The following is a 144,179-nucleotide window of genomic DNA, read 5'->3' as shown; positions in this document are numbered from 1 at the left end:
ACATTAATCCCAAATACAACTTGTGTTGCAACTCGTAGCATTTTAATTAAGAATTTATGGGTAGAATCACATTAATCCCAAATACAAGGATTAAAGGAGTCATCCCGATGGAGGTTTTAAAAGTTACTCTGTAAGCCCATAATGCAATGTATAGTTTTGATCCCAATCATTTCTTGAGTTGCTGACTATTTTGGTGAGGACCGTGCATAAGATTTTGTTGGTGCTTTTGGCTTTTCCGTTAGCTTATGGGTGATAAGGTGTTGATTTGCGGTGGACCACCATAAATCTGTCAAAGAGGCTATCAATGACGTTGTTTAGAAAGTGTGTTCCCCTATCGGTCACTATTTCAATGGGTAGATCATATCTTGTAAAGATATGTTCAAAAAGGAACTGAGCTGTAGTCCGTGCATCATTTTTTTTGTGTTGCCTTCGCTTCTGTCCATTTGGTCATATAATCGATTGCGACTATGATGTATTGTGCGTGCAACGTATATGTCGACGGTATTATGGGGCCAATAAAGTCAATGCCCCATTTGGCAAAAGCATGTATACCCATCATCGATCGTAAATGAATTTCATCTCTACATAGGGGTGGTTTTGTGCGTTGACATTCATTACATTGTTTGACATAGGCCTCTGCATCTCCAAGCAGGGTTGGCCACCATATACCTAAGTGAAGTACTAGCTTTGCCATTTTGTCAGAAGTGTTCCCCTGGCTAGCTTAAGTGAGCTTGTTCTAGGATAACATAATATTCTCTTTTCATAGCACACAATCGTAGTTGTTCATCCTTTCCATTTGGTTTGTGATTAGCATAGTGTTTGGCCTCTTCTTCTATGGTTCTCATTCTTGCCTTTCCCCATCCCTCAGGGAAGGTTTTGTTTCTTAAGGACTCAGTTATGTGAGTACTCCATTTGGGTGCTTCTATCACTCAAAACAGGGTGGCATGTTCTACTGGAGGTTGTTTTGTGCAGATATCACATGATTTTACATAAGTATGGACATTGTGTTCCATGTTTTTCCAGTAGACTCCCAATCTCTTTAGCCTTTGGTATGATTGCGTTTCCCATTGTGAAACCCCGTATGTTGTATTTGAGCTTGTTTGGGTTAGCTTTTGTATTCTTCGGTCTATACACATAATCTCAAAATTCTATCCTTACCGTGTTTGCACAGTTGTCCTACTAAACACTGGAGATTTCTTGTGTGATGGATTATTGATGGTTGTCTTTCCACCTGTAATGATCCAATCGTGAGTAGAGGGATGACCTCTTCATTCCACCTTGGAACCATTTTGATGTTAAATAGGTACGAATCTGGAAGATCATCATCAATATCTTCAGGCGCTTCCCCATGAAACAGTCTCAAAAGATGATCAGCTCGTGTGTGTGTAGTCCCATTTTTTATGACTACTATGAAATCAAACTCAAGCAATAGTATAAACCAACAAACAATCCTTCCAGTGTTATAGGGTTTGTTGACTAGATATAACAGTGCTTGGTGGTTTACGAAGAAAATGAACTTGTTTGCAAGAAGGTAGTGTCTAAATTTTTTGACAACATATATCATTCCTAGAACTTCTCTCTCAGTAGTGGTATAATTTTTTTCTGCGTTATTCAGTTGCCTACTAGAGTAGCAAATGGAAAACTCCATTTTATTCTTTCCTGGTTGGGCTAATATGCAACCTATAGTGTAGACTAATGCATCAACATGAACATGAAAGATCTTGCTCCAATCAAGGGCTTGTAAAATTGGAGCAAAAATTAGTTGCTACTTCAATTTGTGAAAGCTTGCTCGCATTCTTCTGTCCATTCAAACTAAGCAATGAGGGCATACAACAGATTAGCTATGACCGCATACATGTATATGAAGCACCTGTAGTACCCATAATGTCCCATAAATGCCTGAAATCCTTTCATTTTTGTTGGTCTCGGTAGTGCAAAAATTATTTGTATCTTTTCTTGATCAGTGGAAATTCTGTTTTTGGACACAATGTGGCCCAAAATGTTTCCTTGTCTTACCATGAAAACACATTTTTCAGGGTTTAAGCAAATACGATATGTTCTACATTTTTTGAGTACCTTCCCTAGATGCAGTATGTGATCACTTCTTAGGTGAGAATGAACACAAAGATCATCCATGTATATCTCTAAAAATTGTTTGAGATATTCTTTGAATGCATGACTCATTAGTCTTTGAAAAGTAGCAAGTGCATTGGTCAGGCCAAAAGGCGTTACCCTGTATGAAAATATACCCCACTCAGTTGAAAAAGATGTCTTATGATGATTGTTGACCGTTGGGTCAACAACACAACATAACTCAAGTTTCGTACCAAAGTCTTATCTTTTGCGAGTTATGAAATGCTGCGGATTATGGCTATAAACGTCATTTGTAATGAGTAGTTATTCTATTTTCAGAAGCCGGGTATCAATGGCACTTCTAGATTGTAAATACAAAGCCATTTGACCCTTTCAACCCCATTTTTGGTTAAACCTAAGGTAGCCTTAGTATATAAGGTACCTAGGTCATTTTGTAAGGGAGGGGGGGGGGGGGGAACTTTAATCATAATCTAAACTAGAGCGCTGCCATCTACTCTGTGTGAGAGAGAAAGAGAGTGAGCCTGAGCTTTATCCTCTCGCTATGCCCGGATCGCTCAACACATTGGAGATCCGACTGCACCATTGCTGTAGGCTCGAGGAGAGCTACGCGACAACGCCAAGCATTCCACGCGAGACAAAGCGCACACGACGACGCATCTACGAGCTATTTGTGGCCGTAAGTGTATCAAACGATGTCTGTTTTCTGCGTGCTAGTAGTCTATAAAATCATGGCGACATAAGCTACGCATAGGTACTCATAAATTTCAATTTCGAGCACTTTCAAAATTCTGCTCTGTCATCCTACGCATTTTCCGCAGACGAGTTTAGAGTGTAGAAGCGTAGGGACAGGTGTATCCTAGTGAGGGGATGGTGTTCCTTAAGTTTCGTACGAATCTGGCATGATTAGGTGAGTTACCTTCCGTATGTGTGTATGTGGCTAGGTGGTGTAGTTGAGAGAAGTGAGATTCTTTATTGTGGTTTAGTTGGCCTTCCAGAGTGTTGTATGTGTAGGATGGTTTCAGCTTGACAAGCTAAAGAGATTTCCTCTGTGTGCCTATCGTGTCATCTATGTCCTCGATTGACATTATGTTGATCTAGGTAGTTTTTGCATGCACTTCATGGGTGTGCGAGTCGCTTGCGCAACATTGGCGCCATTGCTGGGGACACAAGGACCTAAGTAGGTTTCCTACTAACACTCGTGTGATGGTTTCTTGATTTAGTTTCGGCTAAAGAAAGCGTTTTTCTTAAGTGGATCCGGAAGAGGATATTCTGCGAACAAGTGGATAGCCAGGAAGCGTGTGTCTTGCCGAGGGTCTGCGACTAGATAGGTTTAGTCAGGATCTGTGGATTAGAGTAGTTGTTGGTGGTCGAGTGATTTGTGAGGTGATAAAAGTGTTTACTGGTCCGTGTGTGGCAGTGAAGTGTTTTTCTACTCATAGATGCAAAACTCCATATGATTTGTAGGAGTAGCTTTAGGTAAGTGATCCGATTCTGATCTAGAGCTATTCAGCACTGAATTATTTGCTAAAGTGCTTGATTGCATTTGAAATCACAAAAAAGTGTGCTTTTGAGGGTAAAAATGCATTAAACAAGCTTTTGTGGTTATTTTTGTATGACTGACTGATGCTGTGCATATAAAAGAGCATTTGCAAGGGTTCTGTGAAGAAAACCTGCAATTCTGTAAACATAGACATCCTACGTGTAGGATGTCTCAGGGAGATTGTGGAGACCAAATTTGAAAATTCTGACTGCACCAGTGTGTTCAAAAGGGGGGGGTTTACCCTAAGTATACATTGAAACTAGAGTTTTGACCAACTCTTGACACCCAAAAGACCAAAGACGGAGTGTCAAAAACGTGAAAACAAGAAACTTAAGATTCTGAGCACAATTTTGCATAAAAACTGGTAGGAATGCTTGAAAAGTAGTGCTCAAGATTAGGGGATGCCTGTGGATGAATTCTGCCAAAAATTTCATTAGTAGACATCCTACGCGTAGGATGCCTAGAGAGTGATTCTGGAAGCAAAAATCAAGTTTTGACATCATACCCATATTCTGCATGTTGTGTTGGACACACACACCAAAGCTCATGTCATTTGGACATATAGACTGAGAATTAAGGAGATGTTACTCTTTCAGAGAAATATTTTCCCAGAAGTGGTGATTTTGAGCAATTTTGACATCCAAAATTTGCTGTGATCACATATTCTTGTTATATGCATCAAGAAGCACCTTAGGTAGAAACAGAAGTCCATTCTGAGAAAAAAGACATCCTAGGCGTAAGATATCTACAGGGTGATCTGGTGGAAATTTTGAAATTCTGAGTTCACCACTGTGTTCAGCAGGTAGGTTTTACCCTATTTTCACCTGGAAAGGGGAACTCGACCATATCTTGACAGGATAAGACCAAAAGACGAAAATTGCCAGACATCCTACCCAAATTGTGCCCAAGGCATAATTTTTGAGACCAAACCATAGGGTGATTTCATGTGCATGTTATACATGATGTTTTGAGTGCATGTGAGAGTTTTCAGCTCATTTGGGTGAGAAAATTGGGTTTTAAGCAGACTTTAGCGTTTCTTTTTTGAGAAAAAAAGGCTAGAACAACTAGTTTTGGGGTCTTTTGACATCCAAATTAAAATCTAAGCATAGCATTGGGTTGCTGACATTAAGGGGAAGCTGTGGCTCAAGTTTGGGACAATTCTAAGCACTTAGACATCCTATGCATAGGATGTATTCACCATGATTTAGCACTCCAAATCAACCTCTAAGCATACCACAGTGATCAGCACCTTAAGGAGAGTATGTGGTTCAAATTTGGGGCAATTTTGAGCAGTTAGACATCCTACGCGTAGGATGTCTAAGGCATGATTTAGAAACCAAAATTCTACTGTGACCATACCATGCTGTTGTATAGCCTTAGATAAGCCTCATAGGCAAATTTGGTCCAATTTGGAGTTGATTTGACATCAGAACGGACATCAGGATTTTGGAATAGATTCTTGATCATTTGACCAACCTATAGGTGTCAGAATCAAAAAGTAAAAATAGCTGTGAGTTTAGCACATCAAGGGGAAGCTACAATGCAAGTTTGAGCTGAAATAGAGCAAAAAGACATCCTACGAGTAGGATGTCTCCTGGGTCATAAAGTGGTCAAAATTCTACTGTAGCCATAAAGAGAGGTTCTAAGTGTCTCAAGGATTCCAGAACTTTTTTCAAAAGTGAATTTGGACCTTGTTTGGCCTATTTACCAAGCAAAGACAAGAATTGTCAGACATCCTACTCTTGGAGTGCACTAGAAGCTCTTGCAGCCTAAATCTTGACCTATTGGCATCCAAATTCAAATTTGAGTATACCATTGGGTTGCTAAGCATTAGGAGAATCTTGGGATCAAGTTTGGACAAAATCTGAGCAATTAGACATCCTACGCGTAGGATGTCTCCAGCTTGATTTAGGACTCCAAACCAACCTATGAGCACACCACTGTGATCAGCACATCAAGGAGAAGCTGGGGTGAAAATTTCAAGTCATTCTGAGAAAAAAGACATCGTACACGTAGGATGTCTCAAGGCCATTTTTAGGTCCAAATCAACCTCTGAGCATACCATTGTGTTGCTGGACTTAAGGGGAGTCTCTGGACCAAATTTTGTTAAATTCTGAGCATATAGACATCCTAGGCGTAGGATGTCTCTAGGCCATTTTTAGGGTCCAATTGTACTTTTGACCATACAGGAGTGTTCACAGTGTCACAAAGATCCCAAATCTTCTTTTAAAATTGAATTTGGACTGATTTTGACCAGTCTAAACTGCATTTCACTATTTTGGCTATAACTTTCACAAACGGTATCGGATCGAAAAAGTTTTTATATCAAAACGTAGCCTGAGAGCGACTCTACAGATCTTAGAGAAAAACTTGAACTAAATGCATGCCAATGGCAACCATTTAGGTCAACTTTGAAAAAAACGTTGTTTGAGGCCTCAAAATTCATCCGCAAGTTAGGGGTGTCTAAAAGCGACAATTTGCGAGAATTGTGACGAAACGGTTGCGGTTTTGGACATAGTTTCGACTTTTCCCTAACCAAAGCACTCGAACACAGTGGACTAGGTCTACTTGAAACAAGCAAAATCTCTTAAGCCCAGAAATCATGTCTACCCTAGATTGAAACGCAGCTTACACAAGCGTGGAGATCCCGACAATAGAGGAATATCCTCCCACAATGGATCTTCCAAACTTGCAATTGATAAAGATCCATCTTGTTGAGAGAGTTTGGATGATTGGTCATGAGAGTGAAGGACTATATAGATACATTGACGACAATGAGGTCAATCTTTATAGGTGCTCATATCCATACCTAGAAGAGATAACGGATTACAAGCTCTTATATGTCTACACATACGGAGTCGACTGTCAATGGAGATCTATAGTTGTCGACAAGTATGGACGAGAATACACAGTTGTAGAAAGCACAAATCCACACACTCTACTAGAAAGAGGTGGATATTTGGTCAATGAAGGACCACAAATTCCTCCACCAAACACGAGAATTCCTATAGGAATACTAAGAAGAGAGCCACCAGGATTCCCTTCAAGAGCGATAACGAGAGAAGGATTGGGAGAGTCTCTGGTTAGACCTGTAGACAATCGACGAGTTAGACCATCCCAAGTCCAGAAATGGGTAAAAAAAAAATACTCCGGAGATAAAGATCCGAGAGATCACGTAACGGCTTTTAGAAGAGTCATTAGGAAAGAAATGGACTCATTTTCAAGCCTTTCAACTCTAGTGAGATAATGCTCCTTAGCCGATAGGAAGAAGGCTAACGTTACGTTGAAAAAACATTTTTTCTCACTTTGAAAATGTCCATGAAAACCATTTTGGTGAAATTGTCACTATCATCAGAAAAGTAAGGCGCTTGATAATGACATTTGGTACAAGTGCCGAACGTCTTTTTATGATCCGTTGTTGCTATCCTATAAAGTGAAGTACTTGTACTTGTGCATCTTGCACAAGTATCAATCACCTTTTTATGAAGTACTCGCAATTTAAATTTGAAGAGATTGTACTTGATAATGATTGATAGGTACTATTTAAGACTATGAAGGAGTCAGAACCAAGAGAATAGGGGCGCTTGAGGGGTCTCTTGGACCTCTATTCGCTTGGTTCTGACCTTATGAGGCCCTAGGATTAAGATATAGCACTTTTTAAGCCCACGGATGCGTCCGGAACGTCCAATAACCATAGGATAGCTCTTTAAAACACTGAAATCTGACGTCTTTAGCTAGAGACGTCAGATTTCAGTGTTTTAAAGAGCTATCCTATGGTTATTGGACGTTCCGGACGCATCCGTGGGCTTAAAAAGTGCTATATCTTAATCCTAGGGCCTCATAAGGTCAGAACCAAGCAAATAGAGGTCCAAGAGACCCCTCAAGCGCCCCTATTCTCTTGGTTCTGACTCCTTCATAGTCTTAAATAGTACCTATCAATCATTATCAAGTACAATCTGTTCAAATTTAATTTGTGAGTACTTCATAAAAACTTGATTGATACTTGTGCCTCTATTCCGTGGCATTATTTTTGTATTTTGAAAACAACTCTTATGTGTTTTCTGTCATCGCACATCACATCACTCATTAAGATTCACAGACATGGAATTTTGTGTACACTTAAGTTGGGCTCTTGAAAAGCATTTTGTACGAGCATGCATTTAAGTGATTGAGCAAACTTTTACGTATGTACTATGAGAAATAGAATTCCAAAAAAAAACTTTTGCATTTTTCATAATTACCTCTCTCTATGCTGAGTTGGCGTTTCTTACAGGGCCCAAAATTGAGTCCAAGTTTCTCCTAATGGATTAGAGCAGAGGAAGTTTCAGATTTTGCGACACAGTTTGCGGGATTTGGATTGACTCTAGAAGATGATGCAGCTACATGGTTCGACTCGGTGGAAAAATGGGATTTTGAGACCCTAGATGAGCTGTTTGAGGAGTTTATTCAAGAATTCTCACCAAAAGGCATTGCTCACAACACGGTCTCACAAATCCATAGATTCAAACAGAAAGAGGATGAATCAGTACGCAAAGCATCATTACGGCTCAAGAGATATGTTAAGCTCTGTTCGAGAACGGAATTACCTACGCAAGCACGAGTGATGCTGATCTTTATCCAGGGAATGAGACATGCGGGCCTTCAGAAGGATCTGCATTTGATAAGGAGGATGATGCTAAACGAGTTGAACAAAGAAGCTCTTTATCTAGTGGATAACTGTGAAATGACTTAAAGAGTCAAGGAGATGACACATCCTCTCAGCACAGTGTTTCACAGATAAGTGAGTCCATTGCCAAGCCAACGGCACCTATTGATCAAGAAAAGCTTATCGACGACTTGGTCAAGAGGTTGATTCCTCTTATAAGGTCTGATTCGGGAGAGCCGAAGTGGTGTGAAATTGAGAGAAAATGGACGAACCATACGGGGGAAGAGTGCTATTATAGCATGGAAAATGCTAGGGAGAGGTATGTACAACCTGTTCCAGAAGCACCTACTCCACCTAGATACATTACGGAGAATGCGCCAGGACCAGTAGGAGTTTTAAGGCCACAACTTGTCTTAGGATAACAACCTCCGCTGCCATGTGCTAGAATGCCGGTAGACATGAGATACATGCCAATGATGGAAGAATCAAATAAACCAATGCCAGTACCAGCTACAATGTGGTATAGCAACCAAAGTGAGTACTACCCTTCGGAGCAACAAAATGTGAGAGAAACACATGGAGTGGTGAGGCCGGTACAACCTCCACCTCCTGGGTTTCAGTCGAAAGAAAGAAGGTATGAAATGGACGAAAGGACATTGCGATTCGTTGCAAATAGCGGCTTATCTAGGTCAAAGCTTGCTTATAGCCAAGAGGAAATGCTAAAAGAATCTCCTCAACCAGAGACAGATTGTCACAAAAGTCGTACACCACTTGGTCAAACAATGTCCTCATACGGAGATCACTGAAGTAAATGCCTATTGTCTTGAGTGTGGCATCACTCACTTGATCCCCAATTGCCCGAAAAACCCAAACCAAATCAGGAAAATCACTACAAATGTATTAGGGATTGTTCAGCTACCTAGTAGCTCAGAAAATGAAAATGTCGTACCAATTCAAGTGGTTACGAGAGCACAAGCTCAAAAGAAAGCTGATGAGAATCCAGAGACAAAGAACACGGAAAGTGACACGAGTCCAGAGACAGATGATGGACCAAAGACAGATGCACCTAGTTAGAAAACCAAGAGCAAACGAAATAGTTGGAAAGCTAGAAAGACTAGGATGAAAGCACGCAGGGAACGAGAGCAAAAATCCCTAGCTAAGAATCTTACCGAAGCTGAAAAGAAGATAAAACAACATGAGGAAAAGGAGGCACCTTCTCTTACACAGATGGTTAAACCTCTAGAAGAACCATCCACGGATGAGAAACCGAGAAGTGCTAGTTTAGGATGATCTGTGTTGGCAGAGAAGGTTAATGAGATATTAGATACCCTCTTGAAAGCCTATGACGTGAGGCTCAAAAAAACCAAACCCAAGAACACACGTGGATGACATATCCCTATGCGGAACTAGAAAATCAAAGGTTTGAAATGTGCCAGAAAATGATTCAAACAGCCCAAGCTTTACTAGAACCACCAGTTGCAAAACTTGAGGACGTGATCCGTGTCATGCCTTTACAAGTAATCCCACCAAACCAGGAACTAAAGGATCCAGGTTCTAGTCATGATCACAGACCAAACCTCAAAGACCCAGCATTAGAACCAAGGATAGTACTGAATACCACGGATAACTCTTCCGAGGGATTTCACAAAGCTATACCTGAGGATTGTAAAGAGATAGACGGTCTTGACGAATTGTGGAAACAAGTCAGAGAGGCCAATGAAGCCGATGACCTAAGAAGACGAGTAGACAAGACTGGTGATGAATGAGAAGTGTTTCTACCACCAATAGAGGAATTTGAGACTGGATCTCAAATGAATCTAGAGTGCGATCGTATTGGGGTGACAAAGGATCTGTACAATCTATGGATAGTCAACCCCATTCGCTAAGAACACTACCGTCCTACATGGGAGAGTATGAGACCAAGTCAGATGTGGTTGCAGTCCCATCACAGAGACTGTCTCCCAACAAAGCCATAGATTCAAAGGGGCTAGTACATATTCTATCTACCCCAGTCACCTGTACAATAATGTTAGGCGAGTTTCTTAGAATAAGACCAAACATGTGGGCTAATGTGGGTAAATGTCTAGAGAAATTTGGTGTAAAAACACCAATGACCCAAATCGAGGAAGGCATCAAAGAGCTTGAAATGCCTCAACTAAATACTAGGCCAGTGCCATTAAACAACGTAGGAAAGTATTACGAGGGAGAAGATGGAAACACCACCCTTCCTGTGGAATTCAATGGTGTAAAAACCATGGCAATCCTTGACAGTGGAGCTGGTGTGGCCATTGCAACCAAAGAGGTTTGGAAAAAATGGGGAAAACCTGCCTTGATATCCACACGAATGACCCTGCAGCTTGCAGACGGACACAAGGAAACGCCCCTAGGACTGCTAGAAAAAGTACTTGTTACTTCTTGTGGCATTGAATATGAACACACTTTTGCTATTGTTGACTTTGGCAACAAGAAAAACTATGACATCATTCTGGGAAGACCATTCATGCGACAATTGAAAATGGTCCAAGATTGGGGTTATGACCATATATACCTGAGACATATGGAAACCATAACAGCAGGATCAGAACATCCAGCTTGGTAAGGTAAGCCTAAAGAACTGTGGATGTGTGGAGCTTCACAATGTGGTAGCTTGAAGCGTGAGGAATGTATCCTAGAGCGGGTTATAGAGGATAAGGACTATATCCCAGAACCATTTCCTGAAGAAGAGTTAGGGCCGTTTGGATGGGAACACATCTTGGATACTCTGGACGTGTGCGCCGTGGAGGATGCTCCCACAACAAAGTTTTGTGATGAAAATGGCTATGATGTCGTTCCTTATTTTGCTGTGAGTGTAATCCAGGAAAACGAAGAGAACCAGACATCAACAAGCTCTCAAAATAAGGAGCAAACAAAGAAATGTGGAGAATCAAAAGATGAAGAAGACGACGAGTTCTATGACTCTGTAGAACACTTCGAGCTTCAAGAAGATCAACGACCTGGGAATCAATGTCATCGTTACACGAATAAAGTGCATGAAAAGTGGATTCCAAAGTCCTCGGTGAAGACATAGCCACCACAAGCATCCTCATACATGGCTCCTAATAAGGATGCAAAGACTCAGCTAGGAGGAATATGACCAGAGCAACGAGCTAAAAATGCTCTAATCAATGGGCTAGAAAAGTCCTCCAAGAAACTACCACCCACGAGCAAACAGATAGTGACTTTCCACTACCAGCCAAAAAATCAAGGGAAAGTACAAGAAGTCAACCTTGCTGAGGATAGTAGTGATAGTGATGAATCTTACGACATCCCCTATCATCAACTCACGCCATCACTATCACCAACCCCTTCAGCAACAACCATGATAGGTGAAAAGAACAGGACAACAAGTCAAAGCCAAAAAGCTCGACAAATCTAGATACCAAAAAGCCAGATCTGCCAAAAACAGATATGGATCAAGAAGACAAAGATCTCTAATGACAAATCACAAGATCCAACACCAAACAAAAACAAGGAAAGTGTGCACGAACGGGTAAGAATATCACAAAATTGCAAGCTTTCACAACTCAGGTTTGGGATCCAAAGAAGTTGATTCAAGCACAAAAAAGTCAGGAATTCATTTGGATTCCAAAACAACCAGAGTATCAACTTTCACAGCCTGAATCCCGTCCCCAACCAACCGTATAGGGCTGAAGCAAAGACCACTGTTGACTCACACAACAAAAAGGTGGATCCCAAAGAAGTCTCTTCAAACAGAAACGAAGCATGGGCAAGTATGGGTTCCCAAACGAGAGCCAGCAACAAAACAGCCAATAAACGCAAAGAAATGGGTCCCAAAGAAGAACAAAAAAACTGCTCTCAGTGCATCACCGCTTGAATTCTTACAATTCTTCCTACGATTACAGTACAATTAAAAGAGAGCAAGTCGCTTCAATCAAGCAACGATACAGGAGCTTCAAAGACCATTACATTGCTTAGAATAGGAAGCCTCGCCAACAAATGCCAATAAGCAAATTGTTTATACCCACATCTTGCACAACATAAATCTTTTCCATGCATTGACTGTGTATGCATAATAGGGCTACATTACAAGGCCTGCATAGGCACAAATTTTAATTGCCCAAGCACAACACATACCCTTTGCTATACCCTGTCGTAAAGGATGACTCCAAATAGGAAGGGGGGAGGCATTCTGAATGCGGACCTAACATTATGACTATTAGAGGGCAATGTTTTGTGAGATGCATTGAATTTTTGCGTTTTATTGTGATAATTTTTTGACGAAATTTAGAGTATATGCCCTCATAGTAGTGTTACAGAGGAGTATGGGGACAAAATCCATATATGAGCCCCTATGGACATGTGTATAGTGTACATAGCATTTAGATTTCTATTTGAATGATTTTTCTTTTGTTGAGTTGTTTTAAGATTTTCTTTGTTTATTATTAAGAAAAAATAAAAAAATCCATAATCCACATGAAGAAAAGACTGACGAGAGGCCTGAGCACTACAAAGAGAAGAAGGTACGGGGAAACGATGAAACTTCACGAAGTATGTCTCAGCAGCCACTACAACAGCCGAAGAACTTGTCATAAAGCAGTGTCAACAGGCAATCGACAAGTCATAAAAGTCAGAGTCGAGGAGCTAAGCCACAAAATGAGTGAGGTGTTAGTCCCAAAGCTTCAAGTAATCTTTTCCGTGGTCTAAGCGTCTTAGCTATTCTAGGTACTGCTCAAGCTGGAAGAGTTGAGCATATTTACGTTGTGTCGCTCATGCTGGTATAGGTGAGCAAAAGAGTCGAAGTCTAAGTACTTAAGTGTGTTGAAGTGAAGGAGAAGGTCCAAAAGACACTCACGTACTGAGCACAATGAGATACGAGTGGAGAAACTTCTACATCGATAACCCTTCTTGGAAAGGTGGAAGCTATTGAGACATCTTTTGATGTCACATGTGCTACATTTATTCCTCGAAACACCCATCATCTCCTTCTTTCACATTGCATGCTTTTGTTGACAAATTTCTCATATGCATATAGAGTGTCCCATAATTGGCTCTTGCATCAGACACTCTTTCCGTGTTTCACCCAAGCACTCACCTTTCATGAACATGTACTTCACGTTCAACTGCTCAACTCCAATAAGAGCGTATACCAAAGGCATTTTTTTTCCCACCGGGTTTTTTCCCTTTGGTCATCCAGGTTTTAGACCCTAATCTAAAGACACCTATCACCATCCTCTTGTACATATTCCTTCTACATCAACAATAAGGAAATGCTACTCAAATCAATGGACAAATGAATTGGAGCACCAATTTTAGATCATAGCATACTTCTCCTCAATGGCGAGTCGAAGAATGACCTACAATGACAAAGCTGTAGACAACACTAACAACATGATTGCACAGGAACAAAGAAGTCCCCAATGAAGAAGAGCAGACATAAAAGTACTCAGAGGATCTCAAAAGATGAATGGTTATGATGATAGATGTCCGCTCTAATGGATCATAGTTTTTGTTGTGGTTCGACAAAGTTACCAGCAGTGCAACAAATAAAGCCAAAACGACAGCACAAACCACATCGCCATCGACAATCAGGTCATGTCGGGGACGACATGAACGCGGAAGGGGGGAATTTTGACCGTTGGGTCAACAACACAACATAACTCAAGTTTCATACGAAAGTCTTATCTTTTGCGAGTTATGAAATGCTACGGATTATGGCTATAAACGTCATTTGTAATGAGTAGTTATTCTAGTTTCAGAAGCCGGGGTGCAATGGCACTTCCAGATTGTAAATACAAAGACATTTGACCCTTTCAACCCCATTTTTGGTTAAACATAAGGTAGCCTTAGTATATAAGGTACCTAGGTCATTTTGCAAAAAAGACTTTTATCATAATCAAAACTTAGCGCTGTCGTCTACTGTGTGTGAGAGAGAAAGAGAGTGAGTGTGAGCTTCATCCTCTCGCTACGCCCGGCTCGCTCAACACATTGGAGATCTGACTGCACCATTTAAGTAGGCTTGAGGAGAGCTACGCGACAATGCCAAGCATTCCACGCGAGACGAAGCGCACACGCCGACGCATCTACGAGCTATTTGTGGCCATAAGTGTATCAAACAATGTCTGTTTTCTGCGTGCTAGTAGTCTATAGAATCGTGGCGACATAAGCTACGCATAGGTACTCATAAATTTCAGTTTCGGACACTTTCAAAATTCTTCTCTGTCATCCTACGCGTTTTCCGCAGATGGGTTTAGAGTGTGGGTTTTGAGTGTAGAAGCTTAGGGACAGGTGTATCCTAGTGAGGGGATGGTGTTCCTTAAGTTTTGTAGGAATCTGGCATGATTAGGTGAGTTACCTTCCGTATGTGTGTATGTGGCTAGGTGGTGTAGTTGGGAGCAGTGAGGTTCTTGATTGTGGTTTAGTTGGCCTTCCTGAGTGTTGTATGTGTAGGATGGTCTCAACCTGACAAGCTAAAGAGATTTCCTCTATGTGCCTTTCGTGTCATCTGTGTCCTCGATTGACATTATGTTGATCTAGGTAGTGTTTGCATGCACTTCATGGGTTTGTGAGTCGCTCCCCGTCCAACATCAACCACCAGGGAGATAGAATCAAGTGCTCTGTAATTGCTTACAAGGTGGTGTTTAGATACCATATTTCAAAGCAAAGCTTGTCGATGGTCTTTCCTTATAGAAGATGGAAGCTGATGATGGGAGAATGGGAGGCACTAGACTCTGAGGTTGATGCTAGAGAATCAATTGACTTGCAAATACATCTCCACAACGATGCAGTGCACCACATTACAGTGAACAATGACTGGCATCTTAGTCACCTTCGTGAGTATCTTAATCTCAGATATACCTTGCCCAAACAATATCTCTTTGTAATCAATGAAAAGATTGTTCGCTCCAGGAAAGAGAAGAGTGTTCTGTGTGAGAACATTCCGTTTCCACGATGTATTTTTGTAAACGCTTGTAAATGACATGGATTTTGTCCACATTAATACATACGGTGTTTTGAATCTCGTTTCTGCGCATACTTGTTTATTCTCAGCTTGTTCAAGTTTTCGATTGAAACGTGAAATTTATTTGTTGTGGAGCACAAATGTTTTCAATGTTGGTGTTTTTCAATGCTTTGTCGCGTGATTTTGTTTAAAATAAAAGTTTTAAGTTATTTTGACATTAATTTAGGTGCTTTTAAAAAAGTGACTTTGGGTATATAAGTGACTTTCTAGTTTTTAAACTTCATTTCTCACATTCACAAAACTCTATCTCTAACCTCTCTTCGCATCTTCTTCGCGAACGAACCCATGGAAATGTCTACTGATGCACTTCTCACACAATTAGAAAGGGTAGGACTTGCAGATCAAGCACATGAACTACTCAGTGTGTTCGAGGGGACAATTGACATGTAGGCCATTGCCAACCTTCATGCAGAGGCATTTAGAAGCTTTGTTGACTACATGGCGCAGCACATGGAGGAATATGCCGTAATCTTTGAGGGATCCGACACGGCGTGGTTGCCAGTGGATTTCTTGAAGCATCTCTATGCGGTTGAAAAAAACTTCCGGTTTCACTTGTTGAGGTTTATTAAAGGCCTCACGAAACGGGACTTCAAGACAGAGGATGAGGATGATCTCATGGATCTGGGCATGGGGTGCATAGGCACCCAATTTATTTCATGGGACATGGTTCTAACATTACTTGTGCTTGAGGGCATGGACAAGGGAAAATCAAAGGAAAAGGTCAACCAAAGAACTCCTGTGACCATTGTGGAGGAATCAAATGAAGTTATCAAAGAGATAGATGAGCAGGCCGAAGCATCTATGGCACTCGTACTCATGCAAAATCCCAGCACCACTGAGGAGGAAGATCGAATGATAGAGAGAGATGAGATGTTGGAAGAGATCCCGGAACTCCAAATTCTCACTTTGCATCCAGTGGTGGTGGATGATCACCAGTTTTTGTTCCTTGACGACATTGCCAAAACGTCAGGACTCAGAGAAGATGAGTCACTGACAGTGCTTGCTATCTATGCGGGCATGAAGGATCCCAGTGGGAAGGAAGAGAAAGTCAATTTTCAAATTGATTTTGAAGACCAAGATCTCTCAGCAAGCCTCTCCATCCTCCCTAGTGAAAACGAACAACAGTTGGTGCAAGCAGTAGCAAGTACACTAGTAGAAATAAAATCATGTGCCTCTTTTTATGAAAGCGTACAAGAGAGCGCATTTCATCCACACAAACCACTCATTGCAATTGGTAGAGATGATTGATCTAGCATCGATCTTACGAAGAAAAATCTTGAAGAGAGGGATGAAGAAACTGAGGTAAATAAATCTAAACCTGGTAGAATTTCTAGTATTCCTTACTTTAAGTGTTAATATCAATTAAAATGCTTTGCAGACGGCTTATCATGTTGATAAGTTCGCAATGCGTACTTGAGGCTCACGCAACGTCTCCACGGCTAGAGATAGTTCTCTTTGGCACTACCTGAGCCATCTAGGGCCATCGATTCTTAGAGTTGCTCACACAGAGTTCTCCAAGAATGGTTCTGCAGAGTTGCTAAAGTGTAAAGAATTAAGTGGCATAATCTCTGAAGATTCTCTCACCTTAAACGCTCTTAAATGTATATTGGTGGATCGCGAGGCAGCATTGTATGCCTTTACAGGCAAACACCCAGGCTCGATCCTCTCCCACTGCGCCTTGAGCCTAGGTCAAGGGTTGACAAACCCAGAGGAAATTGTATAATCCCTTGGTGTCAAGTCAGCCATTTTCCCATTACCCAAAGATGTAATTCGTAGAAACACCAATCGACCATGATGTAATATTTGAATCAATAAAGAATAATTGTTTTTGTCAATGATTTTTGACACCATTCAGTACTTGTTTTTTTATTCATATTGTTCAATAATTTCCATTTTCACCCCCCGCTAAGGCACACACGTGCACAGAACCTCGAACATATAGGCACCGGGCGATCGGGAGGAGCGTCTCGTAGATAATTTTGCGAAACGGGGCAACGGGGTGGGGTGTACGGGATCAAGAAGGGCATGTGACGCATCGACGGCGTAGGGTGGGGTCGAAGAGTGCAAAAAAAGCCCCTGTGCGCCACGATGTGCATGGAGCAATTCTGCTAGTTGTTCTCTTTCAACAACATCTGCCAAAGAATCAATTGGTGTTTTCCGAAATCGTGTTGTGAGGCAAGGTCGCGTGGTCGCGTGGGTGGAGGCTCTAAGTTTAAATAAATTTTTATGTTTATATACTTGATCGGGTTTAAGTTCTGGCATTTGCCATTGAGCAGAAGGTTCAGCTTCTTCTACAGCCATGGAGAGGTGTGGAAAAGACTTGGTCACTTTTGACAAAGATCTGTTCAAGAATGCAATTGAATGTTTACCTGAAATTAAGTCGCGCGGTAGGAGTTTACTGTGGGAGTTTACTTGAGGATTTGGTGCCTGTGGCTTTACACTCTTAGATGCCGGGCGACCATCAGACCACGCGACCTCGCCTCACGACACAATTTTGACATACAAAGTATGGACAAGGTGTGCAGGGGATCGGTATAGAAGTTGCAAAGTAAGGAATTACAACATAAGGCTATGCCTCTCTTGAGATATCAATATACAAGGGCTTACTCTAAGATATGCTAAGCTCTTACTGAGATATACTAAGCTTCACTCAAGATAATTTACAATGAAAGGGAGTCTCCCTTTTATAGGAGATTGGGTGGCTTCCTTTACAAGCTTCATGTAATGCGCATTCTACAAAGTGGACATGTGTCTTCCACTAAGGTGATCATGTGTATTCCACTAAAGTAGAATCTTCTTATGTGTTCCATTATGCTTACTCTTTTTTCCAGTCACTATGTGCTGGCACAGCCATAGCATTGTGGATGTCATCTTCTTATGTGTTCCATTATGCTTACGCTTTTTTCCAATCACTATGTGCTGGCACAGCCGTAGCATTGTGGATGTCATCAGTGCTTGTGTCAGTAGGAGAAATAATATTATTCCACCCGGCCTGTGGGATGAGACGGCTTAGGATTTTAGCAAGGACGTTGCGGGTGCCTTTGATATGTTCATACTTGTAGTCCCATTGGGGCAAACCAAGAGGCCCATCGGATGAGGCGTTTATCTTCGCTGGCATTTTTTGAATTAAGAAATCCAGGGAAATTGTTAAGATCCATTCGGAGAATGAAAACTCGTCCCAAAAAGAAATAGCCTGAATTTCTTGATGCTTAATTTTTCAGCAAGAATATCCCTTTGAGCAGAGGGATACTTTTGTTCGGCTTTTAGGAAGGATTCACTTGCAAATCGGCAGACCATCATTTCTTTATTATTAATTGCTTCATAGAGGACTACTCCCTATGCTTTGAGAGAGGCATCTTTGTAGAGGATAAGTTGTCCTTCACCTGGTAGCTTTAATGGGAGAAGTTGCTGACAGATTAGCTTGATTAACTCAATGGTTTTGTTGTGTGAGACCTCCCATTGTTTAGAACTATTCTTCTGCAAAAGTACCCTTTTTTTCTTTGTAAGGGTAGGTAAGTAAGGGATATTCCAATTGATCAAATTTAGGCAGCCAAGAAATTGTTGGAGCTCGGTGATAGTTTTAAGATGATTGGGAGTATTAGCGATTTTAGCTAATACGTGCTCCTGTAGTTTTATACATCCATTGTAGATGGTAATGCCTAAAAAGTTGACCTCTTCTTGAGTAAAGCTCATAGAATTCCCTTAGATGCTCTATGTGTTCTGCCATGTTTTTTGAGTATATAAGGATGTCATCCAAATATACTAAACAATTTTTTTTGATAGGGCCGAATATCATTTCAACCCTAAGTTGGCACTCTGAAGGGGCATTTCCTAATCCCATAGGCATAGATATCCATTCATACATTCTTTGAGGTACTACAAAAGCTGTTTTGTACCTATCTTTGGGATACACCTTAAATTGCCAGAATCCGCTTTTCAAATCAAATTTGGAGAAGACTTTTCTGCCATTTATTCTTTTGATTAAGTCTTCCTGAAGAGGGATAGAAAATTTCTTCGGAACCAAAAATCTGTTCAGGGGTTTGTAATCAATCACTAACCTCTTTTTCCCTCGCTTCTATTCGCTGTGATTGTTGACGTAGAAGGATCTGCAAGAACAATTTGAGTTAGATGGTTGCATTATACCTTTTTGTAGTAGTTCTTCTATTTCTCTGCGACAAAGCTCATTATCAGAAATTGACATTCCTAGGTGGGAAGCTTTGGTTGGATTAGATTCAGGGATAGTAGGGAGAGTGATCATGTCTTTTTCTTCATCCCAGAAGGCTAAGGGGTTGTCAGAGGTTCTTTGCATGATCTTTTCTTTTATTTCTTCTATTTGGGTTTTGTATTTTGATTTTTCTTTTTGGAACCACTCTCTAAATTTGCTATCAATAGTTGATGGAAACTAAACAGCTATTGATAGCATAGATGGCTCTCTGCTTAATTGGAGCAGTATATCTTTTACCCAGATAAGAGAAATGAAAGCTTGTTTCTGTGAATGTGCTAGGGGTTAACTTTGATATTAGATAAAATCAAATTACTAGATCATAGCACATATTTGAACTTTGTAAGGATAGTCTAATAGGTAATCTAGCACTACCTAGATTTATCCATGCATAGACATATTCTCTGATTGTTGCCTTGGAGCCGTTACCATATTTTACCTGCGTAACTTCTGGATATTGCTTGATCATTATTGACGTGAATAAAGCTTTTTTTGCAAAGCTTCCTCCTGCACCTATGTCAATTAAAGCATCCAAAGCAATTGCTTGAAAACCTTTGGGTTTAATTAGCAATCCTACAATAGGGATGGCCACATTATTTTCATTGATGATTTGTGTCTCATTGTCCATATTCATTTCTGTGGACTCCCTTGTTTCTTCGGGCTGAGGCTTGGGTTGCTTGAACAGGGTTATCAACTCTTTCAGATTTTTAATATCTTCTTCAGATAGTTGACTACCTTTTGAAGTTGGCTTAGCTAGTTGTTCTTTTGGAAATAAGATATCCCATGGAATTGGAGTAGGTGAAGTTGGGGTATTTGGAAAGAATTGACAAGTCTGAGAAGTCTCACCCCCCTGAGAAAGGAAAGCGGTTTCTCTAGCAGTTAGATTGGCTTCCCATCTATGGAGAGCCTGCTGTTTTTCAAATAGAAGCTCGCGTTGACGCAATTCCTACTCCTTTTGACATAATTCTTTATAAGAGTGATCCTGTTTAGAAAGGGATGTCGATGGAATATCCTGAGGGAAATCAGAAGCTTCTTCATCAGAATTAGAAGAATTGGAAGGTGTTCTTCCTGGTGGCAATGCTTGGAGAGGTCGAGCTTGGATGTTTCCTAAGACCAGATTACTGATGAAGTTGTGATCAAAGAGAGACTGACTTGCTTTAGCTTCATTTTGGTGGCTAAAGCTGGAATGACCGTTCGTTCTAAAGCTGGTGCTTTAGGTTTGTCAGCTTCACGTAGAGCATTTCTAAGCTGCTTCTGATAAGTAGATTCTTCTTTGGAAGTATGTTGAGAAGAGGTCTTCTTATCTAGTTTTTCAGATTTGAAGGAAGAATCTGAATTGCTTGAAGCATAGTCATCTGATTGGAACTATTTTCTTTTGGAAAAACCTTTTCCATTGTTGAGGGTTGAGTTGGAATGACCATTCGTTTTAAAGCTGGTGCTTTAGGTTTGTCAGCTTCACGTAGAGCATTTCTAAGTTGCTTCTGATAAGTAGATGCTTCTTTGGAAGTATGTTGAGAAGAGGTCTTCTTATCTGGTTTTTCAGATTCGAAGGAAGAATCTGAATTGCTTGAAGCATAGTCATCTGATTGGACTTGTTTTCCTTTGGAAAACCTTTTCCATTGTTGAGGGTTGAAGGGAATAGGCATGAAGTCTTCTAGGCTCATGACATTCATTGCAATAGGGCAATCTTGAAAGCTTGAGTCGGAGTCGAAACTTCTTTCTTCTGTTGAAGGCACTTTGCTTTTAAGTTGAGCAATACTGAACTCAAAATCAGAGATATCGGAGGAGGATATCTCAGAGTAGCTATATCCATCTTCAAGAATTATATTCTTGAATGCTACTGATTTTTTCTTCTTTGGACATTCTAAAGCCCAATGACCTTGTTTACCACAAATAAAACATTTAATGTCATTCTTTGAAGATGTGGACTTACGTTTCTTGAAAAACCTGTGCTTGGGTTTCTTTCTATAATTTTTCTCCTTCTTTTCCTTCTTTGGATGCTTACAAGAACATTTTGTCTTTTTGTCTGTGCATCCAAATTCTCTGGAGTAGTAATTCTGTTTGCAGAATTTCTTTGAAGGTTTGGAATCCTTCAATTCCTTTTGTGCCTGCTTTTGAATACAGAGTTTCTGTATAACCACCTGTAGAGCTTGGATTATATCTCGAAGAGTTGCTGTTTGGAGATTTAGATTTTGGTTATCCAGTTTCTCGATAAGGAGCTTTGTAATTGCTTTTGATAGCTTGTGCACAAATTCTGCTTTGATTTCTCTAGAATGGTATTTTCGTGCTTTGTATATTAGATTTCTGCAATAAATACAAAAATCCGATATAGAGGAGCAATTACAGATCTGAGCCTCATGAAAGGCTTGTAAGGCAAGCGATGCTTGATCTTCTTGATGTCCAATGAATTCTTTGTAGATGCTCTCTATTAGTAGTAATAGAGGCGACGCATTACCAGCAGGTCATAAGATAGAGTTTTTGATCTCTGGAGGTAACATTTCCCACCACCTTTTGAGGATACCTGTAAAACCATTTACTGCAGCTTCTACTGCAGTTTGTTGTCGCATTCGCCCAAATAACATTTTTTGATAGATCCAATTATGCATGTATTCTAGAACAAGAATGATGTCCTCTTGTTCTAAATTATCAATGTTGTAAAAGGTAATATCACCTACCTTTTTAATTCCTTGCACAAATTGGGGATGTTTAGAAGCTTGGGATGCACTGGTAGAGGCTTCATCCATAGGTTCATCTTTTTCCATATGTAATGGTACTAGAGGGATGTCGACTTGCGAATCATCAATCTCTGACTCTTCCTGAGAAAAAGGATTATCTTTCTATTGGAGGAGATGGAAGATTGTCAGGAATGATTTTTGCTTGAAGACCATTGTAAATTCTTTCATCATAGAAAGATTTTTTTGCACCCTCTGACCCCGCCCGGCACCGCCGATGCGTCACATGCCCTTCTTGAGCCCGTACGCCCCCCTAGTCACCCTGTTTCACAAAATTATCTTCGAGACGCTCCTCTCGGCTGCCCGATGCTTGCATGTTCGAGGTTCTGTGCACGTGTGTACCTCGGCGGGCAAAAATGGAGCCATGGTGGTTAACTTTAGTTAAACATATCCAACAATTCAAATACATATAAAAAACAATGCACAAATTAAAATTGAACAATTGCTCGGAATGGTAGAAATTTTCCAGTTGATATTATAGAGAAAGATTACAAATCTCATGAAGAGAGACTACATGGGATAAACTACATCTTATGAAGGCATCCTTCATTTCTTAAATTTAGTGCTAAGGCTAAATCCATATTTTTTAAAGTTACACGCTCTGCATGCGCCATACAGGAGACGCCATCTTGAAAAAGCTGCACCAAAATGTCTTCAACGGCATCTTGTAAGGCCAGTAAAGCTGCACGTTGTATTCTTGTAATAACAGAATCACTGTATTCATCTATCATCTCTCTCAACACCCGAGAGAAGGCCGCTTTGAGTATGATTGGCTCAGTGCTCTTTTGGTATTTCTTGATCTCACGCAGAGCCACTGTGCCTCGCCTCCATCTCCGCTTTTTCTGTGCTGTTGGTGGTGGTGGAGGAGCCGCCTGCCTAGCCCATTGAGGAGGATCATCTTTGTATTTTTTCCTCCTCTCCTCTTGGGTTTGCTGCTCTTTTGGTGTCACCTTGTCCCTTTTTCTTTTGCACATTGCTTGGCTCTCTGAGGGATTTTTGAAGGCTTTGAGCTCCTAGCCTTTGCTTGTTGGGTGGCTTGAGCTCTATCTTCTGCCGCCTTCTTCTCAGCCTCTGCTCATATTTGTAAGTTGGCCAAATGAGCTCTCTCGGCCTCAGCTCTCTGTCTTTCCTCCTGCTCTCTCTGTCTTCTCTGCTCTTCTTGTGCTGTCAGGGCTTTCTTTTCAGCTACCTCTTTCTTTTCCCTCTCCCTTTGTCTTTTCCTCCTCTTGGCCTCTTTTTCTTTAGATATCGGGTCACCTTGTATTACCTTGATTACTCTTTCTTTGATTCGCGATGGAAACTTTTGCGGCGTAGTATGTGGGGTGGCTTGAGCACCGGTGGTTGTGGCAGGAGGCGATGGCGGTGGATTTTGAAGCGGACCTAGATATACCTGTTCTGTTTCTTGTGTTGCTCTGCGAAGAGGTGAAATTGGTGGGGGATCTGGAAGAGGTGTGCAAGTGGCATGGGTTAAATCATCAAGACCTCCAAATATGTGTCTCATGTTGCTTTGATCATCTGGAGTTGATGGTTGGGGAGGCTCTTGTGTGTTTGAGCAGGCTGGGACACTAGATTATCCACTTGTGGTCGAGGATGTGGATTTGAAGTCGTGGATTCTACATGGATTTTCGGTTGCGGACTTTTTGCGGTGTGAGTGGTTGGGGTGGTATTGTGCGTAGTGCCAGCCTGCTCGTGTGAATCGTCCATGTGGTGCAAGATATGAGTGCGTGTGCGTTTGTGCTCGAGTGGATCTTCTAGAATGTGCAAACAAGAAATGAACTTCAAGTTGTGAGTTTTGACTTATATAGTACTAATTTTTTTTGAAAAAACTTAAAAACATAATAATACCATTAAAAATCCAAAATTGTCGAAATTTGTTACATGAACCATTGATTGGGCTTCAAGAAATCACGTGGCATTACAATGTAAGCTTAATATGGGAATGGTTAGTGTCAAAAAGTTATTGATTTTCCACCCAATGTCTGCCATTTCGTCGCCTTATCCCCAACCACCGTTGAAATCGATCTTTTGCACTAGAAGCATGATATGATTGTGATCGCCTCACGCTAACCACTTTCTCTATTCTGCATTTCAAGCTTCTTTGGACTCTAGTCTTCTTCCTTTCTCTTCCCGCTAAAACTCTGTAGAACCAATTGAACATTTTGTGCAGGGCATTACTGTTTTTCATCCCACCTCCATGCCTTGTATTTTTAAAATATACTGCTTTTGCTTGATAGTGTGAGCGCTCCATTCCTTGGCTACTCCAGATGCCCAATGAGCCGAATGTGTCGAGAAAAAATGAGCTATGAGCAAAAAGATATTGCTGCAAAAATATAAACCTTTAGTTCAAACACTGATGTTTTTTTTAATCCAAAGACAAAGTGTTCAACCCACCATGTAATGTGTTATGTGTGTCTCCCCCCAGGCATCCACCATTTGCACTGTGAAACTATTGATTACAAACTTTAAAGTGGATATTTCAGCAGAAGTTAGATTTTCCTTTTCAAGCAAACAAAAAATATCATCTACAGACTGCCACACATGAGCACACTTAATTCCTCGTGCTGCTTCGTTACCTCTGTAGGTGGTAATGTCACATACCTTTTTCCACAATTGAAACTCATTGGGACTTTGAGAGTTAGAATAGTCTGAAAGCATATGACTAGCTTTACTACCACCCATACATATTTTATTAGAATGATCCTGTGTACTTCCAGATGCCTTCCTATCCTTTGATAGCTCTAGTACACCGCCATGAAGGCCAACTCTTGATAGAATAGATTCAAGTTCTCTGATACACTCTTCCCTTCTTTCTGCAGGCTCCATATTCCAAGCATAATTAATATGGAGCATCAGCAACTTGTCAAGAATTTGTAGACGGGCATGAAGAGTGCACACATGCACATTTATCAGAGGAAACGGTACAATAGGATCCCAATTTGGATCATCCATGTCTCGATTAGGGGGTACACCCTGGTTACAACTGAGGATACCTTGAAACCATTGTTGGAGTGCTTTACCCACTGTTTGTGTAGTGGTCACACCTTTCGTAGAATTGACTGCAGCTTTGCCACCCTTACCCTTACCTTTCGCAAAATAAACTGTAGCTTTGCCACCCTTACCCTTATCCTTGCCCTCATTTCCTAATGAGACTTTACTGTGGCAGCAATAAATGTATGGAAAGAGGGTCATTGCACCTTGCTTGCATCCTAACATACACTTGAGAGTTTTCAAGTCTCCTGCTAAATGCCACTCCACTTGGAACGTACCCAGACCTGAAACCTGCAATCGTTGTCCTTCTTGTTGTTGCCGAATGACGTCAATGATTGGGGTGTGATTAAAATACCATTTGAGAGACTCGTGTGTCTCATGTGGGAGATGAAAAGCTGCCAACCACCAAATATTCTTCTCAGATTGAGCACCTAAACAGGTGTTTCCCTTCTCGTTGGCATTTAGCTCAACATCAACGCCCACCAAGGCTCTGTTCATAAGCCTAACGCTCACCCTTTTGAGCCGTTGACCTTTGACAATCTGGCACTCATCAAGTTTCATGACAAATATAACTTTGCCATCACACTCTTCCTTTGTCAACCCATAAAATCTAATCATTGACTCCTGGAGCTTCAACAAGTCAACATAGACATTATTGAACTCGTTGTAACAAAAAGATTTGTTCTCTTCTAGTGGTAGGACATCCTCCACATATTGAAATCCACCCAACAAGCTTGCAACATCATTATTGGCGCACCTTTTTGGGATGCTAACACTGTAAGGTGTTGGCAGCAACCTAAACAAACCCTTTTCTCTGTGACCTAGTGTGACAAGCCTATACAAAGCTTCGTAGGCCTTGAAACTTATTCTTGCGTTGTCACACACCTCCATCATCTCCTGAGGTGAAACAATGTTCTTCAACTCACTGAAATACTTCTGGCGCAAAACTTTAGCAATGCCAGCATTGGATGGCTCATCCAATAGCTCCACCAACTCCTTTGGTTTGATGACATGCTGCAGCAGAGTATGTCCGATCATTTCAGCATTGGACTCGATTCCCATCATCGTTCGAGCCAAGTTCCTACATATTGAAATAATATTACAGCAACCTACAAAAATGTATGAAATTAGTAGCTTGCATTTGTATTCCTACCGAGTTTGACGGATACGTTTCTTTCGAGCTCCACCGCTTTAAGATAGCATAGACATCGCATGTCTCTTGCACTTGCGAATATGATAGCCCAATGGAATGTGTGTGAGATGATCGATTCGCTGGCGTATATTACGTGCAGTGTGTTGTAGCTGAACATAATTGTCTAGACGACGCTCTTGCTCCATTTTTTGATGCTCTACCTTTGTAATAAGCTTTGACATCTCGTCATTAAGCTGCTTCGTCTTCTCATTGGATTCCTCTTTGACTTGCTGAATGTCTTTCATGTACTTCTCTTGCAATGAAGAATCGGCAGCACAGAGATGTTTTTTTGCTTCCCTTTCATTGAAAAAGCTGAATGTAATCTCCATTAGCAGTAGCCAAACAGTCCATCTCTCCCATCTCCAATAAATCACAGTAGTAGCTGAGTGACATTATGGAAAGGCGGTGATGCATTGGTCATTGGATCACAAGGGTAAATATGGCCATCAACCCATAAGTTGATTGCCTTGCATCCATGGTTCCGTATAGATGGTCTCCAGCATTGGGATTAGATGTGCCAAGTCGGATAGTTGCATACTCCTGCTCTAAATCAGCGTTTAATCAATATCATTTTGATTTGTTAGTAATGTCTTGCAGTGGTGGGGTATTGAAGGACATTGTGTTAGTTAATCAAGCAAATTAGTGAGAATGTGTAATGGTGACTGCTACAAGCAGGTGAAGGTGGCTATGAAGGAGAGTTAACAGAAAAAGATTATGTTGTGGAGGGAAGAAAGAGAGGGAGTGTAGCTCAATCTCTTTTGAATTCGAATTGTTGATCATGACTGTAGAGAGAGAAATGTTGTAGCACACAGAGGTAATGGAGTTTTCCATTGCACTTAGCTGGAGCTGGAGTGGGAGAAGCATGAGGGGAGAGAGAGAGAGAGAGAGAGAGAGAGAGAGAGAGAGAGAGAGAGAGAGAGAGAGAGAGAGAGAGAGAGAGTTGGCTCACATTTTACAGAGAGAATGTAGTGAGAGAATGTGAAAAATCTGCTTTTTCTGGCGGGGGGGCTAAAAAGTGCCTCCTTTAATGAGTTCTAAGTGAGAGAGAGTGTTTTATATGTTAGAGAGAGAAGAGGGGTGGGAAAAATACATTTGAAAATTCATTTACCCCCTCTCTTTTGGCTTACTAAATAAACTATTTTCAAATTAAAATATGGAAATGGCCTTTTTTTAAATCTCAGCATAGGCTTTTTTTCCCTCTCTTTTAGGCTTGGCCAAACTTGGCTTAAGATTTAAGCATTCCCTTAAACTGCCAAATAAAGAGGCCCTCCTATACCCCATTCACTTCCTAATGTATTTCCTTCCTCGCCCTCACAATAATCTCCTACCTTGTTCACTGGTACTGGGTCATGTTTAGCTTGTTTTGAGGTTTGGGTCTTCAATGTTTTTTGGGAAGCATTGGGTGGAGGAATTACCAGCTCTATTTTCTCCAAATTTTTTCCAACCTCTTGCCAAAGATGAGGTCTTGTCTGTAGTAATTCTAATAGAGTTAGCGTACAATAGATAGGGGATGACATCAGCTCATGAAGAGTTTTGGTATCCATCATATTAGGATTATCCTTCCACTAAGATGGTACCTTCTTTACCTTTGATCTGGTTTCATGATTGCCAACAAATGAAGGTAAAGTATTCAATGATTTAGATAGAGCTCAGGCTGGAGGTGGATCTACGTGATGGGTGCTGACTATAGCGTTGCACATCCATCTTTTCTGTTTTTGATATGTTTCCACAAATCCTGTGGCAATTGTTCTTCCACCTCAGGAATTGGTAGAGGTGCTTGCGAATACATTCCATCCTGTTGTATTGGATATTATCCTCGTATCTAAGGGTGTTTCCTTTATAGAATCTGTTTGGTTTCCATCCCGATCCCACGCTCCTTTACCTCTTGAATTCTTTCGCGGATTAACACCTCAATTTTTGGAGCAATTGGAACTGGTGGTTCCATAAACACTTGAGCGGCTTGGATGAGATCCTTGCACATCTTTAACCTCTCTTTTTCATAGCTCGGATGAGGGTACGCAAGCCACCTATCCTCTTGGGTTTGGTTAGGCTTTAACCTAGCTTCGTAAGCTTTTAAGATCGCGTCCGAGTGTTCAAAGACCTTATCCTCCAAGATAGATCCTCCCGACGGTATTGCTGATGGCTTTGCTACACCGCCTTTTTTCTTAAGGTCTCTTTCCATCCTCAACTGTTCCTCTATTTGCAGTAATTTTGTTTCCAAAGCCGGTTTTTCTTTCTCTCTTTTGGCTTTCATCTTGTCTCGTTTTGCCTTCCAAGATTTCCTAGGGGTTCTAATAGACAAATTTTTTATCTTTGTTTGACTGGCTGGGGTGTTCCTTGCAACCTCATGTGCTTGGGTTCTCGTTAGTGCGCGTTGATCGGAATGGTTGGTTCTGCCTCTGACCCACTTGATCTTGGCACAATTCCAATTTTGTTCATGGTTCTTTTCCCTTTGTTATCAGGGTTTTTTGGACAATGTGGAATGAGATGGTCATTTGTACACCCTTCACAGAACCAAAAAAGTTTGATTCGTTCCCCTTTGTGTGGACAAATCGTTGCCCAATGATCATCACCGCATTCATAGCATGGTCCTACAAGTGGTGGAGAAGCTTGTGGAGTCCCCCATTGGTTGTGTTGTTCTAGGAGGATACCCCCTAGGTTTGTACTTCTGGTTTGCCATGAACATAAGCATATTTTCATCGATCAAGTAATGGTTTTTTGTTGGTTGTGCTATGTATGGGGGCTCTGACATCTCTTCAAGAATTATCCATGGTATTTGTCCCTTCAAAGCATATGCATTCCTGTTGTTAGCGGGTCGCCGTGATGAGCGTTTGGATCATAGCTTTTAGGCACTAACATAATGTCAATACTCAGAGAAGTGACTCGGATGGGGCACAGAGACTCTTTGAGATCGTCATTCTCAAGAAGTGAATCTTAACAAGCAAACACAACAACTCTACAATCAAACCAGCACTCAAAGATCAGGGAAATCTACCTATGTCCTTTCTCACAGCTCTAGGTCATCACACCATTTTCAGCACTGGAATGGACTCGAAATGCAACGAAACTTTAGGAGGAGGTCTAAGACACCTAGGGGCACTATCCTACCAACTTTGGTTGCAATCCAACAAGGTACCAAAATCACGATCCATCATGAAAAGGTCTTGAAGACTGGAATAGAACATGCCAAAAATGTCATCCTATGGTCTAAGAACACTGTCCTACGGTCAAAATGACTAAAAATAGTGATTTAAGCACTCAAATTTTCAATTAAGGCTCACAGACACGTAGTCAAAAACCACAGCAAAACTGACAATGCTTACACTAGAATGAAAGAGCAAACAAAGAGGAGCACAATTCAAGTTTTGGAATTGAAAATGGATTACACAATCATTAACTACGAAGATTACAAATTGGAGCAGCTTCGTAGCTTGAACGTACGTTTTCAGAGCTCCTTTTTTCCTCTAAAGATAAGCCTCCTTTCACATTAAAATTATTGACGTTCATGCCTAGGGCTTTCTAGATGGCCAGTGGCCGGCTCACATGGACCTTTATAATTATCGTGACATCATTACAACTCAGGGGATTGATCCGCTACTCTGTAGTAAGGATTTACACAAAGTATTACTACACTAGCTTGGCAAATTAATAGACTACAAATGTGGTGTCTGGCTATGTGTCCGACCAATTGGGCACCTGTTTGATATGTCCTCAAACACCTGTCAAACCCCCTCTCATAGGTATTGTCTAAATCTTCTCACTATGAAACTACCTGGACCATACTCTGATCAAAAGGTGTTTCTACATGTTGAGAAATCCTTACCATGGCCCTATTCTCCTGGGGTAAAGGAGGTTGATGTCCCAACACAGGTTGAGGTTTTTCCCGCCCTTTGATTGCATTATTTAGCCGTACTTGGTATCTTGGAGGAGGTTGAAATTGTTGCCCTCCATGTGGTCCGTATTGTCTCTCTCTAACATAGTTCCTATTATAGAAACATTCACGGGTCTCATGGTTTGTCCATTTTTGTTCAGTAGCACACCACTTCAGTACTCGCGGAATGTTTACTCCTGGCCTCTGTTGAAGATTGCACCACTGATCTGGATGATCTCCTCCACAAGTGTCACATTTTTGGGTGGGTGGTTGTCGTGTGTTTGGGTTCATCCTGTTTCCTTGGTTAATCCTTCTGATCACTTCTTCGATCATTTGATCAACATCCGGCACAATTGGGTTTTGCCCACCCAATTTCATTGTGGACTCATGAGTGGTCGAAAAGGTGCTACCCGTTCCTTGATGTGTGTATTCGGTCACCTCTCCATATGCCTTGCAATTATCTACCAAAATATGTATATCTTTCTAACTCCTTAAGATCCTCAGGAGAGTACTTTTGGCCATACTTGTCTATTATGACCACCTGAATACTTCTCCCCTCTGTGTAAGTGAAAACGTACAGTTTTTTGTTGTCTGTCAGTTCCTTGATGCGGGGTTCATTACATCTATAATAGAGTGTTTTTTCTCCAATATTGAAGTTATATAGCCCCACTTAGTGTTGTTTGTATTAAGCTGCTATCTCATTGGTGCATTTGAGCACCGAGTTTTGCTTATCCATTTTGGGTGGCTCATTTGCTCACTCTTCATCTATCTTGTCCTTGGTACCAGTCATCCCCCATTTGTCCACAATAAAGGGGTTATGAACTACTAGGTACATCATTCCCTCGTTATGTGTCAAATATCTATCTCCATCATAATCCACAACTACAAGGTCTCTAAACTCGCTTGGATTACTTTCCAACTTAACACAGTAGCGGTCCATTCCATCCTTATAGATTTTGGCTTTAAGCACAGTTTCAAATTGAAACTTCAAATACAGCAGTTTAACATCAGACGGAGGTTGAGAAGGACCTGCCTCCATAAGAGTTTTTCCCTTAGGGTTCAAGTTGTTGGAATCCTTAGTCATTAGGCTATATGATCTTTCTGACGAGGTGTCAGAAAAATTTTCCTCTAGAATGGGTTCTAAAGGGTACATAGGTCTTTGATTCATGCTTCCTTCAGTAGAGTGATTGCTCCCTTGGTCTAAGATGCTAGGATTTCTATTCTGGTACAATCTCATTGATTGCAAATTCATGAAGAATTGGTATTGCAAAATCCAAACCGGGTTACCGCAATAGCTAGCTTGAATTCCTAGTTTTGATCTTACTTGCCGGGTAGTGTTCTCTAGTACCTGCAATCTGTCAAATAGATGTGAGTTTACAACCATTCTTGTTAGTTTTATCTTTCAATCAAAAAAATTTAACGAGGTTTTTCAATGACACACAATTTTACTCACAACATCAACAGTTCATGTCCAATTTCAATTCTGAAAAAGCCACTAGGTTCTTGTGGACTACCTCTCTGTGTGGTAAAATTCTACTTTTGCTCAGACTCAAAGGAGCATGGATCACGATCCATGTTGGGAAGCCAAATTGACTTTTCTTGGTACCATCAGGTTCAACATGATTAGTAGGTACTATGGCATCAATTTTTTTGGAAATGGACCTCTCGATTGGAAATTAGGTCAATTCTAACACTTTGCTAGAGTTCCTTTTAGTTTGGGTTTTTGGTCTGGTTTTTTGTATCCAAATTCAATTTTAAAAAGACCACTAAACTCCTTGTAATGTCCTCCAACTATGGTGCAAATTTTGCATAAAATGTCACAAAGGAACATGGATTGCGATCCATGTACCTCAGTGCTAGAATGTTCTAAAACTTGACACATAGCTGGTTCTTGGTCTACTAATATTGGCTATATGGTTTTTCAGTGCTTTGGAGTTTTTTAGGTAAACCAAAAGTTAGTTTTAGGGTCTGTTCCAGTGGTTTGCCCCTTTTTCTATGTTTTTGCACTTTTGGTCCACCTTTTGACCTTTTTTGATAATAGTTCTTTAGGAGAAAGTACTTCAAATGTTATCACTTTTCTTTCTATCAACTATCAGCTCAAATTTTCAAAAGGTACATGGATCGCGATCCATGTTTGGCAAGATTTTGGAATGATCTTTTGTGAGTTTGTGATAGAGGGTATGATGATGCTCTCCCCCAAATCTTTTTGGATTTGACCAAATTTTTCCAACTCAAAAGCAATATTTTGTGTCTACTTTGCGGTTTTTTGCAAACAACTCCTTTTTTGGTATTTTGATCAAGTTCTTTCACTTTTTTGTTGTGGCTCCTTTTGGAAAATTTGTTCCCTTAGTAATCAAGAGTACAGTGGTCCAATTTCCCTTGCAAATGTCTTCTAGGTACATGGATCATGATCCATGTTGGGCATCTGGTCATGATTTTTTTTCCTGCTGGTTTCCTGCTTCTAGTTGATCCCAATCCTCACCCCTTTTTGAATTTGGACAACTAAAAGTTCAGTTTCCTCATATTTTCTCAAATTTTTAAGGTTTTGCTTTGCTTAGCCCAATTTCTTGATTTAAATGAGCTTTTAGCACTCTATTTCTGGCCAAACTCAAGGTTCTGATGCCTAAAAGTCTATTCTAGTTTGTAATGAAACAATTTTTTTTAATTTTGCCAAAAAGGTTGAGTTTGGTTCAGTTTTGAAGCTCTAACCATCAATTTATCAACTTTTCAGAGCTATGATCTTTGGCACCAAAATAAGGTTTTGGACAATTTTTTCCTTGATCCTTTTGGCCCCGAATGATGGTGTAAACTGTTACTTAACCTCCTCCTATAAACTGAAATAGATGCACAAACATAAAAGAGTTTAACAGTAGAGAAACGACAACAACGAGTGTGTGGTAAAACAGTACTTTCCAAGCATGGGAAAATCAAAGAACAAAATACTCTCTTGTACTTCACTCACAGATTTCGTTGCTCATTAGGAGTAGCAGTGGCTAGTCCCGGACTCCAGTCTCTACTAAGCACTAAACCTACATCTAGTTGCTTTATTGTCTTTGTGTAAATGGAATGTGTGTCAAAATCTTTGGGAGGGATTTTTTCGTACACTGAGTCACTCACCACCTAAGGACCACCTTCCTCTAAAGTTGTGTCAATGTTAGCGGGTCACCACGATGAACATTTGCAGCATAGGTTTTTTGTATTAACATAATGTCAATATACAAGGAAGCGACTTGGAATGGGGCACAGAGACTTGATGAGAGTGTCAATATCATCAAAGTGAACTCAGAGGGTTACTCATACTACGACAAAATCAAATCAACCTCTTCCTAGTTAGAGAATCAATCTGCGTCCAGTCTCACCGCTCTAGGTCATCATGTCTTTTTGGCATCCAAATGAATTTAGAATGCAACAAAACTTAAGGAGAGGTATTACAACACCTAGGGGCACAATCCTACCAAGTTTTGCAACCATTTGGGACGGTACATAAATCACAATCCATCACAAAAAATGTGCCAAAATCTAAAATGGAATTATATGAATAGGTCCCCCTTAAGCATAGAAACACTTATCCAAGGTCAAAACATCAAAAAACAGCCATTTAAGACCCAAATTAATGCATTTAGCTCACAAACAATGCATCAAGAACCACAACAAAATTGAGAATGGTTACACTTAAATTGTAGAGCAAGAGACAAGGAACACAATGTGCTATCGGAAATGAATTTTGATTACCAGTCTAGGAGAAAAGTGGATTACAAATTGTAGCAGTAAGAGGCTTCTCACAGTGAACATTCAAACTTCTCCAAGCTGATGATTTATTTTTTAGTCTAAATTAAGGGTTTTGACTTAAATGCTAAGGGGACTTTCCCACGGCCATTCGACCACTTACAAGGGGTGTAGAATGAGAGAGGCTAAGAGGGCATGATAGAATATATTACAATTACGAATCCTCATTAGTTGATTACATCGCTTGTTTCAAAAAAAATGAGCAAGTACTACAAGGTTTGGCGTACATCAGCCTTTTAGGTGTCAGTCCGCTGTGTCTACCAAACATGTCCCATAATCAAAACCTCTTTAGCACCAAAAATTGATTTTTGACAAAAAGTGTCAAGTTAACTTCTTCAAGCATGGATAAAATGGCATCATAGTTGGCAATATGTTGCACAACAAACTGTTGGGACCCCTTCTGATCTTTTACCTCATCTTTGAACTCTTCTTCACATCCCTTGATCTGGAGATCATCAATGAAAGGCATAGTAACATGAGGAATAAAACCCGTTTGTACCTTATTCATTCCATTCATCATGTGGACTACAGAGTTAGAAGCACCCTGTGGTAGAGTGCACATCCTTATCAAACCAAGAGGTGTACACATTGTTGTAATATCTTTCTCTCCAAAGCAAGATGAAATTGATCAACTCCTGAGTAAAGCTCACCCATAGAATAGATAGATCTACCTCCAAAGGCTTCAACAAACTCGTCCACAATTGGAAATGTACCTACATTGCGGATTGTTACCTTATTGACTGGTTTCATGTATTGAATGAACCTTAGGATACCATACTTCTTTGGAATATTGAACCATCAATTGGAGTATGGTACACATGATGGTTCTAATATACCCATCTATATCTTCTCATTGAGAAAATCAATGAGCTTCGGCAAGTGAGATTTGGGTAAGTTGGGATAGGATGTAAAATCCATGGCATATGAGGAACAATAAATAATACCATAGGAGAAACAACATTTGGATCTGCACATCCAATCTCACCTAGCTAAAAAGAAAAGGCTTTACCATCATTTCCAATCATCTCTCAAAAGCATTTGATCTCCTCTTTAGTAAGGATATCCTCCTCCCTAGTCTCTCAGCTGCTTCAATGTCTCTTTAGTGAATTTATGCCCAATGTTCTTTGGATGTCTCATCATAGGCTGAAAAGAAGATTTCTCTATCACTTTTTCATTTCCCTTTGGAAAAGGTGTAGCCACCAGTCTCACCTTATTTGGAATAGATTTATATTTTGTCTCTACCTGGACTTCAATTGCTTCACCCAAATCCTCCTTTATATGTGTGAGTGCCTCATATATATCCAGTTCTTCATACATGTCAATAGAGTGCACTTGAACAATGTCAGTTCCACTTTGTAACCTATATTGCTTGATCTCCTCTAGCTTTGACATAGTATCCATATAGGAAACCTCTTCAAAGATTCTTGAAATCAAATCATCTGGTAATCCCTGCAATTCACTTTGAATACTTGACACATATTGCTTTTCCCATTTAGGTAGCTTATTAAACTTCCTATATGACACCGAACCCTAAGATGTTAATCCCAAAACTCAAAGAGAAAGTATCTCTTTGTGAGAACTTCCCCTCCTTCATACCAACATAGTCCTGCTCTATAGTGGCACACCAAGAAAATCCTATGAAAACCTATGTCCTTTGAACTCTTTGCGTATATTCAGTGGCAATTGATGATCACATAGGCCATCTTTGTTTCTTGCATGCAGAGTCAAAAATTGAGCAACCCTTTTATTATCCTTGCTCTGGATCCTTGCATCGGCTGAGCCATCATCTAAAACCTTTTTTTCCATGCGTACAATTGTAATGTAGGGTTGTCCCAATATGAGTGGATAAGATGAATGCTCTTGTATATAAAAAATTTTATGCATCACAAACATCCCCAATAGTTACCTTAACATTTTCACATGCACCATAAATATCACCTGGAATCATGTTGGCAACTTGAATCCGCTAACCATGGTCCACATCAATAGGCCATTTCCATTTTTATGAAATCTCTTTGCCATAAGATTGATTTATGACCCATGGTCCACAAGTGCTAAGACCGGCTCTTCAATGTCTCCAAGCTTCACAATGGTTTCTATCGTTGCTCTGGCCTAATGAGTCCTAAACGAGACTCCTAGGTGCAATTTCCTCATCTCCATGTTCATTAAATTGAACATGCCTTACGTGAAGTATAATCAGATTTGAGACAGCCACAACCTTTGATTTTTCATCCTCAAATGCCTCTTCATAAGCATACAAAATTAAATCAATGTGATGAATCATTTGTCTCTTAACTGCATCAAGCTCTTTCTCACTTGGTATCTTGCATTTCCTCTTGATAATGTCAATAATCTCCTCATGAAACTCACGCTTGGCAATACCCAACATGTCCACCCATGTGAACTCTACCTTGCTATTGAGAATGCGCTCTTCAAAAATATTCTTTAGATTTGTAGCCAAATCAATGTCAAATTTTAGATTATAAGAAGGTCCCTTGGGCAGTAAATGCATATACTAAAGAGAATCCAACGGGTCAGCCCATCCTATAGTTTCTTGAATGCAATTTCCTGCCTGGGATAGTTTTCCATGTGTCACCTTGCCTACTTCCGCTATCTTCAATGCATAAGGCCACAAATCATCTTTAGATCTTGCACCGTCATCATCTGCTTTATTGTATACCTGCAACCCATATGTAGCTGCTTCTACCATAGCAACATTATGTTGTATTTCCTCCACGAACTTTTTCATACTACCCCTTTCAAAATTCAAGTGGAGTGACTCACTTGTTGCTTTGAGATAAATCTTCTTGTCTTTCCACAAAACCACATTTTTTATGTAAACTTTATCCAAATCCTCATAGTCTTTGCATTCATGGTCTTTACTATCACACCGCATGCAATGGTCATCCCAATCCCTACGTCGAGGTCATTGCCTGGTCTGTGAAGTGGAACCCTTTTTGCTTACCCTTTCAAGATTAATTGCTTTTGAATTCAAATTTAATTCTTGTATACCTTTAATCAGCTCATCAAGAAGTGGATCCTCTAATTTTTGTTTCCTAGAGCATCACTTCTCCGTAATTTCTTCATCGGTTATCTTCATGGGATCGACCACAATCAGCTTATCCACCCTATTCTATCGCTTTACAATCATGTTGGCTGCTTCTCAGAAACCAATTTTCATTCAAATGCCAAGCCCAATTCTCCCGTTGAATCTTCAAGTAGATGTACCAAGCTCTTTTACAGTTGTGGATCAGTAGCTTGGACAATTAGCTCTACCCGTTCTTGTTTCAATGACCGTTGCTCTCCCATAGATAAATGCTCAAATTTCTTTTCAAATTCACGTAAAATCTCTAATGCAGATAATTCCTTGTTTTTTTGTTGGACCCACTTCAGAAAACTTTGCTTAGTTACCCTCTGATTATCGATTCCATTATCCTCCCTAGATTGCTCATAAACTTGCCAAAATTTTGAAACATCTCCACCTTTGACTTGCTGCAATTTTTTTGTAACTACCTGTCTAGATTTTTGAATCCTCTCATGTAAATTAAATTGTTGTTATGCAATCTACCATTGCATGTAAGCAGCAAATTGCTCCATCACTTGCTGCATCGCCACCTATTGCGGTGTAGTCATCTTTCTCTTCAAGATTTTTCCACCTCGACTCAGTTTCACGTTGTGTTCACCAAAGATGTAGGAGATAATGGGTTTGCAAGGTGAGTTGGGTCAGCACAGGGTTTCTCTCTATGAGAAAATTAAGAGAACAGATGCACAAGATCAAGAAAATAGCTTGCATAACACTTAAATTACTTAAAATCAATACCTTGAAATCCACAAGTTGCTAATGGTTGACCAAAGTGGAATTTGATTACAATTGGTCGTTAATGGTGCTGTTGAGCAATTCTCAAGCTAGTGAGAGCTTAATCCTCCCAAAAAGCATGCCATGAGAGTAAAATTAACCTTGGTTACACCATAAAGCTTGTCCACCTTTTTATGCCAGCTATTAGCGCTTAAAGTTGATGCTCGTTTTCCTAATTCCATAGACAAAGAGCTCAAGAATCCTCATTCCCCATAGCCACTTTGGTAAAGAAAGAGAAAAATATCGATGGCAATCTTTTATCCTTTTCCACTAAGAGAGAGAGAATCTGACACTTCCTCCTACCTTATGCCTCCCTCGAAGCTCCCATTAGTGCTAATAGAGAGCCGAAAGAGAGCCAATGAGCCAATCCAAAGAGAGAGATCCTCTGCTCCAAGATGAGCTTTGTCAAGAGATGCCAATCGAGTCTTTCCTTGCCAATGTTGAGTGAGAGACCATGAGAGCTTCATATGCCCTCCCTCCTTGTTGATCAAGATCTCTTGCGAGGGGTAACTTCCTAAGCCTTAGTAGAGAGAGAGAGAGAGAGAGAGAGAGAGAGAGAGAGAGAGAGAGAGAGAGAGAGAGAGAGAGAGAGAGAGAGAGAGAGAGAGAGAGAGAGAGAGAGAGAGAGAGAGAGAGAGAGAGATTTGTTGCTAGAGAGAGAGAGAAATCCCTCCTTCTTCTCCTTCCTTCATTTTCTCCTCTCTCCACAGGCTTTGTTTTTTCATCACTGTATATCGATGCCCTTAAAATCCCCTTGTATTTAGCTTCGAATCCCCCCCCCCCTTTTTGTTGTCATGGTGTGGTGATAAGAGATGGGAGGATCCTCTGATGACGTGATAGGCTGGTAGACAAGCTCCTTCAAATTATGCAGGCGTCGGACCAAACTGGAGTGCCATGGCATGCCCTTCAATTTTTGCTGCATCATTGTCGTTGTTCAAGGCCCGTAGCAGCTGCTATGAGCATCATTTCCTCTCTTAGCAATGCACTCTGTAGTTTTCTCCTCTCTCTCCTTATTTTCTCTCTCCCATTCACATTGAAACCTTCTTTTTTAACATGGGCAACCACCATTTGGCTCAATTGGGTGGCCTTTTGGTTTGCATTCTTGGGCCATTTCCCTCAATGGACACCACATCGGGCATACATCTCGACCAAGGCATTGCCTATCACATCATGTTGCTCCGATAGCCTCGAGCCGATAATGTGCAAGATCAAGTGATAACATTTGACAAAAAACCTTGAATTTGCATTTGAATTAAAGCACATAAGCTTCTTTCCCACAGCTAGGTCGGGCATATCTTGCAATCAATGTATTCTAACAGATGTCATTTTGATTTGAAATTTCATCAAGAACTTTATGTGCTTTTGTAACGACACTACATATGGTATATATATATATATATATATATATATATATATTCCAATGCATTCCAAGAGACTACATCCCAAATGGGAAGCTCCTCCAATAGTTATTGCCCTCTAGGCATTGCCAAGCATAACATTTAGGGTACATCTTGGTCAAAGAATTTCTACATAAAACATATGCTATACATATCAATCAGGGCATTGACAAAGCACCATATTTGGCCTAGATATTGACCATCGTATTGTTGAGCACAACTCTAGCAGCATACCTTGCTTTCAATGCACTTGTTAACCCTCACGGCTCACGGACACCATATCACCTACGAAGGACGTTGTATTATTTACTTGGTATAGTCAGGTACCGGGCTTGTCGGTCCAATAGGAAAAGGGTAAGAGTGATCGCCGATGAGAGGCACACTCTAACCGGAATATTCAAGGGATTAGTTGGCTAAGCATGGGCGCCCAAGTGTGAATGGGGCAACCTCATATAAAAGTCAACTAAACCTAAAATTCACGCATTCCCTCATTTGTGCAATTGAAGAGTGCTCTTCCTCCATCTCCATCTTCTTCTTCTTCATCTCCTTGTGTGTGTGTGTATGCGAGAGAGAGAGAGAGAGAGAGAGAGAGAGAGAGAGAGAGAGAGAGAGAGAGAGAGAGAGAGAGAGAGAGAGAGAGAGAGAGAGAGAGAGAGAGAGAGCATTGCGGCGGCATGACGGCGGCGAGGCGGTTGAGCGAGGTGTAGCGGCGTCTTCCTCTTCTTCGCGGTGAGGAATCCTCCACGAAGCAAGCGTAGAGCGGTGAGTGACACACCATCATCATCTTTGAGCTTACTAGTTTAGGCTTGTTGTGTGCTTGGAGCCATTTGTGGCTCGCACGCGGTGTATCGGCAAGTTCCTTGCATTGACACGTGCAACATACGCGCACATTTTTGGAATGGCACTAAGCTTGAATGACACTCTGTGCTTCTTTTGTGGTGCATTTTCAATTGTAGGAAAGGTAAGGAAGGAGGGTGTGTGTGTTGAGAAGACGCATTTTGTGTTATACTCTGTATTTTTTTTTGTTAATGGAGTTTCCAAAGGTACTGTGTTTATTCTATGTGTATTAAGGTTGTTAGTTTTCTTTGTTAATGGAGTTTTCAAAGGTACTGTGTTTATTCTTTGTGTATTAAGGTTGTTAGTTTTCTGGGTACAGTAAGTAGGAAGTAGATTTGTGAGAGCTAATAGAGTGTGTTAGTGTGTAACAGTAGGTGTATTAGTTAGAAGTAGGTAGATAGAGTGTGCGTGTGCTCTCGCGCAGGCCGCGGCGATCTTATCCTTAAAAAATAAAATCAAAATTTAAAAAATTAAAAATTTTAAATGTAGGACCGAGATCGGGAATATCTCCCAGACCCAAGCCCAAGCTCACGCTCAGGCCTAGGCCTCAATCGACTTTTAAAATTACGAATTTCAGCTTCACACGTAGCTAAAAATTGATTTTTTGAGGACTAACGGAACTTCAGATGCCCAAAAATTGTGCTGTAAAGCACACAACGACCCTCTAAGTGATACGCTCGTTTCAAGCTATCACACACTTTAATAAAAAAAATCAAACATTAAAAAACATTAAAAACATAAAAAACACGAGTGAAAACGGACGCTTAAAAAAGTAAGCGGTTAACCTTTGAGGTTATTCGCCGACGCTTGTAGGTTGCCAAAGGCACATGCATCTGCGCTCTGGTCATGTGTTAGAGACGGAGCAACTAGAGAGAATTCGACTTATGCGAGTTCTCAATATCCACCTACTTTAGGTTCCGGGTAGGTAGTACAAACCAAGACCCGAACATAGCGGCTCAGTGACTCCTCCTCTGACTACGACGCCATGGAGGGTTTTCCAATGCCTAATCCTGATAGCTCAAGCCAAGACATGCATGCCATGGACCCGCGGTCCGGGCCAAGCGTGCTTAGCTGCCTGAAGGAAACCTTTAGTAGAGTCACTCGCTCCGAACATGGAGCTAATGATGTAAATGACGGGGGTGGGGAAGTAAATTCTCCATTCGTGACCAACGTAGAGCCTATGCCCTTAGAGAATGTGCAAGTCAATACTTCATTCACTGCACCTCCTGACTCTTCAGAGCTATTCCTCTCTGAGGTCATATTACCCGATGGTAGAAGCCTTGCCGAAGTGCAAGAGGTTGAGGGATATATCCTTGCAGTGAGGGAAAAGGAAGTCGAGAGCTTACGCAAGGCGGAGCAACGAAGAGAGTTAAAAGCGAAAGCCCCTATGTCAATATCCTTGCTAAGATAGCAATCGAGTGCTCCTAACTTAGCAACCGCTAAAGGCCAACCCCTAGAAAGCAACATTGCATCTAGCTCAAAGGACACCTCTAGCACCTCAATCCTAGATAGAGTGTTCCTAAATGAGAACTGGGAGTACGAACTACAGACGGAAACTCTGACCGACCTATACATAGGTCGCACCTATCACGTGGGTTGGTTAGATGTCCTACAATCCACAATGGGTGCGGGTGCTACTAGTGTGGAGGATCAACAACAAAGAGTTTGTGAGGTCATCCATAGGGTTATCAAGTTAGAGAGACAGAACAAGGGGAGCAACATGCCTTCAACGGGTCTAATGAGATTCTTGGATACACGAAAGGCTAAACAAACGACCTTATCGCAAAGGGAGACTCCCTAGGTAAGTCTGATGGATCCTCCATATGTTGTTTCTCCAGAGGTCTCAGTGAAATCTGAGCCCACAAGTGATAGCTTCACCTTTCCAAGTCTAGCTCATCTTTCCCTTGATGACACCACGGCTACCATGCCTACCCCAATGATGGGCATTCCAAGAAACATGCCATGGACCTCATTTGTTAGTAAAGCATCGATACATGGTAGCTCAATGCCTGCAACAGTACCTACAAGTGTGTACCAATCGTATACACCTATGGGTCCTCGTACTCATGTAGTCCCTACCCCTCCCATTGTCTCAACTACCTATGCTCCACAACCACAACAACCAAGTTCTTATTTCCATGGGACTATACCGGCTAGCATTAGCATGTCACATCCGACGTCTGCTATGTCTAGGGCCACACATATGAACTATGGACCACCACAGGGCACAACATCGTAACCAACGTGGAACCCAAGGGCTTCCTATGCGCCAAGCCCAATGCCAATACCTACTCCACATGTAGTCTCTGGAGCACCTCTACCCATGGTGCGTGTTCACTTAGGTGACTCGGCAACATTTGCTCAAGCTATTGGTCAATCTATCGCTAAGAATATGCGTAACACCCCTGATAGAGAACCTAGAAGTAAAACAATACAAATAGCCAAGCTCACACAAAAATTTAGTGGAGACGAGGATGTGAGAAATCATATCGAAGTGTTTGAACAAATATGCGATTCTCCAGGAGAACACAATGACCTGCATAAGAGCAATGCTTTAAGCCTAACCTTAAGTGGAAAGGCTGGGGATTGGTATAGAACCCTAAGGGTGGAAGAAAAAACGATTTACCCTACTCTTAGGAGACTGTTCTTAAAAGAATGCATATGAGAGGGAGTACTTTGGGGTGTAGCCTCTCAGCTCCAGAAAGCCCAACGAGAGGAAGGAGAGTCAGTGAGAGACTTTATAAGTCGCTTGAAGCATTTGAATTCTCGTTGTAATCCAAATGAGCCCTTCAACAATAACCAATTGCTTGATAGATTCATTAGGGGGTTACGACATGAGGATATCTACAATGGCCTAGTCATTAGAGGTATCACCACTTGGGAAGCAGTCACCACCAATGCGATCCAATTGGAGGATAATTTAATGATTCAAGGAGAAAGAGTGTCTGTTGAGTCTAAATCTACTAGCTCACAAGCATCGGGGCATCAGCCAATGACCCTAAAGCCTATTGCCAAGGAGCCAAAGATATCTGAGATGACTTTAGTAGATATCACCAAGGCTATTCAAGAGAGTCTTAAAGACAATCGTGCTCCACAGAACAATCATATGTATCCAAGAAGGGAGCAACAATGGTGCTCAATATGCTATGGACCGCATATATAGTACCAGTGAATGCCCTACTTTCAGAGTAAAATTCAATGGGAACTGCAATGCTTGTGGGAGGTATGGTCATCAAGCTAAGGATTGCATAGTATTTAAGCACGCGATGGCCAATAAACCAACCTTAGCATGGAGAGACACACCTCGAGTGCCTGCATTGATGCCAGACCCATCTCTTGAACAATCATCACAACACATGGTCCCTAGGGCCCAAAATGTTGTTCAAACAACACCTTTACCACCTCCAGTTCTAGGACAACAACCACCACATTCGAGAATCACTTCTGTGAATCAAGTGGGTTGTGAGTCATTTATTGCCTATTTGGAAGGCTGTGAGGAAGATATAGATCCTAATATCGCCTATGGGCTGGATGTGCTTGAAGAAAGTCCACAATACTACATGGAGGACTATTGGGGACAAGTCAAACCTGTATATCAAGTAGTTGCTCTTGCAGCAAGAGGCCAAAATATCAATTACACTGCTAAGAGACCACCTATTCAATGCTATGAGTGTGGAGGTCCACATCGTGTAGCCGAGTGTCCTATTAGGCTATAAAAGAACGCCACACTAATGCAAAACAATCAAGCGAGCACGTCTACAATGCCAATACTCATGTGTAATCAATGTGGCATAGATCATTTGATTGCCCAATGTCCAAATAATCCAAATGCACCGAAGATCACGCCATTAAACTTGATTGAAGTTACCGAGGAGCCATCACAAAGTACACCTGTGGTACCAGTAAATGTACTCACACGATCTATGCTCCAAAAACAAAATTATATTCTTAAGGAAAGAGACCGGCATCAATTGCCCAATCTCAGAAAAAGAAGAAAACACGAAGGAAGAGATAGAAAAAAGTAGCGAAGTCAGATCCCAGTTCAAAGACCAACATAGGGACTGGTGACGACCGCATATATATGAACGATGCTGAAGTTATGGATTTCTCCAAGCACACTATGGTATCGGAGATGATCTTAGGACGTCCTTTCATGAGGGAAGAAAAAATGGTGCAGGACTGGTCTAAAAACCATGTCTACTTGCAGTTCCAAGATTCTGTCATTAGAGTGGATCTTGTAACTGGTCAAGCACATCCTCTAGGAAACATGTTTATAATTGATCATAGATCTGACACCACAGTTCACTCGGTCCCATTGCAGTATTGTTACACGTGTAAAGCGGACATTGATGTTGGGGAAGATTCTCCTTATATGGATGTCCTACCTGGGATGACTGAGTCGGACAATGTGGATTGGGTCCACTTAGCAGCAACCATTGACACTTGGGGAAACAGGGGGAAGACCGGGGTAACACCTGAGGGGGATGAAATGCCCGTACCCTTAATTAAATATGCTATAAGAAATTCATATAGCTTCCGACAAGACTCATCCTGATGTAACGAAGAAAACATACAAGTGGGTCCCTAAATCTTCTTTAGCGACCATAGCTAGTGCTCAAAGAGAGAAGCCTTGTAAGAAACGTCCCACTCGCTCCAAGAAATGTAAGAAAACATGGCATTGGATTCCTAAGAAACTATTGGAAGCCCAAGGCTACTATCAAGGAAATGATCAAATCTGGGTACCAAAACGTAGATTGTGTTCTTACCTGTCACCTGACCCATGTGAGCCCAATCCTCTAGCTCCAAAACGAATCGACAATCGCGGAAAGAAAAAAATCACAGAATGCTACACACCCGTTCCAGATCTAGTTTGGGTACCGAAGAAAGAACGATTTGTTCCACCTAGCTCAGGAAGGGGGGAGTCCCATGAAGCTTCTAGCTCCTCATGTAATGCATCCATAGAGGTAAAAGCTTCTCCTCAGCCTCCACCTACAATAGTGGACCTCCATGAAGTTACAAAGGAATCCAGACCTTCTAGTGTTCAAGAATCACTTGATGAACCACTTCAAGTTCGATCCTGGGAGAGTACCTTACCACCCTTGCAACTTGATGAGGCACTTAAGGTAAGACCCCACCTGTTACCAACTAGAACAATTGGTTTCAAAGGTTGATGAGCACATTTCAAATAGTATGATCTACCCAAGGAAGGGGGGAGTGTTTTCTGGCATCCATCATTCACTTGCTTCCCTCTCAAACTTCCTCCTTGACCTCTCAATCTCCCAATCTTAACACTAGAATGGTAACAGGACACTTTTATGTCCTTGGACACTTTTGTGTCCTGTTAAGTGACCATTTTGCTTGAATTATTTGAAGAGTATGAAAATGAATTTCTAGGTGCTATATATCCACAAATTTTCTTTATGAGTTGAAGAAAACTTAGTATTTTTTTTTGAGTATTGATCTCACCATTAACTTTACTCTTGCAGAACATTTTTGAACCTAAACTGTGTGAAAAAACGGGTCCTGTTTTTGGCCTTTTTTTCAATTTTTGGTAACTATACCACTCTAAACTTCATGTCTGTGAGGTTTAAATGTCTAGAGGTTAGGCCTTCATAGTTCTCAACATGTTTTGATGCTTGTAGGGAGAGCTAAGTGTTAAAATTGAAAGTTATGACCAATTTACAAGAATTGCATAATCCTGTTTTTTGGCCAAAATTAGCACTTTTATGATTTTTTTGGTGGCTTTCTTGATATTCAAATTCAATTTTGATTAAGTAAGTGTAATGTATAACATAAAGCTAATCTTCCTTGAGTTTTGGGGGACGTAATATGCTATATAGCATAGTATATGATGATGGTTGAGTTTTTTGATTACTGAAGAATATGATACATTTTAGAGTAGCAAGTATAACTTTCTCAATACTGCTAGTTTCTTAGGACAATTGTGTGTATTTTGTAGGTAGTAACCATATCTAATCATAGACTACAAACTTGGCTAGATATTGAGTAGTTTCTATGGGTTTCTAGAGGTCATAATGCTAAACCCAATTTTTTCATGTTTGCTGTATTTAGCACTTTATCATTGCCCCCAAGGTTCCAATTGTAAGAGATCCATTATCCTTTTGACATGCTCCATGAATCCTTTTGAATCCAAAGGCCCAAAGGGAACTAAGAAAACATGTATATAGTTTCTGTATTGAGTGTGACTATAGAAACTTTGATGATAGGTCCACACAATGGCAAAAATGCAACTTTTTTGTACCTTTTTTTTTTTCCCAAAAACAAATTAGTGAGGTAAAAGCAACCATATGTTCTGGTCACCAACCCATTGAAGTTAACGGGGCATCTTATCTCATGTCCTACAAAAATCCCCACTCTTATTTATATGCAATCAAGAAATTGTTGTTTTGGGCAAAATGCACTGGTCCATCAACTTTGGAGGCTTGTAGTGACCAAGGGATGAGAAAAATTACAAGTTTCTCATTTTTTCCATATGTAGTAGTTATTGAACTATAAGCTCATGAAAGGATTTTTCAAAATGAGTGGATCTACTATGGTTTTGGAAAATTTTTCCAAAACCCTGAAAGGACACTTTTATGTCCTGTTAGGTTACCATTCTAGTGTTAAGGAATGTGTATATAAATCCTTATACTCACAAAAAACAAAAATCATAAAGAGCAAGAGCAATTAGCAAACGAGTATACACAATAAAAGTCAAAACATTGACCCAAACCTACACATTCACATTTGGTACACTGAAAAAGAAACCTATGTCATCAAACACCTTTAATCCTCAGCACTGGAGTGATGGAGGGTAGGTAAGATTAGTACGATAGGAGTGTTTCTGTTTCAGAGTTGAGTGATTACCAAAGTTCTTTTTTCCCACTGATGTGCCTCCTAGAGGTATTCTTGTGTTTCATAGTGTGTACAGGAACATGTTGCTATGGTTAGGAATTGAATCTTCATGGAATCTTTCTCTCGTTCACACTTCAAATCAAGCACGCCCATCAGCACAAACAGGTGTTTCTTGTCCATTAGCATTGTCCCTTATCTTTTTTGCATCCATGTTTGTCTGGTTTAATTGTGATTGGTAGCATAATATTCAACGCATTTGCTTAGTACCAAAAATTAAATTCAATGTACTTTTTTGTCATAATCACTAGTCTAGGTTTAAAAATCAAGCAGTTTGACTAAGCTAGTTTGACCAAGCTAGGTGTTAGAGATCTCTTAATACCATGGGGAATGCCTTCCTAATAATTAATGGTTACTTAGGTCTTAATCCGATTTAAGCAGCATTGTGTGAAATGTACTAGGGCTTTCTAGTGGGCTTAGTCCCTATTGACCTTTAGCTAAAGTATTATAAAGGGAGTTTACTAGTGTGATGAGCCTGGGGAGGGTAACAGTGTTATATGACCCCCCAAAGTTACAAAATTAAAATGTTGAAAATGAAAAAACAAATTAAAAAAATCAAAGTGCCACAATGTAAAATCTTAAGTTGAAAGAGAAATCTCAGTGTGATTGGGTACTTCACTCACATGTATCACCTATGGTACTAGAGCCCTAGAGGTTCCCAGTGTGGGCGCTTTTCCTTGAAAAGCAAAAAACCCAAGGCATACAAAATAAGGACACACATCAAAATTGAATCAATGTGAAAAGACTTTGGCGGGTCAAAGAAAAGGTAATCAGTCAGGCGATGATTTCATGAGAAATTCCTTTTATCGTAGCTTAACTACAAGGTCTTCTAGGTATAGCCTCTAGTCAGCCCCCAAACATGAAATACTTGGCTCTTGCGATTAAACAACTTAATTGACCAGAGAAAATTGAGAGGCTTACCCATGGTATTAATAGTCGATCTCTAGTACCTTTCGATCGTTAAATTAGTGACCCCAGACTTGTTGAATTTTTACCTTTACACCTGTTTATGCATTTGATTATATTGCAATCTAATGTTTATTGCTGACAAATGGTTTAAAATTCTGTTACCTATCAAATTGTCTGCCTACAACTGCATATGCTTTTTAATTCTATATGAGAATGCAATTACTGTGCCAATGTTGTTTGATTTTGCAGTGACTGAAGAAGGCTAAGAACATTCATCTCAAATTCTCTTCCACCTCGGCGAGAACGAGCTTCAACTCAATAGCTTCCGAGGATGGAATCTACATCAGGAAGGGGGGCATGTTAACCCTCATGGCTCACGGACACCATATCACCTACGAAGGACATTGTATTATTTACTTGGTATAGTCAGGTACCGGGCTTGTCGGTCCAATAGGAAAAGGGTAAGAGTGATCGCCGATGAGAGGTGCACTCTAACTGGAATATTCAAGGGATTAGTTGGCTAAGCATGGGCGCCCAAGTGTGAATGGGGCGAGCTCATATAAAAGTCAACTAAACCTAAAATTCACGCATTCTCTTATTTGTGCAATTGAAGAGTGCTCTTGCTCCATCTCCATCTTCTTCTTCTTCATCTCCTTGTGTGTGTGTGTATGCGTGAGAGAGAGAGATAGAGAGAGAGTGAGAGAGTGATCGAGCATTGCGGCGGCACGACGGCGGTGAGGCAGTTGAGCGCGGCGTAGCGGTGTCTCCCTCTTCTTCGCGGAGAGGAATCCTCCACGAAACGAGCGTAGAGTGGTGAGTGACACACCATCGTCATCTTTGAGCTTACTAGTTTAGGCTTGTTGTGTGCTTGGAGCCATTTGTGGCTCGCACGCGGTGTATCGGCAAGTTCCTTGCATTGACACGTGCGACATACGCGCATAGCACTACATGAGATGACATTCTATACAAGATGCTCCTTGAGAATTTATTGCCCTATTATGTACATCATATTCCAAAACCTCATCAAAGCTCAAAAAATCTCAGATGGCACACTGACCAATGCGACCAAACTGGTACGGAACTGTCCCAGTGAAACTTCAACATGCAATATCTTGGAAACCAAAACTCCAAATGCGAATCTAAAAAGACCGACATGCACCATATGATGAGCACTTCAAGATTATGCATTCAATCCAAACTTGAGCCTTCATTTGCAGATTGTAAAATCTAGTATGTTTATACAATTCACTCAATTTCAAATTGTCATAACTTCCTCATGATAGCTCAAATTAATGAGCCATAAAGACAAGCACTACAATTCTAATCCATAAACTTCCATTTTTTTCACCTTAGACATACCCACTTCTAGCATCAAAAACATAAATCTTGGCCCTTAAAAGCTGCATCTAGCATACATTCAACATTAAAACTTGCCTATTATCAAGCCCTGGTCAATGCTCAATAAACATATAGGCTTCAAAGAAGCTTAACTTGCATCCTCTTGAGATTTTTCTCATCATGGAAGTGGACCATACGTTAGTGGATAAGTATGTCAACACTCTCAACAAGGTAGGAGGAGTCAACTCATACATACCCATGATGAATGATGTGCAACAACAATCAACTTGGCATAAGACTTGATATTTTAGCCCTCTCCCTCAAGCTCAATGCCATATCTCCTACTCCTAGAGTCCCTCAAAATTATTGTAGCTTTGTGCCAAGGGACATAAATCACAATATACTCATCCAGCAATCTAATTTGAGAAATCAAGAGCTCAATATGTTATTGCAAGACAAAAGGCTGATGTAATATTTCTTGTTATCGTAAATCTCTACCAAGGTTGAGAAAGTGATTTCAACATTTACTTACTATGGATAATGTGTTTCTGAAAGCTCATGTTTTGCTAGAATATTTTTTGTATTTGACTCAAAATTTTGTTGGGGTTTGAGACCCCTCATGTAGTCTTGGATAAGCTACCATTCATGGTGGCTGCATTAGGGTTAGGTTAGGGTTGAGCTGTGAGAGAGACTAGACACAGCACAGACACAAAGTAGTAGATTGATTCAAATCAAAATAATGATCATACAAGTGGGTTTATAAAGATATTGAGAGAGATATGTAGTGATGTCATCCTTGATGTGTCACAAGAATTAATTACACATGCACATCCTCATGTCACTAGACTCACATGGTGCTAACCTCGTAAATGTGTGGCACAAATTAAAAGAACTAAAGATCTAGCCGACGAGGAGTTGAACTCAAGACCTATTATTCAAGAGGGAAATGGCATAATCAATCTATCATACTTGGCATGGGTGATAGAAAGGTTATACCATTATCTCTTTTTATTGGCACACACATCCACACACGCGCACACACACAAGAAGAAGAGAGTTATAACGTCGTAGGAAACTATCTTAAAAGACGTTAAAGATTAGGTTATATGTAGACTTACATTAAATTAGATTTAGGTTTATTTTTAACTAGATTTACGTTTATTTACGCTAGATTTAGATTTACGTTATATTAGATTAGATTTAGGTCTCCATAGACTGCGATGCCTGCATGAAGCGGGTGAAGAAAGCCCTCAATGGAATATAGGGTATTGCTGCCTTCACTCATGGTGGGCTCCATTGATCCAAAAGTACTGGTGAAATGTCTTCAGAAGATAGGGAAGAAGGTGGATCTTCAAGGCGGCAAGAGTCACTACATCCCCAACACAATGACCATCTAGACAACCTCTAGTCATTCAACAGCAACTTCAAAGTTAGTAACAAGAGCAAGAACGGTCTAAAGGGCCAATTGCTGTCGTCAGATGTGGATGGAGATGAGGCAGCGTCACCGCCGGAAGTTAACTCTCACATCTTTAGTGATGAGAATGCCAACTCTTGCCGAGTTATGTGAAAAATTATGTGTTAAATCAGTTTTAAGGTTCTTATAATCCCTGTTAGTTTAGTTCTTTGTTTTTAATATAACATAATTTACGTTAGATTTAGATTTATGTTATATTAGATTAGACTTAGGTTTATTTAGGTTTACCCACACACACACACACACACACACAAGAAGAAGAGAGTTTTAACGTCGTAGGAAACTATCCCAAAAGACGTTAAAGAGTAGGTTAGATGTAGACTTACGTTAAATTAGATTTAGGTTTATTTTTAGTTAGATTTACGTTTATTTAGATTTACGCTTATTTACGCTAGATCGAGTCCACGCAAGAATTACTTACGGTTTAGGGTTTAGAGTTAGACGAACAGTGAAAAGATCTACTGTGAAAAGATCTTAAGATGCTGTGAAGTGCTACAGCTAGAGAAGAGGCAAAGGGGTTTTGTCCACTACATGCAGTATCATGTAGACGTGGGCGTGTAGATTTCTTGTACCCACAAATATAGGTATTGACCAATAAAGACGAGATTATAACCCGGTGGTTCTAATCTCCGTGCACCTCTAGACCGAGGTGTGCGGGGATTGGACATGACTAGAGAATGTGAGGTAAAGAGAGAGAGAGAGAGAGAGAGAGAGAGAGAGAGAGAGAGAGAGAGAGAGAGAGAGAGAGAGAGACAGAGAGAGAGAGAGAGAGATAAGACGAAGAATGCCAATAGAATATTAAATTTGTTGTCCAGGTTATAAGTTTTTTATCCTCATTATGAGTAGTGACGAGGATGTGGGACCGTCCAACCGAAACACCTATCTCTCAACGAGGGTCTTATGTCCTTGTAATCAATGCAAGCATGCTGTGCGATGGACAAGACGTGTTTCTTTGCAGCACGTTCGCGAATTTGGCGAGTTCGATCCATCTATTATAGATCGAGTTGTTGCCAATTATAACTCGTCGGACTCTGACGCTGGCCAACAAGCAGCAATCTTGCAACCCAATAGACGTGTTCGCAGGCGCTTTGGTCAAGCAGCATATGTGAGGCCACAAGATGTAGCCTCTGACAGCTCGAGGGATGATCATGCAGATCACATTCCCAACGAGGCAATGTTTGAGCCCGAGATTGATGAAATGATCGAGACGATCATGGATTCAGAAAGGCTTATCTATGATGATATGAAAAGTGAAGCCGATACGCCATTGTATAATGGAGCACGTATGTCTAGATTGAAAGCACTCCTGGTTCTTCTCAACATGCAGGCAAAGTTTGGATGGAGTGACACTAGCGTCACAACGCTTTTCAGGTGATCTATTACAATTAGTTTACTTTAATAAAACTCTAAATGTATAATGATCTGATAGATTTTTACACGACTGTATCATATTTTTATGTTGTGTAGATTGCTGAAAGCGCACATACTACCAGCTGACAATGTGATGCCAGATTCCCGAGATGAAGCAAGAAAGATTTTGCGAAACTTGGGGATGGATTACAATTCTATCCACGCTTGTCCTAATGAATGCATTCTCTTCAGAGGGGAATACATAGACATGGAGAAGTGTCCGAAATGTGATTCCGAAAGATATCGAGTAGATCTCCACGGGACAAAAATTCCACAAGAGGTTTTGCGACATTTCCCTCTGCTTCCTTGCATCAAGCATTTCTTCGAATGTAAGTCCATGGCTGCCCTAGCATCATGGCATGAGGAGAATAAATCTTCGGATGGTGTGCTACGAATTCCTGCAGATTGCGTAGCATGGAAACATATAGATGGAACATGGTTGGATTTTGCCAGGGAAGCTCGAAATTTGCGCTTAGGCCTGGCTATGGATGGCGTAAATCCATTTGGTCAAAGATCAACATCTTACAGTGTATGGCCCGTTGTCATCGTCAACTACAACATTCCCTCGTGGTTGACTACGAAGAAGGGGCACCTATGGCTAAGCTTGATTGTGCCAGGGCGATATAAAGTGGGGAATATGGATGTGTATCTTCGTCCACTATTGGAAGAGCTACAACAATTGTGGATTGGCATAGAGGTGGTGGATATGAGCCGACACACAGGACGACGGAATGCTTTGATCAGAGGCATTCTAATGTGGACCATGCATGACTATCCCGGGCTAACAGAATGCTCAGGTGATCTATTGACACTCCTCACTCAGACACTGTAAATCTTTTTTTTTCCCATAGTTGATCTATTATCATGTGTATACATGCAGGGCTTCAAACAAGCGGATACAGAGCATGTGTCACATGTGGACCTAGACTGAATGCACGTAGGGCACCCTCACTGAAGAAGCAAATCTACGAAGGTCATCAAGCGTATCTTCCAGAGAATCATGTGTTACGCGACGGCTTTTTGGGAAGAGAGCCACCAAGGATGTCTGCACAAGCATGGTTAGAGCAGAAGGAGATGTGCGATGACGGATTGCCTCCAGGGATGAAGAGACTATCTCTATGGTACGAGTTACCATACTGGCCCCGACTCATGATCAATCACTTGCTCGATCCAATGCACATATTCAAGAATGTGGGTAATCTACTATGGGACCATCTGACCGGCAAGAAAGATACTTTGGGAGCCAGAGTTGACCTTAGAAATGTGGATCGTATGGAGCAATATTGGCCGCAAACAGCGTCTGATGGATCGATAAAACTCCCTAAAGCACCATGGATTTTCACAGGAGCCCAAGAACGCAAAGTAAAAGAGACCATTCGATCTTTGCGGACCCCCACTGGCGTAATGCACTCGCTCCGAACGTGTTTTACTAAAGAAGGAAAGCTTACCGGTTTGAAGTCACACGATTGGCATAAAATGTGTCAAGTATGTTCATAGTGGACTTTAATATCATTGCATAAAATGTGGACTTTAATATCATTGCTGCACATACTTTACAGTTTATTTTACCGGTTGCCATTGAGGGATGTTTGTCTCTCGACATCCGTAACACAATCTACAAACTTGCAAAGCTGGTGCAATGGATCTCACAAAAGGAGATCAACGTAGACTCCATACCATTCGCCAAACTAAATGCTGCGGAGCTTGTGTGCATGTTTGAGAAAAATTTTCCTACTACAATGCTAACCATTCAGGTGCATCTTCTTGTTCACATAGTTGATGAGGAGCTTGTGTGCATGTTTGAGAAACATTTTCCTACTAAATGCTGCGGAGCTTGTGTGCATGTTTGAGAAACATTTTCCTACTACAATGCTAACCATTCAGGTGCAACTTCTTGTTCACATAGTTGATGAGGTGGAAATAGCTGGCACAGTTCATTCCAGATGGATGTTCTTCTTAGAGCGTTTCATGAAAACGCTTAAGGGATATGTGCGTCAAAAGGCACGTCCGGAGGGTAGCATGGCAGAAGGTTGGTTGGTATCAGAGTCCCTAGTGTACATTGGAGAGTGGCTAGACGGATTTGATAAATCCCGAGACACGCTATGGCGAACCATAGATGATGAGCGCATATCTGGGATTGTCATGTGCAATCTCGGTGTTGAGAAGAAGATGACGGAAGATCTAGAGGCTAAAATCAACCGATTTTGCATGCTTCACAATCCAGTGATGCAAAAGTGGATTTCACAATATGAGGATGCAAAGCAAGAGCGACAAAGGGCACGAATCGAGTGGAGACGGGGAAGACGACCACCGATGCACTATCCAGCGGTTCTGGAGAGCCTACCAACCTTCATGAGCTTAAGATGGTTGCACAACCAATTGAAAAGCGCACAACAATGCGGTGACAAAGTGACTGAAGAAGAGTGGGAGTACTCTCGGGGTTGCGCGACCAAGGTAAGTTTGCAATGTACGACTAGCAAGTGACTTTATTTATAAACGTTTAAACGGCCACTCATAATCTTTGTTCGTTGTAGTATAAGTCATACACAGCAGCATGGTGTAAAGGTCGACATTTTAGGGTGGAACGAATTGACAAAAAGCGTTTTACTCAAGATTGTGGAATCATGGCAAAATTTGAACAGTCTAGTCGACGACGTTCCTCTGATGCAGATCCTGTGGTGGCGGAACTCACTTACTTCGGCACACTGCAAGAGATTTTGAGGATCGATTACAGAGGATTTTTTGTCGACTTGTTCGACGTGCAATGGTTCAAGATAATCATGGAGGGTCGCAACGCTACTGTGCGTAGAGGAGAGTCTGGTTTTCTTGAGGTGGATTCTACTAAGAAATGGACTGACCTAAGAGACACTTTCGTACTACCCGAGCATTGTGAACAAGTAAGTATGTAAATAGTTAACATCCCCCTTTTACAAGTTATGTGCTTGAAAGCTCTCATGTAAGTTATGTGGCTCTGGCAGGTAATATTTCATCCTACAAAGTCTACATCAAACTGGTGGTACGTCATAGAGGTAGCCCCTCGTAGTGCAAGAATGTATGAAGGCTACCATGTGCCAATCACAACGACATCAATGGAGGAGATCAGAGAAGATGCTCAATCAGAAGCCGCTGCGGTGGTGCCAGACGAGCATCAAGATGCTACTACTCTATATGGGGTGCATGCAGAGGAGCTACAAAATGAAACAGAGGATATGTGTTTAAACGGAGATCTCTATATAGATATAGGAAGTTATGCTGAGTTATGCGAGGATGAGAGAGAGATCTCTTAAAGCCACAAATATTGTATTTGAACAATTTTGCTCCGTGTTGTAAAAGCTCTCGCTCTCTAAGTACCTTCCATGGTGTATAACGCTCTTTTCTACTCGCGCTCACATCTTTTGATTGAAAATTCTGAGTTTTCGACTTGCCTCTTCTATCACTCAATTCATTGCGTCATTGTATTTATATGCGTCATTACGTCATTGTATTTAATGGTCTTTGCGTCATTGTCTACTCTATTCATTCAATATTAAGTTTAAATATTCGTGTGTTTAATGCAGGTATGGATGATGAGGAGTTTCTTTCTTCTTTGTCACTGCAGCAGAGACAGTGGTACGTGGAGCGTCATCGCTCTGGCGCATCATCGCGCGTTCCTACTCCATCCGCATCTCCCTCTCTTTCGGAGCATTCGGCGCGCTCCGAAGCTTCGGCGTCGACGAGACGAGCTTCACACTCGTCTAGACACCTGCACTCTAGTGGTGGCGGTGGCGGTTGTTGTGGGAATTCCGCCACCGATGCCTCCACACCACCTCGTGTTCGACGAGCCTCTTTACCCTCCCCTTCTTTGCCCGCCCCCACACCAGCCACAGCATCCCCATCTACGCCAGGTTTTGCACGGCTGACTATTCCTAGAAGCTACACACCTCTACCTACTCCGCCAGGAGCCACCCCACTCGACACTCCTCGCTTCGGGGCCCAGACGCCGGTGGAGACACCTGACGTCCGTACCCCCATCGACACGCCGCTAGAGACCCCTACCGGGACACCCAGGTTCACGCGTCACCGGCCAGAGGGCTTGCCTTACTCCGTCGAAATCAGCGGCGGCATCATCATGGATGATGACGGCAAGAAGGTGATCTCGCACATGCGTGGTCTTTGCTCTCAGCTGTTTAGACACTACATACTAAACAAATGGAGTGAAGTACCAAGTGATTTAAAAAACAGAGTCATCAGCATACTTCATGATGAGTTTCCCGTTCCAACACGGGATCAGCGCTTCAATGAAGACCTGATGAAGATTCGAATGCGCGAATACTGCAAACACAAGCGTTCCGAAGTGCAAAAAGCAATCAAGAATGGGTGGAACAGGCCAGATTGGCTGGCCAAAGAAGATTGGAAGAATGCGAAGAAAGCAGCGCGCGAGAATCCCGACAAGTGGAAGCAACAAAAGGATGCAGCCAGAGCGCGAGTAGAGGCAGGGAGCTCGCACCACTTGGGGAGCGGTGGATGGGCATCATTTGAGGCCGATTTTGTAAGTGTTTTCACATTGCTCTTTATGTTCGATAGTTTAGGGTTTATGAGTTTTTTAATTCTAACATAATGAAATCTTTGTATGTTTTGATAGTGGTCGATGACAGGACGTGATCCCACACCGTACGAGCGCGAGTATGCAGGCAGGAAGGGCTTAAACGCCCTGATGGACATTCTCAGTTCTCGTGGAGGCATGGTTAGTATTAGGGTTTACTCTTTTTTATTTTTTGTATTGTTTTATAAATGTCGTTATATGTTTATACTTACTGAAAGCTGTCTTATTGTCTTTGTTTGCAGAATCCGACAGATACGCCGCTTGGACGCGATGAGACGTCTGACTAGACGACGTCAGTTTAGCCGTAGCTAGATAGCATTAGTTTAGGGTTTCTCATAGCTTATGTATCATGAGACGGATTTTATACGTCTTTTTGAACCATGTATATTATTACATTTGTCACAGCAGTTCCTTTTGCCAATCAATTCTTTATGCCTATGATGTTGTACAATTGTCATTATTACATTTGCCAATTAATTCATTTTGCCTATGATGTGTACAATTGTCAATTTTGCAAACAATGCGTCTCGTGGGTGACTATTTTGGGTCTATTATCTACCCTTGCACTTTTTTTAAAAAGTGAATCAAGTACAATATGGTTGATGGGTGGCAGGGCATTCAATGCCCTGCCACCAAAAAAAAATTCTCTCGGGCGTCGCTATAAGCGTCGCTATTTATGGCTCTGTAGCATCGCTATGAGCGTCGCTATAGTCTTCTGTGTAAACGTCGCTATAAACGTCGCTATAATCGTCGCTATGAGCGTCACTATATAGCGACGCTTATAGCGACGCCTATAGCGACGCATATAACGACGCTCTCGTAGCGACGCTCGTAGCGACGGTTTTAGCGACGCTGGGGGTTATAAAAACCCAGTGTATTTCCGTCGCTAATAGCGTCACAAGAGCACACAACCTCTTGTAGTGCTATGCGTTTCATCTAGTTGCAAGGGTGGTAAGGTACTCTCCCATGATTTTATTTGCAACATTGTTGTAGGTGATGAACTTACCCCAGGAGGTGCAAACTCTTTCGTGCTTGTATGGATATGTACAGTGGTAGGTGGAGGTTGTGTCGAAGCTTCTATTTGCGTATAGGAACTACATGAAGAGCAAGAAGCTTCATTTGATTTCCCTGTTCCTGAGCTAGGTGGAACAAATCGTTCTTTCTTTGGTACCCAAACTAGCTCTAGAGCGGGTGTGTAACATTCCATGATTTTTTCCTTTCCGCGATTTTCAATTTGTTTTGGAGCCACGGGATTGGGTTTACATGGGCCAGGTGACAGGTAAGAGTACACTTTACGTTTGGGCACCCATATTTGATCATTTCCTTCATAGTATCCTTGGGCTTCCAATAGTCGTTTAGGAATCCAATGCAACGTTTCTTTACATTTCTTGGAGTGAGTGGGACGGTTCTTACGAGGTTTCCGTTTTTTTGCATCAACCATGCTCACTACAGAAGCTTTAGGGACCCACTTGTATGTTTTCTCTGTTATATTAGGATGGTTCTTGTGTGTCTCAAGCTTTCTTTCAACTACATCAATTGAAGCTCTAGAGAGTTGGGCTATGGGGACGTATGGTTCAACCTCCTGGACATGCAATGTCTTGGGTTTTATTTCCTTAGGCAATATCTCAGGGACTATGGCTTGAGTGGTAGGGATAAGAGTTGGTTTTTGCATTGTAACACCCCCAGTCCCCCAATCAATAGTGCATTTGGTGGCTATCATCCACCTGCGGCCTAGGTTTATATTACCCTCCATAGTACCAGTAGGCATGACCAAAAAGTCTTGAGCTACAATTCCATTGTCATAACTGACAGAAGTGTGCCAGATTCCAAAAACCGTAGTTTTTTTCTTGTTGACACCCTTGACTTCGATAATACTCTCAGATAGAGGTGGCTTCCCTAACTGACACCACACCCCATAGGATAGCAGATTATATTTAGCACCCGTGTCCAATAAGGCGTTATATAGCACTTTTCCATAGGCACTATTTAACTCAATAGGGTATCGTAGAGGTGTGTCAGAGTCCAACCAATCCTCTTCGATTTCCACGTGGAATGCATTTGTGACTCCAAGGTTAGCCTCTCGTTTTTGTCTTATACGTTGTTGTCGCTCCTTAGCCTCAGCTTGAGCTTGTATCTTGTTTAACTCGGTTTGTGCTTTGGCGGCCTTCTTTTGATGAATGGCCCGTAGTTCTTCTTGGCTTAAAGGATCATAATATCTTTTGAATTTACTCCCATTGAGGAATCCAATGGTTTCAACTCCATCAAGAGTTTCCACAGGAAGGGTACCTTGTGGGGTAATTTCACATACTCTATATGGTCCTTTACCAGCATATTTCAACTTTTTCTTCTCTTTACGTACTCCATACATAAGGACTTTATCACCAACTTTGATGTCCTTGTCCTTCACATGGCGATCAAACCACTTCTTTCTCCTATCCTTTTCCACAAGAGCATTTTGCACAGCCAACTGTCTCTCTTCGTCTAGTTTTTCTAAGATATACAGACGCTCGGTTAAGGGGTTACCATTCTATCCTTCTTGGGAAGCTACCCTAAGACTAGGAATGACAAACTCCCAAGGCATAACCGCTTCTTGGCCGTATACCATTTTGAATGGCGTACAATTAATAGCCACTTTATAAGCAGTACGATAAGCCCATAGAGCAGATGTCAACTTCAAATCCCAATCAGTGCGATGAGCTTCTACCGTCTTGGTTAAAATAGAGATTAGAGTCTTGTTGGTGCTCTCGGCTTGTCCATTAGCTTGCGGGTAATAAGGTGTAGACTTATGGTGGGATATCATAAAGGTCGTGGTAAGCTCTCTTATTACCTCATTTATAAAATGGGTACCATTATCACTAACAATTTCAAAAGGGCAACCAAATCTTGTGATAATGTTCTCAAAAAGAAACTTAGCTGTTGTCCTCGCGTCAGCTTTTTGTGAAGCCTTAGCTTCAGCCCACTTTGTTACATAGTCTTTAGCAACTAGAATATATCGAGATTGAGTGTTGCGAGCTGCGGGACTAATTGGACCTACAAAGTCTAAGCCCCATTTTTCAAATGGTTGGGTTACTTTAATAGGATGTAAGGGCATTCTGTCTTTGCACTGTGTGGTCTTGTAACGTTGGCACTCATCACACCCTTTTGTAAAAAGTGATGCATCCTTAAATAAAGTTGGCCACCAATAGCCTGATTGCAGCACCTTTCTAGCAGTCAGGTCTCCTGAAAAATGTCCTCTTGCTACGCCCATATGTGCTTCTTGCAAGATATACAAATATTCATCCTCGCGGGCACAACGCCTAAGAATATCGTCCTTGCCTAGTCTATACAGAGTTCCGGCAATCAAACAATAGGGTTCACATTCTTTTACTAGCCTTCGAGCGATATCCTTACGAAGTTCCTTGGGTGGAAAACCATTAACTCAAAAGTTAACAATGTTCTCACTCCATTCAGGCATAGTCTCAACTATGAATAGGGAAGTATCGGGTAATTTATCATCAACTCCTGTAGGGGCTTCACCATTGGGTATGCGAGACAAATGATCAGCCATGACGTGCCTTTTACCGGGTCTCACTACAATCGTGAAATCAAACTCCAGAAGAATTAACAACCATCGTGTGATTCTTCCTGTGGAGCATGGCTTGTTTACCAGATACAACAACGCTTGATGATCCACATAAAATACAAACTTGTTTGCCAGAAGGTAGTAGCGAAATTTCTTTACTGCATAAACCATTGCTAAACCTTCTCGCTCTGTAGTGGTGTAGTTCCTTTCAGCATCGTTCAATTGACGGCTTGCAAAGCTAATGGGATAGTCCAATTTATGTTCTCCTGGTTGAGTGAGAACACACCCAATAGCAAAGTTTGATGCATCAATATGCACATGGAAAATGACATCCCAGTTAGGTGTCCTTAAAATCGGAGCACTTGCTAGTGTTTTCTTCAATTGTTCATAGGCCTGGTCACACTCTTCAGTCCATTTAAATTCAATGAGAAGCTTGTACAAAGGACGTGCTATCTCAGCGAAAAATAAAATAAACCGTCTATAATAACCCACGTGTCCCATGAACCTTTGAACTCCCTTGTAATTGGTTGGTGGTGGTAACTCTAGAATCACTTTAATTTTGCTCTCATCGGTTGAGATACCATTCTTAGATACTATATGCCCTAAAATAACTCCATGCTTGACCCAAAATTGGCATTTGAATGGGTTCAATGAGATACGATATAACCTACACTTTTCAAACACCTTCCGCAAACATGATAGATGTTCTTTCCAAGAGAAGTAAACACAAAGGTCGTCTAAGAAAGCTTCACAAAACTCTCTCAAATATTCTTTAAAAGCAGTGTTTATTAATCGTTGGAATGTAGCAGGGGCATTTGTTAAGCCAAAAGCCATCACACGAAATGCAAACACGCCAAATTCTGTGATGAAGGCAGTTTTAGCTTGGTCCTCTAGCGCTATCGTGATTTGGTTGTAGCCTGAGTACCCATCTAGAAAGCTATAAGCTTCCTTGCCTGCAACTCTTTCGAGTACATGTTTGGAATATGGTAGCGGGTAATGGTCTCTTCTAGTAGCTGCATTAACTTTTTTGAGGTCCACGCACACCCTGAGTTTCCCATTCTTTTTTGGCACGATAACTATTGGAGACACCCATTCAGAGTGTTCAATAGGATATATGAACCCACATTTGATAAGCTTTTCTAGTTCTTCTTGAATGATCCTTGCGTACTTAGGATTCATCGGGTAGGGTCTTTGTTGTACGGGCTTCGCAGTGCTAATCATAGGGATTGTATGTTGGACCACAGAAGGTGGAACACCTTTCATATCATGGTATGTCCAAGCGAATACGTCCTTGAATTCCTTGAGAAGCTCTTTGAGGACCGCCTCTTCAACTTCTGTGAGGTCTTGGGCAATAAAAACAGGTTTTGATTCTTCACCGGGGTCAGCTAATTCTATTTCTTTAACTATTGCCGGACCATCATAGATTCCATTATTCCCATCGATAGGTATTCTTTGGGCTTTGTGTACACAACCTTTGCTTCCCCTGTGGTGTAAGATTTGAAATGTTCTGGTGCAGGATGCAAGTCTGTGGATTCTGGTTGTGCTTTGGTTTGTGCTTCCATTTTTGCTTTCTTGTGTTGTCGAGCTAACTCTTGGTTTTGACGCCTCCTTGCAGTGCGGCTCAACCTTGGCTTGTCTATGATCTCTAATTGGGCTATGTCATGGGGTCTTGGTCTACACCACATAACATTTTGGAGATATTCACCCCAATCGTCTACCAATTTTTGATGAGCATCACATGATCCTATATAACTGAGCCATTCTGCTGAGGATCTCTTCTTTTTTATCCTAGCACGTACATTGGCTCGATATCCACGCCTCTTAAAGTTTTTCTTTTTCTTATTTGAGACCTTCTTTTGATTTGCATTTAGATCTGGCTCACTAAAGGAGTCCTCGTTGGTGTCCTCTTCACTCTCGGAGGAGCTATCATCGGTTGATGTGCTCGGTCCTTCCGAATGTTTTGACTCTGAACTTGCTCCACTCTCTAATTCATGAGATTCAGAATCCGTTTCACTCTGGGAGTCAGTGTCTGAGTCGTGTTGGTCAAATTCTTCTATTGAGCTATCGGTGTCACTGTCAGATTGGTCTACAATTGCCTTGCCCTTAGAAGATGCATGTATGGCACTTATCATGTTCAGAGGTGCAATTTGTGGTACCTCTTCCCCCTCTGGTGTGACCCAAGTGGTTCCTCTATTTCCCCAGGTATCTATGGTTGCAGCTAGGTGTACCCAGTCTACGTTGTCTGATTCCGTCATACCCGGTAACACATCCATGTAAGGAGAATCTTGGCCAATGTCTGTATCCTTCTTACAAGTGTAACAATATTGTAGTGGGGCCGAGTGAACTGTGGTGTCAGAGCGATGATCAATAATGGTTTTACTCCCTAAGGGGTGTACCTTACCAGTCACCAAATCCACTCTAAGGACAGAGTCTTGGAATTGCAAATAGACATGATTTTTAGACCAATCGTGAACCATTTGTGCTTCCCTCATGAATGGTCGTCCTAAAATCATTTCATATGACATAAGGTGTTTAGAGAAATCCATTACAATGAACGTATGTCGTACCTTGTGTCCTAGAACTTTGATCTTAAGATCCTTGAGCATCCCCATAGGTTTGGCTATGGTACCATTTGCCATCTTTACCACAATGTTAGTAACACTGAGGCGGGGTTTTCCCATGGATTTCCAACAATCTTTTGTAACGATGCTAACTCCCGCACCACCATCAAGAATTCCCTTTATAGTTAATCCCTTGGTAGTGATGGGTAGGGTCGCATTAGACTCGTCGCGTTCAAAATACTGCCCTAATTCATTAATGGGTACCTCGATCACAGACTCGTGTCCATCTAAGTCAAGTGATTGCACATGATTTTCCTCATCAATCATAATTGAGTCAGGCCTATTTGGTTGCGCAAACTGCGTTAATCCCGTTCGTAGCTCTCCGTTAAGGAATGCTCGAAGTGCAAGGAATAACTGAGGATCTCCATACAGCTTTGCTATGATCGTGGTTCGGACCTCAGAAGACGTGAAGTCCACTAGTTTGGCAACATTCATTGGCATTTTTTAGGGTGTAGGTCCTTGACTAGGAACTGGTGAGGATGGAATCTCATATTCCTCAATGGGATCAGGTATTCCTTCGTTAAACATCCTTTCCAACAAGAAGGGTGTATGCTCACTTTCTGATGTCCCGTCCTCACTCCCTTCTTGGATGATACTAGATATGGCTAGCGGTCTATGGTTCATGTGGGGTGGATGAACTTGCGTGGGAAACACTGTGTCATGAATTTTGACATGCATGGGTTCTGGTTCTAGTTCCCCTTGAGTCTCCTCCACTAAACCTCTTAGATGTTTCACCTGCTCAATCTCGTCTACTGGGTTTGGGTACGTCCCAATCTTCTTTTTACGATTCTTCCCTTTTTGCCCCTGCGGTTTATCTTGGGGGTCTTGGATTGGATTTGGAAACACTTGTGGTGTTTTCAAAGGCTCTTTATGGTTTTCTCTTATTCGGTTTTCCTTTGGTTCCATGTTACGGTTTTCTTTGTCGTTCTTTCCCTTTGTGGTATTGGTTCTAGTCTCCATTGTCTCGATTGAATCTGAATCATCCTCGAGGTCATTCATATACACGGGGTCATCTCCTGTTCCTATGTTTGTTTTGGAACTTGGCTTTGAATTTCCCGTATTTTGCGATCTCTTCCTTCGTGTCTTCTTTTTCTTTGCTTGGATAACTGACGCGGTATCTCTCTCTTCGAGGATATGGCCTGGCCCTTGAAGCATGGACCGTGTAATCGCATAAGCGGGTGCGACGGGTGGTATTGGCGATGTCATAGGGGTGTGATTTTAGGCGCATTTGGGTTATAGGGGCATTGGGCAATCAAGTGATCTATGCCACAACGATTACATGTGAGTATTGGCATTGCAGACGTGCTCCCTTGATTCATCTGCATCTGTGCAGCATTTTTTTGCAGCCTAATAGGGCACTCCGCTGCTCGATGTGGTCCACCACACTCGTAGCATTGAAAAGGTGGCCTCCTAGCCTGGGTGTTGATATTTTGACCTCTGGATGCGAGAGCAGCAGCTTGATAAACCGGCTTGACTTGCCCCCAACAATCTTCCATGTAGTATATAGGACACTCTTCCAATGTATCAAGTTCGTAGGCAATACTAGTGTCTATTTCCTCCTCACAGCCATCTGCATAAGCATTAGATGGCTCGCAACCCACTTGGTTCATAGGGGCGACTCTTGGATGCGGGGGCTACGGTCCTAGCACAGGAGTTGGTAGCGGTGTAGCTTGTACAACATTTTGAGATCTAGGGACCATGTGTTGTGGTAGTTGCTCAACAGGTGGAACAGGCATCAATACAGGAGCTCGAGGTGCATCCGTCCAGGCTACAGGTGGTCTATTTGCCATCATACGTTTGATCATTAAACAATCCTTAGCTTGGTGACCATACCTACCACATGCGTTGCAAGTTCCATTAAATTTTACTCTAAACGTAGGGCACTCACTAGTGCTATTTGGACCTAAGCAAATGGAACACCATTGTTGCTCCCTTCTTGGATACATGTGACTATTTTGAGGGGGTCGATTATCCTTAAGAGACTCTTGGATTGCCTTGGTGAGGTCTGTCAAGAATGTCTCAAATACCTTTGGCTCATTGGCAATGGGCTTTGCAGTCATGGGTTCATACTCAATGGCTTGTGAGCTAGTGGATCTCGTGTCAGTAGACACCCTCATACCTGATATCATCAAGTTGTCCTCTAATTGCATTGCATTGGCAGTGACATCTTCCCAGGTTGTGATACCTCTAATCACTAGTCCATTATAGATTCCTTCATTCCTCAACCCTCGAATGAATCGATCAAGCAGTTGGTTATTGTTGAAGCGCTCATTTACAGGGCAGCGAGAGTTTAAGTGCTTTAGACGACTAATGAAGTCCCTTACTGACTCTCCTTCCTTACGTTCGGCCTTCTGTAGCTGAGATGCTACACCCCAAAGCACACCTTCTCGTATGTACTCCTTTAGAAACAACCTTCGAAGGGTAGGGTAGATTGTTTTCTCGTCCACCCTTAGGGTTCTATACCAATCTCCAGCCTTCCCACTTAATGTCAAGCTTAAGGCATTGCACTTATGTAGTTCGTTGCGTTCCCCTAAGGAATCACATACTTGTTCAAACACTTCAATGTGTTTTCTAGCATCTTCGTCCCCATTGAATTTTTGCGTGAGTTTGGCAATTTGTACTGCCTTACTTCTAGGCTCTCTATCAGATGCATGACGCATATTTTCCGCGATAGATCGACCTATGGTTTGAGCAAACGCTGCCAAGTCACCTATGTGAGGAGGCAGGGCCGGTGGAGGTACTCTTGGAATCATATGTGGGAGAGGGACGGGTACCGATCTTGGCATATGTGTGGATGATGCAGGATATGGAACATAACCGGGCATAGGTCCACTCGGATAAGGGCTAGGGAGCGGCACTCGAGGAGCATAAACAAGTGGTACAATTGGAGGTGTGGGGGCATTGTGTGCATAAGGGGCTAGAGGCACATACGGTCGAGGCCCCATATTAGGTACTACGACACTAGGTAGTGGCACTGCGCTAACCGTAGATGTCATCGGTACATTCTCTGTCAGGCTTATCCCTGGAGTGAGCACTGTGTTCTCCTTAATAGAGGGTTGAGCCAAGTTAGGGAAGCTAAAGTTGTCGCTCGGAGGCTCAGATTGCATAGAGACCCCAGGTGAAATGACGTAAGATGGGTCCATGGGGCTCATTAGAGGAGTCTCCATTTGTGATAGAGTAGGCTGTTGAGCCTTGCTCGTATCCAGAAATCTCATGGGGCCAGTTGAGAGTATATTTACCCCTCGGTTTTGCCTTTCCGATTGAATAATTCCATGGATAACATTACAGATCATTTTCTGTTGATCTTCGATGCTCGTGGCACTAGAGGTGGATTGTACAATCTCTATCCATCCTACATGGTAGGCGTGGCCAGAGTGTAGATCCGTCAACACCTCAGTGTGGAGGTCATATGTCCAATGATCATTAATGAACAATCCTTCTAGAGTCGACGTGTTAACGGTTTCTTGTGAGGTAGAAGCAATGTTGCTCCCCGTGGTTTTACTTGTCACCAACGGTACTCTAGAGGGAACTTCTGAAGGAGGCAGCTCAACAGGGCCTTCTTGGTAAGAAGTTGGCAAGATATCCACATGGACACTCTTTGGGGGTGTGGGGTCCACGTGCGATGTGAAAGGAGAGTCCACTTCCCCACCCCCTTCGTGTGCGTCATTTGCATCAGGTTCCGAGCGAGTAGCTCTACCTAATGTTTCCATGAAACGGCTAAACATACTAGTACTAGGCTATGGAGCTTCGGGAGGTGCATGGCCTTCTCTCTCAGTGTTTTGGGTAGGGTATGCTTCCATGATTTCTGAGTCGGAGGAGGAATCACTAGCGGCTATTTTAGGGTCTTGGGTGGTGCTACCTTGTGTCCCCACTGAGGGTCTAGAGCCTATCATGGATGGGTAATGGGTGTCCGTATGAACAAAGGCACCCTCAATATGCTCGTGTTCTAGCACCCGCCCAGAGCGTAAGTGCATGTGCTTTTGATACCCTAAGGTGTCAAAAAGCTGCTCTAGGAGGCCTTGTGACTAGTTTTTTTGCGTGTTTTTTGTTTGTTTTTTTGCTAGATTTTTTAGAGCGTGTCGTGGAATGGGCCGTGTGATAGCTCGAAACGAGTGTATCGCTAGGAGGGATGCGTTGTGCTTTACAGCCCACCGTTTGGTTCTATTTTTCTCCAGAAAAGCCCGAAATAGTCTTTTCCTAGCTGGGGAACTAGGCTCCAAATAGCAAGTCTAAGGGTGCAAGTGGGAAGAGAAGGGAGGAGAGTGGAGGACTTGTCCCACATGCTCTCATTCCCTCTTGAGGAGGTAGGGTATATATATAAGAGTGAGTCTAGTATATATCATAAGACTGAGGACTGAGGCCTGGGCTTGGGCTTGGGGAAATGATCTCGATCTAACTTTTATACAAACCAACCCGTCCGTTTTTATAACTCACGTTTTTTATTTTCGAAAAATCTAACCTCCCCCTCACTCACGTTTTTATTTTTCGGATTTTTTATTTATTTATTTTATTTTTTTTGAAAAAGATTTTTATTTTATTTTTATTTTTTTCGCCGCGGCCGCGGCGCCGCGCGTGCGCGCACACACACACTTAACCTACACCTACCTTATCTGCTTACAGCTAATGGAGATACTGCCACACACACTCTAACTTAGTTTACACAGTACTACAGTAGCTAATAGATCTACAAAACTAACCTTACAGAACTAACATTCCATAGCTAATACCTTAATTCTAACAGTACATTGCAAAAAAATGTAACTCTTTCTTTAACAGAAAACAAAAAAGACAGTACAGTGTAACAAAAAACCTTCTCCACACAACCGCACACCTTCCTTCTTCACAAATCCTTCTCCACACAACTACACACACTCATTCCCTACCTTTCCTATGATAGAAATTGCACCACAAGAAAGCGTAAAGTGCTTAACCGAGCTTAGTTTAGGGCATTTCCCCGGCAGCGGCGCCAAAAATGTGCGCTCCTTGCCGCACTGTCGAAGCAAAGGACTTGCCGATACACCGTGTGCGAGCCACAAATGGCTCCAAGCACACACCAAGCCTAAACTAGCAAGCTCAAGAGAGCAAAGGATTCCTCGTCGCGATGAAGAAGAAGCTATAGTCGTGCCGCGCTCAACCGCCTCGCCGTCGTCGTGCCGCTGCAACGCTCGATTGCACACACACTCTCACACACTCTCTCTCTCTCTCACACGCACACACACAAGGAGATGGTGAAGGAGAAGGTGGAGATGGAGCAAGAGCAGCTTCTATTGCACAATGAGAGAATGACTCAATTTTAGGTTTAATTGGCTTTTATGTGAGCTCACCCCATTCACACTTGGGCGCCCATGCTTAGCCAACTAACCCTAGCATGTTCGTGTTAGAGTGCGCCTCTCATCGGCGATCACTCTTCCTTTCCCTATTGGACCGACAAGCCCGGTGCCTAACTCTACTTAAATAAATAATACGGTTACGGTGTCCGTCGTAGGCGATAGGGTGTCCGTGAGCCAGGAGGGTTAACAGACCTATGGGACCAAAGTTACATGTGATGTAGTATGTGTATGGCTAATGAGTGACTCTCGATGCTCCAAATTTTTGTGGTGATGAGAGTCGCAATGGAGAGCCCACATGTGGCTGGGAGAGGAAAGTGTGTAGGTCTAAGTCATCGTTGAAAATGTGAGAGAAGAAAGTTTGGATGTGGCCAAAAGCTAAGCACTCTAGTAGTGTGTGGTACTCAAACTCTCGAACTTGCAGTGAGCATAGTGTGCACAGTTGATTTGACTCTTCTCCATTTCCCCAACGCCCTCTCTTACATTAAAGGAAATTGGAGCTAAGTGGAATGGCTGCGATAATTCGTGTCACCGACAAGGGGATAGGCTCAAGTATATAAATGTGAGTAGGGTTTTCTCTTTTAATGAAGACCATGGTTTTTTAGTTGTGGGAAATATGAGTGGTCATTAGACAAAATTTGGACTCACAAAGGGGCCCTTTAAGGAGTTTGACTTTACCTCTCTCTACCAAAACGAACGCATGGATAAATTTTTACAAATAAACTCCAAAGTTGGCGGAGGTTTGACAGTTAGAATGTCCTCTTCAAGATCTATCTAGTGATATATAGCACGCCATGAGATTCCTCATATTTTAGAAGATTCTTTTTTTGATTCACCTATGATGTGACAACTCTGTCGGAATCTAAGTGAATAAAAAAAAGAATCTTCTGAAATATGAGGAATCTCATGGCATGCTATATATCACTAGATAGAGCTTGAAGAGGACATTCTAACTGTCAAACCTCCGCCAACTTTGGAGTTTATTTGCAAAAATTTATCCATGCGCCCGTTTTGGTAGAGAGAGGTAAAGTCAAACTCCTTAAAGGGCCCCTTTGTGAGTCCAAATTTTTCCTAATGGTAATGTATGAAGCGTGACCCACTAGATTTCTCCCAAGCCATATTACATTGGCGTTGTAGAAAAGCTTCATTCACTTGGAAATCAATTGAAGCATCATGTAGCAAGTGGGATGCATCCCATCTCCCAAACCACTTCTTTATCTCTTGCATCCATCGTGTCCTCAAGATCTTGCTTTTATGCATCTTTTGAACTTTTTTGCTTGCTTCCCATGCAATTGTAGGAAGTCGATGTGAGGGGTTTTGACACATATTTATCATGTACTCCACAACCTTTTTCATGCCCATGACCTCAATCGGAAGAGATCCCGACTCAAGAAGTAGGAGCATATATGGTGTTTGTGTCTTAACTTGGAGAAAGTTTGTAGGAAAATACTTTTGGAAATTCTCAAACTCTTTCCAAGAAGACTTTGAAATGCTCCTACCCCACACTTCAACTCCATAAAGAAGAACCGGTGTCACCCATGCATCGAAAAGGTACTTCTTGAGAGCCCAACACTTGATGTTTCCCACATTACACATGTTATCAAATGCATAATATGCTCTCTTTCATGCTTCCAAATGACGCATAGCGCATTCATGCCACTTGTGATTGTCCGGAACCACAAGGCCAAGGTACTTAAATCTCTCAGCAACTTCAAGTGTCTCATTGTTGTACACAATGCATGAATTCTCCTTATGGTTGATTTTTACAAGCATAACCTTCATTTTGGATTCATTCACAATCAGTCCACTATGCAAGAAAAGTTCTCAAGGACAACCATAAGCTTTTGTGCATCTTCTAAAGTGTGTGCTAGAAGCACTACATCATCTGCATACAACAAAAGCATGATTACCAGATTGCAAATAGTGACCTCTTCAATGCCTTATTCTTGCATGAAGTCAAGTACACTTTGTTCCAATTGATCAATGCATAGACCAAAGAGAGTTGGTGGCAATGGACATCCTTGTTTAACCCCAATAGAGCTTACATTTTTTTTTGAAATTCCTCTTCCCATGTGCAATTGATACATCACCTTCTGATAGTTGTGAAACCTCAAGCATAAACTCACTTGGCACTTAGAGTTATTCCATCCTTATCCACAAATTGTTACGTGGAATCATATCGAAGGCTTTTTTCAAGTCCACAAAACAACAATACAATCACTTTCCTTTCAAAAACTGAGTTTTCTCCATGAGAACACGGAGAGTGACAAGATGATCAATGGTGCTATGGCATCGATAAAAACCCGCTTGTCCTTTTGCACGCTTGTCATTCTCTTCAACTCAATCACTCAAGTTCATCTCCATTATGCACCCAAATAACTTTTCCATAAGAGGCCCGATCATTATAGTCCGGTAGTTGGTTACATTATTTACATCCTGTCCTTTATGCAAAGGATTAACCCAATTAGTACTCCAATCATAAGGCATACCATTTTGAAGTCCAAGGTCAAAATTATCCCAAATCCACTCATGGGTAAAATGTTCCATCCATTTGATCATCTCCGGCTTGATACCTTGAAGATCTCTCGCTTTGCAAGTGGCCAACTTTTCAAGACCACCGCATACATCCTCAATAGTAAAAAAAGAGGTTATACATGGGTGTGAACCATAAAGTGGTATTTTTTCATTATTAGGTTTCTCATAAAATTGCCTACAATGTGTGTACATATCCACAAGACTCAAGTTACCAAAATTCTCAACCCGCTTGCCCCTCAAGTTTCTCCAAAATCTTCCACATGCATGTGCCTTCTTTTGAACTTGAGAAAGTTGTTGCTTTACTTCCCATCTTCTTCTCTTTTTTTGAATCAATGCCTTGTATGTATGCAAATGACTTTGATAATTGTCTATATGCATAGTTGCATCAAGCTTCATAAGGACTTTTGAGCATCTTGACATTCTTCATCAAACCACCTTTTGTGTGATCTATCTTTGTTGATACCATGGAGATGCTTTATGGCAAAGAATTCTTTGGCACAAGAACAAATAACTTTCTTGAAAGCTTCTCGTTTAGTTTCCAATGGTGCATAATATTGAAGCTTTGTCATCCATAACTTTTTCTCAACCATTTCAATATACATTGGTGTCCATCTAAAATCCATACACAGTGATAACTTCCCTTTGGCTGAGATTATCATGCTTCATTACTTCTTCACATGCAAGGTCAATACATAAGGTCCGATGGTCTGATTTTGAGGTCCATTGGCCAATCATAAAACTCTTTATGTGATACATGATGTCTTTCGAGAGTAGCATATAGTCAATCACACTATCCCCATTATGTTTTCTACATGTAAGTCCATTGATTCCACTCCATAAAGATACCCCATTGGCAATGAGCATACCTGTGCTATTACACATGTGTAAAAGTAACTTTCCATAATGATCTTTTTTCCTTCTCATCCATTGAAGTACAATCATACAAGTGAACCTCCTCCAGCTCCCTTGAAATGCATGGCATATCAAATTATTGATTATCATGTTGCAATGTTTTTGTGCGAGCACTCATATCTCCAAATACAATAACATCACCTCTTCCTTTGAAATAAGCAATTTCCTCTTCTAAATCAAAAAATGGCCGATCTCTATCCATGCAAGCATAAACGGGAGAATCATGATGAGGAATGTAGGAACCGGCTACAAAAATGGGTACTCCTTTTGGTGTCGTAATTTTTAACGATACATAACATTTGTACTTTTCATCTTTCACAATCGATATAACATCTTCCAATCCTTCCTTAACCATACATGCTACCCCTCCTTGCTCTCTTTGCTGCTTGAGATTCTTTGACCACATCAATGAATGTACATTGTAATCCTCCAAGCCGCTAATCCTTGTGTATCATGCTCCCAAATTTCGACGAGAAGTACAATATTGGCTTTTCTTATTAGTTCATCAATGTCACCCCCCCGGATTCTATGGGTACCCATTGCAATTCCAAAATCATATTTTCAATTGTAACGTGGCCTTATAGGTTGTGCATCCCTATTTTCTCGAGGGACTTTCCTCCTCCTTGGGCACGTTTTCTTCGTGAGAGATATCCTTGTTTTTCTTATCCTTTCCTTGTATCCCTTGCAACACATATATTTTTTCTTAATAGTGCGATCTTCACATACAAAACATTTTGTATCCCTCAAATAGATCCAACTATTATTAGGGATAATCTTTTGTTTGGTCTCATACGACATGGTGCGTACAATTGGCCATTCTCTCGAGTGAGGAGCTCCTTGCTTAACCACTCTATGTGCTCCATAGACCATAACTCCGGACTTGCCAAAGTGGGGTTTGAAGAAACTTTGGTAACAACGGCAAGAGAGGATGTGTCTCTAACTTCTCTTCGAAAATTTCATGAATAAAAATGTTCTTGGAACATCACTCCCGTTCCTTCAACTTCTCCACATCTGGATTCTCAACATTCTTTGTTTGAGCCATAGCTTGCATGAGTGAGGAATTAGGAACCACATTGTTACCACATACATCAGGCCAAGTCTTGTTTGTGTATACATTTTTCATGTCGCATACATCCCGGCTCATGGTTTCAAGTTTCTCCTCTTTCAATACATGGTCATGCTCTACTTTGCTCATGCGCTCCTTCAAAGAATTCAAGTCCGCAAGAGAGCATTTACATTCCTTGACTTCCTCTTCAAGCTGCATCAAACATGTTGTTTGCATCTCAAGTGTCCTCTTGATATTATCATTCTCAGCCACACTCTACCCTTAGAGTGACATTCTCCATTATTGCAAGTGCCCATAAGTCTTCACCTTGTTTGTTTACGATCTTTTGCAAAATGATACCAAGTATACCATGATCATGGTTTCCAGTGTCATTGATTGAGTGGTTGTGTTGCTATCTCCACACTTAAAGGATTTGGGATCATTTTCCACAATGGTTGTGGACCTTGTTGAAGAAGAAGAACCCTTGCAAGTGTCGGCAGACATTGTATGTAAAATAAGAGATAAAAGTCCACTTTCTTGAACCTGTTCACTTCAAAAAATCTCCTACAAAAATGTCTTTCATAGCTCTAAATTTTTTTATCTTTACATCAATGCGTAGAGGGTGTTGTGCTCTTTGATTGAGGCTATAGATCACCCAAATCAGAGTTTGGATGAAGAAGTTATTGTCAAAAGAGTGAATTGTTGTCTATTAGGTCAAAAAACGGCTGCACGAGAGAGAGAGAGAGAGAGAGAGAGAGAGAGAGAGAGAGAGAGAGAGAGAGAGAGAGAGAGCGGGGGGGGGGGGGGGGGGGGGGGGGGGGGGGGGGCATAGACAAAGGGAGTGACTCAAGGAGGAAACAAGAAAGGAGAGAGAGGTAAGAGAAGTCAAGAGTGATAGTGTGAGAAATGGAGAGGTACATGGAGAGAGAGAGAGAGAGAGAGAGAGAGAGAGAGAGAGAGAGAGAGAGAGAGAGAGAGAGATGCTACATAAGAAGATTAGGGAGTGAGATGGAAATGAGTACATAGAGACAATGCTACCTAAGCTAGGTGCATAGAGGGATAGAGAGAGAGAGAGAGAGAGAGAGAGAGAGAGAGAGAGAGGATATATTAATCGCTCGGCTGTGACTCCTCACTATGACCACAACACAACTTCCTTCTCCATTTGACACATAATCAGGTCCTCATTTGATTTTTTTGCACAATGGCTCTCCCCATAGTGTTATGCCTTAATCCTCGTGAAGCTTCACTATCTCCTGTGGTGGTTGATAATGATGTCTTGTCTGTGGTGAGCTTATTGAGTGTCTTACTGAAGCTTTAACATCTGACCCTTTGGTTAAAGGAGCACACAAAGTCACCATTCTTGTTGTAGCTATAGTGTCGCAAGTATCTGTTTTCAGATCTCGTGCTATTGTGCTATATTTTACTAGCAAGCTCCCTTCTCTGAATGAAATTGTTGGCTTCTTAGACCAAGGCTTCAAGAAATCTGTGGTAGTAGATAAAGTGTTCTACAATGGCTCACAGCTATATAAAGTTTTGTTTTTTACTGCTGAAGATCAAAGGGCATTTCAAAATGCTTCTACTATCATTCTCCGCGGGGGCAGGTTGTCCATGTCTTCCCATGGCAACCTATCAAAAAAATCAAAGAAGAGCTGCTATCTAACTACCCTTGCTGGTTGATTTCATTGATTTACCTGCTTTCTTATGGCCATGCATCAAAGGTCTAGTTGCATCACTTGGTAAAGTTTTGTTCTCCCCTACCATTAACTACCCTCAAAGCAATCGAGCATGTGTAATGTGGGATACTGACAAAGCCATGCCTGAGACCATGGAGATAGAGCTAGAATTTGTTGACAGGTTAGTTATCTCTCTGAAGTGCGGAAACCTCTCAGGTTCTTTCTACCACTGTGGACACCTGGGTCACTTTTCTAGAAACTAACCCACTCTAGTTGTTGGGGTATAAAGCCCAATGTGGTCGCCCAGGTAAGTGGGCGGGCCGCCAGGTATGTACAAATATTCTTTTGTTAAAACCTAATAAGAAATCACTATGCTCTACACATTACAGTAGAGCGAGTTCACCATATCTTCGTGCTCTTCTTCTCGCACTCTCTCTCGTGTCTCACTTCCGCTCGTACTCCTTCAACTGGTATCAGAGCTCAGATCGAGGCTCGGGGCAGCATTTGCAGGTAGCCAGAGTCACCTGCTCATATTGGAGTGAGATTCAACAGGCGAAAACACGGCCCCAAATCCTGTGGGAGAGCTGGAAGGATTCGGTGTTCTCAGAATTTCATTCTGAGGTCATCTCGACCACTGTTCGGCTTCGACAAAGTTCTGCGCAGGCCATTTTTCGACTACGTGGTCTTGGCGGGTGCAGATCCGACTCTGCAAATTTGGGGTCTCGGCCTACAACTGTAGGTTCTGAGGATATCGGCACTCCCAGAGTGTTGATTTGTGGTTGTCTACACATCGAAGGACGGCTCACAGTTCTTGGAGGCGTGTCACATACGACACGGGCGCATCTACACACAGACTGTAGGTGACATCCACTAGTTCATCAAGTAGCTTGTGTTTTCTGCTTGATATTCCAGATTTCATCCTGACATTGCAGATACTTCCACATGGGATGTATTGTCAGAGAGGACGTATGTCTGTTAAGGGTTTGCTGTGGTTGTGAGTCACGTAGCAAACAACCCCCGCAGCAGTTACAACATATAGTGGGAAATTTGTGGATGTATGACTTTGTGGGAAGTCTATGTATTGTCAGATTTACTGCAGTCTTTGTTGAGGGTCGAGTGAGGTTTTATTGAGCTGGGGGATTCCCGAATGTTGAGATCCTTTCGGTGATACAGGTCTTGGAGCGATCCCTCAAGCACCCTTAGATAGGCAGCTAGGATGTATTGACTGTGAGTTAGACAATTGGGATTGCATCTTTGCTTTACTGCCGTTGAGACGAATGCTACCATTGTGGCAAGAAGGGTCACATGAAAAGAGACTGCAGAGAATGGAAAGCAGAAAAAGGCAAAGAGAAAGCTGAAGACCATGGTGAGAAGAACAAGTCCTCAGTGAAGATTCAAGAAAAATAAATGTGACAAACACTGTTGCAGAGGATGACAGTCTAGTGTCAAGAGACATCTACTTCTTGAAGAATACAATGGACTCAGCTCTTCTTACAGCATCTGATGGAAATGCACTAAGTGACTGGATTATAGACTCAGGGGCATCACTTCATGTGTCTCCAAACAAGGAGTGGTTTACCTCTTATGTGACCACTAAAGATCATGTTTGGCTAGGCAATGGGCAGACATGTGAGATCTTAGGTGTTGGAGATGTTCAATTGAAGTTTCAGAGCTTGATCAACACAGGTTTACTTGATGATGCTGACTACATCACCACTTTTGGACAGAACATGTGGAAGATATCCAAGGGTTCTATGACAGTAGCACATGGAGTAAAGTCTGGAGGACTTTACATGATTTATGTATCAAATGTCTCTAAAAATGTAATCAATGTAATCGAGCAGCCAAACGTTTCTTTGTGGCATAGCCGGTTAGGACATATGTCCAAGAAGGCAATGGAAATCTTGTCTCGTTCTGGTTATTTTCCTGGCTTTTCACTTAATGATTTTGAATTCTGTGAACATTGTCTGTATGGTAAGCAAACACAGCAGCCACATAAGCATAGAAGTAGTAGAAGAGATACACAGTTGGCACTTGTTCATAGTGATTTGTGTGGACCTATGCCTAACCTATCTCTAGGGGGAGCTTCTTACTTTATGACATTTATAGATGATTACTCGAGGAAAGTATGGGTTTACTTTCTCAAGAACAAGCATGAAGCGTTTACTGTTTTCAAAACGTTTGTGACACTTGTGGCGAATCAGAGTGGCAAGAAGCTTAAATGCTTACGCACTGACAATGGTGGAGAGTATGTTTCAAAGGCCTTTCAAGACTTTTGTGATTCACAAGGTATAAAACGTGAACTTACTGCTCCTTAAAATCCTCCTCAAAACCGTGTTGCTGAGAGGATGAATAGGACCATACAAGAGAAGGTCAGAAGTATGTTGTCTAATGCACAGCTGTCAAATGGGTTTTGGGTTCAAGATGTATCAACAGCTGTTCATCTTATAAATAGATCTCCTAGCAAGGTTTTGCAGAAGGATTCAGTGCCAGAGATGGTATGGTCAGGAAAAATTCCCTCATACAAGCATCTCAAAGTCTTTGGCTGTGAGGCATATACTCACGTTCCAAAGGAATTTAGGAACAAACTTGAGCCAAAGAGTAGAAAGTGCATCTTTCTAGGCTATGGTAATTCTGGTGAGATGGGGTACAGACTTTGGGATCTTGAATTCAGAAAGGTTATGCAGCAATGATGTTCACTTTAATGAATCCAAATATCATTCTAAACCAGAGAGGGTTGAGGAGATTAGAAGAGCTGTCTTCCAAGAAGATGGACATGCACGTGCAAGACAAAATGTCAGGGCTCAAGAGGAGCAAGGACAGGATAGATTGGAACCACAGGTTGTGGCTGAGCCTGAGCCACCTATTTTGCGTAGATCTGGACGTATCACATGACCTCCTCATCGGTTTGTTCCATCTATGAACTATGTCATGCTGACTGATAGCAATGACCCTTCATGTTACAAGGAAGCAGTGCAAATGAAGGACTTCGGGAATTGGCAATTGGCCATGCAGTCAGAGATGACATCTCTGCATAAAAACCAGACATGGAAGCTAGTTAAATTACCACTGGGCAAAAAAGCTCTACCTTGTAAATGGGTTTACAGGTATAAGATCAACGCTCATGGTAGTCAGCCAAAGTACAAAGCAAGGCTTTTTGCCAAGGGATTTAAGCAAGAACAAGGCATTGACTTTGATGAAGTCTTCTCTCCGGTGGTCAAGATGACTACATTGAGATGCTTTCTTGCATTGGTTGCCATATTAGATTTGGTGTTGCACCAAATGGATGTCAAGACAACGTTCTTGCATGGTGATTTAGATGTGGAAATTTACATGCAGCAGCCAGAAGGGTTTGTTAAGAAAGGCAAGGAAGATTTGGTATGCCAGTTGTTAAAGAGTCTTTATGGCTCAAAACAATCACCCAGGGCATGGTACCATAAGTTCCACAAGTTTATGCTTTCTCAAGGCTACAAACGTAGTGAGTTCGATCACTGTCTATATACAAAGAAGGCTAAGGATGGCAGTTGGCTGATCCTTATTTTTTATGTGGATGACATGTTAATTGCTGGCAAGCACTTGGAAGAAATTTCAGCTTTGAAGTCAAAGATGGCAAAATCGTTTGACATGAAAGACATGGGTGAGGCAAGTCATATACTTGGTATACGCATTGAGAGAGACAGATCAAAGAAGTTGATTTGGTTATCTCAAATAGAGTATATTGGCAAGGTTTTGCAACGTTTCAATATGGAGAAGGGAAAGGCATTGAGTGTTCCATTGCCACCATATGTGAAACTTAGCAAACAAGATTGTCTTGTGAAGAATAGGCTGAAATGGATAAGATTCCATATGCGTCCGCAGTGGGTAGTTTGATGTATGCAATGATTGCTACTCGCCCAAACATTACATTTGCAATGGGAGTAGTAAGTCGATACATGTCAAACCCAGGCAAGAAACATTGGGAGGCAGTGAAAGGAATATTGAGATACCTGAAAGCTACAAAGAGTATGTGTATATGCTATGGGAGTCAAGAGCTAAGTGTAAAGTGTTTTACAGACTCAAATTATGTAGGTGACTTAGACAACCGAAGGTCTACGTCAGGGTATGTCTTTACATTGGCTGGTGGAGCAATATCATGGCGTTCTAGATTACAAGATTGTGTTACTCAGTCTACTACAGAGGCTGAATATGTTGCATCATCAGAGGCATGCAAAGAATCAATTTGGCTTAATCAACTAGTAACAGATTTGGGAATCAAAGAAGAGATTCATGTGTTATATTGTGATAGTCAAAGTGCTATACAATTGGCTCGCAATCCATTTTATCACTCAAAGACAAAGCATGTGGATGTGAAGTATCATTTCATCAGGGAAATGCTCGAGGATAAGCAACTTCAGCTTGTCAAAGTTCACACCATAGAAAATCCTGCTGATCTACTTAGAAAAGGACTTCCCTCAGAGAGATTTGCGCATTTTTGCAAGCAGTTAGGTGTAGGGTAGTACATCACTTCTCTACATCTCTTGTATATGAGCTTGTATAGTAGCTTCTCTCACACTTAAAGTACCGCATTGGACTTTAAGTGGGAGGTTGTTGGGGTATAAAGCCCAATGTGGTCGCCCAGGTAAGTGGGCGGGCCGCCAGGTATGTACACATATTCTTTTGTTAAAACCTAATAAGAACTCACTATGCTCTACACATTACAGTAGAGCGAGTTCACCATATCGTCATGCTCTTCTTATCGCACTCTCTCTTGCGCCGCACTTTCGCTCGTACTCCTTCACTAGTTACAAGGACTGTGAATCTTATCCCCTCTTATCCAGGTAGCAAGCATATGGTGCCTAAAGAACAAATCTTTAGTTAATCCCCTCCAGCCAAAAGACTCCTCATGCTCCTCAAGGAGGCACTTGTGAGTATGCTGCTCCTCATATGAGATATAAAGCTGCTCTTCAAAATACAAGAGGAAAAAAAACCCCCATACATGGAACCAGGCATCTTCAACACCTTCCACCTCAAAACATCCTAAACAATTTGAAAAAGGTAAAAGGGTGGTAGACAATGAGGGGTGTCAATTATGTAAGAGGACCTTTAGACATCACCCTAGTATCACTAGCTATGCATCCCCCAATGTGTTTGATGTCCTGCAAGACATCCCTTCACTTGACACCCTGGCTTCTATTGACTCTATGATACTCCAACATTCAGCTGCTGTTAAAAATGATGTCCCTCGGCTAGGGACATCCCATGTCAACGTAGAGATCCATATGACAGATGGCACTAGTGATGAGGAGATCCAAGTCATTATGAATTCCCTTGCACCTTAAATGAAGATTTCACCCTTCAATGCAAAGGGATTGAGCCACCCCTCAAGGCTCCTAGCTTTTCAAAATTGGCTTCTACAAACTGATCTTGATATTTACTTAGTTCAAGAACATTAAATGCATGCTAAAGCCGGTATGACTATGCATTTAAAGGGATACACTCTGTTATTTGAAGGGAAGCAAGGTAGCTATTCTGATACCTTGAACTATGCCAAAAACTCAATGCTTTCTCAATGGTTTCTTGACCACCACACAGGTAGATGCTCCATTATTCAAGTTACTATTGACCTGGGGAGCCTGCAAATAGCAAATGTTTATGCTCCTAATGAGACTGCACAAAAAATACCTATTTGGGATTGGCTAGCTAACATCCAATGGAACCAAGGGATGTTAGGAGGGTACTTCAACATAGTGCAACATGCTGACCATTTCACTTCAGTCTCCTCTATTATGTCTTCTGTAGAAGGTAATACCTGGGACTTGCTTAACTGTTCAGCCTCTCTGACTGATGCTTGGTCTAATGCTAATCAACCCTCACCTGGTTTCACTTTTCATTTGTTGTCTCATTAAGGTTCTTGGTCTAGGTTAGAAAAACTCTACTTTGTGAGTTCAAATTGATTGTCTAATTCAAAAAAGAATGTAGGTGGATCTCTCCAGTGCTCTTTTAGTTCATTTTCCTAGTGTTCTGCACTTGTTCAATTCTAACTTGGATAGTATGCATGCATTTGGTCATTCTAAACCACTCATGATTAATAACTCTCTGCTCACTCACAATATCTTTAGACACCAGGTGATGGATGTCATTAATGATGCTACTACTAAATTTGACAATCCTTTGTATGCTTGGTTATATATTATTTCTGGTTTACAGGAATGTATTAGAGACATGGGGAAGTTAGTGGCTAAGTAGGAAACTGATCAGTTGACTGAGGCTAAGATTACTGCTAGAGACTTAGTATTGAGAGCTGGTAACAAATCTGCAGTATTGTGTCAAGCTGAACTTCAGCAGTTGGCTCAAGCTAGAGAGGTCATTTTGGAATGAGAGCTACCTCAAACCAAAAAACAAATGTTCTTATGTAGACAATGGGTGATTACTAATGGTAAGGATGTATCCAAAGGCTTCTACAAGAAACTAAAGCATAAAAAACCCACGCAGAGTTTGATAATGTTGCATCATGATGAGGGGCCTCCACTATCTAAGGGCTTTGACATTATAGCAGTGACATCAAAATACTATGATGATCTTTTGAATGTTGGGCCTGATGTATCACAAACAAGGATTAATAAAATTCACACTTTGTTAGAATTTGTGGATCCATGCATTGAGGAGTCAATTGCATTGACACTGGAGCAGCCACTCAATGAGGCTGAGATTCTATATGCATTTAATGAAACTGCCAAATGAGAAATTCCCAGGCATATGTGGCCTGTCTAAAGAGTTTATGGTAACATTTTGGCCCGCTTTGAACAAAATTGTATACTTACTGCTCAATGCTATTTGGCTATCTCAATGCATGGATCCTGCTTCGAAGCAAGGCATTATAAAATTTATCCCAAAAAAATTGTTTCCCAAGACTCTAACGGATTGGAGGCCTATCACCAGGATGGGAATATTGTACAAATTGTTGGCTACGGTTATTGCTATTAGGGTTGCCCTTGAATTGAGAAGATGTATTCACCTAGCTCAAACAGGCTTTATAGGGGGTCGAGCTATCTATAGCAATATATTGACTGTACAATTGGGAATTGAACATGCTATTAACTCTAAACAAGGTATAGTAATGTTCCAGATAGATTTTACCAAAGCGTTTGACACTATACAGTGAGACTTTGTGACTAGCACTCTCAAGAAAATGGGATTTGGGCCTAGAATCAGTGGATTCATTAACCTGTTAGGCAGTGGAGCATTCTCTAGAGTGGGGATCAATGGCCGACTGTCTGAAAAAGTTCATATTGCTAGATCAGTGAGATAGCGCTGTCAAATTAGTCCTCTTTTTTTTCCAGTTGCTACCCATCCTCTGTATGCATATTTGGATGCTTTGTCTTATTTTGGTTTCTTGCAAACACTTCAGCTAGGGTCTAAGCATATTTCAGGGAAAGGCTTTGCAGATGATAAATTTCTTTTTTTGAAAGCTAATAATGTAAACATTTTGAGATGTAATAAAACTTTAGATTTGTTTGCTTCTGCTACTGCTGGCCTGAACCTTAACTTGAAAAAATCAGCCCTGATATATATATCAACAAGGGATTTTGATGCACTCATCTGTTGGTCAGGGAAAAGGTACCCTATAGGGCACATATTCAAGCATTTGGGTTATCTAATAGGCATCGGAGTGACTCAGAACTAGCTTCAGCAATGGGTAGTTGAAAAAGTGCAGGTCAAAACTACAACCTGGCATTGTACTGAGAGGCCATTCATGCGTGCTTGAGAATTGCTTAGTCTGTATTTGTACCTTATATGTTGTTTTACTTTCCTCTTTTGGACTATTGGTCAAACAAAATGTTGCAAAAGTGTGTATCTTTGATGTCTAAATTCCTATGGAATGATTTTTCAGCTGCTACTGCAGCTCTAGTTGCATGGCATAAAATTTCTCAGCCATACTCTAAAGGAGGTCTGCATATTATGGACTTCATGATCCATGCTCAGGCTAGAAGGGCGTGCTTGATAAAACATATGCTGCATAATGATACTGATTGGTCTCTCTGTTTGTGGAAACTGATTAACTCTACAGTGGTTTACTTTCTTGGAATTTGGCATATGTCTAGATGGGACAAACTGTTTACTGCTGTTTCAATAAAAACTGGTTTTGATGTTTCAAATATTCTTCTGAGATCTTGGAAAAAGACCTGCTCTAATTTGTTTTGGAAAGGTAGGATTAGATACACCGGTAATTCACTAGGCACTGAAAGTTTGATTTGGAGCTTTGTCTTTAAAATTCCACCAACTGATGGGGAGATTGCCCCTATCCCTTTTCAAAAAAGGGATAGTGCAAATCAATCAATTGCTGGACTCTAACCTGCAGTTGAAAATTTTTTCTGCTGCCACGAGACAATTCAGGCTTGGTAACTATCACAGAGGGTTATGGCATCAACTTGGAGCACATGTATACATCTTTGAAGTGTTAGGAAATAAGACATAGCTAAATAGATAATTGAGTAGATTACTTAATGGAGAGAGACAGATTTACATACACAAGATTATAGAGTAGAGAGACAGAGAGAGACAGAGAGTACACACGATATACGTGGTTCACCCAATGTGGGCTACGTCCACAGGAAAGCAGCCAATCAATGGATTTAGTACTTCAAAACAAGAAGTAGTTTACAAAGGGATTATACCCTTAATGGAGCTCCCGCCTTGCTTCACTCTCACCACCTCACACTCACCTTGTTGCATCAACTTCACACTATGAAATGTGTGTAGAAATGGCCTCCTTTTATAGGCCAAAAGGGCTGCCCTCTCTCATGAGAGGCAGCCATGTGTAGCCGCCCTTATGTAGATAAGTCCAAATCGGACCCTCCAATCTGCCCATGTGTGGCCGCCCTTGAGAAGACAATTCCGCTTTTGAATTCGGCCACTGGCCACCGGCCATTGACTACCGACCACCGGCCAATCGACGGTTGTTTTCCGACCACTTTCCGGCCGCCTTCCGGCCATAATATTCTGGCGAGGCCCCTAAAGTTGCCCCTGATTTTTGGCCGTGAAAATTTTGGTTTCCAGTGAGTGATTTTCCTTCACGCATGATGGCTTCTCCTCATAATGGGGGCCTAACAAATGTGCACTTTTACCATAGAAAATTACAAGGGTAAATCAGGCTCCATAATTAATAGGAAGTGTTGGGTCAACCAAATGTACAAGATAGACACAGAGACTGGCTACTGCTTGGATATGCATCCGATTGGTGGAGCTCCCCATCTTCGGTCTTTTATGTAGTAGCTCTACCAAACTCATCTATTTTTGAACGATGTAATAAACAGTGGTCTCTGCACATGCAAGTTAAATGGTGGGACAAAGTGCTATCTGACAAGTGGTCTATCCTCAACCAGTTTAAATTCAAATTTTTATGTGGAGAGTCTATACTCGAGTGCTCCCTTTTGCTCTTAACTTGTCTAGGAAGGGGTTCACTTATGGGAAATGCAATGTATGCAAGAAGGACGAGCCACTCACACATTCTTTTTTGCATCGTAACTTGTAGCTAAGTGGTGGAAATGGTCAATCAGTATGTGGTCAGATGCATGGGGGGTACAACTCGCAAAATTTCAGTTGACACTCTCTCAAGTTAATACCCATCAAGATCTTGCCTTGGAATTCTCAATCCAGTGATACCGAGTTTGGTTTTTGTGGTTCATTTGGTCCATGCCAAATGCATGTGTATTTGAGGATGCTTCTAAGTTTAATCATATAGTCCCTTTGTCTTTCATTGGGGACACGATGATAGAAGATGCATTAGTATTACAGGATAAAATCCTAAGAGAAAGAGTACTACAAATCATTGGGAAGCTGAAGGTCTAGCACCTTCAAGATGATTGTAAATATGTAAGATAAATCAATTTTCCCAAGAGAGAGAGAAAGAGAGAGACTAGAGAGAGAGAGAGAGAGAGAGAGAGAGAGAGAGAGATGTTCCATAAAAATATTAGGGTGTGAGATGGAGATAGATACAAAAAGAGAGTTCTACCCAAGTCTTTCTTATCTTAGGATGAGGTGAGCTAAAACTATCATGACACTCATAAAGGATTTGGCGTCTGATTTCACTGTGCATTGGTACACATACTCTCCCCTTCTGGAGTAAGTATCGCTTTAAATATGAAAATACTTCCATCAATTAAGTTCATCACTAGCTAAATGGAACCTTGTGTAGAGTCAACTTGAACCTCAAGCCGGGGGGCGGGGGGGGGGGGGGGGGGGGATTCACCTATAAAAATTCATCTATCTCTTGTGCGTTAAAAGGGTATTAAAGAATATCCTTTACTTTTATGCTCTAAGGTGAGAAAACAACCCATTTTTCTACGGAAACTTATGTGGTTTTTTTTCCAAAATGCACTAAGATATCCCTTTTATAGATGTATTTCAATTAGTTTTTTGAAAATTTTCCCAAAAAAGAAAACCCATATTTTCAACTCACATGCTATACTTCCTTGAGGAGGGGAGTCCTGCCAGTAGCTTGAGGGTTGGTGACATATCTTTTTGTAAAATGACTCCACACCTTTGAGTAAGACTGATCATGCTTCAAGTTTCCCTTTAAAGTGTGCAAAATATCACTTTGAAAATCTGCAAGAGCATTCACCTCATGCATGTAGCTTAAAGCATTAGCTAGACCATTGTACTACCTTTGGGATTTTGTAGTATACTCTTGAAGGATTCTAGCTCACCTAGTTTTACATCCTTTCAAAAATTTCTCTTGTGAAATCATTTTGTGCTGTTAGATTGGAGGAGAAAAATTCCACTAAACTAGAACCATGGAGACTCTACCCACAATCAAGCTTCATTTTCAACCTTTCCAAATCAGATGTAGATATTCTAGACACAAACTTAAACACACAGAATCGATCAAGTATGAAAGCATACTAGGATAATAATTACTTGCAAGATGCTGGCAATATGGATACCATTAACACACAAAGTACAAGGAGAGGAAGAATTTGCACAAGAATATTTCCATAAGATCATAGCTTAATCACATACAATAGAGGGTGAACATGAATCTACATCAGAATTGTGTAATCTTAGCCCACAAAGTGCGAGTACAAGTCCCTTTGCACTTGTTCTTTTATAGTTTTATTGATTAACTCTTGTGTTAATTTTAGGCTCCTCTTTACAAGCATTTCATTCTCATCCACTTACACGAAACAAGCATCCCAAGTCGTTGAGGGGTCCAATATATAATCATGGTAATGTACCGTGAGGGAGGGGTTTTCTCTTTTTCAAAAGTCTAATACTTTAATAGAGGTACATTTGCACGAGGTGTTTTTAATCCATTTTGGTAAAAATCCGTTTGGTTCTTCCAAAAAGAGTGGTCAATCTATTCATGTCAACATTGTAACAAAGGGTTTTCTTAAGTACCCTACAAATGCATGTTATATCGGGAGATTCTTATGAGTGGACCCTCAATCCCAAATCAATCACTTATGAGGGGGAGAAAAATCATAATATCCCTTTGTCCAGGGATAGATATTGTCTTAGTTTCTCACAAGAGAGATCAATTGGTGAGTGTTTCATGCAAGGTGGAGAGAAGAATGAGGGAATCTTGAACTAGTTTTTTAGATATCTATCAAGAATCTTTGCTAGAGTGACCTTCAAATTCAAAAGGTATCCATTTTGAACTACATTGAAGTGACTAGTGGTGGATTCATGATCTAGTATTCGTCACGCACAAGTCTTTCTTCTTGGTTGGCAAGCAAAGGTGGTTCAACATATACTAAATGAAATAGCACGGGTACGTTAAAGAGTATCAGTGAATGTCCATACACAAATTCAAGAGGTGGTTTCCTAGTTTTGAGACCTTGAAGCTTTCAATGCTAAGAGTATTGATGTAAGTAGTGATAAATGATAACATGTAATGAACATCACCAAGGAGATAGTCAATTAATTACAAAGTAATAAATGCTAATATCATCCAGTAGACTCCCATGAAGGGAACCCCACTAGATACTATAAAGATACTTTAGCAATATGTGAAAAGATCCGTTGTAAATAGATAAAAGAAGAAAATCTTACCAATTTTCATAATCACATCACATACACACGCTAGGAATTCCATGTGACCACTCACATCCCAATTTAGTGGCTTATCTTTTATATTTCTCTCAAAGATGTAGGGAGAGAAATGACATGGCTTCCAAAGAGAATAGTAGATATATGGAGACATTTTTTGGGTAAGTAGTAGTGGTTTCATGATCTTCTATGGTGTCCAGGACAATTCTTTTTTCTTTTTCAACAAGCAGTGGTGGAATACACTAAGTAAAATTGCATGGGTACTTTAAAGGGTATGAGTGAATGTCCATACACAAGTTCACAAGGTGGTTTCCTAGTGTCAAGGCCTTGAGGGTTTCAAACCAATGAGGGCTGAAGCTAGAAGAAACCGTCTAAAGGGGACAAGGCCCAAAGACAAGCACCCCTTTATCACACCATTATGTGGTTGTAGCGAGTAAAGCCTATTAAGGATAAGTTAGCCCTCATGTTTTTATATGTTTTACCTTTTTAGATTGGCACTTTGGGTAGTTAATTACATAATAATCTACGTCTTTATGCATTTGTGGCCAAAAGAATTAGACAAGTATGGGTGCGTAACTCTTTCTTATCTCGGCATGACATGCACTAGGACTATCATGACACTCATAAAGGATTTGGCGTTTAGTTTCATTGTGCTTTGGTACACATGCTCTCCCCTTGAGGAGTAAGTATCCCTTATGAATGGAAAAATATTTCCATCAATTAATTTCATCACACTAGATATGTTGTAATAGAAAAATTCCAAAACCACTAGAATCTTTGTAGATTAATTTGAAAAACAAAAAGAAAATAAATTCTGTGGGTAGAAATAGTGATAGTAAGTGCACGAAGTGGTCCAACAACAATATGCATGGTAATAATTGTGGATATGTATCCGTGACTATTACAGTGTAAGTTACGGCTAGTATTATCGAGTATATTGCCACTACATGGCTTTTCAAACTTAATAAGCATGCTCATTTGGGCAATCCAATTTTGCATGGCCTAAATGAGCATCTTTATTTTTTACCAGCATAAAACATATTAAATATCAATTGCATTTTGGGAAGTGTATAAAAAAATAATAATAAGCTTTTAAATTACATGTCACATCTTATGTGCATATTTTGAAGCAAAAAAGAACAATACTTAAATTTAATTACAAATAAAGCCATAATTCCAAATGATTTTTATGTACAAATTAGGGTCTTTTGTGCCATATTTGCACTTTTAATAGCGGACTACAAAAAAAAAAAATCTATCAGTATAAATCCTTGTACTCCTCATCTCGTGTCCAGAGGTGTATAAGTTTAATGACTCTGACTTTACATCAACTCTAACTAAAAATAATTATTAGAATATTCATTAACTATACTTATTGCTTATGGAGATCTAATTTCTCATTCAAATTGCTCACGAGAGATATGATGGTTTTCCAACAACTATCGCAAAGTATCGAACTATGTGTCTCTCTGAGTACTAACTGTCTCTTTAGTAGGATGGGTTAGAGTGACATTTTTCTAAGTTAAAAATAACTAAAAAAATTTCTTAAGATAAAACATCTCGTATATGGAACTTGCACAATTAAAAATTACTTACATATTTATCTTTCCAGGCCTTTTTTCCTCCCAAACCATAGTGCATGGGAGTTTTCTTGGACCGAGCTTCACATTTTTGTTTGTGGGATAAGCCTCTTGCCGCTTTCTTGTTCTTTTCTTGCATGGCCCATTCCAACTCTACATCTACCTCGTTGTTGCCACCATAGCTCATGTTAGCGGGTCACCGCAATCAGACTCGATAGTCTAGCTGTCTGCTGGCATTAACATGATGTCAATACTTAGAGAAGCCACTCGGATGGAGCATGGAGACTCATTGAGAGTTTCAATCTTAGGAAATGAACCTATGGAACTAAACTATTCTTAACACAAGCAAATCTATCACTCTATATTCTGGGAACCTACCTACCTCCTGTCTCAGTGCTCTAGGTCATCATGCCATTTCATCAACCAACTGATCTTAGAATGCAATGAAAATTTTGGAGGAGCTATAATAGGCCTAGAGGCACTATCCTAAGTCTAGTGGTTGATCAACAAGGTACCAAATCCCAATCCATCATGGTCCAGGTCCTAAAAGTTGCACTAAAACTATCCAAAAAATTCTCTGTGGTCTAGGATCACTCTTCTATGGTCAAGATTTCATAAAGCAACCATTTGCACACTCAAAATTGTAGAATTAGCTCACAAATAGGTAGTTACAAAGTTTTGAGAATGATTACATTTAAATGAAAGAACCGAAGACAAGTAACACAATGCACTTTTTGGAATTGAAATTTGTCTACCAAAGATGAGAAAAAATGATATCAATATGCTACTGAGTTGGCACTCTTAGTCGTATATATTGATCTCTCCAATAATTACATAATGTTACGATGGTGTGATCAAACTAGAACATTTGAACCTTATACCTAGGGCTTCTCATTGGCCATCCAATGATCGGCTTACAAGGCTTTTGGGTTTAGGACAAAATAATTACAACTCGATGTGTACAAAATGCAACTCAACAAACATGACCTCTCTTTTTGACATTTTACCAAAAAATAATGTGGTTACGTCAAAATCAAGGGCTTTTTGGTGGTGTAGCTAATTACGATGCCTGTTAGGTAATTTTGCCATATTCTCCCCTTGCACATCCTCCTCCAAGCTTTGACTTTGTCCTCAATAGTCAAATTGTATATTCTCTAGTGTCTTTGTGATTCATCTAAACTTTTCAACCCAAGCTACAATGTTCACTTGAATAGATATGTCTTTGAATGGGTTATTGGGACTACGCTCTAATAGTCCATGTGGTGCATGTGTAGATCTTTGGTGAGGGGCTTGAAAATGGTAAAGTCTATTTGAAAAAACCTAGTCATGAATGCCTCTTCAAATGTTTGTAAGTAATGTGAAGGTAGAAACATGATATGTGCATACATTCCCATAGGAATGTCTTTATTTGGGACTTCAATTTCTAGATTCCAAGCTATGCCCTCCGTGACTTCTAGGAATACTTTCCATGGGTGCTTTGTAGCCTCCATGTCCTTAAATGTCTGAATGCATGTGATAATCATCTTTGCAGACTTTATGAGGATTTGACAAGTCAAATTCGGTACATCTCTCATTTTATTGATTATTGTTTGCATTGTGTGAACCATGTAAAACTCGATTTTCTTGTAGTGGTTCATGGCCTTTGATATCACTAGGTAGTTCAACGCGGATGGCCTATGACTCTTCCATGTATAGTAGCTATCTTAGGATCACCATCAAGGAATTAAACAGAAGGTTGGGTCGATCTTGAGATATTGTGGTGCATTTCTGTACAAAGTCACATCTTCTGGCTGCTTCTCAAACCATTTTTCCCTCCATAAAGGTTTGCTTTCTAGGATCAATAGCACTTGATCTAGTATGAAGGGTACCTCTTCATAATATCCTTTAGAATTCCTCTCTAGAGATTGCAAGAGATTTTTTTTCCATAGCAAGGCCTCCTGCTTCATCAGTGGCAAGGGGATCATTTTGTGGCTAGAATTCTTGATTAATACATCTAGTTTTACCATCACAAGGGCTGTTGACTCCAATACTTTAAGTTCATATAGCATATATTCCTTATGCCAGTCATCAGGGATATCTTTGATCCACCTCTTGAGTTCTACCATGGCATCTACCTACTCTGTCTCTTCTTCAAAATCATGTAGCCCACCCTTTGTCGATGTGCTTTGTAGGTCCATGGGGGGTAGGTCTACTCTTTCAAGCTCGAATGTTGGTGGTGCGGTTTGTTGGGCTAGCGCTATAGATTTTTCTTTCATGGCACTGATTCCTAGATCTTTGCTTTATTTCTTAAGCATGCCTCTTGGCTTGGCTAGATAGATGAGCTTGGGCTTTTGCTAGTTGCTTTTGCAACTCCTTGATCTCCTCGTCTTTTTGTGAAAGTGTCGCCATTTGCCCTGCGACCATTGTTGTCTTTGATATTTTTCTTGTGAAAACTTTTTCTTTAGCACTTTGATCTCCTTTGGTATAGCAAATGGAGTTTGAGATGTCAAGGTTGGAGTAGGCACATCTTGCATGGCCAGGAGAGTTGACAACGTATGTTTAACAACATCATAAGAGTCCCATAACTTTGTGTATTTTTCTTTTTCTCTTGCCAGTTTCTCTTTTAGGGATTCTTGTTCCACTTGAAGCTCATTGTTAGCTTCAATCTGATCTAGGAGGTCTTGAAAAAGACTTGCTACATCTCTCTTTTCATGTTTGAGTGTAGCCTAGAGATTCTCTTTATCCTCTTTGAGACATTCAACTTGCTGGCATAGTTGTGTATTTGCTCTGATGGCCGCATTTATCTCTTGTTTTGCATCTTGGGCATCCAATTTCTGCAATTGAGGTACATCTCTCTGGCATCAAAATTGGAGCCTTATCATTTTAAGATCATCTTCTAGATCAATCTCACAAATGACCTTGTCCGCTTCCTTAGCTATTTTTCTTGAGATACGTGGTAGTTTCTCTAGCACTTGAGCGGTTGATTGCAGAAAACATGTTTGCAATGACTCTATTTTCTCCTCCACTTTCTGTTGTTGGTATTTTGGAAGCACCTATTCTATTTACTTTTTGTCTTGAGTGGTTTGAGAAGATTCCTCTTGCTCCGTTTGTGTCCTTCTTAGATCTACTTCAGATTCTTTTTGGTCCTCTTGATCTTTTCCTTCTTTGTTTACCTCTGTAGGAGGAGGAGGTGTTGCGGGTTTTGATGAGACTTGTTGTTGCTCCATGTCAATATCCACCTCCCGTTCTTGAGTGGTAGTTTCATCTTTTGGAACTTTGTCATGTGCGGAGTACTGTATTCTTTTTGAATCCACAAGGAATTCCAAATCATCAGTCTTTTATCTTTTGGCATCTTGTTCTTGTCTTTGTTCTGATTTTCTTATTTATACATCATCTCTGTGTTACCAAAACAAGCCAGGAAGCTCAGCTCCCTCCTCCGCTTGCTTGTATCATGTCTCTTTGTTTTTTCTAACTGCTCAGCTTTGATCTTCTCAAGATTTTTGTTGAGCTTGACGCCATCCTCATCATTAGTCTTTGAGCCAACTTCTTCCACTTTCTTCTTTTTGGCTGCTAGATTTGCTAGTCGTTCTTCCCTCAACCATTGAGCTTCCTCCATAGATCTTTGGACCGGATTTTCTCAATTGGTTGGTACCTTTTGTGGAGTAGTGGAACTACAATATCAAATGCTTCTTCTTCTATATTGACTGATATTTTGATGCGGTATTAGGATTTTTGGCCTTGATCTCCCCACTAAGCTCAAAATCTGACTTTCTATCCTTGATGTTAAGGGTCTTGGCCCATGATCTTTGTCATTTGGTTTGTCTCTTTGTGGGTGTAGTAGAGGCACTACCCATAAAATGGACAACATGCTTTTCTATGTGGAGTAAATATAGCTGGGATTTTGCTACCGAATCATCAGTAGAGCTTGGTAGGCTATCCAAGTGAGGGGGCTGATATTCATGTATGTGTTGTTTCTTTTACTGCCCTAGAAATTAACTTTTACTAGATTTTTGAGAATAAAATTTCCCAAATTGCATTTTATTACCCTTGTTTCATCTAATCCCTTAGCCATAATAATCATTTTGTGTAGATTGGGATTCATGTAGCGTGGTGGTTTTTGAACTTTAAGGTGTTGAGAGCTTAGTCATAGTGGCAGCTCAATCTTTGAATAGATCAAATATTTATATGTGAACGTGTGTTCTATTGCTTGATGATGGCCTTTTTGTTATCAATTGCTTTGATATTGTGATTGCCAACGGGGATATGGAGGACCTAGTTGAGTAGATCATCAATGATCCACACTTTGACTCTTGTTTTGATTGTGGCACCATCCTTATTGGTCAATGTTGCCTCCCAATTGTAATGTATGGAGCTCATAACCTCATGGACTCTCTGAAGGTCCATTGACTATGGTTGAATTTTGAAGAAGCTATCAAGTTGTAGGCATGACCCTTCTGTCACTTCTCTTTGTTGATGGAGTTTCCATAGCTTTTGAGGGAAGATTGTTGTCTTAACTTTGGCTCCATGAGCTGCCTTTGATGGGATCTTCTCCAGTTCTTCATTCGTAATGTGAGCTTTTTCATTTGAAAATATTTCTACCGCTTCATACGGAGTAGCTTTCCACTCCTTCTGGGATTTTTGTCAAGGCATTTGCTATCAAAAAATTATCTATTTAGCTCTGAAAACTCGTCAAAAAGTATTCAAAAAAGTGAATAAATGCAAACTTGAACATAAAATGAAAAGTGATCATAAATTGATCAAAACAAATCCAAATTTGACCAAACTTCACCAGTACAACTAGGAAACCTACAAGCACTAGGGCATTGGGTTATCGATCAATTCTAAGCTTGACGCACATGGATCGCAATCCATGTTGGAACACAATTGGAAAATCTACTTACACCTTTTGATAGAGTATATTATGCTCATGCTATGGTTTGAAACTTTTGTGATTTGGATCACTCGTTTGGGATTTATGCCAATTCTTTAAAAAATTTCTAGACTTAGAGAATTTTGGCACTTTTTCCATAATTTTGGTATCCAAATGACTTGAAACTTTGCCTTTTTTTAGAAAACAAATGAGTGCTTACTAGATAATACCATGAAAAGTATAGTGCTTGGAACTGAATCCAAGTTGTACAGATACATAATATTATACCAATAAGACACCCTCCATCCATTAGTGTTAAAAAACACTATTTTAATGATTGAATATCAGAACTCCTTGGTAACTCCTTCATAGGCTCCCCAAAGGAAACTAATGACTATGCTAATGCTGCAGGTACTGTTTCACCTTCGGTGGGTATTGCAACTCCCTCTTTAGTAATTTTCAAGGATTCTTCTTGATGAAATCCTGGAAACTCTCCCTTTAAATCTTCCTGAACCAAAATCTCTTGAACAACCTCTACTACAGCACTTGTGCTTGCCTCCAACTTCCTCAGGTTTTGATCAGTAACCTGCTCAGTTAACAGGTGCTGGCTCATCCAAATTCATAGCCTCATGTGTCTCTATGCATCTATAAGAGTATGGAAATCTATTGTTCCCTTAGGGCCATATGCAAGTTTCCTTAGTTATCGGATGGAGTTTCCCTTGTCCAGTTTTCTGTTCCTGGAATAAATATAAAGGCTTCTGCACTTTGAAATCATCAAACTCTTTTTGAGGTCCTCATATTGCTTTTGAAAAAGCACGTATTCATTGGTTTGCTCCTCCTTAGCAAAACTTTGGTATGGAATGTTAACTAGAGAAACCATTCTCCTCCTTAATTCCAACCACACCTTCTCTCCCTATTTTCTGACCTCGGTCTTTAGTACTTCAACATCATGTGGCAGTAAATACCACCCATCCAAATCTAAATCTTCATCAAACATTTCCCTTAGTTTTGCTTCTAGTTCTTGGGAAGCTTGTAACTTACTCAAAAGCATAGATTGTGACTTAGAATAATTATTTTTCAATACTTCCAATTGGGTATCAAAAGTTGATAGCCACTGTTCCTTCCATGACTGAATGGTTTTTTACGTTCTTTCCCTTCTTTGTAGACGAGACATATAAAAATCAACAACACTGTTAGCAATGAGTAAATAATCCTTCAGCTTAACAATTATGTCTTCTTGATCTGAAATCAACTTGGCATCTCCCTAAGTCCTTATGGAAACAATCTGCAGTTGGACAATCTGATTTTCCAACTGATACTTTTCTCTTTGCAAAACTGAACTGTTTAGTTGACTCTGTGAGATAAAGTTTTTGACAAGGTCAAGAGCCTTATAAACTTCTGAAATAGTAATTTGACCTCCAAATTTACTAAACAATACTCTTTTTCCCAAATCCTATTTGGCTTCTATTGCAAAACTCTCTATTTTCTTCCTTTTCAATCTTAAGGATGGTTTCTAAGGAGAGAAAAGGCTACCTGCTTCAACATTGATAGTGGGTTTTGGGGTCTCCATTAAAGTGTCTAAATCAGTTTCAAACTGATCCCCCAAGCTTTTCCACATGTCTTCTTCTTCCTACTCAGTTTTTGATGGCTCCCTGTTTTGGCTTTGAGGATCCCACAACTTTTGCCTTCTATTCTCTGCCTGAATATTTCCCACTTTTATATCCTTCCTTCTCTCAACCTGATCCCCATAACCAAAAGAATCTTTGTTGGGTAAACCCCCAAATTCTATAGCACTTGAGGTTTTCCCCCCAAAGAGAGGAATAAGAAAAGCTCCAATCTTTGTGGATTTGTCTTTTCTCTTCTTCTTTTGAAAAACTTTTGGACTAATCCTTTGAAAGAGTAGGTTGTCCCAACCTATCTTTCTTCCACCTTCAGTAGCATGAATAAGTGCATAATTTTCTTTAGAGATATACTCAAGTTTGACCAAAATACATACCTTCTCCAAATACCACTTGATTTGCTGAAATCTGAAAGGGTTTTGCGGTTTTCTCACTGGGTAGTAGCCTCTTATCACCTTGAGCCAACCCAAACTTTGATTCCATCCGAGCATCTGAAGCCTTATGCATAGAGTTATCTTCCTCCAAATGTAGTTCAAACACTTAAGAGATTAACTCTCAGCTTAACCAAAAATTGCCAAATATGTTACCCTTAGTGTCTTGAACATGACTTAAAAAGGTCATCAGAGAATGATTATTTGTTGAAAGCTCAACCTTTCAACAACGCTTCCACAAAGATTCCATAAATATTCCTCAAAGATTCTCTAAAGATTCCAAATAAAGATGCTGATGAAGTGATGAAGACGAAGATGGATGCTGTAATGTGAAGATACAAGCTCATGGACATCATCGAATATCCCGTTATTATTATTTTGAGCCATTACGGCCACTTTTGTAAGGTTTACGGGAACTTCATATTTTAAGTCAGCAATTGTATTGAGGCCACAGATGCTTGTTGGATGAGCAAAGCCAGCTCACGGTGTTGTAATTAAGCTCTATAGAAGCCTAGGGACAAATAAGGTCATTTTGGTCGGACATTAGGTTTTCTAAGGCTTAGTATATAAGCCAAAACCTAAAGCTTTGTAAGGAGACTTCTAATAAATCGGATCTTCTGTGTCGTTGGGAGACTGCGAGAGAGTGAGAGAGTGTGTGTGCGCGCTACAGGAGCTACGGTGGTCGGAATCGCAAACGGAGAGCAGCAGTGTGTTGCCCATGAGGAGAGCTACGCGTTGATGCTTACATCACGCGTGTTCGTCTGTGTTTTGGCAGATTCACCCACGAGCTACTTTTGGAGTTTCGGTGAGTAACTGTTGTCCGTTTTTGCATTTCAGCATATCCACGCGATCAGAGCGAGTAGAGCTACACATTAGGAACTTTAGTTTTCAGAAACGTCGACCTGCAAAAACCGGCCAGACATCCTACGCGTTTTCTGCACAGAGGGTATTGAGTAGGTTTTTTTGGTCACGGACCTTAGGGAGAGTGGCCTATTGGTGTTGATAGGATATCCCTCAAGTTTCCTAACGTTTCGAGAACGTCTAATGGGCTTTTGGCTTGCGGTAGCATCATATGAGACTCTCACATTCACAGAACCGATGGCATGTAGAGTTGATATCTCTGTAGGAAGTAGTCATTAGTCGGCGGTCGAGTAGAGGTTGACACCCTTTGCTTGCTTCCACGCGCCTGCGGGTCGAGGTTCATCCTCAGTTGACATTATATGTTAGGTGAGTTCTCGCTATGCTGACGTCCGTCGCGGCGTATCCGTCCAACATTGGCGCCGCTGCCGGGGACGAGATCCCTAAGTAGGTGACCGAGACTAGTCCTTGAGGATAGAGGTCCCTCTGGCTTTCCAGAGTACTATTTTACATTTAGATAGGATCAGAGGGTGGTGGACTCTCTAGGTCTTAGGAGGAGTCTAGGGAGCGTGTGTCTGGTCTGGATCTTCCGTCTTAGGTAGTATTAGGTAGTAGTAGGTTGTGGTGTAGAGAGTAGGATTTGGAGTGGTAGATGTGGTGGTAGGTTGACTTGAGAGTCTGTGTGAGGCCAGGAAGCAACCAAGACATCAAAATCACCATCTCACATTGATGAGTAGGAGTAGGGTAAGTAGGATATCTTGATTGTTGATCTACAATACTTTATGCATGTCTTACTTGCTGTTAGGCTCATCAGAGAAGTGGAAAACACTAAGTAGGAAAGACTGTAAGTTGTGTTTGGAAGCTGATTTGAAGTCCAAAAGTTTCTGTGATTATTGCTGAGAGCTATAGAGAGCATAGAGAATACTACTGCCTGAAAAAAATTGCATTTTAAGACAGTAGACATCCTACGCATAGGATGTCTCCGGGGGCACTTTTGGCAGGGAATTTGGGAAAACTGAGGTTACCAGTGTGTTCAGAAGGGGGGGTTTACCCTAAGTTTACATTGAAACTAAAGTTTTGACCAAGTCTTGACACCCAAAAGACCAAAGACGGAGTGTCAAAAACGCGAAAACAAGAAACTTAAGATTCTGAGCTCAATTTTGCATAAAAACTGGTAGGAATGCTTGAAAAGTAGTGCTCAAGACTTGGGGATGCCTGTGGATGAATTCTGCCACAAATTTCATCAGTAGACATCCTACGCGTAGGATGTCTAGAGAGTGATTCTGGAAGCAAAAATCAAGTTTTGGCATCATACCCATATTCTGCATGTTGTGTTGGACACACACACCAAAGCTCATGTCATTTGGACATATAGACTGAGAGTTAAGGGGATGTTACTCTTTCAAAGAAATATTTTCCCAAAAGTGGTGATTCTGAGCAATTTTGACATCCAAAATTTGGTGTGATCACATATTCTTGTTATATGCATCAAGAAGCACCTTGGGTAGAAACAGAAGTCCATTCTGAGAAAAAAAGACTGGTGGAAATTTTGAAATTGTGAGTTGACCAGTGTGTTCAGAAGGTAGGTTTTACCCTATTTTCACATGGAAGGGGGAACTTGACCATATCTTGATAGGATAAGGCCAGATAGACTGAAATTGCCAAACATCCTACCCAAATTGTGCCAAGGAATTATTCCAAGACCAAAACCATAGGATGGCTGCAGGAGCATGATCTGCATGATATATTGAGTGATTGAGAGAGTTTCCATCTCATTTGGGGGAGAAACGGGGGTCCTAAGCAGACTTTAGCACTTTTGACTGAAAAAGACTAGAACAGCTGAAATTGGGGTCTTTTGAAATCCAAACCAAAATCTGAGCATACCACTGGGTTGCTGACATCAAGGGGAAGCATTGGGTCAAGTCTGGGGTCAAACAGGCCAAAAAGACATCCTACGCGTAGGATGTCATGTGTGATTTTGCACTCCAAACTTAATTTTGAGCATACCACTGTGATCAACACCTCAAGGAGAGTCTGTGGTTCAAGTTTGGACAAATTCTGAGCAATTAGACATCCTATGCGTAGGATTTCTAAGGCATGATTTAGAGGCCAAATTCAAAGCGTGGACATAGCAAGGTGTTGTATAGCCTTAGGCAAGCCTCCTAGTCAAATTTGGTCCAATTTGGAGTTGATTTGACTTAGGAATTCATCAGAACAGACATCAGGCTTCTGGAGCAGATTCTTGATCATTTGACCAACCTATAGGTGTCAGAATCAAAAAGTAAAAATAGTGTGAGATCAGCACATCAAGGGGAAGCTACAGTGCAAGTTTGGACAAAATCTGAGAAGTTAGACATCCTACGCGTAGGATGTCTTCAGCTTGATTTAGGACTCCAAAACAACCTATGAGCACACCACTGTGATCAGCACATCAAGGAGAAGCTAGGGTGAAAATTTCAAGTCATTTTGAGCGTAGGATGTCTCAAGGCCATTTTCAGGTCCAAATAAAATTCTGAGCATACCATTGTGTTGCTGGACTCAAGGGGAGTCTCTGGACCAAATTTTGTTCAATTTTGAGCATATAGACATCCTACGCGTAGGATGTCTCCAGGCCAATTTTAGGGTCCAACTGAAATTTTGACCATACAGAAGTGTTCACAGTGTCACAAAGATCCCAAATCTTCTTCCATTCTAAACTGCATTTCACTGTTTTGGCCATAACTTTCACAAACGGTATAGGATTGGAAAAGTTTTTATATCAAAACGTAGCTTGAGAGTGACTCTACAGATCTTAGAGCAACCATTTAGTTCAACTTTGAAAAAAACGTCGTTTAAGGCCTCAAAATGCATCCGAAAGTCAGGGGTGTCTAAAATCGACAGTTCAAAAGAATTGTGAGAAAACGGTCACGGTTTTTGAAGGCTGCTAAGTTAGCAGATTGAAATTATCTTTTGGGAAAACCATTGGTCACCCGCTGGAAGGTGCTCAAGGAACAAGTGTGGCCGTCAAAGGTATATCAAGGATTTCTGCATTCATTGTGAAAAAGTTTGCCAGCTAAATAGAATTTTGTAGATTGTGTGCTAAAGTGAACACATGTTAGCTCGACTCAAGAATCGCTACAAAGGGACCAGTCGTTGCAGTATAGTGGTAAGTTGCATAACTTATCACAGTGCTTCCACTAGATCGAGGCCTGGTAAAAAGCTCTAGGAAAAGCGAGCAGCCAGACAAGACAGTATCAGCCTTGGCAAGCAAGGGAGCTAAGAAGTTCAAGCAAAGCCCAATTCAAAAAAAACTCAGAGATTAAGGCATCCACAAAAGCTGAGGACCTCAAGCGAAAAAGACCGACACAAGGGTGCTAATAGTTTTTATTAGCATTGAGGAAAGCAATTAGAGCTATCACTGAACAGGTACAACAAGGGAGTCAAGACGAAAGCAATGGCGTCTCAAAGGAATCAGACCAGTCAGGAAGAAGCTTCAAGTACATCCACAGATATTACAAGAGAGAAAATTCAGATCTATCTGATTGGATACTACAAAGGACTGCCATGCTATGAGGATGTCAATCAGAATTTTTACATCAAGACAAAGAAAGATACAGAGGAAACTTGGACATCTCAATATGTGGAAGTTGAAACAGCGAAGAATGTACTACACCCACATCCAAATTTCATGGAAGACTGTCTGGGATCAATTTACATGAGGCACGGAAAATACATCGACAATGAGATAGAAATGTTGTACAAGGATCAACTTACAGAACTCTACGCATATCCTCCAAATATTTTTCTGTACAAAGCACAAGATGGAAAACAGAAATTTGGTACCCTCTATGGAGATGAAGACGGTCGATACTACAGGGCTGTCACAAGTCATGAAGTTCCTATAGAAAACAATCATTACTTTACAACAGAAGCGTTTGGCTCAAGAGGACAAGACTACATGTCTAAAGGTGGTAATGTATACCATCTTGTCATGGGTTTACCTCTAACTACGCACTTGGAAGAGTTAAAAACTACATCTGTCACTACACAAATGGGTGGCACAACACAAGGCACAACATGGAAAGACACAACACAAGTCTCGTGCACTGCACCAGCACAAGAGGTACCAGCTATGAAGATAGCCCAACTTCAAAAAGAACTAGCTTGGTCTCAAGAGCTACTTAACAAAGCACAAGAAGTCATATCATCAGGCATTAAACAGATGCCAACATTAGATATGGAACACTCTCGGATGGGGGGAGTTCAAACTCAACAAAGAGACCCTATATCTTCAAGAGTGGGATTAAGAAGTCCAGGTTTACAAGAAGCAGTGTCCTTTTCAGTAGAATTTCAAGAAGCATTGGAAGATGCCGAGCCGGAGGAGAGACCAATGGAAATTCACAATGCCCAATGTAGAAGGTCAGGTCAAGATGTCATTGTGGTTGACAAATACGATAGGCACTATGAAATAGCCGATGTGAAAAATATGGATGAGTTTGGCAATTGTGGGCAACCTGTAAGTCACATACTTGGACCCCGTCCAAAAGCACCATCAAGGGAAACGGAAAAAAAAGATTCGGTTCAATCTTCACCCTCGGTGCAGAACTCGCCAAAATCAACTCGGAAACATAGCCCTAAGGCTATGCAAAAGCCCCACGTCAAAGACCATATACTGATGGAAGAATTAGCATCACAACTGCTAGAAAGCAGGGATAGTGATTTGATCTTGTATGCAAGCAATGATGGAAGCTATTTTCAGCTTCTCAAGGACAAGACGATGAAGGATAAAGAGACAAAGCCAGTGGATACACCTAAGTCAGTCGTAATCTACAGGTTCATGCATGCAAAGAAGAGGTCATATCTGTATCTAGATACCACAGGAAACCATTATCAGCAGTATTATGGAAAGCTGCCTCATCCAAAGGGTGCACATGTTGAGATAACAACATATTGCGACCAATGTGCCATTGGTCATTTAGTGAAGGACTGCCCAGTAAAGCTCTACATGGAAAAGAAGAAGCAACAAGCCAAAAGAAAATTTCAGACAGTGACAACAAGGGAACGGAAGAAAGAATCCCCAACAAGATCTCCGGAAAAGAAGCAGATCTTGTTGCAGAGCACAAAAGATAGGCTCAAGACACAGTTGCTTGAAAGCAAGGGTGTCAATGACATTATCATAGAGAATCAGGCTTTCAAAAAAGATCAATTGAATCAGCTGATTCAAGATCGTTTAAGGAACCTCAATGGGGACAAGTCAGAGCATCCACAAGGTGATGAAGATGAAGCTCATAGTTCAAGGTTCGAGAGCAAAAGAAGCCAAGATTCTGACGATAGTGAGCCAATGCAAGAAGAGGTGGCAGAGGTAACAAAAAATCTTAGTGCCACATCACAAGTGGAAGACATGCAAATAGATTCAATGGATGAAGCTGAAAGTCTACCAAATAAATTTTCTATTGTGGACTTCTTCATTGGTGATTGAACAAATCAAAGAGTATGAGAAGCTAAAAGAAGATGTAACTGAAGACATACAATGCATAGAAGAACAGAAAATGACTGAGTCCATGATTGACTACCAAGGACAAGCAATACAGGATATGAATGAATATTTTCGAGAAGAGACTCTACAAAAACCCATGGAACAATGGAAACCAAAGGCCACGGCGACCATTGCATCAAAAGAAGAGAGTAAAGCTCAACATCCTTCTACACAAGCTTCAAAACATTTCCAAGAATAAAAGTCACCATTGAATGACCTTCAAGTGCTAGAAGAAGTAAATAGTGACAGAGAGCTTCTAAAATCAAGAATCAAGGTGTCACAGTCAGAAACTAGCAATGAACACCAACAAGCAGCTACAGCAGAAGATAGTAAGCACTTGGGACATGCTACAACCAGTCAAATGACAAAGAAGTTCAACATACAAGAGGATGACAAAGCTTCCAAGGTACAAAAGTCCAAGACAAGTACCAAAAGCAAAGAGGACATAAGTTACTTGGCAACCAACAAGAAGATTCAATTCTCGTTGGATGTGTATGAGAAACTAAAATTCAACTTTACAGCAGAGATAGATTGCACTGCCACGACTAATGTCATGTCTTATGGGCTATGGTTACTTCTAGGTAAGCCAAAACTGTATGAAATTCAGGTACAAGTTCCTATATCACATGGAATAGCTGTCACAAGTTTAGGGATTGCAGAAGCTTCCCTTAAACTACGGTCAAAGGTAATCAAAGACAAATTCCTAGTGGTGGATTCATCGAAAATGAGTACACATTTGATTTTGTCCAAGCATTGGAAAAAAACATTGGCAGAAGAACCTGGATTTTCAACAATGGTCATCACGACTAGCTCTCAAGAAATCCAGCCTACTACTGCTCCAAGATTATCGACTACCGACAAAGGCAAAGCCAAAGTGAACCCACAAATGTCCTACCAACAAAAGCAGCCCCTTAAATTAGAGTCTTCAATCCAGCCCCGAAAAGTTCAAGACAGAGCTTCGACATCAACTGACCACATGCTTCCACATGAAAGACAGACTCCAAAGAAAATCTTTCAACCAAAATACCCTACACTTCGAGATCATCGTCGACAAAAATCTTCAAAGGTCTACATCAAAGCTGAAGAAATCAAGGTCAAGGACCCAATATGGGTAAATGAGCCTAGCCGATTGACGAAAGGTAAACACATGGGATGGATAGCCTCCCACTACAGCTTAGCAGATGTTAAGGCGGTTACGGCGCTAGCGGAAGCTAAATAGCGAGAACTCAACCAACAACAGAATTTGTCAGATGAGGACGGAGCTTGACCCGCAGGCGCATGGAAACAACTAGGTGGGTGTCAAATCACCTACTCGACCTTCTAATGACAATCACTACTAAGGAAATCAAATCTAAGTTCTAAAATACGCAAGTGACTGAAATCCGTACTACGAACGAATGCTATACGAAACAGGATCTAGAATCATTGAATCGATCTCAAACTCAAGGGGAAGTCTATACACTAGGTAAGAACAACACCCTAAAGACTTGAACTGCAAAATCAACCTATAACCACTCCGTGCGGTAAACGCGTATGAAGACAGGCCGAAAAATACAGGTGACCGAAACTTGACCCCGATGGTACTAATGTGTAGCTCTACTCGTTGTGGTTCTATAGATATGCTGCACGCTCTATTCCGACAGACGAGTTGGAAGAAAACTCACACCGAAGCTCGTAGGAACTTACCACACGTAGAAGCCGATAGCGCGCACTCTTGGTATCTGTGCGTAGCTCTCACCGTTGCTAACACAATGGCGGTGTCGCTTCTCCAAGGGCGGCCCCGTAGCTCGCGTAGCAAGAAGATAAGACTCTCTCTCTCTCTCTCTCTCTCTCTCTCTCTCTCTCTCTCTCTCTCTCTCTCTCTCTCTCTCTCTCTCTCTCTCTCTCTCAGACACAGTCACGGCGCTCAAAAACTCCCTTTTGATTAATTCCAAATCTCCTTAGGTTACAAAACTTTGGCTTATATACCTCAGCCTTGGAGGTGAGAACATCTCTAATTATTTACATCAACAGGTGAAATTACTTCGGGATTACAAGCCGGAAACTCAATTGAGTCCCGTTACTTAATGAATGGCTCAAATCAAAATTAATGTCGGAAAGACATTTATTACAATCAATGGTTACAAAATGATGGGTGTGAGCAAAAATGTGGGTGTGATCCTCTGCTGGCTCAACACTCCCCCCCTCCGCGTTCATGTCGTCCCTGACATGACTTTTAGGCTTGGTCAATAGAGTCCTGTCGTCTTGAGCATCTGCAAATGTGATTCGTAGCGTAGGTTGCCGATGGTCAAGGTTGGGCCGAATATTTTGCTTTCGTGAGTGAAAAAGCCGGTGTAGAAAGCTTCTTCGAATGTTTGCATGTGGAAGCTAGGCAAAAACATAATTCTTTGGTATAAGAGATGTAACACCTTTGGTGATGGCTGCAATGAAAGATCATACATCATATCCGTCACTGTGTCGGCCGTCGATAGTAGACTCGAGGTCGTGGCTTTATCTCGCGCGAACACTTCAATGCATGCTAAGAGAGTCCTGCAGATCTTCTTTAGTATCTGACACGAAAGGTCAGGAGAGCCAATAAAGAGTTTGATGTTGCCCGTTAGGGTTTTCACCATGTAGGCTTTACCTATTCTCTCTCCTGCCTTTGGTCCTGGCATCCTTGGGTAATTAAGCCAATTTGGCTTCTTTTTTGCAATCCTGCCATGCTCTTTCCAGCTTCTGACTCTTGGCACCGGGCAGAAGGTTGCATCCTCCCGAATCTCCTTTGGAGCCTCTACCAAGTAGATGAGGTAGGCTGGGTATTTGTTCAGCCAACCTTTCCTCCATCTAGGTTGAGAATCTACAATCTTCTTTGATTGTTCATCTTTTGTGATGTCGCCTTCGTAAAGAGCGACATACTGCTCCTCCTCTATTCTCTTTTTCGTCTTTATCACTTCAAATTTCATCAGAGGGAAAGGCAGGCTGGGTTGCATCCACTCTTCATGGAACACTTTTGTGTCTAAACCTTGAAGTCTAATGGAGATGAGGAGTCTCCTTTCCCATTCCATTTCCGCCTTGGCACTTTCCTCTGTTGACTTTTCTATTTGTTCCTGGAGCCTTTGTTCTTCTTCTTCAGAGAATCCTGAAGTTGAGGCCACTTCTTGAACTGGGGCTGGATCTTCAATTGTGATTGCCTCTCCAGTTTCTGGTAGCTCTATGGCTGCTCCCCCTGCTTCTTCTTGTGGTGTCTCTATTTCTCTTCTTTGTTGCTCTTGGAGGTCTTGGAGCTGTTTGCGGAGGGCCTCATTTTCTGTCCTTAGTGTTTGGTTTTCTGTTGTGAGCCTCTCCTCTGCAGCCAATGATCCCTCCGCCATGTGCAATCTTTGCACTTTCTCTAACCTTAGCTCTCTTTGCAAACTTCTGACCTGATCTTCCAGAGCTGGTACGAGGGCTCCCTCTTGTTCTGTTCCTGCTCTGCTAGCTCTAGGGGTGGTTCTGAGTCTCGTGATTGTCCTTTCTTGAAGTTTGACTCTTTCCCTTAGCTCAATGAGCTCATCCTTGGCTGCCTCCAGCTCATCCTTGGCTGCCTCCAGCTCATCCTTGGCTGCCTCCAGCTCATCTTCTATTCGCTCCTTTGCTTCCTGTGAACTTGTTACCTCTCTTGAAGCTTCGGCTAGTTGGAGTATCAAGCCATCTCTCTCATTTTCTGCGTCGTAGAGTGATGCTTTATGACTTTCAGATTCAGTCATAGCATTCTCTAACTTCTTCTGCAACTCTGCTTCCTTTTGTTTTGCTGTCTCAATTGCTACTTCCTTTGCTCTGGATCTTTCTTTAATCTTGCTGAGCAGTTCATGCACCATGTGCATGTCTTTTTCATCTTCATCTGTCAACTTGACAGCTCTTTCTGCCACCACCTCCAATGGCTTCGGCTCTTCTAGTATGTTCTGTTCGTCCATTTTCTCTTCACTCTCCATTGTACCCTTTGTCTTTTCCTTCGTCCCTTCCCGATCATCTTGTTTTCGTAGGGATATCCCATAAACTACCTCTAGGGTCTCTTCTTCCCTGTATCCGATCGCTACCAGATCCTCATAATCATCTTTCTTTTGCTGAACTGGATCTATCTCCTTTTCCTTGATTCCAGCCTCCAGTTTTTCCATAACTTCTGTTTCTATTTCTATTGTGGTCTCCTCCACAATAATTTCCGTCTTCTTCGGGCTTGGTACATCAGTAAAGGAGGGCTGATTGTCCTCAGTCATCTTGGCTTTCCCTTTGTTTGCTTGCCCGTCTTTCTCTCGAAGTTCAGTAGACTCATCTACTTCCTTCTTCTCCTTGTCGTCCTTTTTCAGCTCAGCTTTCAAAAGCTGTATTTCCTCTTCAGTATAAGGCTCGATAGGTTGCTACTCCAGTATGGCCTCCGACTCCTCATAAGCTCTAATATATTGATCATATTGATCAACATGTGGCCTGGCTAAGCTGGTTCCGACTTTAGTGGGGTCTGGCACCCACATTTCTTCAAAGTCCCCCTTTAGAGCTCTTTCCGCTCTAAACTGCTCCACCAGCCTTTCCATTCTTGCGGCTTTTTAACTTTTGGTTTGCTTGGGATCAGCCTTCTTCTTCGCTTTCTTCTTGAGCGGCTCGTCCACAGCCTCTTCAGGTTCTGAAACTATTTCTAGTTTTCGGCGTGCTCTTGTGGACGCCCTCTTGGATACTTCTTGCTGTTCTTTCTCTTCATCGGCTTCTCTAAGCCACTCATTCTGGGAGGGAACCCGTGGCCCTTGATCCCTCGCTCCAATAGCTTCATAAGCTATTCTTGTTAGGATTTCTCCTCCTCCTAGGTACTTTGGCTTCTGGTTGTGCATGGCGATTACTTGCTCGTGGATGTATTGAGCATAATTCACCTCTTTTGGCATGTTGCTCTTCAGTGCCCATGTGATGGTTGTCGCAATGGCATGGGGTGGTGTAGTATACTTCTGCGGTCTTTTACTGCACACATGGAGAAACTGGTTGTATAATCGGCAAAGGGTTGCCGCTCGTTGATCTGCCATATCTCCGTAGGTTGTATTTTGTTTCTTTGATCCATAGACCTCTATGGCCTCCCTTCTTTCTCTGACAGAACTCCCTTTGTTGTGCAGCTTCAATGCATCTGCAATGAGCTGTGGAGTGATCTGTACTTCAACTGTTTCTCCATCCATGGCTGTCAACGTGGCTTTCCCATCCTTCTGAATGGATGTTGCCAACTCATACACTCTTCTTGTGTCTACACCTGATGGTCTCGAGGTGAAGAACCTGTGTAAGTCAGCCTTTTCCAGGTATCTGCTGATGTTCTCTGATCTGCTATAATCTACTAATTCTCGTGGGATCATAGGTACATCGACCGATTGCCCTTGAGGATCTCTGAAAGTCCCCTGGTAGATCTTTATTCCCTCTTTTTCTAGTACTGCTTCCTCCACCCAAGTCTTGGTTGGCTTGAGGGTTTCTGTTGGAATATCAAAAGGTTCTGCTTCTGCAAGAGCATCCTTGATGGTTGGTCTTTTTCTCTTAGTTGCCGGTGACTTAGCGGAATCCATGGATCCTGTAACTCCAATTACAGAAGCTAGCGTCTTTTTAGTACTGAAAGCCGAAATGAAGCTTTTAACTATTCAAATGACTTGAAAATTGAAACATGAGCTATTCAGGGCCTAAGGATGCAATGTAGGTGAAAAAATATGCAAGCTGGGCTCAAAATCATGCTGGAGACATCATACGCGTATGATGTCTTTTGTGTCAGAATGACTTCATATTGGTTGTGCTTGTAGCTGATAGTGTATACATGAGTATTATATGCTTGGATTTGAGTTTGGATCCCATTTGGTCAAGTTTTGGCCAGTTTAGTCCAGTTCAGGCTCTTGGCAAAATTTTGAAAGGGAATTGGATTTTATGATCCAAATTGGGTAAAACTTGGTGGATTACTTTCAAATGGCATGTAGAACACTTCTGTTTGGTGGTTGAAGCCCTGAGGTGCCAAAATCACATAGTGAGATATCATACGCGTATGATGTCTTTTAGTGCATTTTTGGACCAATTTTCTCTATAAGCTTGGTTTTGGCTTTAGATAGGCTTATTCAGTGGATTTATCAAGTTTGGATAGAGTTTGGACTAAAAATGACTCTGGAGACATCATACGCGTATGATGTCTTTTTCATCAATTTTTCATGGGATTGGTTCTGTGGACTCTCCATGTGCTAGTGAAGGACTGTTTATACTCAAATCTTGGTTTGGACTTGAATATGTTGGATTTGCGACAAAAATAGGCTTTGTATGAAGGATTTTCTCTTAATTGGGCTAATGGGGTGATCCACTTGACCAAATGGTTCCAAACTTCATATGTAGCATGTATTAGATATATATAATGGATGTATGATGACAAATGAGCCTTTTTGGCTCTGTAAGTGCAAATAGACATAATACGCGTATGATGTCTTTTGTGTCAAAATGGTGCTTTTTGGTTCCAGATAGCTTGTAGATGTGTTAATCAACAATCCTACAAAGTTTCAATGAGTTTGGAGTTATTTTGACAAAATTAGGACCAAAAATCAATTTTATGGCTTACTTTGCGTCTTTTTGGTTTTCCTTGGGTTTTCTAACTCCAATTCTCATGATACTTGGTTCATAGGATGTGATTAACATGTGGAATGAGGCTATGCACTCAAATGTTGAAATGGATGTGAAAATCATGCTATGAGACATCATACGCGTATGATGTCTTTTCTTGAAATGTTGGTTTTTTTGTGCAAAGAATGCTTTGTGCTAGTGCCCTAAGCCCTGCTAACTAGTTTTCAACTTAAAAAGTCATCAGTTTAGCTAAAAAGCCCCCTTATAGGCATTTCAGTCTCCGAAGTCGTCTTTTTGCCTTGGAGTTGAATTTCTTCAACTTTTCTTCTCGAGAGTTGCATTTCCAGCTCATTGGATATGTTGTGAAGCCACCTATTTGGTTGAACTTGACTTTGGCTCCCCGTTCTCCATCTTTCTCCATTTGGTTGCCCGAAAGCGTCTTTTTCACCATCGGTAAGTGAATCAGCTTTCTTTTGGGTTTTGCTTGCAAACATAAGTCATCCATGTATATTTGAAGCTGCTTGTGAAGTTTCATGTCATTTGGTCGTCAATTTTAGCCGTTATGCCAAAATGACGCTTTGTGTGTCCGCAACCGAATCGGTTGTTCCGACCTACTTTTGGTGATCCAAACCCGGAGATACTCCATGGTTGCATTGCCCTCGATGTTGTTAAGCTTCCTGAGAAGTTTTGTGTCGTTCCGACAACTTTTTTCTGTTTGCCTCTTGCAGGCTCTGTTGACCTAGGGTTTTTTCAGTCGTTCTTTCTCGAGCTTTGAGTGTTAGAAACTCATCTCCTATACTAGGGTAACCCACCTCTAAGTTCTTGCAAGGTTTGGTTAGGCGGTTGTGCCCCTACCTAGCGTTCTTCCCCATTCCCCGTCTGCTCTTGTTTCTTGGTTTTGGTGAGTTTTCGCGACAAAAGTTAACGATAAGCATCAAAAGCTTATGGCAACGAGTCTACCTCTCATGTCTGGTGTCCTCTGAGCTCTCGTAGCAGTCGTAGAAGGCGGTAGAAGGTCGGATGCTCCTGTGTGCTCTTTGCTCTCTCCAAGAAGGTAATAGTGGAAATGAGCTTGATAGTGAAGTGAAAAATACTTAACTTCGGGCTTCCCGGATCACTTGTTACCAAATTTGACATGTGCTCCTATCTCATCGTGAAATGCACTTTAGGATTTGAAATTTCTCAATTTGGACTCCTTTTGACCTGTTTCTGAGAAATCTGTCCACTTTGCCAAAATATTGTCATTTCGGGCTTTCCGCAACTTTTTCAGAATTGTACCCAATTTTTACCATGGGTTGCCCTTGTCATTAGGACCATCACCATCTATTCTTTTCTTTTTTCCGATCTCATTTCACCTGCTTTTTTATTTTTCTTTTACTTTTATTAAGAAAATCATAAAAAATAAAGAAAAATAGCAAATTGAAGCCAAAAAATTCCAAACATACACGATAAATAGCTGGTAACCCTGTGTATATGAATATACACTTCTTTGTGATTTCTGGACTTGGATTACCACTTTTTTCCACTTTTTAGCTCCAAAAACACTCTTATTTAGTGATATTTACACATCTAGAGACCCAAATTCATCATTTGATCTCTTCTTGTTGCAAAACAAGGTATATAAGGGCATAAATATTATCAATATCCGCAATCAAACATAAAAAATTGCAAAATCATGTAAGACACTGCCCTTGTAATATAATTTTTGTTTTTCTTTGTTTTTCCCGCTTGTAGCTGCTTTGTAGCTCCTGTATACCTCCCCCCCTCCTAGTCTGAGTCCTCCCGGACGACTATGAAGTGTCTGTGGACGAAGCATTGTAGTTGTTTTGGTCATAAATTCCCAATGCAATTGTAGAGCGACGATACAACATTCTTTCCAATAAAGCTGCTCTTTGTTTGATTGATGGATTGGTGGTCGGGTTTTGGGTTGGTTTTGGCAATTTGGTAGTAGAATCAGTAGATGGATTCTTCGTTACCTTGTTGTCTTTTTTCACAATCCAAATCTGCTTCCGCTTTGCTTGTGCTTGCCACAAACTCTTTGCGACCCAAACCTGCTTTGTTCTGTGTGTTGATTTCCTCGCCTTGAAATACCTAGGAGTTTCCGTGATTGTACTGAAGGGAGTTCCTGTTTACAAATCTTTGGGATCCAAATTTGCTTGCTGTAGCTTTGTGCCGTCATGAACTTCTTTGGAATCCAGATCTGTTTCACTGTCCTTGATTGTCTGGAATCACTCTGTTGTCTGGTATTGAAGACTCTGTTTTCCACCTTTGTGTTCTCTGGCACAGCCTTTTTTGGTCTCCATACCAACTTTGACTCCGTTTTTTTCCAAGGTTGAGCTGTTATATTATTGCTTGTCTTCCTTATCCACTGTTGAGAATTCCTCGTCGAAGAGTAATCCGGTTGTATAGAAACTTTTGGTTGCCATTGCTTCTTCTTTTTCTCTGGTTGTTGTTTATCTTTGTCTTTGGATTCGTCCTTTGGAGTTGGCTCTGCTCCTTTGGTGAACTTAACTGATTGACTTTCACCTTCGTATTTGATAAGCACTGATTTAGAACTCCAGTCAATCATTGCATTGTATTGCTTCTGCCATGGTTGTCCTAGCAATAATGGATGTTGTGTAGCTTGGTCTTCAACCACGTAAAACATATGAGGATACACATACTGGTTAATCTGTATATGTAAAACTGTGCATCCGACAGTTTTGATTGAATTCTCAGAGTAACTCTTTAACTCTTGCTTGGCAGTTTGTAGTTTAGTGTCATTTGTCAATTGTCTATACAAACTGAGTGAAAGTAGGTTAGCTTGAGCTCCTGAATCCAATAGTGCTCTGGCTTTGATTTGGTTGGTTCCTACTTTGCATTCAACGATGGGTTCTTCTTTGTCATTATCCATTTCTGTTATACTGACTGCGTTTATTCGTATTGCTCCTTCATTGCGCTGTTTCTGACGCAGTAGTCTTCTTTTCTCCATTCTTTCCTTCGCCTCGGCTTGCGCTTCCTCCACAATCTTTTTCTTTTTCTGGACACGCAGCTTTTCTTGATGTATTTTGAGAAGCATGTCTTGGGTTAGCGGCAAAAGATACTTTTTCACTCTGCATCCACTAATCCAATTGGGCATTTCTTCTCCGTCTAATGTAGCAAGCTTGACGGCTCCACTTGGTGATAGATCTTTAATCACCAAGGTCCCATCCCTCGCTTTTTAAGCTTCTTAGCATGCTGTTTCAGAGTGTAAACTAGAACATAGTCCCCAACCTTAAACTCTTTAGTCCGCACATGCTTATCAAAAAATTCCTTTTGTCGCCTTTTTTGAGCGTAGATAGAAGCTACTGCTTTTAGGCGAAGCTCGTCTAGCTTTTCCAGGTCATCTATTCTATCAAAAGCTCGTGCCCTGTCCACTCTAGATCCTTAGCCACCCTTAAGGTTGAAATCAAGAATTCTATTGGTAAGATAGCATTTAGCCCAAAAACCATGTTATATGGGGTCGTTCCTATTGATGTTTTATATGCTACCCTATATGCCCATAATGTTGAATGCAACTTCTGGTCCCAGTCAGTTCTCGACTCAGATACAATCTTCGTAAGGACCGTGCATATGGTTTTGTTTGTTGCTTCAGCTTGTCCGTTTGCTTGTGGATGATACGGGGCTGATTTCCTATGGATTACCATGAATTCATCTAGAAGGATCTTTATCACTTCATTTATAAAATGTGTGCCTCGATCACTCACAATTTCTATTGGCAATCCATATCGTACAAAGACGTATTCATACAGAAATTGTGCCGTGGTCCTGGCATCTGCTTTTTGAGTTGCCTTTGCTTCGACCCACTTTGTTAGATAGTCTGTAGCCACAATGATGTATTGTGCATGAGTCTTATATGCAGGAGGTGAAATGGGTCCGACATAATCAATCCCCCATTTTGCAAAAGCTCTTGCCCCCATCATTGGTCTAAGCGGCATATCATCTCTTTTAAGTGGTACTTTGGTCCGCTGACAGTCATCACACCGTTTAACGTATTCCTCAGCGTCCATATGTAATGTTGGCCACCATATTCCTGCGGCTAAGACAAGTTTTGTTGTCTTATCACCTGAGAAATGGCCTCCACCTACTCCTCCATGAGCTTGCTCCAGGATTATCACATACTCAGACTCTGATGCGCAAATCCTAAGCTGGTTGTCTTTACCTCTCTTATAGAGTTGATCTCCTATTAAAGCGTAATCTCTAGCTTCTGTCTCTACAGATTTCTGACGAGCTTTTGACGTTCTTCTGGGAAAGTTCTATTTGTGAGATATTCAACAATATACTGACTCCATTCTGGAGCGATCATTATCTGATATAATGTCGAATACTCGGCTGGCGGTTTTGATGAACATACAATACATACAGTGACATATTCATGTACGCTTTCTTTCATTCCTGGCCAATAGACTCCCAATTGTAACAAATTCCTATATGTGTTCCTTCTTGAACAATGAAATGCACATTCCTGAACATGTGCTTCGCGCAGATATATATTATATTCCTCAGGATTGATGCATAGTCGTAAAACATGATCATTTCCCAATTGATACAACCTTCCTGCAATCAATTGAAGATTCTTGGATTGCTGAATAGCAATATGTTTCAGGTTGTATTCTCTTCTATCGAACTCTCCTCCATAGGTTAATAGGTTAACGACATTTTGAGACCACTTAGGTATCATTTCTATGTTGAACAAGTACGCGTCTGGCATGTCGTCATCTACTCCTATAGGGTCTTCTCCATTCGTCAATCGCGAAAGATGATCAGCTCTAAGATGTGTTTTTCCTTTCTTTACTACTACCGTGAAGTCGAATTCCAGTAAGATAATGAACCATCTCACTATTCTCCCGTATTGCATGGTTTATTCACTAGGTAGAGCAAGGCTTGGTGATCCGTAAAAAACACAAACTTGTTGGCTAGAAGATAATGCCGAAATTTCTTCACAGCATAGATCATTCCTAATCCTTCTCGCTCTGTTGTGGTGTAATTCTTCTCTGCATGATTGAGCTGTCGACTGGCGTAACAGATAGGAAAATCCATGTTTCCTTCTTTGGCTGAGCCAGAATGCATCCTATTGCATATGCCGAAGCATCTATATGCACATGGAATATCTTCTCCCAATCTGGTGATTTCAAGACTGGAGCAGTAATGAGTGCCTCTTTCAATTTCTTGAACGATTCCTCACACTCCTCTGTCCATTCAAAGTTCACTATTAGCCTGTAAAGTGGTTGGCCTATTATAGCGTACATGTAAATGAATCGTCTATAATATCCACAATGTCCCATAAAGCTCTGTACTTGTTTCGCATTGGTTGGTCTAGGCATATCCACTATAACTTTTATCTTCTCTAAATCCGTGGATATTCCGTTTTGTGAGACAATATGTCCCAGAATTCTGCCCTGTCGGACCATAAACACACATTTCTCAGGATTGAGACAAATGCGATATGTCCTACATTTCTCAAATACTTTTCTTAGATGTTCTAGATGCTCATCTCTCAGTAGAGAATGTATACATAAGTCATCCATGTAGATTTCTAGAAACAGCCTTAAGGATGCTTTGAAAGCATGCGTCATCAGCCTCTGGAAGGTTGCGGGAGCATTGGTTAGACCAAAAGGTATAACCCGATAAGCATAAATTCCCCACTCCGTTGCAAAAGCTGTTTTATGTTGATCTTCCAGTGCTATGGCTAGCTGGTTATATCCTGAAAAACCATCAAGAAAGGAGTATGCTGTTTTCCCTGATACACGCTCTAGAACATGATCAGTTATCGGCAGGGGATAATTGTCCCTGATTGTTGCAGCATTCACTTTCTTTAAGTTGACACACACTCAGAGTTTTCCGTTCTTCTTAGGTACTACCACAATCGGAGATACCTAATCAGTGTGTTCAATCTCGTATATGAATTCAGCTTCCATTAGCTTATCTATCTCTTCCTTGATTCGCTTAGCAAAAGTATCATTATATGTGTATGGTCTCTGTCTGCTAGGCTTTGCGTCTTGTTTCAGTGGGATTGAGTGTTGGCATATCGATGGGTCAACTCCCTTTAAGTCCTTATAAGACCATGCAAACACATCCCTGTACTCTCTGAGAAGACTCAAAAGTCTCTCTTCCTCGCTTGGAGACAAATCTGTGGCTATGTACACCGGTCTAGGCGTCTCACCTGGAGCTGCTAAATCAACTTTTTTTGCATCCTCCGGTCCGTCATAAGATTCGTTCTCCTTCCTCTCTCGAATAGGTGGGGTTAATATCACCTTCCTATCCTCTATTGTGAATTTCCTATAGTGAGAGGGAACATCCATGTTTTCCTTGATTTTGACGTTTTCGTCCTCTCCACTCTCAATTTCTGTCGTCCAAACTTCCTTCAGAGTTTTCTTGAGCTCTCTGTACTTGTTTCTACGTTCTAACTTGGACTCCGTGTATTCTCTGTTGCGCTTGTTCTTTTCTGATTTTTCTGTTTCAGTTTTCGTTCCATTCTTTTGAACTTGATTTCTTGAGCCTCTTTTGTCTTTTCGTAAGCTCTTTTGATCACTGCCTCTCATTCTTCCAGAAATCTTATCCTTAACACAATCTTCAACCTTTACTAGCATTAGGAGTTGATTCTTTCCTCTTATTCTAGGCATCGGATTGGTTCTAACCCCCTTTGTTTTTCTCTTTGCTCTATTGCGTTTCCGGCGTTGTTTAGTTTGGTTCGGAAAATCATAAAATCGGACATCCATTATAGTTTCTTCGTTTCCGCTTGAATTGTCCGTTGACTCGTTGTCTGCTTCATTTCCCCACTCTGGATGATCGGTAATGTCGTGAAACACCTCCTCTCCATCTTCCTTTTCCAGTGTATCGTTCTTTTCAGTTTCTTTTTCTAGCACAGTTCTCAACATGAAATACGGAACCACGTCGTACCCGTCCTTGTCGCAAAATTGCGTTGTGGGACCATCCGGAATTGCACAAACATCTAGGGTTGCTAGAATGTGTGTCCATTCTAATGGTTCAAACGTGTCCTCTGGAAAGGGTTCTCTTATATAAGTTTCGTCTTTGATAGCCCTCTCTAAAACATCTTCTTCTCTCGTTAGACTTCCACATCTCGAAGCTCCACACATCCATAACTCCTTGGGTTTACCTAACCAAGCTGGAAATTCGGATCCCGCCAAAGTAGCTGAATCAAACTCCTCTACCGGTGTTCGGTTCACATCTTTGTAGCTATGGTCTTTCAGGTTCACACGTGTAGTGGTTTCCATATTTCTCAAGTATATGTGATCGTAGCCCCAATCTTGGACCATTTTCAACTGTCTCATGAATGGTCTTCCCAATATGATATCATAGTTATTCTCCTTGGCAAAATCGACAATAGCAAAAGTATGTTCGTATTCAATGCCGCAAGAAGTCACTACAACTTTCTCTAATAACCCCATAGGTTTCTCCATGTGTCCATCTGCTAATTGGAGTTTCAACCTAGTCTTCCTTATTGCTGGTTTCCCCCATTTTTTCCAGATTTCTTTTGTAGCAATGGCTACCCCAGCTCCGCTGTCTAGTATTGCCATCGTGTTTACTCCTTGGAATTCAACTGGTAAGGTTGTATTCCCCTCTTCACCTTCGCAATACTCTCCGACCTTGTTTAAGGGTACAGGCTTAGCGTTCTTTTGTGGTTTACTCAGATCTTGTATACCCTCTTGCAGTCTCGATGTTGGGTCTTTTATCCCGAATTTCTCCAAGCATTTTCCTACAGTGGTCCACATATGTGGTCTTAACCTCAAAAGCTCAGCTAGAGTGATAGTGCATGTCACTGGTGTTGACAAGATCTCTATCAATCCTTGCGAGTCCATGACTTTTTCTGATGAAATTCTTCGTGAGGGAAGTGCTCTAATCTCGGATTTTGCTTCATACTCTCCTAAGTATGAAGGTAAGGTTTTCAGTGAATGAGGTTTGCTCTCCATTGTTCTAACAGAGCCCCCATCTCCCCAGTAAGATTGCAGATCCAAGTCCACTTGAGATCCTGCCTCAAATTCCACTATGGGAGGATTCCTGATGTCCTTTTCCCAATTTGTCTGATTAGCTTGGCAACTTAGCTCGTTTGCAAAGTTTGCCTCTCTCACTTGTTTCCAAAATTCATTGTAATCCTCATCTTTTCCGTAAATCCTCTGTATGACTGGATGAAAACTCTCTATCTCCTGATCGGTTGTGTTCAATACTATGCGGTCATCCTTTTGTGTATTTTCAGGCTTTTGTGCACTGGGAGTCTTTTCAGCTACCCGTGAAACGATAGTCTCTTGCTGAATTGGGTTTTCCTTTCCACAATTCATTGTTTCTTTTGGTGGTTCTAATAAGGCTTGTGCAGTCTCGATCATTCTCTGGCACATTTCAAGTCTCTGCTTTTCCAATTCCGCGTTTGGGTATGTCATCCACCTCTGTTCTTGTGTTTGGTTGTTCTTTAACCTAGCTTCGTAAGCTCTCATCAGTGCGTCCAATGGTTCGTGTACTTTGTCGACTAGCACTGATCCCCCTGAGCTTAAGCTCGTTGTTTCTTTGATACTCTTTTGTTTCGTTCTTTCCGGGCTCATCTCTCGTTTCCCGTTTTGACTCTCAAGTTTTTCTAATCTAGCTTTAGTTTGCTTTAGTTCCTCAGCTAGAATAGCGTCTTCACGTTCTTTTCTCAACTTCATGCGTGCTTTTCTAGCTTTCCATGTGTTTTTCTGACTCCGCGGTCCTTGACTAACCACTTCAGTTGCTAACTTTCCATTCTCAGGTTCTCTAGTGGTTTTCTTAGCTTGAGCTCTAGTAACAACTTGCGTTGGTATCAGAGTTTCATTTTCAGACCCACTGCTGGTAGGAATAGTTTCTAACATATTCAATGTCGTCTTTTGCACTTTGTTTGGATTCTTTGAACAATCCTCAATGAAGTGAGTAACCCCACACTCAGTGCAATAAGCATAAATTCTAATGATTTCCGTATGTGGGCAAACATTCATCAGATGGTCACCCCCACACTTGTAACAGGGTCCTAGTGCTGGTCTTGGTCCCATTTGATTCGTCCTTTGTGGATAGGATGGTTTTTGTCCTGTTAACCCTCCATGAGCTATGAACATCAATGTTCTTGCGTCCAAATTGTATCTCTCTTCATCAGAAGCACTTGTAACTGTTGGTGTTCCAACATTCCCAATCATGCCCCATGGTTCTGGTTGTTTGGGTTCTTCTGGTGGGTAATACATAGTTGGAGACATGTGTGCACCAGATTCTTCATAATAGGCTTGAACAGGCACTAAGGCTTGTTCTTCCTGATTCTCTAAGGTTGGTGCATATCTAATGCCCACTGGTCTTGCTCCTGGTAAAGGTGGTTGTTGTCCCAATACCGGTTGCGGTCTTTCTATCCCCATAGGTCCTGGTACATTTCCCGTTGGGTATCGAGGTACTGGATGTATCTGAGGTGGTGCTAATTGAGCAGGAGGTGCATACTGGCGCTCCCTTACATACCCTTTGTTGTAATAACACTCCTCTGTTGGATGATTTGTCCATTTTTGTTCAATAGCACACCATTTCAGTGTTTTTGGCAATGGTTTTTGGTATGGTGCCATCCTTTTTAGAGCATCTCCTATCATTTGCTCTACATTTGGCATGGTTGTTGTTTGAACATTCTTTTTAGTGGTAGTCTCGCTCGCTACGGAGGAGGAGCTACTGGATGCAAAATCTGTATCCGCTGACACTTCTCCATAAACCATACAGTTATCCACTAAGTACAATGCCTCTCTCGTTACTTGCTCGAAACTTGTACAAGCTTTCAAGTGCAAGTCCTTCTTGAGAGTGTCGTTCCTCAGCCCCTCAATAAATAGAACAGATAGTCTGTCGTCTTGTGGTCGTTCACGTACTGGACATCTCTCAATGTATTGTTTGAAGCTAAGTGAAGCTTCCTTCACTTTTTCGTGTTCTCTCTGTTTAAAAGCATATATTTGTGAGACCGTATTGTGCTTAATCCCTCATTTTGAGAATTCCTCAGCAAACTCTCTTAGTAAATGGTCAATGTCATGGAATCCCCCTATGTTCATTGGTTGAAACCATGTCAATGCAGTACCTTCTAGAGTAAGACCAAATCCCTCGTATTGTGTATGGAAATCTGTTATCTGCTCAGCTCTTAAGACTTGCTTAAAGAGTGACACATGTGCATACGGATCTCCTGAACCACCATACTTCTTTGGCATACACTTGGCTACTTGAGATGGTCTCATACGTCTATGATCTGCTACCAATCTCATTGCTCCTGTGTCTCGGCTAAAGCTTTCTCTAGCATCATGGACTTCATGGGTTACCCTTGTCGGTTCCTCTGCCCTGAATCTACTACTGGGAGGTAAATGTGATAGTTCCGCTTCAAACCTTGGACCTGGAGTGGTATAGGTGGGGATTGGAACTGCACTACCTCGATTCGTCTCCATTGACTCTATGGAATGTAATGATCCCATTGGTCCGAGCTTCGAGTCCCAAGGTTGACTGAAAGAGTCAGCAACCTGAGTTCTTTGTCCTCCTGTTGTCATTGAGTTTTGCACTCCATTTGTTGGTGCTGGTCTATGTGAGCTAGAAGTAACATAATACTGATGTAGTGGTCCCCCAAAGTATGTATATCCTTCTAATTCTTTCTTGCCCATTGTTGAGTATTGCCTGCCATACTTATCGTAAGCGGCAATTTTCACTTCCGATCCCTCTGTGTAGGTAAAGACATAGAGTCTTTTTTTGTCTGTCAACTCTCCGGTGTAGGGTTCTTCACATCTATAATAGAGATCTTGCTCCCCATTATTATATTTGTATAGCCCCACATAGATGTTATCAGTGTTGATCCTTGTAGTTTCATTCTCTCTTCTTAACCTCGCATTAGGGAAGTTCATTATTGGTGCTTTCTCCTCGAGTTCTTCATCTATTTTGGCTTTGGTGCCCATCAATCCCCACTTGTCCACAATGTTAGGGTTTAGGACTACCAAGTACATGGTACCCTCGTCATCTAGATATCTATCTCCGCTATAGCTCACAGGCACTAAGTCCTTGAACTCACTAGGTCTATCTTCTATCTTTACACAATAGCGGTCCATTCCATCTTTGTAGATCTTGGCACCTTGCTCATTGTCGTACTGGTATTTTATGAACAATAGCTTCATGGTGGCGGAAGGGTTTGATGATCCTGCTGCCATATTTTCTCTGTTGTTCCTGTTCGAGTGTTCGGTGAAAATCTCGTAAGACCTCTCCGAAGAAGTATCAGAAACACTTCCTTCAAAGATCGGCTCTAATGGTTGCACCCAACTTTGGTTTACACTTCCCTCGGTTGATATGACACTTGCTGGCTCCCCTTGTTTTGGTTGATTATTCCGGAGATTCCTGCCCGATCTCAAATTCATCAATTCCCCTAAAGGACTGTAACTTTTTCGTCTCGGCAATTTGTTTTCCCCAAGTTTTTGTGGTCAGAATTGATCCAAACTGACTGATACTTGGTCAATTGTTTAATCTTGTCAGTTGGACAACTTCTGTTTCATCAAGTGAGAATTTTGTCGCAGTTATGCTGAAAAAGACATTATACGCGTATGATGTCTTTTTTCACAGATTTTGACTATTTTGGTTATGCTCACTCTCAGTGGCCCCTTTATGCTCTGTTCACTCACAAAATTCAGTTTGAACTCTGTTTGAGCAAGTTATGGCTAGTTCAGGCTTTTCTTGGCAATTTTCTGCTTTTGACTTGTTTTTGGGTCAATTGTTATCCAAATGGGATGAAACTTGAAATATAACCTCTAGGCAGCTATTACAATGGATCTGTGTTAGCAAAGTATCAAAATATGTCCAAAATTAGGTCAAAGACATCATACGCGTATGATGTCTTTTTCATCAATTTGGGTCCAAACTTGATATTTATGCTTCCTACAGTGCCTGTAACAATCTTGTCAGGTCAGATATCAAAAATAAGCAGTGGATGTGCCAGAAGACATTATACGCGTATGATGTCTTTTATCCCAGATTTTGACTATTTTTGGTTTTAAGCCTTCTCCAATGTTTATAATTGAGTTTCAAGTGTTTTTGTCAGGTTTGAATGTAAAAACAAGATCTGAATCCAAAATTTCCTATTCTTTGCGTTTCTTGGACTCCGACTTGTCTTTTCGGGTTTCTTTGAGTGTTAATGCTCTTGTTTTAAGTTGAAATTAGGGTATAATCCCCCCTTTTGAACACTCTGGTAAAGTCAAAATTTCTGTTTTGGTCTCTTTGGTCATTTAGACATCATACGCGTATGATGTCTAAAGTTGCAGATTTCCAGTTTTTTGGCACAGAATCCTTCCTAAAGCTTTCTCAAGTGCTCAGCAACTCCCAGATACACAGAAAATTTCTCTGACTTTTGTTTATTGCAAGTTTCACTACTAACTCGACGGTTTAGTGATCTAACATGCAATCAACCATATCAAGCAAATACTCCGATGATTACTAGCTCTAGATCAGGATCAAATGAAGTCCTACCTAAGCTATTCCTAATCATAAAATGGGTTTGGTAATTGTGACTTTAAAGATATCCACTGTCACTCACGGACTAGCAAATTCTTCTTCTATCAACAACTACTCAACACCAACAAAACAACAAACAAATCTAAGCTAAACTAAAAATACTGTCAACATGGAAGACCCAGGAATACCCCACTTCCTAGTATCTCTCGAGATCTTCGGAGTCCACCACTCCTAGATCTTTTCTAACTAAAGTATACAAAGTAGTTTATATGACTCACCTCGTAGGATTAGTCTAAGGTCACCTACTTAGGGCTCTCGTCCCCGGCAGCGGTACCAAATGTTAAGGCGGTTACGCCACTAGCGGAAGCTAAATAGCGAGAACTCAACCAACAACAGAATTTGTCAGACGAGGACGGAGCTTGACCCGCAGGCGCATGGAAACAACTAGGTGGGTGTCAAATCACCTACTCGACCTTCTAGTGACAATCACTACTAAGGAAATCAAATCTAAGTTCTAAAATACGCAAGTGATTGAAATCCGTACTACGAACGAATGCTATACGAAACAAGATCTAGAATCATTGAATCGATCTCAAACTCAAGGGGAAGTCTATACACTAGGTAAGAACAACACCCTAAAGACTTGAACTGCAAAATCAACCTATAACCACTCCGTGCGGTAAACGCGTATGAAGACAGGCCGAAAAATACAGGTGACCGAAACTTGACCCCGATGGTACTAATGTGTAGCTCTACTCGTTGTGGTTCTATAGATATGCTGCACGCTCTATTCCGACACACGAGTTGGAAGAAAACTCACACGAAGCTCGTAGGAACTTACCACACGTAGAAGCCGATAGCGCACACTCTTGGTATCTGTGCGTAGCTCTCATCGTTGCTAACACAATGGCGGTGTCGCTTCTCCAATGGCGGCCCCGTAGCTCGCGTAGCAAGAAGATAAGACTCTCTCTCTCTCTCTCTCTCTCTCTCTCTCTCTCTCTCTCTCAGACACAGTCACGGCGCTCAAAAACTCCCTTTTGATTAATTCCAAATCTCCTTAGGTTACAAAACTTTGGCTTATATACCTCAGCCTTGGAGGTGAGAACATCTCTAATTATTTACATCAACAGGTGAAATTACTTCGGGATTACAAGCCGGAAACTCAATTGAGTCCCATTACTTAATGAATGGCTCAAATCAAAATTAATGTCGGAAAGACATTTATTACAATCAATGGTTACAAAATGATGGGTGTGAGCAAAAATGTGGGTGTGTTCCTCTGCTGGCTCAACAGCAGAGCAAGGCTATTATGAGGGTCAAAAGAAACTTTGGTTACCAAAACCACAGATCTCGGCTTATGTGGTGGATAAAGGTTTCAAAAAGCGTCCCCAAAATCAACAAAGATCATATTTATATCGCCAAAGGAGACCAGCCAACAAGGCTCGCCAAAGGGATGCAGGAAATTTCAAATCCAACTGGCCTTCATACCAACATAGGACTTCATCGATAAATAATACCAAAAATGGCACTCTTGTACATCTCAATATGACATCAAAAACATCATGGGAAGTGCCATCTACAATTCTTCAAGCACAAGGTTACTATCAAGGAATTCGAAGAATCTGGCTACCAAAGATGCCAGGTAAACATTCTTCAAGCAAACGACTTCAGCTTGAAAATAATCGCAATTTCACGGAAGGCAAAATCAAGGACAATGTCACAGTCAAGGCAAAGGATATCTGCAAAGAAACGCTAATCACACGATGCAGATACAAATGGGTGCCAAAAGAACAACAAATAACGAAGAAGATTGAAGTCATCTCTAGCTCTCAAGAAATGTCAAGACATGATAGACAAAGTGTTATGGGCAATGGAGCGAGCCAATCTTCTCAACCAAGGGACCAACAACAACAAAAAGAAATTTTGACAACCAAGGTCACCCAGGTATGGCAAAAGAAACCAATATTGCGAGTATGGTCCTTTACAAATCCTCTCTTCGAGGATGGGAGTTTTGAATTTTAAAACCTATTCTTGGTCAAAAGCTCCCGAGAGTAAGTCGAGTCGCCATAAAAATAATGGCATAAGAGTCAAGAGTCAGGCAGCTGAGCCACTAAATGAGCAAGCATTAGACCCAAGCTTCATGTCTTAATATTCTTTGTGGTCTATGAGTCTAGATACTTAGATTAAATCTCAAGCTGGAGAGTTGAGCATACATAAAGTCATGTCACTCACGCTGGAAGAGGTGAGCATAAGAGTCAAAGTCTACTATTTTAAATGGTGGAGTGGCGGAGTAGTCCAGAAAACACTCACGCACATGAACACAGTGAGGAGAGTGGAAAAAACCTCGTCGACAAAAACCCTTCTTGTGAGTAACGGCAGCTCTTGAAGTCAAATATATTTTTGCTTCTCTAGCTACGTTCACTCCTGAAAGCACCCATTCAAACTCCTCTCACACCGCATATTGTTTCCCATGCATCTATCTGTGCAAGCATTATAAAGTCCCATTATTGGACATTTGCATTTGACACGATTTGCGTTCCACCCATGCACTTACACAACAAAATGACGATGACGAAGTGGTAACAGGTTTCATAAGCATTTGCTCAACAAAAACAACTCTGACTTCAAGCTACTAACACTTATCCAATGTATATCCATTCAATAATAGTAGCCATATGGCTATAAGTACTTTAACTCAACAAAACTCGGTTACATCAAACATAAGTACATATATAGCCTCACATTTAATGGTGACTAAAGGCATTTTTTTCCCACTGGGTTTTTCCCTTTAGTCCTATCCAGGTATCCAAGACCTTCATTTTGTAATATACGCCACATTTTATTTTTACTATTTTATTTTTCTTATAAAAACACAGAAAAGCAGACCAACGACATCCCCAAACCACTACATGCTCATCAACTATAGGATCCAAGGGGAGCGGCCCAGAAACAATTCAAAAAGGCTTCAAGATTACAGGTACACATGCAGGATGACACCCAAAGGACAAACAATACAGAGCTGCCAAGATAAAGACTTGCTGCAACAACAAACCTCACTCAACCTATTCATGCTACAACAACCAATCGGAGGGGGAGAGCTATGGATTCAACTATACTACATGTACAAGAAAAAGGTACCTCTACAACATACAAAGCATCTGGTAGAAGCAACTGCAACAACAAAAGCTTCAACCAACACCAAAACATGAAGCACTCGTCAAGGCCACTGCAGACATAGGGTCTTGTCGGGGACGACAAGACTTAGGAGGGGGAGAGTGTTGAAAGGTCAACCTTTCAACAACGCTTCCACAAAGATTCCATAAATATTCCTCAAAGATTATCTAAAGATTCCAAATAAAGATGCTGATGAAGTGATGAAGACGAAGATGGATGCTGTAATGTGAAGATACAAGCTCATGGACATCATCGAATATCCCGTTATTATTATTTTGAGCCATTACGGCCACTTTTGTAAGGTTTATGGGAACTTCATATTTTAAGTCAGCAATTGTATTGAGGCCACAGATGCTTGTTGGATGAGCAAAGCCAGCTCACGGTGTTGTAATTAAGCTCTATAGAAGCCTAGGGACAAATAAGGTCATTTTGGTCGGACATTAGGTTTTCTAAGGCTTAGTATATAAGCCAAAACCTAAAGCTTTGTAAGGAGACTTCTAATAAATCGGATCTTCAGTGTCGTTGGGAGACTGCGAGAGAGAGTGTGTGCGCGCTACAGGAGCTACGGTGGTCGGAATTGCAAACGGAGAGCAGCAGTGTGTTGCCCACGAGGAGAGCTACGCGTTGATGCTTACATCACGCGCGTTCATCTGTGTTTTGGCAGATTCACCCGCGAGCTACTTTTGGAGTTTCGGTGAGTAACTGTTGTCCGTTTTTGCATTTCAGCATATCCACGCTATCAGAGCGAGTAGAGCTACACATTAGGCACTTTAGTTTTCGGAAATGTCGACCTGCAAAAACTGGCCAGACATCCTACGCGTTTTCTGCACGGAGGGTATTGAGTAGGTTTTTTTGGTCACGGACCTTAGGGAGAGTGGCCTATTGGTGTTGATAGGATATCCCTCAAGTTTCGTAACGTTTCGAGAACGTCTAATGGGCTTTTGGCTTGCGGTAGCATCATATGAGACTCTCACATTCACAGAACCGATGGCATGTAGAGTTGATATCTCTGTAGGAAGTAGTCATTAGTCGGTCGAGTAGAGGTTGACACCCTTTGCTTGCTTCCACGCGCCTACGGGTCGAGCTTCGTCCTCAGTTGACATTATATGTTAGGTGAGTTCTCGCTATGCTGACGTCCGTCGCGACGTATCCGTCCAACATTATTCTTCCAATGCTTCCAAGGCAACATAGCGTACTAAAGGAGACCTATCTTCTTGAGCCATTCCTTGTGTGCTACTACCTTAAAATCCAACTCTTGACGCATGTCAAGGAATGTGTAATCAACAAGACCAGTTTCCATGGTGAGTGGTGATTCTTCATGAGGTGTAGACAACTCTTCACATCAATCAGTACATCCGCAGCAGCAATGGTCTGAGTAGTATGCAAGGCTTTCCTTGCTGACCTTCTTGTCCCCACATCATCGTGCTCATCAGTCCTTTGAGAAGGTGAAGTAGAAGAGACATCAATGGTGAGAGGTTTTTTAGACATGACTCACAAAGAAGCAAAATGTAGAAGGTGAGAAAAAAGAAACGCACGTAGGGTGATTGTAAAGTGACTTGTGGTAAAATGACATCGGGGTAATGCTTAAATTCAAAGTTTGAGTCACCCGACGTGATTCTTCACCACTAATCATGTAAATCCCCACAAAATTTGCCACATGCTTTAAATCATAATTATTATTTCTCGGTGAGAGCATGTTAACGTGTCACACTTTTTCATGTCCCGGACAATGCTAACTAGCACAATTTTGACATATGCTAACTAGTACAATAACATGAGCTACATCTCCAAGGTCTATAACATATGATATATCAATAGAAAGCTCTTGAAACAAGGAATCCAAATGTACAACCTCCAACAAATTTTGATATTATTTGTAAAAAATTTACCAGACGCCCAACTTTTTAAAGATGTGCTAACTTGAAAGTGCTAACTAGCACCAAATGCACGACATGTTAACATGCTTTCACCCTACTCTTGAAATGAGGGTTCCCACCCCACAAAAGGTTTCAGTCTAAAACCATTGACTGCTTTAGGGAATATTTTGCCCTCAGAGTCTGCTAGTAAAAATGTCGAATCCGCTAGCTCTCTTGCAGTTTGAGAAGGACCCAAATACCTCAATTTGAGTTTTCTTGGCCTCTGCTATTATACATCAAGACCCAATCTCCTTTTGAAAATGATTTTATTTGATATTCTTGTCTACCCAAGAATGTCTTCTCCTTTGGATAGCTTCAGTTACATAAGCAGCATGAATTCCTCTTTCTTTCAGTTCTAGTAGTTTCTCCTGTCTACAACTTGATGACTCATCTCCTGACAATTTATATTGAATTGCAATTCTCAAACTAGGAACAATAAATTCCATTGGAACAAATGCTTCCAAACCATACACCGTCTTGAATGGTGTCATCCATGTACTTACTTTGAATGCTATCCTGAATGCCCACAATACTTAATGTAATTTTGTATCCCAGTCTTTCTTGTTCTCTAAAATAATTCTTCTCAAAATTCTTACCAGAGTTTTATTAGTGGATTCTGCCTGACCATTAGCCTGTGGATAGTAGACTGTGGACTTCTTATGGATAATCAAGTGATCAATATTCAGTAAGCTTCTTGATTACTTTATTGATAAAGTGTCCTCCTTGATCTAAAACCAACTCCACTGGACATCCAAACCTCATTATATTTTTGTGAAGAAATTTAGCCACAATTTCTGCTCTTTTGTCTTTCATAGCATGTGCTTCTACACACTTGGTACAATAGTCTATTTTCACAAGAATATATTTGTTCCCTATAAACTTTGATGTTGGCTTCACAGGGCCCACAAAATCTAACCCCCCATTTTTGGAAAGGTTCAAGTGGTAAAACAGGTTGTAAAGGCATTCTATCAAAATTCAAGGGTCTATCATCCATTTGACATGTCAAACTTATCTTTACAAAACTGATGGGAATCTTTAAAAATTGATGGCCACCACAAACCTACTTGTAAGATTTTCATTACTGTGATATCCCCTAAAAAGTGTCCTCCTGCATTACCTGAATGAGCTTCAGATAATATTGCATTCTACTCAAAATGTTCCACACATCTCTTAACAATCTGATCAATTCCCTTTTTATACAAAACCCCCATTATTACTGTAAAAGGCCTGCACTACCATGCAAGTTTCTTTCTTCCTGTAACTACCATTTGTCTTGGTAAAACACCTTCAAGAAGAAAGTACAACATATCTGCATACCATGAATCCGTGTCTTGAATCACCTGAATTGGAAACAGGTTTGCATTAGGTAATTCATCAATTGCCTAAGTGGGAACTTCACATGTAGCCAATCTGCTCAAATAATTTGCCATAACCTGTTCTTGACCTGGTTTGTGAATTATTTAATAGTCAAGTTTCTACATCAATAGAACCCATCTAGCCAGTCTTCTTGACAAATGTGGCTTGTTCACCAAATACACCAGGGCTTGATGATCCACATGAATGGTTGTAACCTGATTAGCTAGCAAATAATGTATGAATTTTTAAAGTGCAAAAATCATCCCCAGACATTCCCTTTCAGTGACCAAATATTTTTTTTTTGCAGAGGACAACACCCTGCTTGCATAGTAGATTGGTTTAAACCAACCTGTTTTAGCTTCCGGCATCAAAACTACACCAATGGCTTGTGGGATGGGTGTCTAACCTCACTCCTGTCTTATTGCAGATTTAGCGAGAACCACAATTAAATTGTCAATGTATGGGACGAAGCTGACTCGACTAGTGCATAGAGGCTACAAGAGGTTGACAATCTCTTGGAAAAAACAACAAACAACTTGCATCTAACTCAAGCTACACTCAAGTGACTGAAATCACCAAAAGCCAATTGCTCATCGGCAAACAAATCACATCCGTTACAACATCAAATGACATCCAAGTGTAACGAAACTTCTAGGACAAGTTTATAAGACCTAAGCACACATGCTTATGTTGTAAAATCCCACTTTAGGTCAAGTGCAAAAATCACGATTATTAACAACAATGGATTTTTGACTTAGTCGTTTTTACCCAGAATGCACCTAAATGCTTAGCAATGATGCCCCAATACCCCGCCTATGTTTTCTTATCCCTGCAGACATTGGGGACCAGTAGTTTGTCATACCTCCACCTTATTCTTTTCAGTGTCTCACTATCTTTGTCCATTATAGTAACCCTGTGGGCATGGGCTGCAACAATGGTGATGTCACTGAAGTACTCCAGTAGGAAGTCCTCTGCTGCATTTTATAAGGTCTTTTTGAGCTAGGTTCACACCCAGGGATAGTCTCAATCTCATGATCTACCTCTCTGTGTGGTGGAAGATTCGTAAGGTCTTCGGGGAATACGTCATCATACTCCCTCAGCCAGTCTGGTCGAAGTGAGGTATCTGATTGGTCCACCTTATTGAGTTTAACTGCATATAATTGTTGACCCTTCCTTAGTCCCTTCAAGAGTCTGATGGCCTTAACTAGAATAGCCCTAGGTCTCCCATTTTCCCCCTGAATTAAGGCTTCATCACCCAAATTATCTGTAAATGTAAAGTTTCCTTGTGCACAATGGATATGGGCCTTATTTTGCTTTAACCAGTCCATCCCTAGTATCCCATCAAAGAATCCTAAGGGTAGGGTTCGAAATTGGCCAGAAGTTGGGTGTCCCCCTAAATCAAAGTCAATTTTTCCTGCAGAGTGTTGAGATACTACCTCCTTGCCGTTTGCTAACTCGACAACTAGCTTGCTTGACGGATACTTATCTAGCTTAATTTTTCTCGTGCATTTGGGTGAAAGAAATGAAAGAGTACTGCCACAATCTATAAGGAAGCTAACTTGTTCACCTCTGAGAGATCCTGGCGTATGAATGACTGCGTATTGCTCGCAACCATTGGGATTGTCAATTGCATCATGTAGGGTTGCTCTCTCCACTGCTTCATCACCCACAGTTGGTTGTACTACTGCGGCATTCACTCTGGCGATAGCTCCACGCCCTCGCCCTCTGTTCATTCTTCCGCGTCCTCCTCTTCCATTAGCTTGGCCACGCCCACGGGTATTCAAGGGTATGGCATTGGCGTTGGTGGCATGAATGTTCCTGGGGCAATTGGATCTGTAGTGTCCATGCTCGCCGCAACCATAGCATCGAACATCAGGGAACTCCATGGTTGTGGTGGTAGCCACAATAGAGCGCTGGTTATAGGTTTGGTTGGCTGGTCTGTTGTCCCAAGCAGTGTTCCTTGCCCTCTTTGCCCAATGATTCCTCCTATTTTGATTATCTTTTTGTACTTCGAGAGCTAGAGGTTTAGCCCTCAACAAGGCATCCTGTAGTGTTGACGGCCTGAGAGCCTCCAGCCAAGTGTTCAAGGGATCGATTAGTCCTTGACAGAACCTTGCAACCTATTGTTCCAAGGTCATCTTAGGAGCATATCTCCGAAGAGTGACAAAATTTGCATAGTATTCTTCGACAGTTGAATTCAGCTGCCGAAGTGAAAAGAATTCATTCATTCTCAAGGTCCTATAGGCAGGTGGTAAATGCCCCATTATCGCAGCTTTGATGTCTTCCCAAGATTGGGAAGATCCTTTAATGTCCAGGTCTCTGCAATGTTGCTTCCACCATATCTTGGCATCGCCAGTCAAGCGGAACATCGCAAGCATGGTCTGATTTACGGGTTGGGTTCCCGCAGCTTCAAAGTAATTGTCCATGGCTTCCATCCATACTTCCGCATCTCTCTCCACATTTGCCCCCTCGCCCTTAAAGATCGGAGGTTGGGCTTGTTTGAGGAGAAGATTCTTCTCTTGCGCTGCCGAGTACAGAGCAACACGCGGTACGTACATGGGTTACACGAAATTCTTGATACCATTACTTGGATTTCAAGATAGACACGAGACTTTAATAAAATTCAAAATTCCACTTTATCAAGAGACAGATATCCAGAGACAAAAAGCACTTTATTGATGGAAATTTATTACAATCGAAACTCCTCAAGGTTTAGAATGATTGATGACCGCTTATTACATGGCTTTATGGATTGCGTATAACATACGCCTAGGAAATGGTATTGACATGATGCACTACTTCATTCGTGTAATAGTTCTTATACACATTCTTGAGGGGATAATAAACTAAGATATCGGGCCGGAGTTCCGCTTTCAGTAATCCAAAGGTCTTGACTCGGTTTGCTGGAATCACATTGGTGACCTTCTCCAAGAGCCAGTCGTTGATGGTTTGGTTGGAGTTGCCCGAAACAGTTTGGTCCAATCGTGTGGGCACCAAGTAGAATATCTCTATCACTCTCAACTCTTCTCCCCAACGTATCTTCTTCAAGTCGGTAGCCAGGCACCCTAGCTTCCGAGCATTGATGTAGTAAACCCCTCATGGAAATGTCCAATCAAGTTCCCATCCTTTGTCAATGCAAGTGGAGTGTGGCGTATAAGCCTTCAACAGTATCTCCATGACATTTCGCCTGAACTGGTAAACAGGGGATCTTTGAGCTTTCTCATAAATAAGCTCAAACACTTGGAACTTCCGGTATTCTAGCACGGGGTCTTCCTGCAACACCAATGCAAGGAATTCGGATCAACTACCTATATACTTTCAGTTCCTTTTAAATGTTCAAACAATACGACTTTATTTTCCTAGCCTAACCTAGGCTCTGATACCAGGTGTGAGGTCCCCACCCCGTCGTATCAAACAACGGATCTGATGGTAAACCTGGTGGCCACTAGATCTATAGCGGAAGCAAACAAAATGGTTCAGGGTTCAACTAGCGGACGATCTCTCATCACAAAGTGAGTCGAGTTCGAGCCTACTAGCAACGAGATCTAGCTCCACCTCGCAGGGGAAGCGTACTTAACTATCTAGCGATCCTAAGACCCACCTTCCAAGAGGAGAGAAACCCTGAGTGCCTTTTTTCCCATGTTTCAGAGGCACGTACTCTCGAGGATTCGCCGCTCTAGGGGCAATGAGTAATACCAATATCGAGTAAGCACTATGGGGACAGAGAGTTCCCGACCAATCGGGACCACCCATCTCGTAGGCATTGGCAACCCGAGCCAAGCCCCCACTTTCCACCCCCACACTCACACTTCCTCGTGTGACCTAATTACTACCACAAAGGTTGTTCAACATAGATATTCCTTGTTTAATTCCGAATCACATGGTTCGTTAAAACAGCCCTTCAACCAGTATTGCAAACAACACCAAGACAGAATTCTAGTAAAATTCTACTCAAACTTATTCATAAAAGTTCCAATGTTCTGGAGGTACAACATCCCCCCTCCAGCGAGAGTTCACTCCTCCCGTTGTCGCCTAGCTGCCCATACAACTAGGTATGTCCACCGCATAGAAAGCACGTCGTGGACACTCCCACCGCATAGAAAGCAAGACGTGGGTTCCCACCGCATAGAAAGCAAGTCGTGGGTATCCACCGCATAGAAAGCAAGTCGTGGATTCAAGATCCCTTAACGAGGAACTCTGCCCCCTGTGATCAGTAGGGGGGTCAGGACTGATTCAACATTGGAAATAAAATGAACATGTCGAGCTAAATTTTCCCTAGCAAGCATTCTTTCCTCTTGCAAACAGCATACCCATCAATCATTTCTTTCCTACTTTATACTTAAATGTACTATGCATTCAATGCCGAGGTTTCTGTCGGATTTCTCCAACATGTTCGGGGATATGTTCATTCCTAACTAATCGTATGCAATGTTAATTAAACAACTTGAATAGAAATTGGGACCTACCTCTTCCATTTATTCGTCAATAGCCTGTGAGATGGCCGGTATTTGCTCGTCCATGGGAGCCTTTCCTTTTCCGTTGACATTGCTTGTTCCCGCCTCGCGGTCGTGGGCTCCACCGAAGCGAGTTCTCTTAACCGGGGCCATTTTTCTCACTACTTAAATGATAGACGTGATTAGGGGCTGAGAATCCTCTTAAATTTCTGATGCAATGAATCCTCGAGATGGGAAATTCGGCAGCACCTCCCTCCTTGCTTCTCCTTCAAAAGCTGTGTGTGTGCCGGCAGCACCTTCCCAGTGTGTAGGTGTGTGAGTATGCAATGTGTGTGTGTGAGCATATGTGTGTGTGTGTGTGTGTGTGTGTGTGTGTGTGTAAGCCTTTAAATAGGCTCCTACAAGCTGAAAATCGATTTGTGTTGCTAAATGCATTTGGGTGAGCACTCAGTCCTTGCATGGCAAGTCTAGTTGCCTACCCACCAAGTGTCCAGTTGGCTCAGTAAACTGACTCTCACACTGAGTTGCAGGCTTGGCAGCTTCCCCAAGACTCCCACAAAGCAAGAGGGCACCCCCTAGCTGCTAAAGCAGGTCTGGAGTGGGTTGGGACCTGTTCCCACACAGCCTCGGGCCCCCGGTGCCTCCCGGACAATTTTGAGAAAAATTGGTTTTAGGCTAAAACGGGCCATACGAGTCGGATTTCGATGCCGTAAATTGCTATACTAAGCTCTAACTAAGACGTACGGGTCTGAGTACCTGCCATATTTAGCAGCCCCCCCGGGGTCCGAAAATGCATTTTTTTCAAATTCGGGGTACGGGTGCAGATTTTCGAGACGGTCGAGACTGGACGGGTCGGGTGACCAAAAACTTACTATTTTTAGAAATTTTTCACAAAAATTATTTTAATTCACATTTTGAAGCTTTATAACATTCTAAACATCATGGCACTGACAAAATCTAGAAAACTTCTAAAAATAGTAACTTATTTCATTGTATTCATTTCGTGGTACAAGGGTGCTCTTGTGATCGGGTCAGAGACCTTACAGATAATTTGCGGAGAAGATAAGTGCTCCTTTTTCTTCCAAATCCATTTCGTGTTAGGTTCCCCTCTTTGAGATGCTCGTCTCTATGTTGTGATCTTTGGAACTGTCTTTGGTATTGTTGATGATATTTTGGGCACCCAAATTTGAATCGGCTTGTCCTTAAGCTGTTCTTTTGGTACCCAAATTTGCCTAACTCCTTGCATGCTACTTGTAGCATTAACTTATCTATAGGATGAGGAAGACTGTTTGATTTGTGGTTTTCTCTACTGGTAACTTCCTTTCCATTCCTCCTTGCTTGGTGCAATTGGAACAATGAGTTGTCCGCCTTTAGGTGATAGCTTGAGCTGATTTGTATCCTAATTTGGTACTACCTTGTATGTCCGCATCCAGAGGATTCCAAGAATCATCATCTCAAATGAGGGCATGAACATCCATGTACTATCACATTTAAGTGGACTACTCCCAATGTTAGTGTTGGGTTCTTGTTGCATCCTTTGATAATCGCTATTCCTGCTACTATCAAAGACTGGCTTGTTTCTTTCTTGTACATGGAATAACTGACTACATTTACGCGAGCTCCTGTGTCGACCAATGCATTTGTGCTATGGTTGTTGAGCTTTGTACTTTGATGCGAAGTTCCATTCCATCTAACCATTCATCATCTGTTGACACGGAATCTTTCTGCAATTCCCGTTGTCGGTCATCTATTTCCAGGGTGTTGATGGGAATAGGTGTTTATTGATTCTTCAGCAAAGCTTTCCTTTTGAATATCTGAAGCCGAGCTTCTTCCTAGGCTTCATCAATAACCTGCTATCGTTTTATCTTTCTTTGCTTAGCTGCATGCATTCTTTATAGAAACTCATTGGTTAGTGGAAAATTGTACTTCTCTAAACAACATCCACTAATCCAATTAGCCATCGGTTCACCATCTAGGGTTGACAACTTAACTGCTCCACTTGGAGAAACATCTTCAATAATAAATGGTCCGTTTCTCTTTTTCTTAAACTTGGGAATGTGTTGCTTAAGGGAATAGACTAAAACTAAGTCCCCTTTTTTGAAGATTTTTGTAATTAGATGGGAATCCAAAATTTGTTTTTGTTTTCTCTTTTGTGCATAGATGTGAGCTCCAGCAGTTAACCTTTGCTCATCTAGATTTTCTAAATCTTCAAGTCTCTCTAACAATTCATGCCCAGTCCACTCAAGATCCTTAGCTACCCTGAATGTCAGCAATAAAAACTCTATTGGTAGTATGGCATCTAGACCATAAACAAGGTTAAAGGGTGTAGCATTTAAATGTGTTTTGAATGAAACTCGATAAGCCCATAAACCTACATGGAGATTCATTTCCCAGTCTGTCCTTCTTGAACTAACCACTTTAGTCAATATTTGATCTAAGAATTTTATTCGTATGCTTAACTTGTCCATTTGCTTGGGTGTGATAGGGAGCTGATTTGTTATGGATGACCATAAATTCATTAATTAGATACCTGATTATCGCATTAGGAAATGAGTTCCCCTATCACTGACAATTTCTATTGACAGTCCCTATCTTGTGAATACATACTCATATAAGAATGCGGTAGTGGTTTTGGCATCATTCTTTTGAGTTGCTTTAGCCTTGGCCCACTTGGTCAAATAATCCATAGCTACAATGATATATTCATCTTGGGTTCTATAAGAAGGTGGTTGTATTGGCCCAACAAAATCTATATCCCATTTTTCAAAAGCTCTAGCCCCCATCATTGGTCTTAAGGGTATGCTATCTACACGTGTTGGCATTTTTTCTCGTTGACAAGCATCACACCTCTGAACATATTCTTTGGCATCTGCAAAGAGTGTTGGCTACCATATTCTTGCCATTAAGACTTCTCTCACAGTCGTCTCACTAGAAAAGTGATCTCCAACTAATCCAGTATGTGCTTGTTCTATACTGGGAATATATTCATCTTCATTTTCACAAAGACGCAGATGTTGGTCCTTACCTCTCCGATACAATTGGTTTCCTATAAGAGCATAATCTCTTTCTTGAGTTTCAATTGCTCTTTGAGGACATTTACTCATATCCTCAGGAAATGTTTGGCTTGATAAGTAAGTAACTAGATAGTTACTCCACTTAGGAACAGGAGACATTTGGAACAATGTTACATGAGGTATGGGTGATTTTTTTTGACATTGAGGACATTTTTTTAGAAAAGAATGAACATCACTCCTCATAATTGGCCACAATACTCCAAGTCTTAAGATTCGTCACATAGTTTGATCTTCCGCAAAGTGAAGTCCAACTATGGTAATATGCTTGACTTAGGTATTGGGTTTTCTCCTCAGGATTAATGCACAAGAGCAGTATTCCATCTCGGTTTCTTTTGTATAGTCTTCCAGCTAGTAATTGATACATAGCCAATTGCTCAATTAATGCGATTGTAAAAAGAAGTGGTATTTGCAAATCCACTTGTGCTATTGTCATCAATGATCTCATATTTTCTGACCATCTGGGTATCATTTCCACGGAGAACAGATAGGCATCTGGTAGATCATCGTCTACTCCTTTAGGTGGTTCCCCCAAAACAATCCTAGATAAATGATCTACTCTTTGATGAGTCGTGCCTTTCTTTACAACCACATTGAAATCAAATTCCAGAATAATGATAAACCATCTCACTATTCTTCCTGTGTTTCATGGCTTGTTGACCAAGTATAATAAGTCTTGGTGGTCCACAAAGAACACAATTTTTTTTGCTAATAGGTAATGTCTATACTATTTTACGGCATAGATCATTCCTAATCCTTCCCTTTTGGTGGTGGTATAATTCTTTTTTGCCATATTCAACTGTCGGCTAGCATAAGAAATAGGAAAACCAAATTTTTTGCCTCCTGCTTGAGCTAGTATATACCCGATGGCAAAATTGGAAGCATCTACATGTATGTGGAATATCTTATTCCAATCTGGTGCTTTCAATATTGGAGCAGAAGTGAGAGCTTGCTTAAGATTCATGAAGGATTCTTCACATGCCTCAATCCACTCAAAGTGTGTAATCAAGCTATACATGGGTTTTGCAATTATAGAGTACATATAAATGAAACGTTTGTAATATCCACAATGTGTTATGCCAAGGGTAGGACTAGGCACGGCCAAGGGACAAGACGGACATGCAGTAAAGGGGGTCCCTATATTTAGCAAGCCAAGGGTCTATATAGGGCATGGCTGGGTGGTGATGAGCATGGTCCAATGCCCTCTGTTCTTACATTGATATCAGAGCTCAGGGGAGAAGGGGGAGGAAGAAGGAGGAGGCATGGAGGAGCTTGCAAGGCGAGCACTTCTTGACATGGAGGAAGAAGAAGGAGGCATGGAGGAGCTTGCAAGGCGAGCACTTCTTGACATGGATCTTCAATCTCTCCTCTCTCTCTCTCTCTCTCTCTCTCTCTCTCTCTCTCATTAGCCTTGAGGAAAGCAAATGGCCAGAGGGATTGTATGCACACTTTCATGATACTCTCAATCGATGCTATGGAAGTCGACAGAGGAAAAGGGTCGTGGGACCGAGCCGTTGCATGAGAACCACATGGAAGTCGACAAAGAACAGAGGGCATAGACCGCGGGAAACGACCCCTATGTCGGGAGGGAAAGGAATTTTGGGTACTCAAAAACAGTGGGTGTTGGGTTTGTTAAGGTTGCTTGGCCCTGCTGGTAAAATTTCGACATAGTGGCTTGCCCTGGTTGGGCCTGCAGCGATGGGCCTCTCCTCTTCTTCATTGGTGCACACAGGCAGCCGCCATAGCTGTTGTGTAGGTGTTCATATTTTTAAAGATTCCCCTTCACACTTGGCCAACCCCTTGGACATTACAAGGAGGAGCTCCCCCCAATCAAACGTCGAGATCATCCACCAGCCATGCACGGTTTCTGCAAGGCATCCAAGGTGGTCTTCGAACATACCAAGGTGGTCTTTGAACATATCAGGGGCCACCATGACCACTGTCTTTATCGTCGGTCTACTGTGAAATTGTATAGGTCTTTACCACTCTATTAAAGACAACAAGACTTTGCATTTCAAAGAACGATGTTAGGACCAAGGCGGATAAAGGTCATGTTAGCATTCACAATTGGGAAGTCAATGGCAAGGCCATGTCTTCCAGCGTGGAGCAATCCCTACAAGGAGATTACGACAAGGATGATGTTATTGGTTGATTCAAGACACATTGATTGAGGTAAATTAAGAGTTTTTTTATCACAATTTTGTGTGAGCAAGGCCTATTACAGATATACAACACCAAGCAAAGCTGCAATCAACAAGGATATACCCTACCATGGTAAGGACCATGGTTACGACTACAACAAGTCCTCAAGCACGACTCGAGAGTCAACAGAGATCATCGCCAAGGTATGCAGTAGCTTTTGTTTTGGGTTGATCACGCTTTCAAACATGCTATGTAGCTCTTGCATGTAGGCACAAGCACAGCTTGTGACAAGTCCCGTACACAGTCAACTTTTTTCCACTGCTTTGTTTGCAAAGAACCACTGTCTGGTTGAGGGATCAATATCGAGCATGGCTTGTTCCCTCTATTGATGAGAGTGTTATACAGGCAGATTGTTATATTCTTATAGGATAAGCTGCAAGTCAGGCATAAGATGCGTCAAAGCACACAGATTGGACACAACATATACAAACTCGTCACTTAAGGAAAGTTCCTCAACCCAACATTATCTCTCTCTCTCTTTCTTATTTCTCTCCATGAATAATGAAAACTTTGTATGCAGTTTTTGATACATGTTTTGTTTGGGAGTCAGCATGAGCCAAGGTGATCTAACTCTTAGTTAGAAATTGGGCAAGACGCCCTCTATATTAGTCTTCATTGTTTCATCAATTGAACACTAATTGCCACAAGGGTTATGAGCCACACACGCTGGCTAAGAGTCATTGTCGAATCTCGGGTATGGCCCAACTGTTGGCATTCCTTGGGGGATTGTTCTTAAGATCGAACAAATCTACCCACTGGACTACACAACGATGTTAATGGACAAGCACGAGTCTTGTCATTACGGATGTTTATGGTGTCATTTTTGCAAGACATGGTTTCAGTGCGACACTCAAGTTGAGTTTTTAATAACCATAAACTCAACTCAGCTGATTTCTACCATGTATTTTAGATGCAACATACCGTAGCGACAGCATGGCTGTACGTCCATAAGAGCTAGGCTTTCCACTTGTGTGGATCTCCTGCTCTCTCTATAGCACTACGAGTGTCAATGGACGCATTGTTTTGGGGTAAGACCCCGCGGGTGCTTACTAAATCACCCCATAGGAATTGAGGATCACAGTTTGATCTATTTCCGTTATGCTTTCAAGGAAAGAATTCTACAATCTACCATGCGGTAGCGGAAATTTCAACTTTTCAAGTTGATTCTCATCATTCCGTACACGGTTAACTATGTTGGTTATCGTTGCCTGCTAGTTAATTAGTTTCTACAAAGGATCTTACCAAGAGGTGGACTACGTAGATTCTACCCAATGGGTTTGGATTGCAAAGGCAATACCCAGGGTTTCCAGTGCAATGTTGCTTGGTTTTTTCACAAGTGGGAGACGTGCTCCTGTGCATTTGAATACGGATAACTGAACTTTCAGTTCAATCCCCAGGGCCATGCCAAGGGTAGGTCAGAACAAGTATTTTGGGCCGTAGTGTCCAATGTACATTATGCTGTTATGAATCCACTTGTCGGATTCGATTTGGCACCTGTTGTCACATGGGATACAACATGGTCTAGGGACTCAAGGAGTTCCGTTTAGCCAGTGTGGAGCAATGAATGAGGGTCCCTCTCACTTTTGTCGCGGAGTGTTTCGAGTTACCTCCACACACAAGTACATCTTGTACTTGAAGGGTGTTCTTTTTTGGTTTAAAACATCATTACATGAGACATATTCCACATGTGGAGAATATGAGTCTCTGGGACAGACACTGGCGCTGCTATTTCAATTATGTGTTGTGACAATGTCCCTAAGTGCTGGTCCCATCTGTTTTCTAGACAATTTTTACCACGACGTATTAGGAGCAATTTGAGTGGCTAAAAATTGTTGGATACTTAGAGAGACTTGTTAAGGTACAAGTGCTGCTAAACAACATTACAGATGGTTGTTTTACTTATAGAAAGGCTATGAGTTGTTAATGAAAAAGTTTCATTGTTTGTCCCTAGAAGTGATTAATGTTTCACCTTCTATTATGGTTCAAACGTTTCAACAAGGCTTGCAAAAGATTGCAACTAAAAGTATTTAGTTTCTTTTCAGAACTATTTACATTCCTCTTTAATGTGTACTAGGCGCATCACATTTGCCATAAGTATTAGCAAGGAGCACCATGGATATACAGGTTCGGATCTGTTTTTTGCTAAATGCATGCACACTAGGTGTTATGGGCCCTAGTGCTTAGCAAAAGCTGATCTGGAACGGCATGCGTATTCATCAAGTTTTTTCTTATGAAGCATTTTGCACTCTATGTGCAGTATCTCTATGAGATTACTTTTGGGTCTACTAATCACCAATAGAGGTCATGGCTCGGTTTGCGTGTTTGTGGATTTTTCAAGATAACCACGATGGTTATTCTGGTCATTTTTTATTCCTCAACAATGTTATACGATACTTTGATTCCCATTTACAAGTCATCTAGGAAGACTGTCTATAAACCATGGGGGAAACACACCTCAATACTGTCAGTTATCCAAGGGGATAGGCAGAATACAAAGTGTAATCTTGGGCTAAAGGTATGCAAAGTGCGTACATTAGCACCAAGCAATCCAATTAATAAGCATTTATTGCTCTACTTGGAGTTTACTTACTATCAGTTAACGCATGGTTGTGACTCAGTTTAGTCTCTTCATGTATAAATCAAGTTCTCAACCTTGAACACTAGTGATGGTGGGTTTTTTTACTACTGAAATTAGAAAACAAGTCAAGGACTTAAAAATTGGCTGATGAGTTATGTTAGCAAATCACTTTCATGGAAAGTGAAAAGAGGTACTCTTTAGGGTACCTATTTGTGTGATAACTCGTTTTGCATACTCATGTGTGTTCTAAATGGAGTTTACACACTATGATTGGATAGGAATGGATAGGAAATGGTAACACAAGATGGTTACAAATGGAAAACAATATGGAAAATCAAGATGTTACTCTTGGTTTCATTGAACCTCCTACTGAACCATGTTTCGGTCAACCAAATAGCTGGATCCATGAAGGATGCGACTATAGAAAACATTAGTGTATCATCACTCTTGTTTTCGAGGACGAAAATGCTTCTCCAAGGGGGGAGTAATGTCATGCCAAGGGTAGGACTAGGCACGGCCAAGGGCCAAGATGAACATGCAGTCAAGGGGGTCCCTATATTTAGCACGACAAGGGTCTATATAGGGCATGGTTGGGTGGTGATGAGCATGGTCCAGTCCCCTCTATTCTTACACAATGCCCCATGAAGGCTTGAACCCCCTTGACTGTTGCTGGTCTAGGCAAATCAACAATAACATGAATTTTATCCATATCAGTAGCTATGCCATTTTTTAGACACTATATGTCCAAGAATGTTTCCTTGTCTACCCATCAATGTGCACTTTTCAGGATTTAAGCAAATCCTATAAAGCCTACATTTTTCGAATACCTTTTTGAGGTGCTCAAAGGGATCAGCCGGATTGATGAATGTATGCATAGATCATCCATATATACTTCCAAGAATTTCCTAAGATATTCTTTAAAAGCATGGCTCATCAATCTTTGAAAGGTAGCAAGAGCATTAGTTAACCCAAAAGGCATAACCCGATAGGCAAAAATACCCTTTTTTGTTGCAAAAGCAGTTTTATGTTGATCTTTTAGGTTAGCCAAAAGTTGATTGTTTCCCTAAAAGCCATCTAAAAATTTGTAAGCTTCTTTTCCTACAACTCATTCTAAAACATTCTCATTGATTGGAAGAGGAAAGTTGTCTCTAATGGTAGCTACATTGACACACACTCGTAATTTTCCATTTTTCTTAGGTACTACCACAATTGGAGACACCCAATATATGTGTTCAATTTCATGAATGAATTCAGCCTCCCTTAGATTTTTAATCTCTTCTTTGATCTTCTTGGGCAAATGTTTCATTGTATGTGTATGGCCTTTGTCTACTTGGTTTTGCATCATCTCTCATGGGTATGATATGTTGACAGATTTCAGGATCAACCCCCTTGAGATCCTTATAAGACCAAGCAAAGATATCTCGGTATTCTTTCAGTAAGCTTAACAAAAGCCCTTCTTCTTCTTCTGTAAGGTCATTTGCAATGTACGCTGGTCTATGATCTTCTTCTGGTTCGACCAAATCTATCTTTTTTGCATTTCCAGGCCCTTTGTAGGACTCACCCTATTTTCATAGCTCTCTAACAGTTTGTTCGACTATGATTTTTTGATCTTGGAGAGTATATTTCTTGTAATGGTATGGAACACTCATTACATCTTTACCATATTCTTCCATGGTTTCCATTTCAGTTGTATATATCTCCTTAAGACCTTTTTTCAACTCTTGATACTTCTTTTTCTGCTTGACTCGTGTCATGGTTGAACCCTTGTTCTGATTTTTAGGTTTCACTTGAGTTTCCTTTCTCGTTTTTTTCGGTGTTTTTGAGATTTCTAGATTTTTTAAAAAAGGATAGTGCCAGTGATTTTGTCCTTGACACAATCATGTGCATCTATCTGCATCAAGAACTGTGTTCTACTGGAGACTGATGGCATAGGTTTAGCTTTCAAGTTTTTAGTGTCTCTTTTTCGTCTATACCATTTCTGTCTTCTTAGTTTCTGGTTAGGAAAGTCAACAAACTTTTCTTCCCCTCCTTTCATGAGTAGCTTAGCTCTCACATGTTCTTTTTCTGACCCTGAATCATCTGAGAGGTAGCTGAGTGTTCTTCTAGCTCATCTGTTGCATCATAGTAGAGGTCTGAAAAGACTTGTTGAGCTTTCATCAAGTCCTTGGATTCTTGAATTTTGTCTTCAATGTGGCGGGTTGAGATCATTTGTATGGGAATTATATCATAGCTATCCTCGTTTCAAAATTGAGTAAGCATATACGTATTCACACATACATCCATTGTCGCTAAAATTAGAGTCTACTCAAATGGCTCAAACAAATACTTTGGAAAGGGTTCAGGTACATAACTTCATCTGTGCAATCCCTTTCTAAGATACATTCTTCTCGTTTTAAGCTCTCATTTTCTAAAACTCCACACATCCAAATAGGAGTGTCTTTGTTCAACCAAGATGGAACTTTGAGTTTCGGCCGAAGAGACTGAATCGAACTCTTGTATGGGTTTTTTCATGACATCTCTATAGGTGTGATCTTTTCAATTAACCCTGTTTATCGATCCCACTTGCTTCAAGTACAGGTAATTGTTTCCCAAATCTTGGATGAGTTGTACTTGTTGCATGAAAGGTCTTCCCAATACGATTTTGTAATTGAGTTTCTTTCCAAATTCTACTATGGCAAAAGTGTGTTGATATTCAATCCACAGGAATTAGCTATCATTTTTTCAAGCAGTCCTAATGGTCTTTCAATGTGTCCATTAGCCAATTGCAACTTCATTCGAGTTTCTCTAATGGTTGGTTGTCCCCAGGATTCCCATACTGCTTTCATGGCTATGGCTATGCCTGCCCCACTATCCAGTATTGCCATGGTTTCTATGTCATTATATTTCACCGGAAGGGTTGTGTTTCCTTCTTTCCCTTCATAGTATTCTTCGACTTTGTTCATTGGAACATATCAAATCTCTTTGTTGTCCATTTTGTGTTTCAATTTTCCCAAAAATTTTGCGATTAGCCCTGTTATTCCCACCTTCTCTAGGGTTTTTTATAGATCATTCCATAGATATGGCCTGATTTTCAATAGTTCTCCCAAAGTAAGAGCACATTGGATGGGTGTAGACATGATTGAATGAATGGTGTCTACTTCTATGGTTTGTTCCACTCTTTTTACTTCAGTGGTCTTACACACTATGGATTCATCTTCATTATTTCCCAAGTATGAGGGTAGTGTTTTCAAGGTCAATGGTTTAGACATCCCTAAAGCTTTAGATCTGCAATCCCCATGCAAGGATTGTACATCCATGTCCATATCAGGAGGTAGATTTTCTAACCAAACTTCCTCTATAGGAGACAACTTCAGAGTTAAACTCCCATCATTAATCTCCCTAATTTTTTCCCTTAAAGTGTCCTAGCTAGTATTTTATACAAGTGGAATTCCCTCTAAGGCATCTTCGTTGCCCAGCACTATAAGTTCTGGCTCTTTTGTTTCAAGGTGGGGTTCTACCACCACTTTGGATTTTTCTTTATCGTTTCCTTCTGCAAGCTCCTCAGGCTTTGTCATACTTTCGAGCTTGGGTTTTTGTTTTTCCAGCATCTCTTGCGTGATTCTTACCAAATTTTGATAAGCTTCAAGCTTAGCTGCTTCCATGTCTCGAGAAGGATAGTTTTTCCATTTGTTTTCCATGTCTTGGCCTGCTTTAAGACCTGCTTGGTAGGATTCCAAGGCTGCATTAATTGGCTCAAAAAAATTGTCAACAAAAATTGATCCTCCAGATTTTACAGTGGTTTCCTTGATTTTGCTTCCAGTTTCTTTCACCTTTTCTTGGAATAGCTTCTTTGCTTTCTCCTCAATTTCAGCCCTTGTTTCTGTTTTCTCATCTCATACCTTTTGTTTTTCTTCGTTTGGTCTTTTGAGAGGAAATCTTTGTATTTTCTGAATCATCAAAGGAGTTATCTTTCCTTTTTTTAGAATGGGCTCTAGTGATTACCTTGATTGGAACAATTGGGTCACTCTCAGATGAGCTGTTAGGTATCACTTGGACTACGTCCACTGCTGTTTTACCCTTGTTTGAAATATTTTTAGTACAATCTTCCAGGAAGTTTCCTCCCTTTTTGCAACATTGTATGCAATAAGCTTCAACTGGCTTGAGGTTTTTGTCAAGCTCTGGGCATTCATTTTGTCAATGATCATTTGCACCACAATTATGACAGTTTCCAGTTCTTGGCTTAATCATGGGTCTTACCATAGGAGGTCTAACACCTTGATTAGCCACATAATACATTGGTTCAAGCTCCGGTGGAGTATAAGTCACCGGTTCTTCCATTGGTGGTGGATGTGAATTATACCAATCTCCTTCTACCATTACTGTAGATGGACTAGGCTTAGCATAGGGTGTAGTAGACATTAGTGCTTGTTTATCTATGACTCCCTCTCGATGCATGTACTTTACAGGCACTGCATTATGTCCCAGATATGGAGGTTGTTGACCCAGCATGGGTTGAGGTCTTTCCATACCCATTGGTGGTCTTGGAGATGGGGCCATATTAGGCTGATATCTGTAGATGGGTTGTCCTTGTGGCCTCATAGGTGTGTACTGAACATTCCCATCATACTTTGGTCAATAATAGCACTCATTGGTGTCATGGTTGGTCCATTTACCCTCGATTGCACACCATTTGTGCGGCCTAATTGGTTGTCCCTGTTGAGGTATCCCTTGTCCTAGTCCTCTCATAGGTGCTTTTTGCATGTTGTTCATCATGTCATTCATCCTTTTTAGCATGTCTTCTATGGCTGAAAGTGGTGCTACAGCAGCCGTTCCCACTTGTGCTGGTTTAGTAAATGTTGTTTTCTCACTTTGGTTATCTTTAGGGACATCTTCCTCGTTGAAAATACCACAATTGTCTCCTAAATAAATAGCATCTGACACACAGTCTTCTAGGGTTGTATGATTCTTGTTATACAGTATAGCATGAAGTTCTTTGTTTAGCAGTCCTTCTAGAAACAATGATACTAGTCGTTCTTTTGCAGGGTTCTCTA

The sequence above is a fragment of the Adiantum capillus-veneris genome, chromosome 18 (assembly GCF_014529385.1).
Source record: "Adiantum capillus-veneris isolate H3 chromosome 18, ASM1452938v2, whole genome shotgun sequence".
NCBI lineage: Eukaryota > Viridiplantae > Streptophyta > Polypodiopsida > Polypodiales > Pteridaceae > Adiantum > Adiantum capillus-veneris.
This window is presented reverse-complemented; position numbering follows the sequence as displayed.